This window comes from Pelophylax lessonae (genome assembly GCF_965119305.1).
Source record: "Pelophylax lessonae genome assembly, chromosome: 10".
NCBI lineage: Eukaryota > Metazoa > Chordata > Amphibia > Anura > Ranidae > Pelophylax > Pelophylax lessonae.
Window position 1 is genome coordinate 201,166,181 of NC_138777.1, and position 144,179 is coordinate 201,310,359.

The window sequence follows — 144,179 nt, forward strand, 5'->3', positions numbered from 1 at the left end:
GCAAAAAAAAATTATTTTAACTTGTAAACAAGTGTCAGAAAAAGGCCTGGTCCAGGAGTGGCTAATAACCTTGTTATTTAGAACAAACTTTAAATGCATTATAGTCTAAATATAAATCAATCACACATTAAAATGCCATGAGGAAACATATTTTATTTAAAACAGGTACATCATATTACTTATCTCTGTATGAAGACAGAATAAATCAGCCCGATTCCTAGGGAGCATCTTAAAGGATATCTAAATCCAATTCCAAAAATTTAATATATTGCATTGTGCAAGAATCCACTTTGTTTAGTACAGTTTTCCTTTAGGCCCCGTTCACACTGGGGGCGACGCTACTTGCCGGGGCAACCTCATAGGTCGCGGCGCGCTGCTCGCACCGCGACATCGGAGCGGCCGGCACGTACTTCATAACATTGAAGTCTATGCAGGTCGCTCCGGGTCGCCCCAAAGAAGCTCCGGACCCTTTTTCTAAGTTGGAGCGACTTGTGTCGCTCCTATTAGAACGGGTCCGCAGCTTCTCTATGGAAGGTGACCTACGGCGACCTGGTCGCCCCAGTGTGAACGGGGACTTAAGTGTATCTGAGCCCAAAAAGTAAATAAAAGAGAAAAAAAATAGGACCACTGTGAGAAAAAGGATTCCTGAACAAATGGGTAATAGTGCTGCCTACAGGATGATTGGACATTGGCAAACACACCCAGGATAACTCTTCCCATGATCAGCATACGTTTTACAGTAAAGCAATGCCAAAATCAATGGCAGTCTTTTATAAGCACAGATTGGACATGTGTCCTTCAATGGACTCAAGAGACATGGATTTTACTGCAAGTACAATGCTCCTAATTTCTCTCTTGTTCATTGAAAAGACACAGGGTGCTGGAATGACTGGGACATCCAAAATATGTCCAACAGAGGTAAGGTTGAGTCTGGAGGAGAAAGACATCCATTGCTTAATAACACGAGCAAAACCTAAAGCATTCTGGGTCATAGGAGAGGTCATACCCTGAGCTAGCCTACGATTTTTTTATTTATTCCCCCCCAATTCTCCTATTTGCGGCACTATAATCCAGTTTTTAAAGAATCCTTTGTCCCTCAACAGAATAAAATCTTTAGATAAAGTCACAACTTCCTTAAACTCAGACGTCATCTGTGCTTCTGTCCTCTTTTTACAACATTTGAACACCAAGTCCATTCCTTCAGTCTTATTATTAAAATGAAACCTTGATCTATCCAAATTTTTTTTAATTTCTAGCTAGAGTGGAGAAGAGCGGGAACTTCTGACAAGCGATTATTGAAGGTCTCTGATCCTGCTAGGAAGTGTTCCTCTCCCTTTGTTTCTTTGACACAGGAAAAAAAAAAAAAAAAGAGGTAACGGGGGTCACTAAGACCGGAAACGACCAGAGGCTCTCATCCCCGCCACTGGAAAGATTTACCATTACGGCCTATCCCTGGGACAATGTCAGCAGAACAGAAAGTGAAAAAATCTCCCCAGTAGGGACAAAATCACTGACACCCAGAGGTTCTAATCCTTCCCCCAACCTTTAAAAATAAAATATGAAAAAATATTTTGGATGAAATTGGGCTCTATTTCATTCTAACAATCTGCTTTTAGAGACTGAAAGGGAGAGAGTGTTCAATCCGCTGTCCAAGAACATTTGTCACTTTGTACAACTACATGGGATGTGGGTGCCATAATTAAAGTGGAACTTGACCTTAAAAGAAGTTCAATTTTTACGAATCCTCCCTTCCCCAACATTTTAAAAAAATGTTTTTATTGTGGTTTTTCAAGCGAGAAATTTACTATATATATATATATATATAGGAGGTTTTTTTACTTCTTTGTTAGGTGTGCGTACCTAGCTTTGGCAGGTACCCATTCCCACTCCCTCTGGAATTGCCTGGGTATTCCACTCAACCCCCCCCCCACCACCACTTCTTGGGAGATGTCACAGGTCCCAAGAGGCTGCGGGACCATTCAAAAAGCGCAGCACAAAACGCACATGTGCAGTGGGAAGCCGGCTGTGAAGATGTAAGGAGTCACAGCCCGCTTCCCACAATAAACATGCCAGGATTGGCGAAAGACCAGCCCGGTGAGGATGGCGCTGGATCCATGGACAGGTAAGTGTCCTTTTATTAAAAATAAACTTACATGTTCGCAGGTACATCATGGATCTTACACAGCAGTCCAAAGAAACTTTTTATTGCTAAGGGATCACATCAGGATAAGTGCAACATTTCAAAGTCACACAGGACACCTTAGTCAGGCATGAAGGGGTCCTGTGTGACTCTGAAACTTTGCACTTATGCCTCGTACACACGTGCAGATCGTCGGCCGAACGATCGGCCGTCTTTTGTCCCCGGGCTGTCGTGTCTGTTGAAAAGTGCAAAAGACTGCACAAGAATTTTGTCCGCCGACTACAGAAGTGATGTCATGTGATGGTTAAATTTCCCTGTGTTTTTTCTTTTCTGAGCATGCCCAGTCTTGCAAATCTGCTGTCTGTCGGCCGAATTCTGTATTGACTGGCGAACAATCGGCCGCTCTGGTGTCGACATACAAAAATTTTAATGCTTGCACGACAGATTCTTTTCGGCCGAAAGTGCGCTGTCGGCTGTCGGAAGCATCATACTAACAAGCCGAAAATCGGCCGACAATCTGCACGTGTGTACGGGGCATTATCCTGATGTGATCTCTTTGGAATAAAAAGTTACTTTGGACTGCTGTGCAAGATCCATGGGGTGCCTGCAAACATGTATGTTTATCTGTGATAGATGCAGTGTCCAGCTGGTGATCGCTGCAGCACCCACAACACAGGTGCCTATACCCTGGAAGGTGTGTGATGAGAATATGAACTATCCTTTTATTAAAAAAAAGTCAACAGCGCTACACTATTTGAAAAAGTGTATATGTGGGCGCTTCCGTTGGGTAGAGCCCTGGATCCAATGGATTATGTAGATCTGCATGCACTCGGGCAGCACCTGAGAGGAGAAGCGGCTCTGTAGAAATATGAATAAGAACGAGGCGCCTCTAAGTGCAATATAGACCATTTATTGGAGCAGAGAGAGATTAAAACGACTTACAGGAAGTTAAAATCAAAACAGCATATCTTAGAAGCCGATGCTCGGTAATCCAATGTCCGGGAGAGTGCTTCATGTGTCGGCGTGCACACAGTGTGGTAGGGCTTCCGGTAACCACGCTGGAACGCACGCAGCTGATTGTCAAAAGCGGGTGGGCGGTAACATGTTTTGGAGCATGCACAGCTCCTTCATCAGACCTCCACCCGCTGAGGATCCATTGAAATATAAAGACAAATGGGGCTGGAGATGTTTAATTCTCTCTATGCTCCAATAAATGGTCTATACTACACTATTTGTAGCTTTTTACTTATTTTTCCTGGAGACTGAAGATCCTCTTTAACATACAAAAAAACGTTTAAATCGTAGCTGCTTGGATAAACCATAACTAAATACCAATATACATATCACAAGTATTTTTTACCACTCAAGCAAAAAATATAAATAATTTCACTTGCAAACAATAAGTAAAATAAAATTAAAAGCACTATCATTGCAAAGAACAAAATATAAAATAAAATGGAGTAAAGATAGGCTATGAACTATTTTTACCACTAGACTTCTAGAGTCTGCAATGAATGGTTATTCACCAATCTGCAGACCTGTCATCTACAGTACAATCAACAGAAGCAAAACAATAAAACTTAAGAGCCCATTCACACAGGGGTGACACGACTTGCCGGGGCGACCTGTGTGTACCGCGACCTCGGCGCGACATGCACGGACTTCATATCATTGAAGTCAATGCAAGTCGCCTCCAGGTCGCCCCAAAGTAGTACAGGACCCTTTTTCTAAGTCGGAGCGACTTGTGTCGCTCCTATTAGAACGGGTCCTGTGCTAATCAATGGCAGGCGACCCACCGCGACTTGTCAGGCGACCAAGTCGCCTGACAAGTCGCGCTAGTGTGAATGGGGACTTAATGTGAGCAGGAATCATTTCTTAGTTTTGAGAGTAAACATCAAGACAACCAACCAGCAAGTGCTCTATGACCATATGAGTTCTCTTCTCAGGAAGAGCTGCCTGGAATGTGGTTTTCATTGCAGTCTGTTGTTGGTGCAATTGTTGGACAACTTGCACCTTGCTCAACAGACAACTGCACTAGAAACCAGGAAAGTGCTTCAGCTCTTTACATTCATCAACAAAGTGCATGAAATATACAAATAGCTCCGATCTCTGCAGAATTCTTCTACGAGTTCAGGAAAGGGGCCAATTCCTTGACAGCCTGTGGCCCCCATAAAATGACCAGCATCATACAACTAAGAAGTGGAGCTGTGCTGGATGAGAGACCTGCCCAGTGACACACTTGTTATGCCTTTTGGGCAGAAAGTCATCTTCTATGTTCATCAAATGTACCCTCGCTTTTATATGGAGCCTGACCTTTCCTGACTTCATGGCTAGACTTCACCAACTCCCTTCATTGGCTTCACTGAGCACTGGAACACTCAGTAGACCGTAGGACAGTGATGGTGAACCTTGGCACCCCAGATGTTTTGGAACTACATTTCCCATGATGCTCATGCAGTGTAGTTGAGCATCATGGGAAATGTAGTTCCAAAACATCTGTGGGTGCCAAGGTTCACCATCACTGCCGTAGGATAACAGTTTGCAGAACAAAGCCATTCCATTTGGGAAATAAGTCTTCAATAAAGTGAGACTATATCGGAAAAAGGCACAGACAAGGCTTTTCCGGCCAATAAACACTCAGGCAGGACTTTTATTAGTTAAAATTGGAGTACAGGTTCTCTTTAAAATAGAAGCAGATGTCCTACTTTTTCTGACAGGAGACTAGGAAAACCACGAGCACAAGTCTTCCCTGCCATGTCTCACAGAAGCAGACAGTCCCTAGGGTCTGGTCTGATGACACAAGGTCACCAGCAAGTGGTTTTCGCTGATTACCAGAAGATGACAAGGACACCAAGTCATTGGCAAGTGGTTTCGCTGATGGCAAGAAGCCAACAAAATAAACCCCACTGGGATTAGTAAACAGGCTAATTGAAAGGGCTATTTTTTTTAATCAACGTGTAAAAAAAAAAAAATTGCAATTAAAAGGGATATATAATAAAATAACCTACCAACATGACCTTGCTTGAAAAAAAAAGATTACAAAAAGGGCAAAGATCAAATATAAATACTCATCTACTAAATAAATTAAATCCTATATCGCTTCAGCAAAAGGAAAATACATAAAAACAGCAAGACGAAATAAGTGAAATAAAATCTAGCTTATATGACCTATGAGTTTGTTTTCTTAAAGTTGAGCACCCACTCAGCCCATCTATTCGGAATCTCATGTTTGTTTCGTCTTGGGGTTTGTAAGAGTGTATTACTTTGCTCAAATTACAATCCTGCATGATTTCTCCACACCAAGTCCCACAAAGCTGATATCACGTACAATGCAGGATGATTGGCCAACGCTGGTCCTGCATTGTAAGTGATGAGGTTGAGGGTCTGTGCATAGCCCAGAAACGGGTTGCTGTAAGGCAAAAGGAAAAGGCTAAATATTTCTCCCACGCCTAAAGCCTGATAAACAAGGGCTAAATGTTGGGCGGCATCGGCCAGTTGAATAGAAACCACCCAACATTGGAGCCATGTGTACTGCAGCTGGGCTAGCTTCTGTCATAGGGGCATGGCCGAAAAAGGTCTGCCAACGGGCTCCTGGTTAGTGCTCTTAGTCAATGTTCTAGGGGGGGGGGGGCTGCTGGAACACAACAGCACAGCAGGGGAGATCAGTGTACTAACATCAGACTGTTAGTACAGCAGCTCCGACCTGAGCAGTAATTTTTATTTTTTTCCTTCAGCCAGCTGGGTTGAGTAAGAAAAAAAAAAAAGCTACCAGTGTGTACTAGGCTTAAGGCTGGCCATACACAGGTCATTGGCTAGTTGAATGAAAGAAAGTGACTTGATTCCCCCATCTACACACTTGATGTGTATGGAGGAATTCCCTCCCACTGAGCCTTTGTATTCTGACAGCGGGGAAACTTCCCTGCCATCAGAATACTCTATACAAGACTCTGGTCTGGCCACATCTTGAGTATGCCGTCCAGTTCTGGGCACCGGTCCTCAGAAAGGATGTGCTGGAACTGGAGAGAGTCCAGAGAAGGGCAACAAAGATAATTAGGGGAATGGAGGACATCAGCTATGAGGAACGACTACAAGCACTGAACTTATTCTCTCTGGAGAAGAGACGCTTGAGAGGGGATATGATATCAATGTACAAATACCGAACTGGTGACATTAGCATAGGGAACCAACTACTCAGTGAAAGGGAATTCAATAAGACACGGGGGCCACCCAAAACTAGAAGAAAATGGGCTTAACCTTAAACTGCGTAAAGGGTTCTTTACTGTCAGAGCGTTAAGGATGTGGAATTCTCTTCCACATGCAGTGATATCAACAGGGAACATCGATAGTTTCAAAAAACTATTAGATGGGCACCTTAAAGACCACAACATACAGGGGTAAACAATGTATGGTTAACAGCAAAACACACACACACCATAGATTGAATTAGATGGACTGGTGTCTTTTTTTCAACCTTAATAACTATGTAATACACTCATCAGCACCATTGGCATGGATTGAGAACATTTCCCAACAGGCTGGTTGTACACAAGTAGACGGAAAGGTTGACTTGTGTACAACCAGCCTGCCCATACATGAATAGAAAATGTGTCTGGTCCCTGCTGAACTGGCTGAGTTTTGATCTATCCAAGGCCAATTTTATTATTCCCCTAGACTAAATGAGAATTAGATAATGAATATTCAGGCAGGCATCCAAATTCTGTTTATGGACACTGAGCAGAGTTCAGCTTTAAAATAACTTAAATTGACAGTTTTTACCCTTGCATTTCTGTTTGCACATAGAATTGGTTTGTTAGTTCCTCTCGAGTGGAGTGCACTAAATATGCAAATTATAATGGACTACATTCATGGCTCTGGCACATCTTGTGTGCCTCATAATGCCCTGTGTAGAAGCCACACACTTAGGGAGAGTTGTAGCATTGCATTGTGGGTCACTTATCAGGGTCCCCTGCCATGCACTAGAGAAGATCTGCACATCCTAGCTGTACGTTCAGAGTGCCTGTAATATCTGCTGATTGTATGTCAGGCTGTGGTCTGACCCTTGAAATATCTCATGGGCCTAGCTGATATGAAAGGAATAGTAAGCTAGCGAGAGTTCCAGATAAGAACCTGTATATCAGCGACTGCTGTTGGTGTTGTTATACACTTTCTGCCAATCAAAGCCGAAATGTCAGCTTAGCACTGGGCCTTAACGTAGAATTAAGAGCCGGTTCACACTGAGGCAATCCGACTTCGGGGGGCGACCTGTGAGGTCGCGTGTACCGCGACTTCGTCGCCACTTGCAGGGACTTCACATAATGGAAGTCTATGCAGGTCGCTCCGAGTTCGCCCCAAAGTAGTACAGGACCCTTTTTCTAAGTCGGAGCGACTTGTGTCGCTCCTATTAGAACGGGTCCTGTACTACTCAATGGACCGCGACTTGTCAGGCTGACAAGTCGCGCTAGTGTGAATGGGCTCTTAACCAAAAATCTAAAAAGTGTGGACAGTTAGGATTTTTAAGATAGAGATCCTATTGGTCTCTTGGGTTATAAAACCTTTTTCCTGCCCATCAGCATGTGTGTGCACTGAGCCAGCATTCATTTTTGGCATGGCTCCCTGCCGTGATGAAATGACTCCCATGCACATTTGTAGAAGTGATATTGCAAACCGGCCAACCAAACAGCCGAGGTGTCGGGACCCGGAGAGAAGATGGCAGTGCCCATGCTTGATGGGCAGTGCTGGAGGGGGGATCACTAGCCAGGTAAGTCTGCCATAATGTGGTATTATGTGGTGCAGAATAGCACATTACGGCTAAGGCTCCATTCACACTTGCTCGACTTTGGAGTGCAACTTTGAATGGGTGCGACTTGGATGCAAATTTGGACTTGTACCAATGATAATGGACAACTGTCGCATGTAGAACATTCAAGTGCGACTTTTATGTGACTTTTGAGAGTTTATATTGCAGTCTATGGCACTCAAGTTACATGAGTCGGACCAAAGTATTGCAGGAACCTTTTTTAAGTCACACATATTTGAACGGCTGTCATTTAAAAGCATTGGGTGCAACTTGTTATGCGACTTTAGTGTCCAAAATTGCACAAGTGTAAATGGAGCCTAAAAAGTCCTCTGGCCCAATGTAAGCATTTTGTTGCTTTTTTTGCAGGTTTAATTCCTCTTTAAAAGAGGTTGTAAACCCACTTTAAATGCTTTTGCCTATAGGTAAGCCTATATTAAGGCTTACCTATAGGTGTTATAAATATCTCCTAAACATGCACAGTTTAGGAGATATTTACAGTGCATGCAGCCGATGACGTCATCGGCACATGCGCTCTGAAGGAACTGCCACCCGTGCCGTTCCTTCAGAGCCCTATGCCGTGAACGGCATAGGCGCGGGAGTGATGTAATCACGCCCCCGGCCAATCAGATGGCCGGAGGACGCAAACAAGGAAGCAGGACGGCTTCTCATTTTTTGTATGTGGGTTTACTTCCTCTTTAAGACCCTTGCTGACCCTTCTCCTGCCTGATCCTCCACAGGAGGAAAGCAACAACTTCCATTAGCAGAGTGTTTAGGGCCCATTCACACTTTCGATAGGCTGCCTTAGGCCAGAGTGCATTAATCCAAATGAATAGGTTGTTAATGTACTATGCCAGATAAAATGGAAAAAAAAAGACATCTGGTTCTGTCCAACGCAAAGCAACACACAATAGTGCGATATTGTGATGTGCTGCAATGCATGTGCATTGGGGGTTTGTTGGATTGGTGCATTTGGAGTGCTATTAAAAATTAAAGATATATGATACTAATGCATGCAGCATTTATCTAATGCTTGCATTACCGCAACACACTGCACGGGTGGGGTGGGCCCCGAGTTTCAGGTTATCCGGTGCTTTTGTTAAATTACAGATTTTTGATTGTCTGGTATCATCATAGAGATTCAGAGCATTACAAATGAACATTCATGACTAATTCTATATACAAGTTGGTCCACTGAAAGCAAGTCTGTCTCTAAATGCTTAACCCCCACATGCTGATCCAACTTTTTTTTTTGCAGGCATCAGTCTTGTGAAATGAAAATTGACAGCCTATTATTGCCTCGCAATCGCACAGGCTGCATGCTTAGAAACATTGGTTTGGTGCACCAAATAGCTGCCTACACAAAGAGCAGCAAACATATACTTTGTTAGGATGTCACTATTGCTCTTTGGAATGTTACAGGAAATAATGTCATTGTGTCAAGCAAACAGGATTTTGCCGCGGTTCTCTTCATAGTGCTGAGTCATCTCTTCCAGATTCTTGTCCGCATCGATCACCTGTGAAAAGAGAAGTGGAGCTTACTCAGACTTAAAGTGGATCTTCACCCTCCCCTATGTATGCAAATCCTACCCCTACATTCCTCCTCTCATAGAATCTGATTTTTTTTTTTTTTAACAGGAACCGTCCCTGCATTTCCTATTTTCTCACGAAGGCCTCTTTCACACGGGTCCGCCTCCGTAGGCGGATCCATGTTGCTCAGCGGGGATCGATCCATGCTCCCCGCTGAGTCGGCGGATGACAGCTCCGTCTCTGCTTGCAGAGCGGAAAGGGAGGTGTCTCAGCCCCCGCTGCCCTCTATGGGGGATCGGATGAGAGCGGACCGCCTGTCCGCTCTCATCCGATCCGATTACTGAACGGATGGAAAAATAGGGTTTCCATCAGTCCAGATTTCACGGACAGGATCGGATATGGATGGCTGACACCCGCTGCCCCATAGAGCTGCATGGAGGATCCGATCAGATCCGCCTAAAAAACTGACAGGCGGATCTGATTGGATCACCCGTGTGAAAGAGCCCTTAGGCAGTTTCGTGCATCCTACCCACAACTCCACATTAGGCATCCCAGGAGGTCTCGGGGTACACTAGTGTGAATGTGTCAAGTCATCTGGGGGCCAGATTTTTCTTCCTGGTTCTTGCAGCCATCCTCCTGATGAAGTACCAAGGTGCATTCACGTGATGAGGGGCCTGGATGCAAGAACCTGGAAAATACCACTGGCTTCCAATGACAGAGAAAAAAAAAAAAAAAAGACGCCCTCCATAAAAGTAAGCCCGTGGCGAACTCGCTGCTGGGACCACTTTTATGCTAAAGCGGACCGCCCACCGTTTAAAAATATACTGGGGTTATCTGCTGCCACAACTCCGGTATTTACCATCTAAGTAGCAACGTAAATACGCGGTGGGTGGTCCGGAAGTGGTAAACCATTTTCTACTGCATGGGTTTTGTAACCAGGGCTAACCAAATATCTTTACCACTTCAAGATCCCCTAGCGTACATTTACGTTATGGGTTTGAAGTGGTTTACTGGGGCGATGGCTGCAGCCATAACCCTGGTATTACATTTTCACCCAGGAATTCTCTAGACTTAAAGCAATCCGAGCCACTGGATTGGTTTGGAAGCGGTGGGAGGGGTCTTTCATGTTATCTATTTACTTGGCATAACATCATCTTTTAGATTTTACAAAAAAATTGTTATATACGGTGTGTGTTTGCATTAAAATTAATTAAATAATTATTTTTCCAAAAAATTGCCCTTGAAAAACCGCTGCGCATATACCGCGCGACATAAAAAATTGCAACAACTGCCATTTTATTCTCTAGGGGTCTCTGATGTGTGTGTATATATGTGTATATATATATATATATATATATATATATATACACACACACACAGTATATATACAGTGGGTACGGAAAGTATTCAGACCCCCTTAAATTTTTCACTCTTTGTTATATTGCAGCCATTTGCTAAAATCATTTAAGTTTATTCTTCTTCCTCATGAATGTACACACAGCTCCCCATATTGACGGAAAAACACAGAATTGTTGACATTGCTGCAGATTTATTAAAAAAAGAAAAACTGAAATATCACATGGTCCTAAGTATTCAGACCCTTTGCTGTGACACTCATATATTTAACTCAGGTGCTTTCCATTTCTTCTGATCATCCTTGAGATGGTTCTACACCTTCATTTGAGTCCAGCTGTGTTTGATTATACTGATTGGACTTGATTAGGAAAGCCACACACCTGTCTATATAAGACCTTCCAGATCACAATGCATGTCAGAGCAAATGAGAATCATGAGGTCAAAGGAACTGCCTGAAGAGCTCAGAGACAGAATTGTAGCAAGGCACAGATCTGGCCAAGGTTACAAAAAAGATTTCTGCTGCACTTAAGGTTCCTAAGAGCACAGTGGCCTCCATAATCCTCAAATGGAAGACGTTTGGGACGACCAGAACCCTTCCTAGAGCTGGCCGTCCGGCCAAACTGAGCTATCGGGGGAGAAGAGCCTTGGTGAGAGAGGTAAAGAAGAACCCAAAGATCACTGTGGCAGAGCTCCAGAGATGCAGTCAGGAGATGGGAGAAAGTTGTAGAAAGTCAACCATCACTGCAGCCCTCCACCAGTCGGGGCTTTATGGCAGAGTGGCCCGACGGAAGCCTCTCCTCAGTGTAAGACACATGAAAGCCCGCATGGAGTTTGCTAAAAAAAACACCTGAAGGACTCCAAGATGGTGAAAAATAAGATTCTCTGGTCTGATGAGACCAAAATAGAACTTTTTGGCCTTAATTCTAAGCGGTATGTGTGGAGAAAACCAGGCACTGCTCATCACCTGTCCAATACAGTCCCAACAGTGAAGCATGGTGGTGGCAGCATCATGCTGTGGGGGTGTTTTTCAGCTGCAGGGACAGGATGGCTGGTTGCAATCGAGGGAAAGATGAATGCGGCCAAGTACAGGGATATCCTGGACAAAAACCTTCTCCAGAGTGCTCTGGACCTCAGACTGGGCCGAAGGTTTACCTTCCAACAAGACAATGACCCTAAGCACACAGCTAAAATAACGAAGGAGTGGCTTCACAACAACTCAGTGACTGTTCTTGAATGGCCCAGCCAGAGCCCTGACTTAAACCCAATTGAGCATCTCTGGAGAGACCTAAAAATGGCTGTCCACCAACGTTTACCATCCAACCCGACAGAACTGGAGAGGATCTGCAAGGAGGAATGGCAGAGGATCCCCAAATCCAGGTGTGAAAGACTTGTTGCATCTTTCCCAAAAAGACTCCTGGCTGTATTAGATCAAAAGGGGGCTTCTACTAAATACTGAGCAAAGGGTCTGAATACTTAGAACCATGTGATATTTCAGTTTTTCTTTTTTAATAAATCTGCAAGAATGTCAACAATTCTGTGTTTTTCTGTCAGTATGGGGTGCTATGTGTACATTCATGAGGAAGAAGAATGAACCTAAATGATTTTAGCAAATGGCTGCAATATAACAAAGAGTGAAAAATTTAAGGGGGTCTGAATACTTTCCGTACCCACTGTATATAAAATGTTTTGGGGTTCTAAGTAATTTTCTAGCACAAAAGGCAGAAGTTTTCATTCTTATCTTAATGCATTCTATGCATTAGGATAAAAAAAAATAATAATTCTGTGTGCAGCAGCCCCCCTAATGTTTACCCAAACCCATCTTTATCCAGCGATGTTGAAAGGGTCTCTCAGCTGCCAAGGACTCCCCTCCTCATTGGCGGAGACAGCAGCGTGGTGCGATTGACTGCCGCTGCTGTCAAGGTCAGTCAGCCAATCAGGAGAGAGAGGGGGCGGGGCTAGGTCACAGCTCCGTGTCTGAATGGACACAGGGAGCTGTGACTTGGCTTGGGTGCCCCCATAGTAAGCTGCTTGCTGTGGGGGCACTCAACAGGAGGGAGGAGCCAGTAGCAGCAACGAGGGACCCGAGAAGAGAAGGATCTGGGTTACTCTGTGCAAATCCAACTGCACAGAGCAGCTAAGTAGAACATTCATATATATATTTTTTTAAATAACAGAGACTACAAGGGTATGGGAAACAAATGAGTGTTATGGGACTGGATATGCAAATTATTTTTAAAAACTGAAACAGGATTCTCTGCAATGTTGAAACTGACTTAAATTTGACAAAATCGGCCAGATGTGTCCAATGACGGGTCTTACATTGTTAGTAATTGGACCTCCAATGTGACATTAAAAATTGCAAAGACCACAATTTTATTCTCTAGGGTCTCTGCTAAAATAAAAAAATTATAATATATATATATATATTTAATGTCTGGGGGATCTAAGTAATTTCCTAGCTAAAAATACAGGATTTTAGAATTCAACAAAAAGTGTCAGAAGAAGGCCTGGTCTTCAAGTGGTTATGGTAAGTGAACCAAATGTGAGTGGTATGGGGGGGACTGGATCTCTGAATCATTTCTAAAACGTAAAAAGGATTCTTTGCAATGTTCAACCTGAAAGTAAAGTTGACAAAATTGGCCAGACGTGTCCAATGACGTGTCTAAAACTGTTAGTAACTGGACCTTCATTCCATTATTGATTGCAAAAAAAAATATATATATATATATATATATACACACATACACACAAACATATACCTACTTGTGATATGATATATGTGTGTATTGACATCTTTTGAACTCAAACTAATACATAATAGGACTGGTGAGGATGATGATTGTGATAGTCTGGCAAAGGGTATGGGGACACATAGGGCAATCCATTGGGGTCTAATCTTAAAAAGAAGAACCCCTGCTTTAATATCAGTATGCACCTTGTAGGGAAGATCAGCCCTTTTGAGCTTGGTCCTTCTCTTCGGCTGTATAAAGGGAGAGATATCTCATGAAGCAGTAATTGGAACATTAAAGCACACGTCTACAATACTTACCAGGACCTGAGCTGGCACAGGATAAGAGGTCTGCTTAATGAGCCACTCTTCATAAAGACTGTGAATGGCGTACAGATATTCCTGCAAAATAAAAATGAGATGTTTTGTCCTTGGGGCACAGAGTCGGGAGTTACATTGTTCACATCCATATTTAATAACAAGTGTCATGACATGACAAGGCCTCTCTTCTACCATCCTACCGTCCACCTTCGTGACCAAACAATGCCTGTGCTGACCCTTCGCCAAGTTTCCTGCTGATCCTCATTAGCTCCTTGCTTGCCATTTCCTTATAAACTGGCACGGCAAATGTCAGTCTGGTGCTGTAATTGCACTTCTACAACTACCTGCTCTATTACTCTTCTCTATAGAGTGGCTGACCCTATTCATTCAAAGCAGTGCTCTTGGAGAGAAGTGAACCATTAACCACTGCCGTAATAAGCGATGGCTCTCCGAGAACCTTAAACAGCAGCTGTATTTATTCAACACCTTTACAGTGAAGGCTTTTCTCTGTGCTTTAAATATCAAGCATTGTATAAAAGGTTAAATCTGATGGACTGGAAATGCTATAGACCAGGGATTCCCAAACTATGGCCCTCCAGTTGTTCAGGAACTACAATTCCCATCATGCCTAGCCATGTATGTGAATGTCAGAGTTTTACAATGCCTCATGGGATGTGTAGTTCTGCAACAGCTGCAGGGCCGTAGTTTGGGAATCCCTGCTATAGGTAGAAAAACATAAAAAACATAATGGCAGCCAAAACAGTAGCTATGAATCATGCAAGGAAACCTACTACTATATGACCAAAAAATTATGGACACCTGACCATCATAGCCACATGAGTTGGACACCTGACCATCACACCTATATAGTTGAACATTTGACCATTATACCCTACATCGGGGGTCTCCAAACTTTCTAAACAAAAAGGGCCAGTTTATTGTCCTTCAGATTTCAAATGTGAAACTAAAACACTTATAAAACACAAGAGCCAAAAGGCTCTACAGCGTATATGGTATAGTTCACACTGCATTCCTATGGGCTGCCTCGGATCCATCTTGCTCCTCCAATCATACACCAGTGCATGATGACATCACTCCTGTAAGCTGCATGTGTTTCATCATAGTTGATGTCATCTTAGTTGATGTAAATCTTTACGGTTTTATACTATGGATGTGCTTCTTGCCGTTTTTCTCGAAATGTTCTCTAAACGTTACTCATGTCCAGAGCGATGGTGATCTGGTGGCTGAAGGGTGGCCTCACTAACCCTACAAGTGCTGTTTGACTTTCAATTAGGGTCATAATCATCTGGTAAGCAGCTGATTTTTCTCACTTTCTTTCATGGGTGGCACTGGAATTCAGTAGAGCACTGGGTCTACAGTAGGGAGTGATTGTCAGAAGATACACTTCTCTACTGGATTTCTCCCATTTTTGCACACACTCTTAGGACATTTTTCAGTCTGTCTTTTTGGGGACTTTTCTTTTAATGTCTTTTGGACACTGTTTATAAAAAAATCAGTGAGAGGCAATGTGTTGTTTTGTGTCACCTGTATATTTAAAGCATTGGTTGATTGCGTATTTTTTTTTATTATTATTGATTCAGGTCATTGTGTGTTAAAAATAAAATCAAATATCATAAAAAATGATAGAATGATAGTTTTTTTGTAAACACGCATACAGTTGTTGTGCATACGGAGTTGTGTATTACTTGATATACACTAACTTTTAGAGTGCTGCACTATTAGAGTGCACATATCCACATGTGTTGTTGAGACACCTGACCTTAGTACCTCAATGAGTTGTTGGACACCTGACCTTAGTACCTCATTGAGTTGTTGAGACACCTGACCTTAGTACCTACATGAGTTGTTGGGACACCTGACCTTAGTACCTCAATGAGTTGTTGGACACCTGACCTTAGTACCTCAATGAGTTGTTGGACACCTGACCTTAGTACCTCAATGAGTTGTTGGACACCTGACCTTAGCTTAGTACCTCAATGAGTTGTTGGGACACCTGACCTTAGTACCTACATGAGTTGTTGGACACCTGACCTTAGTACCTACATGAGCTGTTGGACACCTGACCTTAGTACCTACATGAGCTGTTGGACACCTGACCTTAGTACCTACATGAGCTGTTGGACACCTGACCTTAGTACCTACATGAGCTGTTGGACACCTGACCTTAGTACCTACATCAGTTGTTGGACACCTGACCTTAGTACCTACATTAGTTGTTGGACACCTGACCTTAGTACCTACATCAGTTGTTGGACACCTGACCTCAGTACCTACATCAGTTGTTGGACACCTGACCTTAGTACCTACATGAGTTGTTGGACACCTGACCTTAGTACCTACATGAGCTGTTGGACACCTGACCTTAGTACCTACATCAGTTGTTGGACACCTGACCTTAGTACCTACATCAGTTGTTGGACACCTGACCTTAGTACCTACATCAGTTGTTGGACACCTGACCTTAGTACCTACATCAGTTGTTGGGACACCTGACCTCAGTACCTACATCAGTTGTTGGACACCTGACCTTAGTACCTACATCAGTTGTTGGAAACCTGACCTTAGTACCTACATCAGTTGTTGGGACACCTGACCTCAGTACCTACATCAGTTGTTGGACACCTGACCTTAGTACCTACATCAGTTGTTGGACACCTGACCTTAGTACCTACATGAGTTGTTGGACACCTGACCTTAGTACCTACATGAGCTGTTGGACACCTGACCTTAGTACCTACATCAGTTGTTGGACACCTGACCTTAGTCCCTACATCAGTTGTTGGACACCTGACCTCAGTACCTACATCAGTTGTTGGACACCTGACCTTAGTACCTACATGAGCTGTTGGGACACTTGACAATTGCACCTATACAAGTTGTTGGACATCCTCTTCCACAAAACCATTGGCATTATAACAGAGTTGGGCCCTCCTTTGTGGCTCAACTTCTGCAAAGGCTTTCCACAAGATTTTGGGAGTACGTCTGTGGGAACATTTGCAAGGTCTGGTACTGATGTCAGAAGAGAAGTCTGACAAAGGGATCCTGCACTGGCTCCGAAACGTTGCACTACTCTGTGAAGTGATCTTTCTTCAATGAAAAAACATTTGGACACAACTGAACATCCTTGGTGTGCTGGGGAATATTTACATTGGGATGAGAAGACCTGGCTCATAATCTGTGTTCCAAGTTATTCCAAGGGGATAAGGGTGAATGTCGTCTGGGCTCCATGCAGGCCACTTGAGTTCTTCCACACCAAACTCATAAGCCTCGTACACACGCAACGATTATCGGCCGACCGATCGTCCGACTTTTGTCCAAGTTGTGTTTTGTTGGTTGGAATGTGCCTGGACTGCACACAAATTTTCTCGGCTAACAAAAATCTTCAGAAGTGATGTCATGTGTTGGTTTGTTTTCTTTGTGTTTTTTCTTCAGAGCATGCCCAGACTTGCTCATCAGATTTTTCCCTGTCGAAATCTGTACTGACTGCACGAAAATCAGCCGTTGTGTTGACGGCCAACAAAAATTTTATAGCCTGCACACCAGATTTTTTTCGGCCGAAAAGTCGGAGTTGGTTGTCGGAAGTATCATACTAACAAGCCGAAAATCGGCAGATCGGACGTTGGCCAAAAATTCCCTGCCAATTTTCGACGCGTGTGTACGGGGCAATACAACCAGGTCTTTTTTGGAGCCGTCTTTTTCACAGTTATGGTGGAGCAGAACAGGGCCTTCCTCCAACTGTTGGCATATGTCATAGCAATAACAGCACATTTCACCGGAAACACCTGAACCAATCATTTGGAGGGGAGGAGTGTCCCCATAGGTTTGGTCATATAGATAAGCTTGATGTTCAGGTGCCAAACATTTGGCCATATAGTGTACATGCTTCTCTTCCACTTAAATCACCCTCCCATACTAGAAGGAACCTAAATAGGATTTTCTGCCACCCTCCTCCATCACTAGATTGGTTACCATGCACAGATGCACCACATTTTGCATTCTCCAGTTTTAGAAAGTCAACCCCACAGTTGTACAACAGAACACATATAAACAATCTGTACAGGAACATGTATTTGGCCAGCCTTCAGAAAATACTGGGTGCCTGGCTGTCACCCTCATCTGCTGGCTTTAACAATCCCTGAGTCACTGACCTGGAACAAATTTACAAATAAGGAGTTCTGCCTTCATTGACTACATGCACATTGCAGGTCACTGGCTCAGAAAATACTGATCTCAGATTTACGGCATTACGGCCAGGCAACTAGCATTTTCAAACCATATTTAGCTTTGCACAGGTTTTCTTTAGGGTCTCTTCAGACCTATGCTTTGTAGTGCAGTGTATGTGCTACAGCAGAGCACAACATCCATCCTATTAGTTGTGGTGTGCCGCTTTAAAAAAAAAAAAAAAATCATGCTGCAGATCTGCTTTTTAGACCATTTCCATGCCTTGGCAGTCCATGTAAACTGAATGTAAAAAATGGTTGATCCTAACACAACAAGTAAATGCCATATGGTAACCTATATGCGATAACGAACTTTATGGCGTAAAGGGGCTCTTAATGGTTTTTGATAACTCGATAAAACTATGTACATTTGGCTTACCTTTTATCAATGTGTGTAAGCCTAGGTGCACACCCTCACGCTTGCAAAAATGTGGCCCACAGAGAAATCGCATGGTCATTTTGACTAGGGATAGACCGATTATCGGCAAGGCTGATATATTGGGGGCCGATATGCACTTTTCCCGATATATCGGTATCGGCCCCGGAACTGGCCGATATTGCCGATATATATTTGTGACATCATTCTGCCTTCTTAGGCTGCCTCCCTCACCTTTGACAGCCTCGTCTGGAGTCGGGACTAGTCACGGGGAGTGTATCACAGCCATACACCCACCCACAGCAGCTGGGTGCCAGCCAGCCACCCACATCCACAGGCCCTGTACCAGTGAGACAGCCAGCCAGCCACAGGCCCTGTACCAGCCAGCCACAGGCCCTGTACCAGCCAGCCACAGGCCCTGTACCAGCCACCCACCTACCACAGGGTGCCAGCCACCCACCACAAGGTGCCAGCCAGCCACCCACCACAGGGTGCCAGCCAGCCACCCACCACAGGGTGCCAGCCATTAAGCATTAAACAAAAATTAACATGTTCAGTACCAGATTTCTGTCAAAAATTGTCTTTATTTTTCAAAACTTTAAATGTACAAAATATCAGCCCATACCGATACGTTGTGACCAAAATATCGGTATCGGCCCTGAAAAAACCATATCGGTCTATCCCTAATTTTGACCATGCAATTTCTCTACGGATCTTGCATCCCCAAACACGCATTTTTTCATGCGTGGGGGTGCCATTCAGAATGAAGGTGCGAACCTAACCTGAAGGTCTTAAAAACCCTTTGAAGTTCAGTTTGTAATCGGTATGGGGCAGCACAGAAAGCCGGCAATAGACAGATCAAAAATTCTGTCAGCCAGCCGATTTTCAACCCATCTATGGGCAAGCTGGTTGTACCGCAGTTGATCTATCGATTGACTTCAGTACAACAAGCCTGTCTTGTCTTTTTTTCCACTTGATTACTGCCGGCAGCTAAAGCCACCAGCAGAGATCACTGTATTCTGAAAGCAAAGAAACCTCCCTGAAGGAAAGAAAATTGCATAACGTATGGCCTGCCTAAAGCCTAGAACACACGATGAGAATATCGGATGAATGATTGTCCAGTTTTCTTTTTCATGCTAGTCTCATATCGAAAATGAAGAGGTTACTAAAAGGTACATAAATTCTCATACGACAGAATGCAACTTCAGAAGTAATGTAATGTATTATATGCTTTCTTTTAGGATCATGCGCAGCCCTGGGCATTTTGACAGCTCTGTGTGCAGAGACGGAGCTGTCAGATCCCCGCTGTCCTCTATGGGGAGATCTGATGAGAACAGACCGCCTGTCTGTTCTCATCCGATCCGATTCTCCAGATGTATGGAAAAACTGAATTTTTGTAAAATCTTACCTGTAAAATTCCTTTCTCTGAGTCCTCCGACAGTCGCCGCCACCTCTAAGTCATCACTGTTGGGTATTGTCTTCCCATCCGCAGGAATAGCTAGGCATATAGACTTAGTCCAAAGACAAAAGGCATTAGCATATACACACCCATGGGGGCTGTCCCATCTGGTCAATACCCCCCCTGCATCACCACTCCCAACTCAGTTTGGTAGCATAGCAGTAGGTAATAAGAACCCCAAAAGAGGGGCAGGGGCGGCGACTGTCGGAGGACTCAGAGAAAGGAATTTTACAGGTAAGATTTTACAAAAATTCCGTTTTCTCTTACGTCCTCCGACAGTCGCCGCCACCTCCAAGTCATCACTGTTGAGATGTCCCAAAGCAGTATAGACATGAGGGGTGGGAGACGCAACCGTAGAAAAGGCAACGCAGTACCCACATCAGAGAAAGGAATCTTACATGCACTGTAAGAGAACCAACTGGGCAACAGAAAAAACAATGCTCAACAGGAGCAACAGCCCAGGAAAGCAAATGCCAACAGCCAGGGACCCATAAAAAAAAGTCAAGGGTCCATCATGGCACTGCCGCACTGAGAACTTTGCGGCCAAAAGAAGCATCAGCTGATGCCAGAACATCTACTTTGTAGAATTTGGAAAAGGTGTGCACCGACGACCAAGTCGCCGCCTTGCACACCTGGGCCACCGAGGCCCGATGGCAATAGGCCCAGGATGCACTCAAAGACCTGGTAGAGTGCGCCTTAACAGGGAAGGGTGGAACCCGTTCCTTCAAGGCATAAGCCTGCTCAATGGTCTGTCTGATCCATTTGGCAATAATTGCTGCGGACGCAGCCATGCCCTTCCGAGATCCCTCAGGAAGGACAAATAGGGAATCCGTCTTCCGAAAGGATTCCGTAGACGACAGGTAAACCCCGATTGCCCTGACAACATCCAAGGAATGTAAGGCAATCTCCTTTGGATGTTTAGGCTTCGTACAAAGCGAAGGCAGGACAATGTCCTCATTAAGGTGGAACTCCTTGGGAAGGAAGGATGGGGGTGGTCGCAAAACCACCTTATCCTTGTGAATTATCAAGTAAGGGGAGCGGCAAGACAACGCCGCCAGCTCCGACACTCTGCGAGCCGAAGTGATCGCCACTAGAAAAGCAACCTTTTTCGACAACAGAGGCAACGAAATCTCCCTGATGTTTTCAAAGGGAGCACGCTGTAACACGGACAGAACCAAGTTCAAGTCCCATGGAGGTAAAGTCTCCCGTCTGGGAGGAGCCAAATGTCGCACACCCTGAATGAAGGTGCGCACCAAGGAATGAGACGCCACAGGGCTTTGGAAAAGGACAGCCAGTGCGGATACCTGGCCCTTTATCGTGGCCAGCGCCAGGCGCTGGTCCACTCCAGACTGGAGAAAAGCCAACACTCTCGACACCGAGTAAGAACGAGGGGAGAACCCCCTGGACTCACACCAGGCGAAATAGGCTTTCCAGGTACGGTAATAGATCTTATCAGAGGAGGATTTCCTAGCCTTGATTAGGGTAGGGATAACCTCAGGGGAGAGACCCTTGTCTCTCAGGACCTGGGTCTCAACACCCAGGGCTTTAAAGCCAGCGACTGTAAAGCAGGATGGAAGATCGGACCTTGAGATAGGAGATCTTCCCGCAGAGGCAGACGCCACGGAGGCGCCACTGCCAGGTGAACAACGTCGGCGTACCAGGACCGGCGTGGCCAGTCCGGAGGCACCAGAATCACCATGTGCGGTTCCGAGACCAATCTGCGGATGAACCGGGATAGTAACTGAATCGGAGGAAAGGCATACATCAGACGATACTGATGCCAAGGGGCCACCAACGCATCCGAGGCGTCCGCCAACGGATCGCGCGTTCTTGCCACGAACCTTTCCACCTTTTGATTTAGCCGGGATGCGAACAGATCCACGTCCGGGGATCCCCACCTCGCACACAGCATCTGAAAGACCTCCGGGTGTAGGGACCATTCCCCCTGGTCCAGGGTCTGGCGGCTCAGATAGTCGGCCTGCCAATTTTCCACACCCGGAATGTGAACTGCTGAGATCGCCGGGACATGAGTTTCGGCCCAAGACAGAATGTCGGTCACCTCCCGGGCCGCTCGAGCACTCCTGGTGCCCCCCTGGTGGTTGATGTAAGCCACCGCGGTAGCATTGTCCGTCTGTACGCGGACAGGCAGGCCCCGGAGACGGTCCGACCACTGGAAGAGACAGAGTTTGATCGCTCGTAATTCCAGCACATTTATCGGGAGGGAGGACTCCTCCAACCAAGTGCACTGGGCAGACAGGTTGCCCAGGATTCCACCCCAGCCCGACAGGCTGGCGTCCGTGGTAACCACCGTCCACACCAACGGACGGAAGGACTTGCCTTCCGCCACCGACGGGGACTGGATCCACCACAGAAGAGCTAATCTGGTCTGACCACTCAAGGAGAAATCCAGATCCAAGGACTGAGGTAGTCTGTCCCTGGCCAGGATCTCCGTCTGGAGAGCCCGCGTGTGGAACTGGGCAAAGGGAATCGCCTCGAAGGCCGACACCTTCAACCCCAGGCCCCGCATACAGGTCCTGAGTGACGAGGACGGGTTGTCCCTGAGGGACCTGAGCTTGTCCCGCAAAGTCCGGAGCTTGTCCTCCGGCAAGAACACCTTCGCCTGAGCAGAGTCCAGAACCATTCCCAGGTAGGGAAGGCGAAGCGATGGAGACAACGCCGATTTTTGAACGTTGATGGTCCATCCGAACTCCTGGAGCGTCTGTACCGTGATGGACAGATCGCGCACAAGGTCCTGGCTGGCACGTGATCTCAGAATCAGATCGTCCAGGTAACCCAGGACCGCAATGCCCTGGGCCCGCAGCAGGCCCAGAACCGGCGCCAACACTTTGGTAAACACCATTGGTGCCGAAGCGAGACGGAAAGGTAACGCCACAAACTGGTAGTGGTCCTCTGCGATAGCAAACCGAAGGTACCGCTGATGACCCTCGAAAATGGGGATCTGCAGGTACGCATCCTTCAGATCTATCGAAGCCAGGAATTCTCCTGGACTCAAGGAGGCCACAATCGAACGGAGAGACTCCATTCGAAACTTCCGAACACGCACAAAGCGGTTCAGCGCTTTCAGGTCCAGAATAGGACGCACTTTGCCCTCCTTCCTGGGCACAGTGAACAGATTCTAATAGAACCCCCGAAACCTGTCCCGATGAGGCACTGGGACAATCACTCCCTGAGCAAGCAGGTCCTGCACCGCTTGATGCAAGTCCTGCAGACGCCCCGGAAGCAGATGAAGATTGGAGGGAAAGAATCTGTCCGCCGGCCGGGAAAGGAATTCGATCTTGTAACCTGATCAAACGATTTCCTGAACCCACCTGTCCGATATCCGAAGCAGCCAAGGTTGGAGGAAACCGCGCAAACGTCCCCCCACCCCTGAAACGGGTGAGGGCGCCCCTTCAGGCAGAGGAGGACTGACCCGCTGAGCCGGCATTGCCGGTCTTCTGCTTACCCGCCCAGGGCTTCTTCTGGTTGCCCTGGGCCTTGAAGGGCTTGCCCTTGGATTGGTTCCGAAAGGCACGAAAGGACCCCTGATTGGATCTAGGCGCAGAACCCCGCTTGCCCCGAAAAGTCTTGTGCTTCGGGTTCTGGGGTAGCATAGTGCTCTTGCCCCCCATGACGCCTTTCACCAGGGTGTCCAACGCCTCGCCAAAAAGGCGAGAGCCAGCATAGGGAAAATCAGCAACAGTTTTCCTCGAGGACTGGTCGGCCGACCAGCTCTTCAGCCAAATCAGTCGCCGGTTAAGCACCGCGACACTAGAGAGAGGCGAGCCACCAAGGGAGCCTCATTCAAGGCTGCATCACACAAGTACATGACTCCTTGGTGGATCTGATCCACCATTTCCAGCCGGGCAGGCGGCACGTCGTCAGACACGAGATTGCTCCTAAGCATCTTAGTCCAATCAGCCACCGCCTGAGCCACCAGAACGGACGCGAAAAAGGGTTTGAGCAACGAACCCGCCACCGTATAGGAATGGAAAGCAAGAGACTCCAACCAGGCACAGACATGGGGAACACACAGCAACACAGACTGCCACCCCAGACAGAGGCCCCGCACAGAAGTACTTACCTGTACCAGATGGCGTGGGGAGCCTCTATGCACGGAAAACCTCTGTCCTCACCTGACAGGGAGTGCCGTGAGCCAGGGACATGACGCTGCAGCACCGCAGACGAGTCCTGTGAGGTAGCCACCTCACGGCTGCATCCCTGTAGCGAACAGGGATGGGTCGTTCGTAATGCCAGGGCGAACCATAGCTGAACGCTCGATGGCAGGCTGGGGGTCCATCCGACCCTTTTGCTCTGGAGAACCAGGGCGGTCAGTCCGAATCCCAGCACCGCATGATCCATCTTCATCCGAAGAGAAGACTAACACTAGAAGCTGACAAAATAAACAGCTAGTAAAGTAAGAGAAAAAACTAACATTTTCAAAGAAAATCTAATAAAAGATTAGGAAGGCTGAGACTGAAGCCCCAGCACAAGGGAAGCCTGACTATTCCTGATGCTAGGCAGATTAAAACTGAGTTGGGAGTGGTGATGCAGGGGGGGTATTGACCAGATGGGACAGCCCCCATGGGTGTGTATATGCGAATGCCTTTTGTCTTTGGACTAAGTCTATATGCCTAGCTATTCCTGCAGATGGGAAGACAATACCCAACAGTGATTACTTAGAGGTGGCGGCGACTGTCGGAGGACGTAAGAGAAATAGGGTTTCCATCTGTCTGGATTTCACAGACAGGATTGGAATCGGATAGCAGCGGGTAACCGCGGATATGTCACCACTGACACCCGCTGTCCCACATGGATGCATGGAGCATCCGATCAGATCCACCTGAAAAACTGACAGGCGGATCGGATCGCCCGTGTGAAAGGGGCTTTATTAAACAAATTAATCACACAGTTCATCAAATACCACCAAAAGAAAGCTCTATTTGTGGGGAAAAAAGGACGTCCGTTTTATCCAGGTACAGTGTCGCACGACCGCACAATTGTCAGTTAAAGTAACGCAGTGCCGAATTGCAAAAAATGGCTTGGTCATTAAGGGCATAAAACCTTCCGGTCCAGAAATGGTTAACTGAATTGCAGGTTTATAGCTGGGAACGAACGTTTTATATTCGTAGCAGACTCCCCATTTTTCATTTGATTGGTTGTGACTTTCTGCTCCTTCACCTGAATGCAGTAAAAGGTCAGCGTAGACGGATGCTTACAGGAAGACAAGCTAATGGAAACCTTTAACCAATCATAAGGCCTTACCAGCGGTATCACCCGCTCCTCTTCTCTGCACCTCATTTTTAACCTTTCATAACAGGTTTCTGGAGACGTCCGCAGATACACTGTATGGGGAAAACACATGTGCTTTATTAATTATTTATAGCTGTGAGCTGTCACATTGTACGGCAGTGAACAATGTGTGTGTATTTACTGCCAGAGATCCTCCCAATGGACTCTACCCCAGCTACACAGAAAACACAAAATCAATATTCTTTACTGGCAGCTCGGTGCAGGACAGGTCTACCAGTGACTGTCATCCACTATCAAAGTGTCAGCACTCTACTTAACCGCTTTAAGACCAGGCTGATTTTTGACACTTGGTGTTTACAAGCTAAAAATCAGTTTATTTTTGCTAGAAAAATACTTAGAACCCTCAAACATTATATATATATTTTTTTTTTAGCAGAGAACCTAGAGAATAAAATGGAGATCGTTGCAATATTTTTTATCACACCATACTTGCGCAGCGGTCTTCCAAAACGCAATTTTTTTGGAAAAAATTCACATTTTAAATTTAAAAAAAAATAAGAAAACAGTAAAGTTAGCCCAATTTTTTCCATAATGTGAAAGATAATGTTACGCCGAGTAAATAGATACCCAACATGTCATGCTTCAAAATTGCACACGCTCGCAGAATGGCGACAAACATTGGTACTTAAAAATCCCCATAGGCGACATTTTAAATATTTCTACAGGTTACCAGTTTAGAGTTACAGAGGAGGTCTAGGGCTCAAATTATTGCTCATGCTCTAACGATCGCAGCGATACCTCACATGTGGTTTGAATACCGTTTACATATTTGGGCGGTACTTGTGTATGTGTTCGCTTCTGCATGTGAGCTAACGGGGACAGGGCGCTTTATTTTTTTTTTCTCCTATTTTACTATTTTTTATTTTTATTCCTATTACAAGGAATGTAAACATCCCTTGTAATAGAAATAGGCATGACAGGTCCTCTTTATTGTGAGATCTGGGGTCAAAAAAAAAAAAAAAAAAAAAAAAAAAAAAAAAAAAAAAAAATCGGCCCTTTAAACCAGTTGTTAGGCGACAACGTTTGACGTTGCTCCGGTCCTCCAAGACCATAGAGTCGAGCGGGGCCATCTTGCCCTCACTTTTACTGTCTGTGAGGAGTCTGGACCAGATAGTTTACCCTGCTGCCGGCGGGTCCGGTAAGCGGGGAAAACGGCCAGGACATGGTGGAAGGTGGCACCTCTTCCGCTGCACAGTAAGGGTGATCCCGCGGCGCATCTGAAAGCCAACTGCCCGCCGTTTAAAAAAATACCAGGGTTATGGCAGCTATCTGCTGCCATAACCCCAGTATTTAGCATCAAAGGACCGACGTAAATAGGGGGTGGGCAGTTGGTAATTGGTTAAAGCTTTTTTTTTTTTTTTTAACCACCTCCTGCCTGCCCTATTGTAATATGACGGGTGCAAGGTGCTCTCACGTTCTGTGAAAACGTCATACGACGTCATCCCACTCTTGCCACGCCCATCCATGGTGCGCTCTGTCCCTGGGACATGGCGCATCACCGATCTCGGTAAGGAGCTGAGATGATGAGGCTCTTTACCCATGTAATCAGCTGTGTCCAATCACAGCTGATCACATGAGGGCAAGGAAATGCCTGTTATTGGCATTCCTCTCTTAACACTGACGGTGTGTGAGGAGAAGAGAGCCGATCAGCGGCATTTCCTCACAGGGGAGACCAGTACAGATAATCAGTGCAGCCCCAGCAGTGCCCAGCAGTAATGCCAGTCAGTGCTGCCGCCCTTCAGCGCCCATCAGTGGAGGAAAATTTTATAACAAACTAACAAAACCCTTTTTTTCCAAAATAGTCAGTCTTTTTATTGTTTTTTGATTTTTTGCAAAAATTAAAAAAACTCAGTGGTGATTAAATACCACTAAAAGAAATCTGTAAAAAAAAAAAAAATATGATAAAAAATGTAATTTTGGTACAGCATTGCATGATCACGCAATTGTCATTCAAAATGCAACAGCGCTGAAAGCTGAAAATTAGCCTGGGCAGGAAGGAAGTAAAAGTGCCCGGTAGGTAAGTATTAAGGTCAGCACAAGGGACAGTACTAACTATCAATGCCAAGTATCCCTTGTGATGATAGCTGCTTTAGTTGAAATCCAAAAGTCTTTTTTCTTTAACTCACCCATCCTCCATTCATAGATTTTTCACTTATGAAAGCTATAATGCAGGTTCTACGAAAGGAAGGGGGTGGGGGACAGGACAGTCATAGTTGGCACTCCTAATGGGTGCCAGTCACAGGTCCCTCAGCTCTTAGCCCTCGCAGCACTGAAAGATTATTGTGGGAGGAGGGAATCAGGGGACTTCGAATTTCAACTAAAGCAGCAATCATCAGCACAAGGGACACTTTGCATTAATAGTAAACACTGTCCCTTGTGCTCCTTGCTCACCTTTGCATCTGAAAGCAATTTTGCTATGGCGGCATCAACATCCCGGCGCATAAAATCCACCCATCCATCCATGACACTAAAGCTGGCCATACATGTACTATTTTCTGTTAGGTTTACCAAAAACCATCTAATATGAGGTCAAAACTAAACAACACTTTCAATTGTATCCAATAAAGCTGGATACACACGATACAACTTAAAAACCTAAGTGCCGGTTCACACCAACGCGGCACGACTCCGGGGGCGACCTGTGAAGTCGCGTGCACATCGACTTCGGCGCGACTTGCACGGACTTCATATAATGAATGTCAATGCAAGTCGCTCCGATGTCGCCCCGAAGTAGTACAGGAACTATTTTCTAAGTCGGAGTGACTTGAGTCGCTCCTATTAGAACGGTTCCCGTAGCACTGCATGGACCGCGACTTGTCAGGCTGACCAGTCGCCTGACAAGTCGCGGTAATATGAATGGGCACTCCTGGTTCACACTAGTACAACTTGTTAGGCGACTTGGTCAGCCTGACAAGTCGTGCACCGTCGCGGTCCATAGTGTAGTACAGGAACGGTTCTAATAGGAGCGACACAAGTCACTCCAACTTAGAAAAAGGGTCCTTTACTACTTGGGGGCGACCTGGAGCAACTTGCATAGACATTCATTTTATGAAGTCCGTGCAAGTCGTGCCGAAGTCGCGGTTCACGCAACTTCACAGGTCGCCCCCGAAGTCGTGCCGCTTCAGTGTGAACCGCCACTAAAGGGAAAGTGTAAAAATAAAAAATAAAAACAAAGAAACAAACAAAAAAAAAAAAAAGTAAACTGCCCCCATCCCCGGTTGCTTGCACACAGAAGCGAACGCATGCGTACGTTGCAGCCACATATGTAAATGACGTTCAAGAACAAATTCCAGCCCAAGACCTCCCCTTTAACTCTAAACTGGTAACCTGTAAAATTTTTTAAAGCATTGCCTATGGAGATTTTTTAAGTATTGAAGTTTGGCGTCATTCCACGAGTGTGTGCAATTTTAAAGCGTGACATGTTGGGTATCTATTTACTCGGCGTAACATTATCTCACATTATAGAAAAAAATTGGACTAATTTTAGTGTTTTTTTTTTTCTAATTCATAAATCTGTTATTTTTCAAAAAAAAAAAAAAAAAATTTAATTGAAAAATTACTGTGTGACATAAAAAAGTTGCAATGACCGCCATTTTATTCCCTAGGGTCTAAAAATATATAATGTTTGGGAGTTCTGAGTAATTTTCTATCAAACAAATGATGATTTTCACATGTAGGAGCGGAGTGCCAGAAATGGCCCGGTATGGAAGTAGTTAACCACTTCCATACCAGGCACTTTCACCCCCTCCCTGCCCAGACCAATTTTCAGCTTTCAGTGCTCTCACACTTTGAATGACAATTACTCAGTCATGCAACACTGTACCCAAACATCATTTTTAACATTTTTCTCATACAAATAGAGCTTTTTGGTGGTATTTAATCAAAAAAAAAAAAGTGAAAATTTAAAAAAAAAAAAAAAAAAAAGCTTAGCTTAGCTTCTATTGTAAAAAATTGCAAATAAGTAATTTTTGTTCATACATTTGGGCCAAAATTTATACTGATACATATCTTTGGTAAAAAATAACTCAAATTAGAGGATATTACTAAGGCTGGCCATACACTATACAATTTTCTTGTTCAACTTTCCTTTAGATTTACCAAAACCATGTAATATAGGGTCAAACCTACAAACTTTCAATTTGTATGCAATCAGGCAGGCCCTTGTACTACATAGTTTAAGGTAAATCTAAAGGAAATTGAATAAGAAAATTGTATAGTGTATGGCCAGCCTTAGTCTTTGTGAAAGTTAGAGTCTACAAGCTATGGTGCCAATCATTGAAAATTGATCACACCTGATGTACTGATGGCCTATCTCATTTCTTGAGGCCCTGAAATTTCAGGAAAGTACAATGACCCCCCAAATACCCCTTTTTGGAAAGTAGACATTCCAGGGTATTTAGTAAGAGGCATGGTGAGTTTTTTTAAGTTGTAACTTTTTCCCAGAATTCTTGGGAAAAAGAAGAAATTATTTTTTTTTCCCTTTTTACACAAAATTGTCATAACAAGTTATTTCTCACACACATTATATGTATACTTGCAATACACCCCAAAATACATTCTGCTACTCTTCCTGAGTATGGCGATATCACATGTGAGACTTTTCCACAGCCTGGCCACATACAGAGGCCCAACATGCAAGGAGCACCGTCAGGTGTTCGTTCTAGAAGCATAAATGACACATATAATTTCCTGATGACCGATCACATTTTTGAAGGCCCCGGAGCACCAAGACAATGGAATTTTCCACAAAATGACCCAAATTTGTAAAGCAAACACCCCAATGTATAATCTATGTGGCATGATAAATCTTTTGAACAGGTCATTTTTTTCCACAAGTTTTTGGAAAATGTGGAAAGAAAATAAAAACTTTTTTTTTCCCCCACAAAGTTGTCAATTTATAAGATATTTCTAACACATAGCAAAAATTACACCCCAAAATACATTCTGCTACTCCTCCTGAGTATGGTGATACCACATGGGTGAGACTTTTCCACAGCCTGGCCACATACAGAGGACCAACATCAAAGTAGCACCTTCAGGCGTTCTAGGATCATAAATTAAACATATAACTTCATTACTATCTATCACACTTTTGAAGGCCCTGGAGCACCAGGACAATGGAAACGTCCAAAAAATTACCCCATTTTGGAAAGCAAACACCCAAATGTATATTCTATGAGGCATAGGCTGCAGACAGGTACTTGGGTCCCCCGATGGGCTGCAGACCTGTACTCGGGTACTCCGATGGGCTGCAGACCCGTACTCGGGTACTCCGATGGGCTGCAGACCCGTACTCGGGTACTCCGAAGGGCTGCAGACCCGTACTCGGGTACTCCGATGGGCTGCAGACCCGTACTCGGGTACTCCGATGGGCTGCAGACCCGTATTCTGATGGTTAGAGAAAAGTACTCGGGTACTCTGGGCTGGGGACCGGTACTCTGATGGGCTGCAGATAGGTACTCGGGTAGTCTGATGGGCTAGTAATAGGTACTCTTTATTACTGGGCAATCTGTGAGTGTTTTATTGTGCACTGTAAATCGGTAACTGCCTGTTACCTCAATCTCCTCCTCACACAAGATCAGCACTGTGGTAAGCCATGCTAACATGTGCGTTTTAGTGTGCATTGCCACAGCGCACAAGTGTGAATGGGCCCTAAATTTCAAATTGGATCAACCTGAAAGTAAGGGTAACACGAGGATCATCATCCTTAGCTTTGTAAGTTGAGCCCCACTGATTATTTGATCTATTTTCTTTGTTGCACTCTGTGTTGTTCTTCTGGTGATGTATGCATGGCTGAGATTGACAGGTGTTGTGAAATCTGCCAACACTCCAAACGTCTCCATGTCTCCGGGGCCCGCCGCAATCTTTTCTCTCATTCAGCTGATGGATGAACGTGGAACGCACTCCGTGAAATGCTCAAATCCTCTAAAACCTCCATACAGGCAGAATAGATCGCAGGTAATGTTTTCATACTAAGCGGAGCGGGCAGCAAAGGGAATTGGTAGGATGACATGGTTTAATTTAGAAGTCTGCTAAAGCAATACTAAAACCGCAAACCAGAAAACGTCATTTAGCAGCTTGCCAATCATTAGTTGTGGTGGCTGCACTGCATTCGTTTTTCTTTTTTCCTCTGTTTTCACCTGGTGATCTGGCCAGTAACACACCTCCTGTGTTAGAGTGCCCTCACTCTGGATGAAGGAGCACAGGGGACACCTTTGGAGAACAGAATCAAGTCTGAGGGGGGAGGAGTGTGAGTTGTACTAGCAGATTTAGATACACTACCAATACTAAAGCAAAACTCCAGCTAATACTTAAGTGGAGCTCCACCCAAAAGGGGAAGCTCTGTTTGCACCCCCCCCCCCCCTACATTTGGCACCTTTCGGGAGGGGGGGGTATGAGAGAGCGGATGCCTGTCAAAACCAGGAACCCACTCCTACATCGCTGCAATCTTTGTGAGCCGATCTACGCAATTTCTGGCCCCTTTCTGGGAGACACACAGGTCCCAAAAGAAAGCAGGACCATTCAGAAAGCGCAGCACGACTCATGCATGCACAGTAGGAAACAGGCTGCTAAGCCGCAAGGCTTCAGTTCCTGTTTATTAAAAATGAGGTGTGCTGTCTCACAGGTAATTGTATAAAGGAAAGGAGCACTGATAGTGCATTATCGTTTAGCCCCGGTTCACAATTGTGCGATGCGGGAAGGCTGCGAATTCGCAGCCTGTTCCCGCATCGCAAATGCACATCTGGCAGTTCACACTGCCATATGCGATACGCAGGGGGTGTCAATTAAATGTAAACGACACCCCAGTTTGATCGCATATCGCAGTGCGATCTGACAGTTTGCACAGGATCGGATCGCACAAGTGTGAACCACTGTGCGATCCGATCCTGATGCGGCTGGAAAAAAGGGTCCTGTGCGTCTTTTGTGTGGGTGCAGTGCGAATTTCAGCCAAACAAAGTGTATGGCTGAATTCGCAACCGCACATCGGATCGCATGTAATGAAGGAGCAGTGCGCTCCGATATTACATGCGAAAGCCGCACTCGCAAGAGTGTGAACCGGCCCTTAAAACAAAAAAATGATCATAAAAGATTGCACTTACAGGCTATGTTCTTGGATAATAGCACAGAGTATTGTGTTGGCACGACCGCCTACAGAACAGTCCGTGCGTGCTGACATCACCGCTAACTCCGCCCGGCGCGTTTTTCCTCAGAAGGCGTCAACTGGGTTTGGAGATCCAAGCAGTGACCTCAAGCTGTACTGCGGGCGGCCATTCCAACACGATACTCTGTGCTATTATCCAAGAACATAATCTGTAAGTGCAATCTTTTATAACAAAGTCTTTGTTTTAAAGAACGTATTATCAGTTCTCCTTTCCTTTATACATTTACCTGTGAGCCTGGGAGAGTTCCATATAGGTGGCAACACAGATCGGTGGTTTACCCAGCTGTGATCAATAATAGGCGCATTGACCTTGGTGGTCTGGTATGCTGCCATTTTTAACTTGAGCGCGGTGGTGAAGAACTCGACACTTGGATGGTTACTGAATGCCATCATTTCAGCACTACTTCAACACCATTTGGGACTGTAGGATTGGTCCTCACCAATCACCAATATAGTACTTCTGTAGGACTTTTATGCTTTGTTTTCACTTTCAAGTTCTTTATTCTATTGTCACTTTTATGTTTTTTTGTAGAAATTATTTGCATATTTACAGTGCATCCAGAAATTATTTATAGCGCTTCACTTTTTCCACATTTTGTTATGTTACAGCCTTATTCCAAAATGGATTAAATTCATTATTTTCCTCAAAACTCTACAAGCAATACCCCATAATGACAACGTGAAAGAAGTCGGTTTGAAAAGCTTTGCAATTTAAAAAAAATAAATAAAATATCACATGTACACAAGTATTCACAGCCTTGAATAGTAAAAATAAATTAACCACTCGCTGACTGCCAGCAGTACATATACTGCGGCAGGTTGCCTCTGTCCCACGAAACTATACGTAACTGTATGTGTGGGTGCATGTGCCCATTCGCCACAGGGGGGAGACAATCAGCAGGTCTGTTGGCCGCGATTGCCGTCGGGCACCCGCGATCGCTCCCCGTGGAGACGGAACAGCGGTCTGCCGTTGTAAACGCGACAGACCGCTGTTCTGTCAGTTATGAACACAGGGATTCGGTGTTCCTCTTATTTAGGGTTTGACACCCCTGCTCTAGGGACACATTTAAACCTTTGATCGCCCCTGGAGTTAACCCAGGGGTGTCAAACCCAATTTCATCAAGGGCCACATCAGCATTATGGTTGCCCTCAAAGGGCCGGCTGTATCTGGAAGACTAGATGTCCAGAGCACCCCACCACCCCCTTACATCAGATGTAAAGAGCCCCCCATTATCAGATGTGAAAAGTCCCCCACCTTCCCTTACATCACAGTGCACCCTCTTTACCTTGTGCTTCTTCCTGGAAGAAGCTGGGGATGGAGCTGGGAAGCAGTAAGTGCAGGGTCTGGAGGAGGACCAGAGGAAGGGCTGGAGTTTGCTGAGACCAGAGATGAGGTTGTGCTACAGCTGAACAGGGAGGTACAGAATCTGTATAAGGAGTTCTGTCCTCCTCTCTGCTGCCGACTGCTGAGACAAGGTAGGGACAGAGATGAGGAGGTAGCTGCAGGAGAGGTGCGAGGGCCACATGAAATGGCCTGGAGGGCCACATTCGGCCTGCGGGCCTTGTGTTTGACACCCGTGTGTTAACCCCTTCCCTGCCAGTGTCATTAGTACAGTAACAGTGCATACTTTTAGCACTGATTACTGTAGTAATGTCACTGGTCCCCCCAAAAAATTTAAAAATGTCAGTCAGGTGTCCGATCTGTCCGCCGTAATGTCGCAGTCCCGCTAAAAATCGCTGATTGCCGCCATTACTAGTAAAAAAAATAAACAAAAATGACAAATCTTTCCCCTAGTTTGTAGATGCGATAACTTTTGCGCAAACCAATCAAATTACGCTTATTGGGATTTTTTTTAACCAAAAATATGTAGCAGAATACAATTTGGCCTAAGATGAAAAAAAAATTAGATTTTTACATTTTTTGATTGGGAATGTTATATAGCAGAAAGTAATTATATATATATATATATATATATTTATTATTTTTTTTCTTACCAGAATTGTCTTTTTTTTTTTGTTTATAGCGCAAAAAATAAAAATCGCACAAGTGATCAAATACCACCAAAAGAAAGCTCTATTTGTGGGGGAAAAAAAGGACATCAATTTTATTGGGGTACCAATGCTCTATAAAAAAAAAAAAAAAATAAGTTCCTGCTCCAAGGGCTTGACACAATTAAACCCACACCCCCCAATCATATTTGCACCCATAGAAATATATAAAGTGGAGAATTGCAGGGCTTACCTATGAGGTCTACAGAGAGGTCAATGTTCTTTATGATCCAGTTAAACCACTCCGTTAAAACCACATAATCCACTTCAGGCATCTTCCCACTGCAGAATAGACAGAGAGCAGACAAGTTAATGGAGATGTCAGTGTGAGAAGTCTCCGTCACACCGGGGATTACATTTCACCAAAAAGGCCGCATTATCAGAGTGCCGGAGACTGACAGCCAATGTATCACAGCGGCAGCTAAAAACTCTCCGGGGCCCTCAGAAAAGCAGAGGAATGAGATTTGTGATTACAGAACAGGAGGGGAGAGGCTTAGAAAGACACAAATACAAGATATAAAATTGGATTGGCTTTATAGTGTTAGAACCCCTGTGCGGTATTTTATTTCTGTTTGGGTTACCACTGGGGTGATCACCCTCTCTATATATCCTGGTGACCTCTGTCAACAAGACTGCTCAACACAAAATATTAAAAAAGTCAGCAGTTGTAAATCCTGTAGCTGCTGACTTTAACGGAACACTTCTGTCCATGGATCCAGCGCAGTCCTCATCTGAGCCGGTTTTTCTGGTCCCCACCTTATTCCCGCCATTTGTCAATATGAATCTCACATAAGAATAAGCCGTTCTGTCCCGCGCAGATAGTACAGCGAGCGAGGCAGAATCTGACATTAGATTCTACCCGCTCTATCTCTCCCGTCGAAAAGTGCAACCCCAGCTGATCGGAAAAGTCAGCTGCAGTGACGTCACCTACTGCGCATGCGCAGTTCGTGGGATGCATTTTTCGACAGGAGGCATTATTCGACACGGCACCAGCATGTTTACTTTGGGAAGCCGACTGTGACGCTTGCGGCTTCCAACTGTGCATCCGTGAGCCGCACTGAGCTTTATTAATGGCCCTAAAGCCTTCTGGGACATGTTAAGTCCCAGAAGGCTGTGGGGAAACCTGCTTGGATTGCTGCAGCAAAACCAGGTACCCCCTCCAAAAAAAGTGCCGGACAAGCAGAACTTCCCCTTTTGGGTGAAGTTTAGCTTGAATGGTGGGATGGGGGTAACTCTTCCAATGGGGAAAACTTGGACAGCCAATTGAACAGGGGAATTAGGCCAGCAATAGACAGTTTGAATCTCAAGCAATTGATCAAGTATACCTAATAAAGTGCCTGGTGAGTGTGTATTATATATATATATATATATATATATATATATATATATATACACACACACACATATATATATATATATATATATATATATATATTATATACACACACATATACATACACATATATATATATATATATATATATATATATATATACACACACACACACACACAGTATTTATTATTAGGTACACCTGTTCAATTGCTTGGTAAAACAAACTGCTAAGCAGCCAATCACATGGCAGCAACTCAATGCATTTAGGCATCTAGACACGGTGAAGACGACTTGCTAAAGTTCAAACTGAGCATCAGAATGGAATGGGGAAGAAAGGGGATTTAAAGCGGAGTTCCGGCCTCGGGGTGAATTTTAGCTAAAAATAACCCCAGGGACAGTCAGGGCTAGTACATTCCATAATGGATAGCCTCTGAACTGTCCCGGGTCGCACTTACCTTTTAGAAGAAATACTTACCTTGAAAATTTCTTCTCCAGCGCTGCCATCTCAGGTGTGGGCAACTGAAGCCAGCGCGTCCTCTTCGGTGACGTCGGAGTCCCACAATGCACTGCACCGGCCCTGCTCGTCACTTCCAGGGCAGGCGTGTCATCCCTGCACAGCTTCTGGGCATGCCCAGAAGCTGTTTAGCAGGGAATGCCATGCCTGCACTGGAAGTGACGAGGGGGGCCGGTGCAGGGGCATTGACTCCTGGGAGCGATGACGTTCAGCTCCCAGGAATCATCGCAAACCGGAAGAGATGGCGCGGGCCGCGGCCGCATAGGGAGGAAGTGGAAGGAAGGTGAGTATATTTTCTTCTATTACAAGGTAAGTGAACAAAAAAAAATTAAAAATTGCGAGTATCCATTTGTTTTTCAGGTGATCCTCAGCAAGCGGATGGCCCAAAATTGATTTTTTCGATTTTGAGGCCAGAACTCCGCTTTAAGTGACTTTGAACGTGGCATAGTTGTTGGTGCCAGACAAGCTGGTCTGAATATTTCAAAAACTGCTGATCTACTGGGATTTTTACGCACAACCAGCTCTCGGGTTTACAGAGAATGGTCCAAAAAAGAGAAAATATCCAGTGAGCGGGAAGTTGCTCTGTTGAAGTCAGAGGAGAATGGGCAGACTGGTTCCAGATGATAGAAAGGCAACAGTAACTCAAATAACCACTCGTTACAACCAAGGTATGCAGAATACTATCTCTGAACACACAACACATCGAACCTTGAAGCAGATGAGCTTCAGCAGCAGAAGACCACACCGAGTGCCACTCCTGTCAGCTAAGAACAGGAAACTGAGGCTACAATTGGCAAAGGTTCACCAACATTGGACAATAGAAGATTGGAAAAACGTTGCCTGGTCTGAGGAGTCTCAATTTCAGCTGCAACATTCAGATGGTGGGTCAGAATTTGGCATAACAACATGAAAGCATGGATCCATCCTGCCTTGTATCAACGGTTCAGGCTGGGGGTGGTGGTGGTGTAATGGTGTGGGAGATATTTTCTTGGCACAATTTTGGGCCCCTTCGTACCAACTGAGCATCGTTTAAACCCCACGGCCTACCTGAATATTGTTGCTGACCATGTCCATCCCTTTATGACTACAGTGTCCCCATCTTCTGATGGCTCCTTCCAGCAGGATAATGCACCATGTCACAAAGCTCCAATCATCTCACCACTGCTTTCTTCAACATGACAATGAGGTCACTGTACTCCAATGGCCTCCACACTCACCAGATCTCATCCAATAGAGCGCCTTTGGAATTGCTAGTAAGGTGTAACTAATAAAAGTGGTGCGTGTGTCTCAATCAATCTATATTTATTGATCTATTGCCATCCATATCCATGGTATTGATGCTGGTTTAATAACGTTTATGCATGAATATATGGGATCGCATCCAACTGCCTTGGAGATGCCTGGGAGTGGCACCTCTGAGGAAAATCTCAGAACTTTACGCCTCCCCCTTCTCTTTTCTTTGGATAATAATGCAAATCCTTTCTTTGGGAAATATACAAGAACTTAAGATAGTATTAACCTTGTATTATACAATTTTCTACATAGTTATATTTTCTACTTTTTTGTGAAAACCAATTAATAAAAAATATTGAAAGAGAACTGAAAGATATTGCCAGACTGTATTCTATGCAAAAAACCTTCTGTGTGCAGCAGCCTCCCTAATACTTACCTGAACTCATTTAGATCCAGTAATGTTGCAGGAGAGTCTTGGCTGCCCAGGACTCTCCCTCCTCATTGGCTCCCGCTGCTTTCAAAGTCAGTGAGCCAATGAGGGGAGAGAGAGAGGGGTAGTGCCAAACCGCAGATCCAACTCTGAATGGACAAACAAAGCAGTGGCTGAGTTCAGGTGCCCCCATAGCAAGCTGCTTGCTGTGGGGGCACTCGGCAGGAGGGAGGGGCCAGGAGTGCCGGGGAGGGATCTGAGAAGCGAAGGATCCGGGCTGCTCTGTGCAAAACCACTGCACAGTGCAGAAAAACAACAAACACAAGGGCGCACCGGCCTAGTGCATTATCCTTCAAGCAGGTTTATTAAAAGTAATAGAATAAAAAAATACTCACAAACGAGTTCTTGATAAAAAGCACATCAAACAAAGTATAAAAATCCTCAGCATCCAGATCGGGATTGGATCGTCCCCCAAAGCTGTATAGCAGGGATCCTCAAACTACGGCCCTCCAGCTGTTGCAGAACTACACATCCCATGAGGCATTGGAAAACTCTGACATTCACAGACATGACTAGAAATGATGGGAGTTGTAGTTCCTGAACAACTGGAGGGCCATAGTTTGAAGATCCCTGCTGTATAGGCTTACGCGTTTCGAGGCAGCGTCTCTTCTTCAGAGCCTAAAGAGCATGTCTAAGCTCATGCACAGTGCAGGTTAGTATGACATGTTTGTTATTTTTAAATGAAAAAAATAATAATTTGACTTTAGTATCACTTCAAAGTGTTACTAAAACCAGGAGCCTGCATTCACTTTATCTGGTCTCCCACAGTACACAGAACATGGAAATGCAAATATTATAGTAAATATAAACTGCTAAATACCTTTTCTCATCAGCAGTATATAGCAGTCTTGTGACTTCTATCAGTGTCTGGTTAAAGCTTGTAGGAGGAGTTTTCATTCTACTGACTTTCCTATGAGGCTGCATGACTCCAGACCCTCTGTCTGGACAGCGCCGATTGGCCCTGAGCTGATCACATGCTCAAAAAAAAAAAAAAAACCTCTAGCAACACACACCAAACTGTGCAGAGTGCCTTTTAGGGCTCTGTTCTATCAGGAGATGGATTGGGGCCAGTAAAAGAAGGAGGATCAGACAAGACAGGATCAAACAGCCTTTTTACACAATGCAGTGTATTAACCCCTTACGTTCCACAGTGAGTATAACAAGCATGCTTCCTGCAAATACAGACTGATTTTTAATGTTGTGTGTTTAGTAACACTTTAATTGAACAAGCTGAAATTAGAAGCCGATTGGCTACCATGCTCAGCTGCACCAGATTATGCACTCTCCAGCTTTAGTAAATAAACCCCATAGTGTTGGAATGGAGTTAGTTCCTCATTGCTGCAGAAAACTTGGCAGGTGGCTTACTAGTAAATCTTCACATTTCATAAAAGGGAAGTCCTAAAAATTACACTAAATTAAACCGACAGAAAAGTGCCCCCGTTTGATTCACTGATACTTTACACTCACTACGGCCCTCCAACCTCAGTTTACTACAAAGTAACTCTACAACTTGTGTTATTTAGGCCCTGCTCACACCTGAGTGTTTTTCAGCTCTTAAAACGCTCATCTCTGAAGTCTCAAAATGCGTTTTTGTTAGATGTCAATGCCTGCCTCTAAACACCTGCAAAAAACGCCTGAAAACAATACCCTCAGGTGTGAATGGAGTCATCCCCTGTAGTCTACTGGCAGTCTCCCGTAGTCTGCCCGCGGTCTCCCGTCATCTCCTGTAGATAAAGAGAAGAGGGAAGCGCCTCTTGAGTGTGGTAAAAAGCACAATTTATTACAAGACAATGTAGTAACTTACATATAAGTAAGCTGGTAAGTGCATGGCTCTCCGAGGGCGGCTGCTGGAGATTGCATCCAAGTATCCAGGTGTCCAGGCATAGGCTTAATGTCCAGGAACTGGTGGAGACTTAGCTCAATCGTTCCGGAAGTGCCGTGCAGCGGTGGAGACTTGTGCGGCGGCCGGGAGTCAGCGGAGGCGTCTGACGTCACAGGTGGGTGTGGGCAGTCTGGGCTTCACAACTAGTTTCAGAGCATGCGCGAGAGTCCTGTCCTGGACCTGCGCTCTCCTTTTTCAAGTGTCAAGCCCTTGGAGAGCCATGCACTTACCAGCTTACTTCTATGTAAGTTACTACATTGTCTTGTAATAAATTGTGCTTTTTACCACACTCAAGAGGCGCTTCCCTCTTCTCTTTATCTACTGCTCAGAGTCTACTTCACTCTTGCCTTGTGACCCATCCATCCTTGGATCCACCCCGTATCTGCTTATCCTTTATTGGATTCCAGGCCATTTATTTTTTATGTCTTTTATCCTCAGAGACTTGCACAATGGATTTATAATCCCCACCTTGTGCTAATTGTCAGTACAGCCCCTAACAACACGCTGAATATTGTCCTGGCCATTCATTTAAGACATACCACTCCTTACTGTATTGTATATTCCTCTGCATTATCTATGAGCGCCATACCACCAATATATCTCTATCGTCATCTCCCGTAGTCTCCCGTCATCTCCCGTAGTCTGCCCGCGGTCTCCCGTCATCTCCCGTAGTCTGCCCGCGGTCTCACGTCATTTCCTGTAGTCTGCCCGCAGTCTCACATCATCTCCTGTAGTCTGCCCGCAGTCTCACATCATCTCCTGTAGTCTGCCCGCAGTCTCACATCATCTCATGTAGGCTGCCCACGGTCTCCCGTCATCTCCTGTAGTCTGCCCGCGGTCTCCCGTCATCTCCTGTAGTCTGCCCACGGTCTCCCGTCATCTCCTGTAGTCTGCCCGCGGTCTCCCGTCATCTCCTGTAGTCTGCCCGCGGTCTCACATCATCTCCTGTAGTCTGCCCGCGGTCTCCCGTCATCTCCTGTAGCCTGCCCGCGGTCTCCCGTCATCTCCTGTAGCCTGCCCGCAGTCTCCCGTCATCTCCTGTAGCCTGCCCGCGGTCTCCCGTCATCTCCTGTAGCCTGCCCGCGGTCTCCCGACATCTCCTGTAGTCTGCCCGCAGTCTCCCGACATCTCCTGTAGTCTGCCCGCAGTCTCCCCTCATTTCCTGTAGTCTGCCCGCAGTCTCCCCTCATCTCCTGTAGTCTGCCCGCAGTCTCCCGTCATCTCCTGTAGTCTGCCCGCAGTCTCCCGTCATCTCCTGTAGTCTGCCCGCAGTCTCCCCTCATCTCCTGTAGTCTGCCCGCAGTCTCCCCTCATCTCCTGTAGTCTGCCCGCAGTCTCCCGTAGTCTCCTGTAGTCTGTTCATAGAATTGCACAGGAACAAAGTGCGGTGCGATTTTCATCCCATTCAAATAAATCAGGACTCTGATGATCAGTGCCCCAATTATCAGTGTAAACTGCAGCTTACCGACTCTCCTCTCCTCCGATAACCAGCAAATCCTGTTTACACTGATGAGCTGTGATTGGACAGAGCTGATCACATGGTAAAAAACATATTTAGGAACTCTTTAAAGAGGTTGTAAACCCCCAAAAAAACGCTGTAAGCTCATATATGAAATACTTACCTTAGAAGGAAGCCCCCGCAGTGCCGCCCGCTCAGCAGTGACACGGCCAACATGCTCGAATGTCCTGCTTCCTGGTTTGCGTTCTCCGGCCATCCGATTGGTGTCACTCCCCACATCACTCCCGCGTATGCGCTCGGGAGTCACCATTTACGGCACAGGGCTCTGAAGGAACGGCATGGGTAGCCGTTCCTTCAGAGCACATGTGCCGATGACGTCATCGGCTGCATTAAAAGTAAATATCTCCTAAAAGGTGCAAGTTTAGGAGATTTTTACAGTACCTATAGGTAAGCCTTATTACAGGCTTACCTATAGGTATAACTTATAAGAGAGGGTTGACAACCTCTTTAAGAACATATTGACACCCACAGCAGATCGCACCCCCAGTGTGTTTTGAACATGTGGTGTGGAAATAATGCATAAAACAAGCTTTTCCAGCAGCGCGTTGTGGTGTGAACCGGCCCTAAGGCTACGTTCACATGTGGGCGCAGCGGATCACGGGCGGAATCACTGCGATTCTGCCCGCGATCCGGAAATCATTGCAAATCGCGGGACGCCTGTGCGATGCCCGTGATTTGCAACGGCACCCCAAACTCTGTGGGATGTTGCCGCGATTTCCGCCTGCCGAATCGCAGTAACATCGCGCAAACAGAATCGCGGGATGCATGACGCACAAAAGAAGCTCTTGTACAATGATTTCCGGAATGCGGCCAGAATCGCGGTGATTCTGCCCTGTGATCCGCCGCTCCCACATGTGAACGTAGCCTAAATGCATGCAATGGTTTATACATTTACAGATTTTTTAACCCCTCAAATGGCAATTAAAAAAAAAAAAAAACAAAAAGCAAACACACAGATCACTTTTATTTCTGTAGGTGGCCTATCCAGGCATTTCATCCCATGAAATCTCATGCTGCAGAGAACATGCATAAGAAGAAATCTTGTTTCAATGTATCCGTTCTTTTCAGTAATCACTTTTCGGACGCAAATCAACCCAAAATAGATTAAATGGTGGATTTAAGCGAACAGGAGCTCTGATCCCGGGAACCTGTGTGCTGCCAGATGGTGGCCTATCTAGCAGAGACAGAACTGTGTTTACAGAAACTCTGATGAGGACGGCCGGAATTTCCCATCTGAAGGTTACGACGCACATACCGAAACAGTCATGATTAATAACTGGAAAGGCAGAAATAAGAAAGTAACCCTTTATCTCCAATTAAAGAGACATGGCAGTCAAAACAAACTCCTCATTCACAACACTGCCGGCCACCACAATCTGTTTTTTTTTTTCTCAGCAGTCTTTGGTTCTGTTAGGGGCCTCCATGCTGTATGGATTTTCAACCCGTAGGGCTCATTAGACATAAGATACTGAAATCTCTGCAGGACTTTGTTGACCAAAAGATCCTGCTAAAAAAAAAAAACGCATGTAATGGTCTTGAACTCCTTAACGCCGACGTCTCCTGGCCCTTTAAGGGGTTTCTGATGCCGGGAGGCGGGGTTTATGATCATGTGAGCACGGTCACATGATCAGAAAGCTACCCGCGATTGGGAACTTTCAGTTAGGCGCAGTTAACGATGCCGGGGGCACGCTTGTTTACATTTAAGTACGCAACTTTGCGGCCTCTCAGCATTTAAGGACCACCTGCTGAGAGGCAACATATTTGCGTATGATCGGTGCCAAGAGGATAAAATGTTTACACACTTGTAGAATTTTTCTTCCATTCCTCTAGCTCAGTCCATGCATATACTTGTGTAATTTAAATACTGACGCGGATGCAGAAAACGGAATTTTTGTAAAATCTTACCTGTAAAATTCCTTTCTCTGAGTCCTCCGACAGTCGCCGCCTCTTCATATTCGTCACAATGGGGTAATTGACCTTTGCTCCGTAGGAGTAGCTAGGCAACAGAATATGTCAATATTAAAGCTTTTAACATATCCCACCCCCAGGGGGTGGTCCCCTCAGTCAATACCCTCCTACTTCCTGTAACCATACCTCAGTTTCAGTAGAATAGCAGTAGAGTATATAACCAAACCCCAAAAGAGGGGCGGGGGCGGCGACTGTCGGAGGACTCAGAGAAAGGAATTTTACAGGTAAGATTTTACAAAAATTCCGTTTTCTCTTACGTCCTCCGACAGTCGCCGCCTCTTCATATTCGTCACAATGGGGACGTCCCAAAGCAGTACAAACATGAGGGGTGGGAAACGCAGCCGCGCCTAAGGCAACGCAGTCTCCACAGCAGAAACAAAGGAACCGTACCAAAGGAAGGAAACCAGCTGGGTAACATGAAAAAAACTTGCTCAACAGGAGCAACAACCCAGGAAAAAACAAATAACCTAGGGATAAACGACATCCCAAACAGCCAAGGGCCCAAAAAACAAGGGACCCTAAGGCACCGCCGTACTAAGAACCTAGCGGCCAAAGGAAGCATCTGCCGATGCCTGAACATCCACCTTGCAGAACTTCGAGAAGGTGCGAACGGACGACCAAGTCGCCGTCTTACAAACCTGGGCCACAGAAGCCCGATGATGACAGGCCCAAGACGTACTCAGAGATCTGTAGAGTGCGCCTTCACAGGCATGGGGGGGAACCTTCCCCTTCAGAGCATAGGCCTGTTCAATGGTCTGTCTGATCCATTCGGCGATGGTAGAAGCCGACGCCGCCATGCCCTTCCGAGGTCCCTCTGGAAGGACAAATAAAGAATCCGACTTTGCAAAAAGATTCAGTCGATTTCAGGTAAACCCTGATCGCCCGAACAACATCCAAGGCATGCAAAGCCACCTCCTTCGGATGCTTAGGCTTCGCGCAGAGCGAAGGCAAGACAATGTCCTCATTGAGGTGAAATTCCGAGAACCTCTTCGGAAGAAAAGAAGGGTTAGGTCGCAAGACCACCTCATCCAGGTGAATGACCAAATACGGAGATCTGCAGGACAAAGCAGCCAGCTCCGACACCCTGCGAACCAAAGTTTTTGCCACCAAAAACACGACCTTCTTGGACAACAGAGACAACAAGATCTTCCTGATCTGTGCAAAAGGAGCGTGTTGCAACACGGACAGAACAAGGTGCAAGTCCCATGGAGGCAAAGGTTCCCCCCTAGGAGGGACCAGGTGTCGCACCCCTTGAACAAAAGTGCTAACCAAGGGGTTAGACGCCACAGGGCGTAGAAAAAGAACGGCCAGCGTAGAAACCCGGCCCTTGATTGTAGCCAACGCCAAACGCTGGTCCACACCCGTTTGAAGGAAAGGCAACACCCTAGACACCGAGTATGAGCGAGTGGGATACCCCCTGGACTCACACCAGGCAAAATAGACCTTCCAAGTACGGTAGTAGACTTTCCCTGAGGAAGACTTCCTCGCGTTGATCAAAGTGTGAATGACCCCAGGGGATAGACCCCTATCCTTCAGGACCTCGGTTTCAACAGCCAGGCCGTCAAAGCCAGCGACTGTAAAGCAGGATGAAAAATCGGTCCTTGAGACAGGAGATCTTCTCGAAGAGGCAGACGTAACGGAGCGTCGACCGCCAGATTCACAAGGTCTGTGTACCAAGACCGGCGAGGCCAGTCCAGTGCCACTAGAATCACCTTGTGCGGTTCCGAGGTCAACCTGCGAAGGAACCTGGACAGCAGTTGAAACGGTGGAAATGCATACATCAGCCGACACTGAGGAGCAACAACCCAGGAAAAAACAAATAACCTAGGGATAAACGACATCCCAAACAGCCAAGGGCCCAAAAAACAAGGGACCCTAAGGCACCGCCGTACTAAGAACCTAGCGGCCAAAGGAAGCATCTGCCGATGCCTGAACATCCACCTTGCAGAACTTCGAGAAGGTGCGAACGGACGACCAAGTCGCCGTCTTACACACCTGGGCCACAGAAGCCCGATGATGACAGGCCCAAGACGTACTCAGAGATCTGTAGAGTGCGCCTTCACAGGCATGGGGGGGAACCTTCCCCTTCAGAGCATAGGCCTGTTCAATGGTCTGTCTGATCCATTCGGCGATGGTAGAAGCCGACGCCGCCATGCCCTTCCGAGGTCCCTCTGGAAGGACAAATAAAGAATCCGACTTTGCAAAAAGATTCAGTCGATTTCAGGTAAACCCTGATCGCCCGAACAACATCCAAGGCATGCAAAGCCACCTCCTTCGGATGCTTAGGCTTCGCGCAGAGCGAAGGCAAGACAATGTCCTCATTGAGGTGAAATTCCGAGAACCTCTTCGGAAGAAAAGAAGGGTTAGGTCGCAAGACCACCTCATCCAGGTGAATGACCAAATACGGAGATCTGCAGGACAAAGCAGCCAGCTCCGACACCCTGCGAACCAAAGTTTTTGCCACCAAAAACACGACCTTCTTGGACAACAGAGACAACAAGATCTTCCTGATCTGTGCAAAAGGAGCGTGTTGCAACACGGACAGAACAAGGTGCAAGTCCCATGGAGGCAAAGGTTCCCCCCTAGGAGGGACCAGGTGTCGCACCCCTTGAACAAAAGTGCTAACCAAGGGGTTAGACGCCACAGGGCGTAGAAAAAGAACGGCCAGCGTAGAAACCCGGCCCTTGATTGTAGCCAACGCCAAACGCTGGTCCACACCCGTTTGAAGGAAAGGCAACACCCTAGACACCGAGTATGAGCGAGTGGGATACCCCCTGGACTCACACCAGGCAAAATAGACCTTCCAAGTACGGTAGTAGACTTTCCCTGAGGAAGACTTCCTCGCGTTGATCAAAGTGTGAATGACCCCAGGGGATAGACCCCTATCCTTCAGGACCTCGGTTTCAACAGCCAGGCCGTCAAAGCCAGCGACTGTAAAGCAGGATGAAAAATCGGTCCTTGAGACAGGAGATCTTCTCGAAGAGGCAGACGTAACGGAGCGTCGACCGCCAGATTCACAAGGTCTGTGTACCAAGACCGGCGAGGCCAGTCCAGTGCCACTAGAATCACCTTGTGCGGTTCCGAGGTCAACCTGCGAAGGAACCTGGACAGCAGTTGAAACGGTGGAAATGCATACATCAGCCGACACTGATGCCACGGAGTTACCAACTCGTCTGACCGAGGATCGCGCGTCCTTGCCACGAACCTTTCCACCTTGTTGTTCAGACGAGACGCGAACAGGTCTACCTCCGGAAGACCCCACTGCGCGCACAACATCTGGAAGACATCCGGGTGGAGGGACCATTCTCCCTGGTCCAAGGTCTGGCGACTCAGATAATCCGCCTGCCAGTTCTCCACCCCCGGAATGTGAACCGCCGTTATCGCCGGGACGTGCGTCTCGGCCCAAGACAGAATGTCGGCCACCACCCGAGCCGCTCGGGCACTCCTGGTGCCCCCGTGGCGGTCGATGTATGCCACCGCCGTGGCATTGTCCGTCCGCACCCGAACCGGACGGCCCTGCAGCCTGACCGTCCAACGTCGAAGGCAGAGATTTATCGCTCGCAATTCCAGAATGTCGATCGGAAGGGAGGATTCCTCCTCCGACCAAGTTCCCTGGGCAGACACAACGCCCAGAACACCACCCCAGCCCGACAGGCTGGCATCCGTGGTGATCACCGTCCATGAGAAAGGACGAAAAGATTTGCCCCCCGACACCGCTGGGGACTGTAGCCACCACAGAAGATCCCTTCTGGTACGATAACTCAACGAAATCTGGAGATCCAGAGATTGCAGTAGCCCGTCCCACCCGGACAGGATCTCCGCTTGGAGACCCTGCGTGTGAAAGTGGGTGAAGGGAATCGCCTCGAAAGCCGAGACCATCAATCCCAAACACCTCATACACGTCCGGAAGGACGAGCACTGATTGTCCCTGAGGGACCTGACTTCTTCCTGAAGTGTCCTGAGCTTATCGTCCGGTAGGAAGACCTTCGCCTGGACCGAGTCCAGGATCATTCCCAGGTAGGGAAGACGAACCAACAGGCACAGCGTCGATTTTGGAAGGTTTATTGTCCAACCAAACTCCTGTAGAGTTTGCATCGTGACGGACAGGTCCTTCACCAGACCCTGACTGGTCGCAGACCGAATCAGAATGTCGTCCAGATACCCCAGGACAGAGATGCCCTGGGCTCTCAACAAAGCCAGAACCGGTGCAAGCACCTTGGTAAACACCCGCGGAGCCGAAGCGAGACCAAAGGGAAACGCCACGAACTGGCAATGATCCTTCGCAATGGCGAATCGAAAGTACCTCTGGTGACCCTCGAAAATGGTGATGTGAAGGTACGCATCCTTCAAATCGATGGAGGCCATAAATTCCCCCGGAACCAGGGCAGCCACCACCGACCGCAGGGATTCCATGCGGAACTTGCGAACCCGCACAAAGCGGTCCAGAGCTTTTAAGTCCAGAATTGGACGTACCTTGCCCTCTTTCCCGGGCACATTGAACAGATCTGAATAGAACCCCCGAAATCTGTCCCGATGAGGCACCGGAACCACCACTCCCTGAGCCCGCAGATCCTGCACCGCCAGGTGCAGATCCCGCAAACGCTCCGGAGACAGTTGAAGATTTGAGGGAAAAAATCTGCACGCCGGCCGGGAGAGAAACCCGATCTCTGCTTACCTGTCCACGGCTTCCTTAGGGAGCCTTGACCTTTTAAGGGTTTGCCCTTATAGTGTGACCGAAAGGCAAGAAAGGACCCCTGAGAGGGTCTAAAGAAGCATGCTTCATACCATGAGCAACCTTAGCCTTGTGGGATTGGGGCAAGAGCGTGCTCTTACCCCCCGTGATCCCCTTTATCAGCGCATCCAAGGGTTTGCTAAAAAGGCGAGATCCCGTATAGGGTAGATTAGCTAAAGTTTTGCGAGAAGAACATTTCAGCCAAATCAGGCGGCGTGTCAACACCGCCACTCCGTGCACACGTGCAGCCAAAGGGACTATATCTAAGTCTGCATCACACAAATACATGACACTCTGATGGATTTGATCCACCATAGCCAACGTCGCCAGAGGGGCAGAGTCAGCCACCAGGAAGCGCCTGAGCACCTGCGTCCAATCCGCGACAGCCTGAGCTGCCATAAGTGAAGCAAAAATAGCTTTCAGCATGGAACCGGTAACCAAGTAAGTATGGCGTGCAAGAGACTCCAGCCTCCTATCCGCGGCATCCCGGAACACCGGGGTATCCTCCGCCGGAATCGCAGTAGATTTATTCAAAACTGCCACCGCGTGATCCACCGGAGGTGGCACACACCAACGTTCATCAGCAGCGGGTGTGAAAGGATAACGTAGCTTGAACCTACTTGGCACAGCAAAAAGCTTCCGTATATTGCGCCATTGTTCCCTAACAGCACGCTGAAAATCCTCAGTGCAAGGAAAAACCTGCGACGATTTGCGTCTCCGCTGCGTCCCATAAGAGGCCAGGACGGCAGGAGGACATGGTTCATCCTGCAAATGCAGTATTTGTTTGATAGAAGCAACCAATTCATCCATGAGTGCAAGCTCTTCAGACGAGCCAGGGGGGGAATTATCAACCCCTTCAACTTCTGCCTCCCCTTCGGACCCCAGAAGGTCCAGGGACGAGTGGGACCCCGATGAGGGGAGGGACCCCAGCCATAGCAGCCCCATCACCATCGCCCTCTGAATCAGAGGAAATTGAAACTCTGGGCCGTTTTGTGGATTGAGCAGCCACAAGCATCTGCACCTGAGCAGCTAAGTTAGCCACGACAGTAGTCAAATCACCCCCCGCAGGGGGAGCAGCAGCAGTCCCTTGACCCCCCACTCAAGTGGGGGAAAAATTTGCTTTTCAGAGAATCCATGCCCCCAAAAGTGTGTAGGAAAAAAAGGAGTACTGCCCCTTTAAGATCGCAGCGAGCGGAGCCCACCGCACACACCGACCCCCACAGGGAGAATCACAAAAACACAGGCAAGGAATACAAGAATAAGGAAGATAAAACCTGGAGAGACCACTCAAGCTGCTGCACCGATTGCTGTTCTCAGGGAAAGGAAGCGATGTAACACAGACCGCTCCTATAAAGCCTATGGAAGGCTCCACAAACATGGCCGCCGGTGAGGGACTTGCAAAGGCAGAGCATGCAGCGCTGACATGTGGCCCGAGCGATCGCCGCCAAAATGGCGGCGCTTGGCGCCAAAAACGCCACTCCCAGCACACAGAAATGGCCCTCATATGCCTGCAGCTATTGATAAAATGGCGGACCGCAGCAGCGGCCGCCGCATGTTGCACAAAACATGTTCCACAGCATGCCCTACAACATACAGCATGTCACACAGAGAATCACACAGTTTGTAACACAGAACAGTGTACAACAGCCCCCCTCCTTGCAGCCCACAGCAGCATCAAACCAGACAGGGAGCCCAATAGTGTGAACAGACATGCAGGGTTATACAGTCCCAGACTGACACCCACTAAACAGACAGGTCCCCACACAGAGTACACTTACCTTCTGAATGGCGTGGGGAACCCGCACAAGCGATCAAGCCACTGCACATGGGACAGGGAGAGTCGCAGCCAGGGCGCAGTAGAACTGCGGTGCGAAACCGCATGGCGTCCTGTGAGGTAGCCACCTCACCACAGCATCCCTGCAGCGAACAGGGATGGGTCGTTCACATATGCCAGGAAAAATACCCAACTGAACGCTCGATGGCAGGCTGGGAAGCCACTGGCCCACAACCTGCGACCAGGGGGGCCAGCCCGAGACCCAGCCCGCATGATCCTCTTCATCAGAAGAACTAACTAATGCTGACAAAAGTAACAGCTAAGAGAGAGAAAAAAACTCAAATAAAATCAAAAAAGAAGATAAAGGCTGAGACAAAATGCCCCAGCACAGAAACAGCCAGCCAACTCCTGAAAGCTAGACAATGAAACTGAGGTATGGTTACAAGAAGTAGGAGGGTATTGACTGAGGGGACCACCCCCTGGGGGTGGGATATGTTAAAAGCTTTAATATTGAAATATTCTGTTGCCTAGCTACTCCTACGGAGCAAAGGTCAATTACCCCATTGTGACGAATATGAAGAGGCGGCGACTGTCGGAGGACTTAAGAGAAATTTGATTTTACGCAGCATAAGATTACATAGCGCAGTGCCTGGCCCAATAATATACAAGGCTGCATTCAGCTCTGTAAAAAAAAAAAACTACAGTGCACAGATCTGACGAGTCGAGAGGACCTGTCCACAGAACCAAAGAAGCCTTTTGGCATGAATGTAGATCAGGCATCACTTAAGGCGGACCGCAGTCTGGATCCGGACTGAGTCACTGTCCCATCCAGACCCTCGGCAGTCTTACCATGTAGGAGCTGGTTTTTCCCCCCAGCCACCACTAGCACTGTCACCTTCTTAGAACTGACACTGATAGGCAGCACAACGCTTAACAGAGATTGGGAGTTGCCCCAGTTAACTGACTAGTTGCAGGGTGGTAATACCAACCAATCACAAGCTGGGTAACAGGAAAAGTTGTGCAACTCTGGCCCTCCATCTAGAACGGTCCTGCCTCACTAAGTCAGTGCAAGACTTCTTCTCTTCGCCTGCTCTATCACAAATGCTACGGTTCTCCATAAATCTCTGCCTCCCACCACCTCAAAATTTACATTTTCTAAGGTCGATGTTGGACACGTGGCGAAAACGAAGTAACACGATCATGGGACAAAAAAAAAGAGGAATATCTTTTTTTGCAAAAATTGCACCTTTCTGACAGTATGAGCCCAGGGTCTGCCCCCTTGTTGGCAATATGAGCCCAACTTCCCCCCCTATGATGGCAGTAGGAGTAATGCCGCCCTCCTATGCTGGCAGAATGAGTCCAAATTCGCTGCCCTCATGCTGGCAGTATGGGCCCAGCATTGCCCCCCCATGCGTGAAGTTTGAGCCCAGCATTGCCCCCCTCCCCCCCATACTGAAAGTATGAGCTCAGCGTTGCCCCCCCCCCCCATGCTGGAGGTATGAGCCCAGTGTTGCCCCCCCCCCCCCATGCTGGAAGTATGAGCCCAGTGTTAACCCCCCCCCCCCCGTGCTGGCAATATGAGCCCAGCATGCCCCCCCCCCCCCCATGCTGGCAGTATGAGCCCTGCGTCGTGCCCCCCCCCATGCTGGCAGTATGAGCCCAGCATCGCCCCCATCCTGGCAGGTGACATTCAGCAGGGATTCCATCAGTGGAGGTGGGAACAGATGAGAATTTTTTTTGAATTGGACTCTTATATAAGGGCTGTTCCACTTTAAAATGTTCTTAATAAGAGATTTAGGTCTGTAGGAGTGTGGAGAAGGTATTCTATTTCAATCTGGGCTGGGTACGTGCGGTCAGTGCTTACAGGTGGTTTGCACAACATTGCTCAGTATGCTACCGCTATTTGAACCTAGGCATAAACATTACAGACCTGTAACATAGATGTACAGAAAAGGGGAAGTGTTTATAGAAAATGTCTCATTTCAGAAAACGGCAGGAAGTGATCGATACAATAAAAAGATACAAAATATTTTTCAACCTGGAAAATTAGGTTTTAAGTAGAAAAGACACTTTTTTTTTTTTTTTTTTTTTTTTAAGTCCCCTATCATTCATATCTACAGAGCTCCCTCTGCTGGTGACTTCAACAATTACTCTTCATTGCTTTAAAATGGCATTAAACTCAAATTTTCACTTCAATTGTTCTAAAATAAAAGTACAGCAGGGCTCCTTTTTTTTTTTTTTTTTTGCGCTTTGTTTAAAAAAAGGCACTCACCATTGTTTTCAGGCTTTTGTCCTGTGTATGCTGACTATCCTGGACTGACACACCTCACCATAAATAGAGAGACCAGTGCCATTGTTTCTGGTCACATGGTCCGTTCTATGAGTTCTATGAGCGGAATGTGCGTGCACGTAGGTGTAGTCCATCTTCCATGAAGCTGAATGTGCATGCATGTAGAGGTGAAGTCCATCTTCCACAGAGCTGAATGTGCACGCACGTAGGTGTAGTCCATCTTCCATAGAGCTAAATGTGCGTGCACGTAGAGGTGTAGTCCATCTTCCATAGAGCTGAATGTGCGTGCATCTAGAGGTGTAGTCCATCTTCCATAGAGCTGAATGTGCTTGCACGTAGAGGTGTAGTCCATCTTCCATAGAGCTGAATGTGCATGCACGTAGAGGTGTAGTCCATCTTCCATAGAGCTGAATGTGCACGAACGTAGGTGTAGTCCATCTTCCATAGAGCTAAATGTGCGTGCAGGTAGAGGTGTAGTCCATCTTCCATAGAGCTGAATGTGCGTGCACGTAGAGGTGTAGTCCATCTTCCATAGAGCTGAATGTGCACGCACGTAGGTGTAGTCCATCTTCCATAGAGCTAAATGTGCGTGCACGTAGAGGTGTAGTCCATCTTCCATAGAGCTGAATGTGCGTGCACGTAGGTGTAGTCCATCTTCCATAGAGCTGAATGTGCGAGCACGTAGAGGTGTAGTCCATCTTCCATAGAGCTGAATGTGCACGCACGTAGGTGTAGTCCATCTTCCATAGAGCTAAATGTGCGTGCAGGTAGAGGTGTAGTCCATCTTCCATAGAGCTGAATGTGCGTGCACGTAGGAGGTGTAGTCCATCTTCCATAGAGCTGAATGTGCGTGCACGTAGGAGGTGTAATCCATCTTCCATAGAGCTGAATGTGCGTGCACGTAGAGGTGAAGTCCATCTTCCATAGAGCTTAATGTGCGTGCACGTAGGAGGTGAAGTCCATCTTCCATAGAGCTTAATGTGCGTGCACGTAGGAGGTGAAGTCCATCTTCCATAGAGCTGAATGTGCGTGCACGTAGGAGGTGAAGTCCATCTTCCATAGAGCTGAATGTGCGTGCACGTAGGAGGTGAAGTCCATTTTCCATAGAGCTGAATGTGCGTGCACGTAGGAGGTGAAGTCCATTTTCCATAGAGCTGAATGTGCGTGCACGTAGAGGTGTAGTCCATCTTCCATAGAGCTGAATGTGCGTGCACGTAGAGGTGTAATCCATCTTCCATAGAGCTGAATGTGCGTGCACGTAGGAGGTGAAGTCCATCTTCCATAGAGCTTAATGTGCGTGCACGTAGGAGGTGAAGTCCATCTTCCATAGAGCTTAATGTGCGTGCACGTAGGAGGTGAAGTCCATCTTCCATAGAGCTGAATGTGCGTGCACGTAGGAGGTGAAGTCCATCTTCCATAGAGCTGAATGTGCGTGCACGTAGGAGGTGAAGTCCATTTTCCATAGAGCTGAATGTGCGTGCATGTAGGAGGTGAAGTCCATTTTCCATAGAGCTGAATGTGCGTGCACGTAGGAGGTGAAGTCCATCTTCCATAGAGCTGAATGTGCGTGCACGTTGGAGGTGAAGTCCATTTTCCATAGAGCTGAATGTGCGTGCACGTAGGAGGTGAAGTCCATCTTCCATAGAGCTGAATGTGCGTGCACGTAGGAGGTGAAGTCCATCTTCCATAGAGCTGAATGTGCGTGCACGTAGGAGGTGAAGTCCATCTTCCATAGAGCTGAATGTGCGTGCACGTAGGAGGTGAAGTCCATCTTCCATAGAGCTGAGTGTGCATGCACGTAGAGGTGTAGTCCATCTTCCATAGAGCTGAATGTGCATGCACGTAAGAGGCGTAGTCCATCTTCCATGGAGCTGAATGTGCGTGCACGTAGAGGTGTAGTCCATCTTCCATGGAGCTGAATGTGAATGCACATAGGAGGTGAAGTCCATCTTTCATGGAGCTGAATGTGCGTGCACGTAGAGGTGAAGTCCATCTTTCATGGAGCTGAATGTGCGTGCACGTAGAGGTGTTGTCCCATCTTCCATGGAGCTGAATGTGCGTGCACATAGGAGGTGAAGTCCATCTTCCATAGAGCTGAATGTGCGTGCACGTAGGAGGTGAAGTCCATCTTCCATAGAGCTGAATGTGCGTGCACGTAAGAGGTGTAGTCCATCTTCCATGGAAGTGAATGTGCATGCACAGAGGTGAAGTCCATCTTCCATAGAGCTGAATGTGCGTGCACGTAGGAGGTGCAGTCCATCTTCCATAGAGCTGAATGTGCGTGCAGGTAGGAGGTGAAGTCCATCTTCCATAGAGCTGAATGTGCGTGCACGTAGGAGGTGTAGTCCATCTTCCATAGAGCTGAATGTGCGTGCACGTAGGAGGTGAAGTCCATCTTCCATAGAGCTGAATGTGCGTGCACGTAGGAGGTGAAGTCCATCTTCCATAGAGCTGAATGTGCGTGCACGTAGGAGGTGAAGTCCATCTTCCATAGAGCTGAATGTGCGTGCACGTAGAGGTGTAGTCCATCTTCCATAGAGCTGAATGTGCGTGCACGTAGAGGTGAAGTCCATCTTCCATAGAGCTTAATGTGCGTGCACGTAGGAGGTGAAGTCCATCTTCCATAGAGCTGAATGTGCGTGCACGTAGGAGGTGAAGTCCATCTTCCATAGAGCTGAATGTGCGTGCACGTAGGAGGTGAAGTCCATTTTCCATAGAGCTGAATGTGCGTGCACGTAGGAGGTGAAGTCCATTTTCCATAGAGCTGAATGTGCGTGCACGTAGGAGGTGAAGTCCATCTTCCATAGAGCTGAATGTGCGTGCACATAGGAGGTGAAGTCCATTTTCCATAGAGCTGAATGTGCGTGCACGTAGGAGGTGAAGTCCATCTTCCATAGAGCTGAATGTGCGTGCACGTAGGAGGTGAAGTCCATCTTCCATAGAGCTGAATGTGCGTGCACGTAGGAGGTGAAGTCCATCTTCCATAGAGCTGAATGTGCGTGCACGTAGGAGGTGAAGTCCATCTTCCATAGAGCTGAGTGTGCATGCACGTAGAGGTGTAGTCCATCTTCCATAGAGCTGAATGTGCATGCACGTAAGAGGCGTAGTCCATCTTCCATGGAGCTGAATGTGCGTGCACGTAGAGGTGTAGTCCATCTTCCATGGAGCTGAATGTGAATGCACATAGGAGGTGAAGTCCATCTTTCATGGAGCTGAATGTGCGTGCACGTAGAGGTGAAGTCCATCTTTCATGGAGCTGAATGTGCGTGCACGTAGAGGTGTTGTCCCATCTTCCATGGAGCTGAATGTGCGTGCACATAGGAGGTGAAGTCCATCTTCCATAGAGCTGAATGTGCGTGCACGTAGGAGGTGAAGTCCATCTTCCATAGAGCTGAATGTGCGTGCACGTAAGAGGTGTAGTCCATCTTCCATGGAAGTGAATGTGCATGCACAGAGGTGAAGTCCATCTTCCATAGAGCTGAATGTGCGTGCACGTAGGAGGTGCAGTCCATCTTCCATAGAGCTGAATGTGCGTGCAGGTAGGAGGTGAAGTCCATCTTCCATAGAGCTGAATGTGCGTGCACATAGGAGGTGTAGTCCATCTTCCATAGAGCTGAATGTGCGTGCACGTAGGAGGTGAAGTCCATCTTCCATAGAGCTGAATGTGCGTGCACGTAGGAGGTGAAGTCCATCTTCCATAGAGCTGAATGTGCGTGCACGTAGGAGGTGAAGTCCATCTTCCATAGAGCTGAATGTGCGTGCACGTAGAGGTATAGTCCATCTTAGGGGTGAGCAGGAGAGGGTGGCTCATACACAAAGAATGAACATTGCCACCCTTGAACAGAACACTAGCAGAAAAAAAGTTTGCATTTGAGAAATGAAACAAAGACAGGAGTAAATCCTACTCCTATTTAGACACATTTATGTCTATCCACTCACCGGCCACTTTATTAGGTACACCTTGCTAGTACCGGGTTGGACTCCCTTTTGCGTTCATTCTTCATGGCATAGATTCAACAAGGTGTTGGAAACATTCCTCAGAGATTTTTCTCCATATTGACATGATATCATCAGCAGTTGCTGCAGATTTGTTGGCTGCACATCCATGATGCGAATCTTCCGTTCCACCACAACCCAAAGGTGCTCTATTGGATGAGATCTGGTGACTGTGGATGCCATTGGAGTACAGTGACCTCATTGTCATGGTGAAGAAACCAGTAGTGAGATGATTTGAGCTTTGTGACATGGTGCATTATCCTGCTGGAAGGAGCCATCAGAAGATGGGGACACTGTAGTCATAAAGGGATGGACATGGTCAGCAACAATACTCAGGTAGGCTGTGGGGTTTAAACAATGCTCAATAGGTACTAAGGGGCCCAACGTGTGCCAAGAAAATATCCCCCACACCATTACACCACCAGCCTGAAACATTGATACAAGGCAGGATGGATCCATGCTTTTGTGTTGTTTACGCAAAATTCTGACCCTACCATCTGAATGTTGCGGCTGAAATTGAGACTCATCAGACCAGGCAACGTTTTTCCAATCTTCTATTGTCTAATTTTGGTGATCCTGTGCGAATTCTAGCGTCAGTTTCCTGTTCTTAGCTGACAGGAGTGACACTTGGTGTGGTCTTCTGCTTCTGTAGCCCATTTGCTTCGAGATAGTATTCTGCACACCTTGGTTGTAACGAGTGGTTATTTGAGTTACTGTTGTCTTTCTATCATCTTGAACCAGTCTGCCCATTCTCCTCTGACATCAACAAGGCATTTTTCTCTACACAACTGCTGCTCACTGGATATTTTCTCTTTTTCGGACCATTCTCTGTAAACTCAAGAGAAGAGGTTACAAGGGAGCTTGAGAGCAGGAGGTCCTGGGAGGAACGAAGAGAACGAGTTGGTTGTTATTTTGAGACCAGATTAGTGATGTAGCTGGGCGAGAAGTTATGGATGGCTTTGTAGGTTATGGTTAGTAACTTGAATTTAACTCGTTGGTTGAGTGGCAGCCAATGGAGGGATTGGCAAAGAGGGGTAGCAGACACAGAGCGGTTTGCAAGGTGGATGAGTCTGGCAGCAGCGTTCATGATGGACTGAAGGGGGGGGGGGGGGGATATCCTTTTTAACCACTTAAGCCCCGGAGGATTTGGCTGCTCAAAGACCAGGCCATATTTTGCGATTCGGCACTGCGTGACTTTAACGGACAATTGCGCGGTCGTGCGACACTGTACCCAAATGAAATTGACGTCCTTTTTTCCCCACAGAGCTTTCTTTTGGTGGTATTTGATCACCTGTGTGATTTTTATTTTTTGCACTATAAACAAAAAAATAGCGACAATATTGAAACATTTTTATTTTTCACATTTTTTTTATATGAAATTCTCAAAAAAAAAAAAAACGTAAAAATCAAAATTTTTTTTTAACATTTTAGGCCAATTTGTTTTCTGCTACATATTTTTGGTAAAAAAAAAAAAAACGCAATAAGCATATTTTGATTGGTTTGCGCAAAAGTTACTGCGTTTACTAACTACGGGAAAAAATTTATGTCACTTTTATTGTTTTTTTTTTTTAACTAGCAATGGCGGCGATCTGCGATTTTTTTTGCGGGACTGCGACATTGCGGCAGACAGATCGGACCCTTGACTGACATTTTTGACACTTTTGGGGGTACCAGTGACATTACTACAGTAATCAGTGCTAAAAATATGCACTGTTACTGTAATAATGCTATTGGCAGGGAAGGGGTTAACTTTATTGGTGATCAAGGGGTTAAGTGTGTCCCTAGGGGCGCGATTCTAACTCTCAGGGGGCGTGGCTTGTTAGATCATCACAGAGACATGCGATCCTATATAGCAGGATCTCTGTCATGATCTAAGATTCTAAGGGAGAATGACAGACGGCTGTGTTTACATCAGCCGTCTGTCTTTCTCCCTCTCCTGAGGGAGATCGCGAGTGGCCGGCGGACATCGGAGCCGCCGGTCACACGCGTGGGCTAGGCAGGGAACGAACGGGGGCGGGAGCGCGCCCCCTACAGGTTCGTGGGCGAACGACGTACCGATACGTTACTTTCCCTGTAGGGGGCTGACTGCCGCAGTATATAGTCGTGTGCGGCAGTCGTCAAGTGGTTAACCTCTTGCCGACCGCCGCACGACTATTTACTGCGGCAGTCAGCCCCTCACAGGCAAAGTGACGTACTACTATGTCGCTAGCCTGTGAGGCTCTAGGGGGGCGAGCGCACACTCGTTCTTGGACCCCCCCCCCCGCGTGTGAGCGGCGGACTCAATATCCGTCGCTCACTTCCGATCGTCCGGTACAGCGGGAGAAAGGCAGGCGGCTAATGTAAACGAAGATCATACAGTCCTGCTATGTAGGATCGTATTTCTCTGCAGTTACACAAACCGCCACATTCAATCACAGTTAGAATCACGCCCCTAGGGACACACTTAACCCTTTCCTCTCCAATAAACTTAACCCCTTCCCTGCCAGTGCATATGTATAGCACTGATTACTGTAGTAATGTCACTGGTACCCCCAAAAGTGTCAAAAATGTCAGTCAAGGGTCCGATCTGTCCGCCGCAATCCCGCAAAAAAAAACAAAAAAAAAAAAAAACAACAAAAATGACAAGAATCTTTCCCTTAGTAAACACAATAACTTTTGCGCAAACCAATAAAAATAGGCTTTTTGCGATTTTTTTTTACCAAACATATGTAGCAGAAAAATTAGCCAACAATGTTAAAAAATTTTGATTTTTACAATTTTTTGGGGGGAATCTCATATAAAAAAAATGTGAAAATATTGTTATTTTTTGCAAAATTGTCGCTCTTTTTTTGTTTATAGCGCATGATCAAAAGATCGCACAGGTGATCAAATACCACCAAAAGAAACCTGTTTGTGGGAAAAAAAGGAGGCCAAATTCGTTTAGGTACAGCGTCACACGACCGCGCAATTGTCTGTTAAAGTCACGAAGTGCCGAATCGCAAAATAGGCCCTGGTCAGGTAGGGGTAAAATCTTCCGGGGCTTAAGTGGTTAAAAGGTAAGCCAAAGAGAAGGGAGTTGCAGTAATTGAGACAAGAGATGACCAGGGAGTGGATTAGAAGCTTTGTGGTATCATATACACACACACATAGCCAAGGATAAAGGCAATCCTTTACTAAAATCCACTCACTGAGCAATGTGCAAAACAGGTATAGGTGTTACCACCTCTCCTCCCTTCAAGTGCTTCCGCCGGCCATGAATGGTCAGATGATCAAATGTAGACATAGGGTTGTGTCATTTCAGCAAAGGGGAGGTCCACTGCGCAGCCAGCCAATCCAATTCTCCTCCAGGTAGATTTGGTGGAGATCACATGACCAAATGCCTAGCCAGAGATGAACCTGTAAGGATTCCAGGAACATTTGGGATCCCCCTGTACCCTTTGTTTTTACTTTGGAGAAGTCATATTGCTAGGAAGATTACATAGAGCGTCTACAATCGCTTGATTTATTCTCCCTGGAGAAGAGACGCCCGAGAGGGGACATGATAGCAATTTATAAATATATCAATGGTGATCTCAGCATAGAAAAAAAGCTATTCAGTCGAAAGGATTGCATGAGGACTCGAGGGCATACCATGCGATTATAGGAGAAGCGTTTTAACCTCAGGAGGTTCTTTACTGTTAGGGCTACAAGATTGTGGAATTCTCTACCACAAGAGGTGGTTTCTGCGGGAAGTATGGCTACTTTCAAAATACTCTTAGACGTACATCTCAAGGATCAGAACATTCAGGGGTATGAGAGATGATTACGGCCACACACACCTACACAGGTTGAACTGGATGGACTATTGTCTTTATTCAACCTCACCTTCTATGTAACTATGTAACATTCATAGTACAGGTACACTTTGTAAGAAGATAATGTTTAGTAAAGAAAAGATACTCTACCTTTTGTACAGGTTTTCTACAAAGATGTACTTTGCGCTGTGAATGGACCTCTCCATCATTTTAACAGGAGCATCCTGGAGGAGAAAACACAGACATGGCTGACATCTTCCACACTGCTTACGTCTCTAAGTGCCTATGGGATTACATCTAAGGCTATAGCGGCGTCAAGCATGAAATGATGGTTCGAGGAATCGTGCTCCACACAACACGTTAGGCATCATAACGCAGAGTGAATGTATTTAATATGTGATTGGAAGTGTACTGTATTGTAGCATTAAAAACAAACATATATACACACATACAGTATTTCACAAAAGTGAGTACACCCCTCACATTTTTGTAAATATTTTATTATATCTTTTCATGTGACAACACTGAAGAAATTACACTTTGCTACAATGTAAAGTAGTGAGTGTACAGCTTGTATAACAATGTAAATTTGCTGTCCCCTCAAAATAACTCAGCACACAGCCATTAATGTCTAAACCACTGGTAACAAAAGTGAGTACACCCCTAAGTGCAAATGTCCAAATTGGGCCCAAAGTGTCAATATTTTGTGTGGCCACCATTATTTTCCAGCACTGCCTTAACCCGCAGCACTCATGCAGCCCCAGACCATGACACTCTCACCTCCATGCTTGACTGTAGAGAAAACACACTTGTCTTTGTACTCCTCACCTGGTTGCCGCCACACATGCTTGACACCATCTGAACCAAATAAGTTTATCTTGGTCTCTTCAAACCACAGGGCATGGTTCCAGTAATCCATGTCCTTAGTCTGCTTGTCTTCAGCACACTGTTTGTGGGCTTTCTTGAGCATCATCTTTAGAAGAGGCTTCCTTCTGGGATGAGAGTCATGAAGACCAATTTGATGCAGTGTGCGGCGTATGGTCTGAGCACTGACAGGCTGACCCCCCCCCACCCCTTGAACCTCTGCAGCAATGCTGGCAGCACTCATGTGTCTATTTCCCAAAGACAACCTCTGGATATGACGCCGAGCACATGAACTCAACTTCTTTGGTCGACTATGGCAAGGCCTGTTCCAAGTGGAGTAGTAAAGCAAATCTCCTGCGCTCAAGTAGAATATGATGAAGGGAAGAGAGATGCACTTCAGCCTTAGATGGAAAAAAAGGGCCAATGGTCTTGCTGCCCCCTCAGGATCAAGGGTATCCAGAATCAACTGAGAGAAAAAGACAAAAGAAAAGGGGCGCACCGACCTAGTGCATTACCACTAAAACCATTTATTAAAATGTTAAAAAGTATACAATATACTCACAAAGCGGGCGTGATTATACACACATCACCATTGCATATACAATCTCCAAAGTAGCAGCAGCAACTTTTCTGGCTCTGAGGAAGGGGGTACACCCCTGAAATGCGTCAGCCTAGCCATAGCAGCCCCATGCGGCATTCTGCATGCCATTTTGTCACGTATGGGACCTTGGCTACCTTGGAGATTGTATATGCAATGGTGATGTGTGTATAATCACACCCGCTTTGTGAGTATATTGTATACTTTTTAACATTTTAATAAATGGTTTTAGTGGTAATGCACTAGGTCGGTGCGCCCCTTTTCTTTTGTCTGTTCCAAGTGGAACCTGTCCTGTTAAACTGCTGTATGGTCTTGGCCACCGTGCTGCAGCTCAGTTTCAGGGTCTTGGCAATCTTCTTATAGCCTAGGCCATCTTTGTGTAGAGCAACAATTATTCTGTGCCATGAGGTGCCATGTTGAACTTCCAGTGACCAGTATGAGAGAATGAGAGCGATAACACCAAATTTACCACACCTGCTCCCCCATTCACACCTGAGACCTTGTAAAAACTAACGAGTCACATGACACTGGGAGGGAAAATGGCTAATTGGGCCCAATTTGGACATTTCCACTTAGTGGTGTACTCACTTTTGTTGCCAGCGGTTTAGACATTAATGGCTGTGTGTTGAGTTATTGAGGGGACAGCAAATTTACACTGTTATACAAGCTGTACACTACATTGTAGCAAAGTGTCATATCTTCAGTGTTGTCACATGAAAAGATAGAATTAAATATTTACAAAAATGTGAGGGGTCTACTCACTTTTGTGAGATACTGTATATAAACACCTTCATGATGGGGCAAGCTCTAGTGGCGCAATGCAGATAACCACTTAACCTCCAGGCGTTTTTCTGACACTTTTGTTTACATGTAAAAATCTGTATTTTTTGCTAGAAAATTAGCTTGAACCCCCCACGAACATGATCGTTTTTTTTTTAAAGCTGAGGCCCTAAATGAAAAAAAAAAAACTATGGGTTTTGCAGTTTATGTCACATGGTATTTATGCAGCAGGTTTTCAAAAATGGGATTTTTAACACCGTAAAATCCATTTCTCTGATGTTCATTGATGGGCAGAGCTCCTGATCTTTTTAACCATCGGGTTGTACTGCCCCCTACAGGAGTAGGAAACTAGGCAGAAAAAAAAGAAGACTGACTACGCCTATGGGCGAGGGGTATACTCCCCCTATCTACTGTAGGTACTCAGTTTTGTTACAAGCAGTGTCAGAAGAATTACAACTCCACAGAGGGGTGGGTGCTGTGTCCGTCAATGAACATCAGAGAAATGGATTTTACGGCAAGTCAAAAACCCCGTTTTCTCCTTCGTTCATTGACGGACACAGCTCCTGATCTTCTGAACCATTGGGACGTCCCAAAGAAGTCAAATATGAAGGGTGGGAACAGCAAGAAAAAAATTTGCCAAGGATAAACCATAGCCAACCAGGTAACAGGAGCTCAACAAAAAACAACTGGAACCCATCTGAAAAAAATAATACACCCTCAAAGAGGACCATCCACTTTATAATTATTTGTGAAAGAGTGCACCGACGACCAGTGGGCAGCCTTGCAAGCATGCGTCACTAACGCCTGATGACGGAAGGCCCAGGACGCACTGAGCGCTCGAGTAGAGTTTGCCTTGACAGGGAAAGGAGGAACCTGACCCTTGATTGAATAAGCCTGAGTCACCATCTGTCTGATCCATCTGGAAATGGTCGCAGAGGAAGCGGACAGTCTTTCCGAGGCCCATCCGTGAGCACAAATAGTGAGTCGGAATTCCTAAAAAAAAAAAGACTCCAAAGCTGCCAGGTACACCTGAACTGCCCGAACCACAACCAGGGCATGGAATGCAATTTCCTTAAGAGGTTTTGGCTTGGGACACAGGGAAGGCAACACAATGTCTTCATTGAAATGAAAATCAGAGACAACCTTTGGAAGGGACGGATAGAGGGGGGGGGGGGGAGCATCACCTTATCTCTGAACCACCAAGTAAGGTGAACGACAAGATAACGCCACCAATTTCGACACTCTGCATGCAGAGGTGATTGCCACCTTCTGGGACAGCATAAGCAGGGGAATGTCCCGAAGATTTTCAAAGGGAGGCTTCTAGAGGACTGAGAGCACTAAGTTGAGGTCCCATGGTGGTAATGGAGACCGCATTGGAGGAGCCAAGTGTCGAGCCCCCAGGGAATGCATGGCCAAAAGGTCACTGAAAAAAAGACTGCCAAGGCTGAAATCTGGCCCTTGATGGTAACTCAAAGCCAATTTCTGCTCAACCCCCCCGTTGAAGAAAGGTCAAGGCCCAAGCCACTAAGAAAGAGCGAGGGTGAACCCAAAGAGACTCACACCACGAAATGTACGTTTTCCACGTACGATGGCAGAGCTTTCTAGAGGTAGACTTCCTGGCTTTCAACAAGTTGGAATCACGAACGCAGATAAACCCCTATTCTTCATCACCTGGCTTTCAAAAGCCAAGCAGTCAAAGCCAGCGACTGTAAAGCAGGATGGAAGATCAGCCCTTGGGAAAGCAGATCCTCCCTGAGAGGTAGAATCTAAGGGACGTTGGCGACCAGCCGCTCCAGGTCGGCGTACCAAGACCAGCGAGGCCAGTCCAGAACCACTAGGATGACCAGAATCCCTTCTGCCTCGATTCTGTGCAAGAGTCTCGGCAAAAGCTTGAGAGGAGGGAAGGCGTAAATCAGAAGATACTGGCCCCACTGGGCCACCAACACAGATGTGGCGTCCACCAGAGGATTCCGTGACCGTGCCACAAACCTCTGCACCTTTCTGTCGAGCCGAGACGCCAACAGATCTACCTCGGGAGTGCCCCACCAGAGAGACAACTGATGAAACACCTCCATATGAAGGGACCACTCGCCTTGATCCAATTTCTGCCGACTGAGATAATCCGCCAGCCAGTTTTCCACCCCTGGAATGTGTATGGCGGAGAGGGCTGGAACTAAATGTTCTGCCCACTGTAGAATGTCGGCTACCTCCAGAGCTGCCAAGACACTTCTTGTGCCCCCTAGTGATTGACATACGCCATGGCCGTGGCGTTGTCCGATTGAATTTGCACTGCACACCACTGAAGATGATGCTTCCAATGATCTAAGTACAGTCTGATTGCACAGAGCTCCAGGACACCATTACATTGATCGGTAGTCTGGACTATTCCAGTATCCAGACCCCCTGAGCAGAGTTTCAGCCTAGGACACCTTCCCACCCAGACAGGCTGCCATCTGGGGTGACCACTGTCCAATACAAGAGGAGAAAGGATTTGCCCTGTTGAAGCGCCTGGGAATGAAGCTACTAGATCAGGAACCTCTTGTTCTCCGTCTCAGCCGGATCTGATTGTCCAAAGACTGCAGACACTTGTCCCATTTGGCCAGAATCTCCCTTTGCATGGAATTGTGCAAACGGCACCGCCTCAAAGGTAGAGACCATCAGGCCCAACACCCGCATGCAAGTCGGGAGGGATGGCCATCTGCTGGACAGCAGGAAAGGAATTGCAGCCTGCAGTTTCTGGAGTTTGTCCAAATGAAGGAGCACTCTGGTTAAGGCCGAGTCCAGAGTCAGACCCAGATAGTCCAGCTTTGTGGACAGAAATAGAGCAGACTTCTGAAAATTCAGAATCCAGCAGAACTCCCTCAGAGTTCATACAGTGATCTCCAGGTTTTCCACCAGAGCAGTAGGAGACTGCGCTCGCAGAAGGTGTTTTTTCAAGTAGCCCAGTACTGCGATCCCCCTGCTGACGTAACAATGCTAGCACCGGGGGCCAACCCTTTTGTGAAGACCCGAGGAGCAGGGGCGAGACCACAAACTGATAATGCTCCTCCCCCATGGCAAAGCAGGGAAGCGCTGGTGACCGACACATATTGGAATGTGTAGGTAAGCATCCTTGACGTAGATAGAGGCAAGGAAATCCCCCTGATGCAGGGATGCCACCACCGTGCGAATAGACTCCATTCTGAACTTCTGTACCCGCACAAAGCAGTTCAGTGCCTTGAGGTCCAGGATTGGACGCACCTTGCCCTCCTTCCTGGAAACAGGTTTGAATAAAAACCCTGAAAATTTTACGAAGTCGGAAGCCGGATCAATCACCCCTTGAAGTACCAGGTCTTGCACCTCCCCAAAGAGCCTATATACGGTCAGGGGACAGGCGCACGTTGGAAGGAAAGAACCTTACCGGAGGGCAAGAATGAAACTCGATCTTGTAGCCAGACCAAATGACTTTGTGGACCCACTTGTCTTGTACCAAGGAAGTCCCTGGATTCAGGGACCAGCAAAGACATCCACCCACCCCAGATACGGGTGAGGGCACACCTTCATGCTGAAGGAGCCTTTTCCGTGGGTCTGGAGAAGCCTGCTCTCAACTTGCCAGACCAAGATAGTTTGGATCCGCCCAAAGAGGCCTTGAAAGGCTTTGATCCCTTGTCATTCGACCCTGAGGGAAGAAAAAACTTCTTGTGAGCCGAGAAGAACGGGCCATGTCTACGACAAGGTTTCTTGCCCTTACTAGCCTGCGGGAAAAAAGTACTCCTTCCCCCTTTGAGACCCTTAATGATGTCATCCAGAGTAGCTACAAACAGATGATCTCCTTGAAAAGGAAAATTAGTTAAGGCCTTGTTAGAAGTCTGGTCCACAGACCAACATTTGAGCCAAAAAACACGCCTAAAGACCACTGGCAAAACCGAGAGCCTAGCAAGTTGGGGAGCAGCCCCTGGACCAACTGGTCCGCTAGCTCAGCAAAGGCAGGGGGAAGCTGCTCCCCCTCCAGGTCACGACGTAAAAACTTAGCCCACTCGGTCAGAGTTTATGACACCAGGGCAATGCTGAACACTGGCCTAAGTTTCGAACCAGCCACAGTGTACATATTGCAGGTCACAGCCTCCGCCATTTCTTTCAGCCGGATCCTTAACCGCTTGCCGACTGCTCACAGTATATTTACTGCGGCAGTCAGCCCCTCACAGGCAGAGCGACGTAGGTCTACGTCGCTAGCCTGTGAGGCTCTGGGGAGCGGGCGCGCTCCCGCGCGGTCACGGACCCCCCCGCGCGTGTGACCGGCGGACCCGATGTCCGCCGGTCACTCGGCGATCGGCGGGGGAGAGGGAGAAAGTCAGGCGGCTTGTGTAAACAAGCTGCCTGTCATTCTCTTCTGTGTAAAAACACTGATCACACGGTTCTACAATGTAGAACCGTTGATCAGTGTCCCTACAGCTCAACAGACAGCCAATCACAGTAAGAATCACGCCCCTAGGGACACACACAGCCCCTCCCTCTCAAATAAAGTTAACCCCTTCACTAACAGTGTATTTTTACAGTAACAGTGCATATGTATAGCACTGATTACTGTAGAAATGTCACTGGTAACCCCAAAAGTGTCAAAAATGTCAGTCGCAGATCGCCGCCATTACGCGTTGAAAAAAAAAAAAAACAACAAAAATGACAAAAATCTTTCCCTTTGTTAGTAAACGCGATAACTTTTGCGCAAACCAATAAAAATACGCTTTTTGCAATTTTTTTTTATTAAACATAGGTAGCATAAAACAAATTGGCCGAAAATGTTAAAAAATTTTGATTTTTACATTTTTTTGGGGGAATTTCATATAAAAAAATGTGAAAAATATTGTTATTTTTGCAAAATTGACGCTCTTTTTTTGTTTATAGCGTGTGATCAAAAAAAAAAAAAAAAAAAAAAAAAAAAAAAAAAAAAAAAAAAAATCGCACAGGTGATCAAATACCACCAAAAGAAAGCTCTGTTTGTGGGAAAAAAAGGACGTCAAATTCGTTTAGGTACAGCGTCGCACGACCGCGCAATTGTCCGTTAAAGTCACGCAGTGCCGAATCTCAAAATACCCCCTGGTCGTTTAGCAGCCAAATCCTCCGGGGCTTAAGTGGTTAAAGGCCCGAGACTCTTCAACCGGAATCATGGTTGCCTTGTTCAATCTGGAAACCAGATGGTCCACCACCGGTGGAACAGTCTACTTTTTAAGAAGGGACTTCTCATAGGGGTACCGCATAGCCAATCGCTTAGGGACCACAAGGGGACGTTTTGGCCATCCTTTAGTGATAATCATGTCAAAATACGAAGGGGAAAGAAAAAACCTTTGCCACTCTGGACGGCTTGTGAGTGCCAAAGGGAACAGGTGCCTCCATTGCAGCTCCAGCTGCGTCCTCCATCTTTTCAGTCTCACACATAGACAATCAGTGCGTCCCACCAGTGCCTTTTCATGTGCAGCTATGGGTGTAGAGGAATCATCCTCACTATCTGAGAATTCAGGGCGCGTGGTCGCAGACACAGCAGGGCGAGCCACGTCTGCGGCGGCTGAATCATATTCGTCTAGATGAGGCAGGGGGCGCTTTTTGTTAGCCCGCTGCCCAAAAACCACCTCCACCCAGTACACAAAGGACTCCAGGACCACCGTCAGTGCATCAAATGATGGTCTGGACCCAGAGGGCCCCGCAGCCTCTGAGAGGGGGTCAGGTGGGGAAACGTGCTCCAAAAACTCCATGAGTCATTCGGGGGACCCCAAGAAAAAAAAGTGCAAAACACTGCTAAGGGACACCCCCACCGCTCTGGCAGCACCACCCGGTTGCCAGTAACAGAGCACCAATCGATCCTGCAGCAGAGAGGGAAAGGACCCCCCACCAGACTCACAACCCCACAGAACAAGCACCGGTGTTCTAAAATTTTCTCGGACCCGTGAAAAAAATTGGACCCCGTCACTTCCGGTGATAGGAGTTTCAAGTGCGCATGCGCATAAGACATTATCTTGGTTTGGTAAACTTATAACACATAGCGGGCAGCTGAATGAGAGGAGGCGGGGCTGAGGTGGGACGGAAGACACCGCCGCATCATCTGCAGAGCTGAATAGAGGAGGCGGGACGGAGGTGCGGCCGTGTAATATATGCAGGACTTTAGCGACTCCTTGTTTTATTATCTTTAGCAATTATCGTATTATTTATCCTTAGGATTTCATTACATTTACTATTTATATATTACAAAATAAGAAATACTAAATGTAATGAAATCCTAAGGATAAATAATACGATAATTGCTAAAGATAATAAAACAAGGAGTCGCTAAAGTCCTGCATATATTACACGGCCGCACCTCCGTCCCGCCTCCTCCACCAGCTCTGCATATGTGTCCTCCATCCTCCGTCGCACCTCAGCCCCGCCTCCTCTCAATCAGCTGTCCGCTCTCTGTTATAATTTTGCCAAACCTCGAAAAATGTCTTCTGCGCATGCGCACGGACGACTCCCATCCGCTGTTTTGTGATGCTCTATCACCGGAAGTGACGAGGTCCGATTTTTTCACGGGTCCGACAAAATTTTACAACACCGGCAGCAGAAGGATAATCTGCACTCCACGTGCGGCATCCAGGGAAAGAAAAGACCCAGGAGTCAGCACCAGGGGATGAAGAGGAGCTCCCACAGCCGAAATTGTCACCCAGAAAGGCTCCACTGTCATGGCTGCCGCTATTTCCAATGCCGGACTACCGCAAAATGGCCACCGGACTACACAAAAATGGCCGCTGTGCATTACAGCACACAGACTACAAGAAAATGGCGGCACCAGGAGGCTCCCAGGGACCCAGGAGGGATCCCTAGGCCTCAGAAACCGGCACAGGAAAGAAGGAGGAAAGAAGAGGGGAGGGCCTGGCAGGAGCCCCCCACCCACAACTGATCGCCCAGTCACCGGCGGCACACCCCCCACCCCCATCTCTAGACCACACCACAACCCCAGCATTGGTGGGGGGGGGGCGCTAGATGGCCAACAGGGACCACCAGACACAGATGAGGGGGGAGCCTAACGGGAAGGAGGGGAACCCGGGGGTCCAACCATCCCATGGAAGGGCCCATGTTCACCCAAAGACCCTCCAGGGGGGGGGGGGACGAAGGACAATTAAAAAGGAATAAAAGATCCTGGATATCTTCCCTGTGTTCCACTGAATGTAATATACAATACATTCTGGCCAAGCTAGCCAGGGACACAGATGGGCAGACCCGGAAGCGACAAACATGTTGCTTTCTAGGTCACCAATCCTGCTCTAGGCATTAGTATAACCCAAAGTTTAAAAATTTTATGTGCCCTTCAATGGAAAAGAAGGAAATCGGGATCATGTTAAGTGGCCATTTAGATATGCTTAGCAGCGTTTTTCATAAAAAAATAAATCAATAATAATAATAATAATAAATAATAACATGAACTTACTGTTGGCCTTGTGTGGACATCCAGCATAGTGAGCTGCACATAGGTCTGCAATGTAAGCCCCCATCTTGAAGGGTCCTGGTACATTAAGGCCTTCAGTGGAGGTAGAAAAGGAATACAAATGCATTTAAGCAGTCAAAACAACATTCTCACTCACAATTTAATACAGATAATCTGGGCCAGGTGGATGTTGGACTATTCTTCAATCCTACCATTAGTGATCGGCTGCTGAGGCCAGAGAAGAAGAGAAGTTAGCATGCTCCACTATACCCAGAAGGTATTCCCAAGGGCTTGAACGGAGCAGCTGAGGGTATGAGTTTTAAGAGAACCTGTTGCTGTGCCCTGAATGGGTAAGACCAACTCCTTACAGCTTACCAACTACTAGGTAGGGCAAGACCCTACCCCAACACTCAACTTAAAGTGTTACTAAACCCAGGACCCTGCATTCACTAGATCCGATCTACCCCAAGTCCACAGAAATGCAATTATTTTAGTAAATATAAAACTGCTAAGTACCTTTTCTCATCAGCAGTATATAACAGTCTTGTGACTTCTATCAGTGTCTGGTTAAAACTTGTAGGAGGAGTTTCTATTCTGCTCTGACTGTCCTATGAGGCTGCAGGACCCCTGACCCTCTGTCTGGAAAATGCTCTGTGCTGCTCACACGCACCATCAAAAAATAAATAAAAAAAACTCTGCACATGCTTAGTTTGGTGTTTATTACTAGAGTGCCCCCAAGGCTCTATCCAGTGGTCCTCAACCCTGGCCTACAGGGCCCACTAACAGGCCAGATTTTAGGTATTACCTTGGGGAGATGCAGACTAGAATACTGCAATCACTGAGCAGCAAATGATATCACCTGGGATGTATTTCAGTTATCTTTAAAATCTGGCCTGTTTGTGGGCCCTGTAGGCCAGGGTTGAGGACCACTGCTCTATACAATCAGGAGATGGATTGGGGACTGTGGAAGAAGGGGAGGATCAGAAAAGACCGGATCAAACAGACTTTTTACAATATGTGCAGGATTAACCCTTTAGGTTCCACAGTGAGTAGAACAAGCATGCTTTACTGTATATACAGACTGATTTTACAATTGTGGGTTTAGTAACACTTAAAACACAAAAAGGAAAACCCTTAGACTATGTAGTTAGCAAATTTTGCTCTTTTAGGCTGGGTTCACACTGGTGCGAATTGGGTGCGGGTTTCCCCACATCCAATTCGCATGTCAGGAGAGTGTGATTGGCTCTCAATGGAGCGGGTTCACACATCTCCGGGACAGCTGCAGGGCGGTTTGCAGGAAATTCGTGTGCGTCTTCTGGTCCATTTCAGGTCCAAATTCAGACAAAAATGTGGACCGAATTCGGACCTGAAACAGTGAACAGGAAACACCGGACCCCCTACTGCGAGCCGCTCTGCAATCCAGTGTGAACCCAGCCTTAATGGATCATCTGAAAGCAAAATCCAATGGTGTGCAGTCATTTAAAGCCGACCTTCACCAACCATCCAAACTCCCCGCACTCCCACTTCCCTCTGCTAATATTTTGTAAATCTTTTTTTTTTTCTCTATGGTCTGCTGTTAGTCCAGCGTCATCCCCCGTCACCATTCTCACCTAGGCAAGAATGACATGTCTTGATCCTGCAGCAGGATTACCTAGGAGACTGCAGCAGCAGGATCACACAGCAGCCAATGGGGCTGGAGCCAGGGAACGCCATTTTATTTTTCTATTTTTTGAGTCACAAATATTGAGGAGATCTAGCCAATTAGGAGGGTCTGTCTTTATCATCACCACCTGAGCAGTCTCCATGTGAGAAGAAACAGTCCTAGTACGGGCCCTTTCACACGGCTTGCCGATCCGGTCTGCCTGTCAGTTGTTCAGGCGGACCTCATCGGATGCTCCATGCACTCCTATGGAGCTGCGGATGTCAGCGGTGACACGTCCACTGACACCCGCTGTTATCCTATCCGAAACCCTATTTTCCATCCGTCTGGATGATCAAATGAAAACTGACAAACGGTCCGTTTTCATCCGATCTCCCATAGAGGAGAGCGGGGATCTGACATGTTCGTCTCAGCACAGTGAGCAGAGATGGACCAGTCATCCGTCTGCTTAGCGGGGGATCGGTGGATAGATCCCCCTCTGAGCAAAACGGAGTCCACCAGGCACAAAGCCCGTGTGAGAGGACCCCATCCCTTCCAGTGAGCCTTAGACAGTATCTCACCAAAAACATCCTCTGCAGGAGATGCCTACTAAAATAAGGCTTCAAGTTCTTGGCAAAAAAGAAATTGTTCAATCGCATAGCTAAGAAAACTCTATATCTGGACACGCTCTGAACACAAACAATATACAAAATGCTGCCAGGCTGCTATAATATGCAGAAGAAGCAACATTTGCATTTTTTGACAGCTTTAGAAAAGGAATAGCAGACACAGTCTTACATAGAAAGTAACAATTAATTACAGAACAGCCTGTGAAGCATTTATTTATATCAGTTTTCCTTAAGGCTCCGTTCACATGTAGGCGTTTTTGGGGAGTTTTTCTGCTCTAGGATCAGCTCAAAAAACGCCCAACAAGACAAATCCTATTAATTTCAATGGCCCCTGTTCACATCTGAGCGTTTTGACGTTTAAAACCCCCAAAAAAGTACATGAGCTTCTTTTTGGGCAGATTACAGGCGTTTTTATTTTTTTCCATTGGTTACTAGTCAACCTAAAAACGCCTGCACAAAAACGCCTGTAAAAACGCCTAAAAAACGCCTGTAAATAGCAACGCCAAGATGTGAACGTAGCCTTAAGTAACATTTTAAATGTTACTTACCAGTGGATTATGACCATGAACATTCCTCCATTTAGCCACAGGCTCCGTTAACACCTAAAAAAAAAAAAAGCCATTAGTTAAAACATTTGACAATGGACCATTTTCTTCCCTATTTACAGCAACTGGTGATTTTGTCTGTAGAACAAATGAGATCCGGTCTGCTGCACAACCAGGTGATCTATGTGTAATCCTAGGGAGGGCGGCACGCAATCGTAAGACAATGCTTTTTTTTTCTCCAAAAAGTAAAAAAATTATATATATATATATATATATATATATATATATATATATATATATATATATATATATAATATAGGCAAAGTAGGCCCACGTAAGCCAGTGTAAGTGTTATAGGGGGAAGATGGTCAACTTCACATTAATGCCCATGGTTTTTGAAATAGATGTCCAGCAAGCTCATCTCTTATGCCTTGTTTCCATTAAGTGGTATGGTACGGTTCGGTGCGGTACACCTTGATCGGGCTTGCGTTTCCACCGCCAACCAGAGTTGTATAAAGTACTCAAAACCCATACTTGAGTAAAAGTACAAGTGCTCGATCAAAAAGTGACTTGAGTAGAAGTACTAAAGTATTCAACATTTTTTGTACTTTTTTTAAAAAATTTTGCTACTCAAGTACTGAAAGTGAAAGTACAAGTACTGTGTTATGTAGTTATTAGGCTCCGTTCACATGTAGGCGTTTTGGGGCGTTTTTGGGGCGTTTTTCTGCTCTAGGATCAGCTCTCAAAACGCCCAACAAGACAAATCCTATTCATTTCAATGGCCCCTGTTCACATCTGAGCGTTTTGATGCTGTATACAAAACGCCCAACGCTCAAAAAAGTACATGAGCTTCTTTTTGGGCAGATTACAGGCGTTTTCCATTTGTCTCTATTCAATCTAAAAACGCCTGCACAAAAATCGCGGTAAAAATCGCGGTAAAAACACGCGAAAACGCTACGCTCAGGTGTGAATGTAGCCTTAAAGAAAGAAGTCAAAAGTTTGAACATCATATTGTTTTTTATTATTTCAAATGCAGCTTTTATTTATACATACAGTAGCTTTTATTTTCGTATGCGCTGATAATACACATGTTTTGAGCTTCATGAAACCTGCCATCTACTGTTCTGGCAGTGGTCATTTTTATAATTGTAAGGGTCCTTTCACACGGCCGCTCTGTGTGAAAGGTCCGATGCGGGACTTTTTTTTTTTTTTTTTTCCACGGAGCGGATGACATTTCTGTCATCCACTCCGTGTGCCTGCATATCATCCCATCCGTTTGCGGATGATATGCGGACATAATGTAAGTATATGGCACTGCGGATGTCAGCGGATGACACCGCTGACATCCGATTTTCCTTCCTTTCCGTTTTTTACACGGAAGAAAAAATGGGGTTCTGTTCCATTCGTAAAAACGGAACAGAACTGAAAGGAGGAAAATCGGGTGTCAGAGGATGGTATTCCGCTGACACCCGCAGTGCCATTCACTTACATTATGTCCGCAAATCATCCGCAAACGGATGGGATGATTTGCGGACACACGGAGCGGCCGTGTGAAAGGACCCTAACGAGTAACTATGCAGCACAAAAAGAAAATATTGGAGTAGAAGTATTGAAATCATCGAAAAAATGTAGTGAAGTAAAAGTGGAAGTAGGAGAAAAAAATTCTACTCTAGGAAAGTACAGATACCGCATTTCGGTACTTATGTACAGTAGTGAAGTAGTTCTACTTAGTTACTATACATCTCTGCCGCCAACAGTACCTCAACAGTATTGCTCCACCCTGTTGGTACGGTACTAATGTGCTTGGTACCACAACAAAAGGGTACCAAAAAAATGGTACGGTACGGATTTAGTGTACCATTTACAACTTTTGACAATGGAAACAGCAAAAATTGCGTACTGTACCGAACCGTACCACTCAGTGGAAACGAGGCATTAGATTGTAAGCTCTAACGAGCAGGGCCCACTGATTCCTACTGTATTAAAGTGTATTGTATTTGTACGGTCTACCCTCAAATTGTAAAGCGCTGCGTAAACTGTTGGCGCTACATGAATCCTATATAATAACAATAAACCTATGTTATGGTCAGTTGTCTAAAAACATTTGGCCATAGAGAAAATTTGGTTCCAAACTATTGAGAATACTTGGGTCTCTCCATCAGGTTACATAGTAAAACACTTTACTCAGAGATCATGCAATATCAGTAACCTATACCAATAAGGCCCTGCGCAACTCACAACACTGTTTTAGTGCACATGGCAGCAAAGGGCAGCCAATTAACTTGAAACGCACCATTCGTAGCTCCTGCACTTCTTTGCAATGAGCCTCATGCATGTTGTCAGGTGACAAAATGCGTAACTGCGACCCACATTTGTGGTGCCATTAGGAATTAAAGTGTTACTAAACCCACAACAGTAAAATCAGTCTGTATATGCAGTAAAGCATGCTTGTTATACTCACTGTGGAACCTAAGGGGTTAATCCTCCACATTGTGTAAAAAGGCTGTTTGATCCTGTCTCTCTGATTATCTCCTCCTTCCACTTTCTCCCAATCATTTCCTGATACAGATGGAGTCAGGCTGCACATGCTCGGTTTGGTGTGTATTGCTAGAGAGCTTTTTTTTCTTGGGAGAGTGCATGTGATCAGCACAGGGCCAATCAGCACTGTCCTGGCAGAGTGTCAGGGGTCTTGCAGCCTCATAGGACAGGGATCCTCAAACTACGGCCCTCCAGCTGTTGCAGAACTACACATCCCATGAGGCATTGTAAAACTCCGACATTCACAGACATAACTAGGCATGATGGGATTTGTAGTTCCTGAACAGCTGGAGGGCTGCAGTTTGAAGACCCCTGCTCATAGGACAATCATGGGAGAATGAAAACTCCTCCTACAAGCTTTAACCAGACACTAATAGAAGTTACAAGACTGCTATATACTGCTGATAAGAAAGGGCATTTAGCGGTTTATATTTCCTAAAATAATTTCATTTCCATGTTCTGTGTACTGTAATAGATCAGATATAGTGAATGCAGGCTCCTGGGTTTAGTAACACTTTAATGGCACTGCAAGCATGATGCGCGTTTTGGTACTTTTTTTGTGCATTTCTAGGAACACAAAAGGTGGGAATGAGACGTAAAACCTTTGTCCAATTTGTCAACAGTGATCCAACTTCCGATATGGATAAATACACTTTGCAATGTCCCATGTTTGCGTTGCCCTGCAGATTGAGACTCTATAGCAGGGGGTCTTCAAACTATGGCCCTTTAGTTGTTCAGGAACTACAATTCCCATCATCCCAAGTCATGTCTGTGAATGTCAGAGTTTTACAATGCCTCATGGGATGTGTAGTTCTGCAACAGCTGGAGGGCCGTAGTTTGAGGATCCCTGCTATATAGGGTCTGTTTAAAAAAAAAGGGCATTATGCTCTGCTGGCTTTAAGAGGCCGAAGCCAGCGGAGTGCAATAAATGTGTATTGTAGAAAAAGTAAAGAAAAAAAAAAAAGCCAGGAGTGCCCAGTTATGTGACGTGTTAAAGCCACATGATTGGTTCTCCTCCAATCACAAAGCTTTCCCTGCTGCGTCAAGCAGAGAGAACCCTGTGAGGCACCGCAGGCTCAACACTACGGCCCGTATATAATAAATAGACTGGAAAATGTGGGGTGCAGTGTGGACTATAATAAAAATGGCTACGTGCTCTCTTAAAATGTGCCCCCCCCAATTATTCATAGGACTAGGTCTAGGAGAAAAGCCACCAACATTGCATAGATACCTCAAGGTTTTCAGTGTTGGAGAAGTATTGGAGACAGCTGGTTTTTCCACTTGCTATGTTCCCCTCTACACAGATCTGCAAGACAAAACCAGACATACAACCTTATTATCTGTGACAATGATTCCCAACTCGTTGAATCATAAATGAAACCATGAGGAGCCAACAATTCCTGAATGCCAGGGAGACTTCCTGCAAATAAAAAGCTATATCAAATTTTCTGGATGACTGGCATATTCTAGGGAACATTTCTAATGGAAAATAAAACAGTAACTGATTCTTATAACACCGTATACTTGCATGGCATTCAATGCAAAATCGTGTCCCATTGACTTCAATGACCTGCCAAAAAGCAAAATGCTATGTGTGGTGGAAAACGAACACTGCACATCACCCTGAACCCATGATCTCTACTGTGAAACATGGTGGTGGCAGCATAATGTTGTGGGGATGCTTTTCTTCAGCAGGGACAGGGAAGCTGGTCAGAGTTGATGGGCAGATGGATGGAGCCAAATATAGGACAATCTTAAAAGTAAACCTGCTAGAGTCTGCAAAAGACTTGAGTGGAGCGTAGGTTCACCTTCCAGCGGACAACGACCCGAAACATACAGCCAGAGCTACAATGGAATGGTTTAGATCAAAGCATATTCATGTGTTAGAATGGCCCAGTCAAAGTCCAGACCTAAATCCAATGGAGAATCTGTGGCAAGACTTGAAAATTGCTGTACAGACACTCTCCATTCAATCTGACAGAGCTTGAGCTATTTTTCAAAGAAGAATGGGCAAAAATTTCCCTCTCTCTAGATGTGCAAAGCTGGTAGAGACATCCCAAAAAGACTTGCAGCTGTAATTGCAGTGAAAGGTGGTTCTACAAAGTATTGACTTGGGGGTTAATACAAATACACACCACATTTTTGAAATATTTGTAGAAAATTTTGAACACAATTATGGGCCATTTTGTGTTGGTCTAATTACATAAAAAAAACATTTATGTTTTTGGTTGTAACATCACAAAATGTGGAAAATTTCAAGGGGTATGAATACTTTTTCAAGGCACTACATAATGTATATTATTGCCAAGACTAGGCACAAATGCCTGGCTATAAGTAACAAGTCATGATATGTACAACCCCCTTCGGCCGCCGTGTTAGGTTAAGGGGGTGTGGTAACGTAGATCAACTTTACTTTTTTTTTTTTTTTTTAAACAGACTTTAGAAGTAGGCACACTTACCGTGCTTTTTGCTTTGTTCCTTAAAAGATTACCTATGGGGGGAAAAAAAATGGACACAATCAAAAACAATAGGCAGCGAAAGAAAAAAAAAAAAAAACATTAAATATAAAATTCTGGACTATTTACAGTGGTAAAGGTCAACTTTCTTAAAATAGTAAGCCTGACATCACCAAAGGACCACACAAAAAACAAATATTCAGTATCTGAAACAGAAGATACAAAAGGATATTTGAGGAAAGTGGATAGATAGCGCTGGACCCGTGGAATTATACTCCTGGTATTGCTACCTTAATCTTCAGGTATTGAGGTTGGTGCAAATTAGGGATAGACCGATTATCGGCAAGGCCGATATGCACCTTCCCCGATATATTGGTATCGGCCCCCGGAACTGGCCGATATTTTTGTGACGTCATTCTGCCTTCTTAGACCGCCTTCTTAGACCGCCTCCCTCGCCTTGGACAGCCTCGTCTGGAGTTGGGACTAGACTTGCGGGAGTGTATCCCAGCCATACACCCACCCACAGCAGCCCGGTGCCAGCCAGCCCCCCACCCACATCCACCGGCCCTGTACCAGCCAGCCATCCACAGGCCCTGTGCCAGCCAGCCACCCACCCACCACAGAGTGCCAGCCAGTCACCCACCCACCACAGAGTGCCAGCCAGTCACCCACCCACCACAGAGTGCCAGCCAGCCACCCACCCACCACAGAGTGCCAGCCAGCCACCCACCCACCGCAGAGTGCCAGCCAGCCATCCACCACAGGGTGCCAGCCAGCCATCCACCACAGGGTGCCAGCCAGCTACCCACCACAGGGAGCCAGTCAGCCAGCCACTCACCACAGAGAGCCAGTCAGCCAGCCACCCACCACAGAGTGCCAGCCAGCCACCCACCACAGGCTGCCAGCCAGCCACCCACCACAGGCTGCCAGCCAGCCACCCACCACAGGCTGCCAGCCAGCCACCACAGGGTGCCAGCCAGCCAGCCACCACAGGGTGCCAGCCAGCCAGCCACCACAGGGTGCCAGCCAGCCAGCCACCACAGGGTGCCAGCCAGCCAGCCACCACAGGGTGCCAGCCATCAACCACAGGGAGCCAGCCAGCCATCCACCACAGGGAGCCAGCCAGCCATCCACCACAGGGTGCCAGCCAGCCACCCACCACAGAGTGCCAGCCAGCCACCCACCACAGAGTGCCAGCCAGCCACCCACCACAGAGTGCCAGCCAGCCATCCACCACAGGGTGCCAGCCAGCCATCCACCACAGGGTGCCAGCCAGCCACCCACCACAGGGTGCCAGCCAGCCACCCACCACAGGGTGCCAGCCAGCCACCCACCACAGGGTGCCAGCCAGCCACCCACCACAGGGTGCCAGCCAGCCACCCACCACAGGGTGCCAGCCAGCCATCCACCACAGGGTGCCAGCCAGCCATCCACCACAGGGTGCCAGCCAGCCACCCACCACAGGGTGCCAGCCAGCCACCCACCACAGGGTGCCAGCCAGCCATCCACCACAGGGTGCCAGCCAGCCAGCTACCCACCACAGGGAGCCAGTCAGCCAGCCACCCACCACAGGGTGCAAGCCAGCCAGCCATTAAGCATTAAACAAAAATTAACATGTTCAGTACCAGATTTGTGTCAAAAATGGTCTTTATTTTTCAAAACTTTTAATGTACAAAATATCGGCCCATATCGGCCTATACCGATACGTTGTGACCAAAATATTGGTATCAGTATCAGCCCTGAAAAAAAAACATATCGGTCTATCCCTAGTGCAAATGATCTGGTTCTTCCGCAGGGGGGAGGGGACCGGGACAGCATTATACCTCTAATTTTAATGGAATAAAGTTGTATCTGGACCTCAGTGGTATGGTGCTTCGATTTCAATTCTCATTACTCAACAGGATATGGCCGAAGCCAAGGGACAGGACACGAGAGATGGTCAAAAAACATGGGCATGAGACTGTCAGAGACTACAGCCATGCTACAAGAGATGGTCAAACACTAAACATGCTATAGGACAGTGGTCTCCAAACTGCAGCCCAAGGGCAGGATGCGCCCCTTTCCTTGCCTTTGTCCAGTCCTTTAGGCACTATTCCTCCTGCTGATACTAACAATGAGGCACTGTTGCTTTCACTGACACCAACAGTTGGGGACTATTCCTCCCACTTATACCAATGCTGGGGCACTCTTCCTCCCCACCAATACCAATGATGGGGCATCATTCCTCCCACTGATACCAATGCTGGGGCACTCTTCCTCCCCACCAATACCAATGATGGGGCATCATTCCTTCCACTGATACCAATGCTGGGGCACTCTTCCTCCCCACCAATACCAATGATGGGGCATCATTCCTTCCACTGATACCAATGCTGGGGCACTCTTCCTCCCCACCAATACCAATGATGGGGCATCATTCCTCCCACTGATACCAATGCTGGGACACTCTTCCTCCCCACCAATACCAATGATAGGGCATCATTCTTCCCACTGATACCAATGCTGGGGCACTCTTCCTCCCCACCAATACCAATGATGGGGCATCATTCCTCCCACTGATACCAATGCTGGGGCACTCTTCCTCCCTACCAATACCAATGATAGGGCATCATTCTTCCCACTGATACCAATGCTGGGGCACTCTTGTTCCCCACCAATACCAATGATAGGGCATCATTCTTCCCACTGATACCAATGCTGGGGCACTCTTCCTCCCCACCAATACCAATGATAGGGCATCATTCTTCCCACTGATACCAATGCTGGGGCACTCTTCCTCCCCACCAATACCAATGATAGGGCATCATTCTTCCCACTGATACCAATGCTGGGGCACTCTTCCTCCCCACCAATACCAATGATAGGGCATCATTCCTCCCCACCAATACCAATGATGGGGCATCATTCCTCCCACTGATACCAATGCTGGGGCACTCTTCCTCCCCACCAATACCAATAATGGGGCATAATTCCTCCCACTGATACCAATGCTGGGGCACTCTTCCTCCCCACCAATACCAATAATGGGGCATAATTCCTCCCACTGATACCAATGCTGGGGCTCTCTTCATCCCCACCAATACCAATGATGGGGCATCATTCCTCCCACTCACACCAACAATGGGGCACTGTTCCTGTCACTAGTATCAATAATGGGACATTTTTCCTCCTCTACTGACCATCTTTTAAATCCCATTAACCACCAAGCCTGACACTTGATGCTGGGGCATTTTCTCTTCCTATTGGCCACAGTCTGGCCCTCCTCAAGTCTGAAAGGCAGGAAACTGGCCCTTTTTTTCAGACGTTTGGAGACCCCTGCTTTAGGAGTTATAGGAGACTAGGGACATGCTTAGGGAGACATAGATTGCAGAAACAGTAGAGGCTGCAGGAGCCCTGAGGGGCACATAAAAAGTGCCAAAGGACCAGATGTGATCCCTGGAGCGCAGGTTGGCCACCATAGATTCAGGAACCTCCAGGCTGCAAAAATTAGAAGAAAACTGTACATATTGGGAGTGCAATCTACAGATTCGTTAGAACACCTCTGGGATGAATTAGAGCGGAGACTGCGAGCCAGGCCTTCTCGTCTACATCAGTGCCTGACCTCACAAATGCGCTTCTGCAATAAAGGTAAAACATGCCCGAAGACACTCCTAAACCTTGTGGACTGCCTTCCCAGAAGAGTTGAAGCTGTTATAGCTGCAAAGAGTGGGCCAACTCAATATTGAACCCTACGGTCTAAGACTGGGATGCCATTAAAGTTCATGTGCGTGTAAAGGCAGGCGTCCCAATACTTTTGACAATATGGTGTACACACGTTTATTTGGTTTGCATTGGTATGACGCAAAAAAGTAGAGAAACAAAAAGCCAAATCTGACACATTCCAAGCAAACCTCCAAAAATGTACTAGATGAAATTATTGGCACCCTAAATTTAACCACTTGCCGATCAGTCGCCATATTTCTACAGCGACAGGTCAGCTCTGTCCCGCGAAACGATGTACAGTATCTCACAAAAGCGAGTACACCCCTCACGTTTTTGTAAATATTTTATTATCTTTTCATGTGACAACACTGAAGAAATGATACTTTGCTACAATGTAAAGTAGTGAGTGTACAGCTTGTATAAGGGCTCTTTCACACGGGCGGTCCGATCAGATCCACCTGTAGGTTTTTTAGGCGGATCTGATCGGATCCTCCATGCAGCTCTATGGGGCAGCGGGTGTCAGCGGAGACACCTCCGCTGACACCCGCTGCCATCCGCATCCGATCCTGTGCTGAAATCTGGACGGATAGAAACCCTATTTTTCCATCCGTTCAGTAATCGGAGCGGATCTGATGAGAGAGGACAAGCGGTCGGCTCTCATCCGATCCCCCATAGAGGGCAGCGGGTGCTGAGACACCTCCCTCTCCGCTCTGCAAGCGGAGACGGAGCTGTCATCCGCCGGCTCAGCGGGGATTGCGGATCGATCCCCGCTGAGCAACACGGATCCGCCTGCGGAGGCGGCGCGTGTGAAAGAGCCCTAACAGTGTACATTCGCTGTTCCCTCAAAATAACAACACACAGCCTTTAATGTATAAACCTCTGGCAACAAAAGTGAGTACACCCGTAAAAGAAAATGTCCAAATTGGGCCCAAAGTGTCAATATTTTGTGTGGCCACCATTATTTTCCAGCACTGCCTTAACCCTCTTGGGCATGGAGTTCACCAGAGCTTCACAGGTTGCCACTGTAGTCCTCTTCCACTCCTCCATGATGACATCCCAGAGCTGGTGGATGTTAGAGACCTTGCGCTCCTCCACCTTCCGTTTGAGGATGTCCCACAGATGCTCAATAGGGTTTAGGTCTGGAGACATGCTTTGCCAATCCATCACCTTTACCCTCAGCTTCTTTAGCAAGGCAGTGGTCATCTTGGAGGTGTGTTTGGAGTCGTTATGTTGGAATACTGCCCTGCGGCTCAGTCTCTAAAGGGAGGGGATCATACTCTGCTTCAGTATGTCACAGTACATGTTGGCATTCATGGATCCCTCAATGAACTGTAGCTCCCCAGTGCCAGCAGCACTCATTCACCCCCAGATTATGACACTCCCACAGCCATACTTGACTGTAGGCAAGACACACAGGGTGTGCTTCTGGATACGGAACTGGCTAAAAGGGCGTGTCCAAAGGGTGGTAATAAACAGCGCATACTCAGACTGGTCTGAGGTGGTAAGCGGGGTGCCCCAGGGCTCAGTCCTGGGACCAACCTTGTTCAATTTATTCATAAACAGCATTGAGGTCGGGATCAGTAGTTAGATATCAGTTTTTGCAGATGACACAAAATTGGGTAGGGCAATAACTGCACAGCATGAAGCAGATATCCTACAGAATGACCTGGACAAAATAACGGAGTGGGCAATGACTTGGCAAATGAGGTTTAACGTAGAGAAGTGTAAGGTTTTGCACTTGGGGACTAGAAACATAAAAGCACAATACACATTAGGAGGGGAACCCTTGGGGGAATCAAAAATGGAGAAGGATCTGGGAGTCTTGGTTGATGATAGACTAAGCAACAGCATGCAATGTCAAGCGGCAGCTGCCAAAGCCAGCAGAATATTAGCATGCATAAAGAAAGGGATGTATTCCAGAGATAAGACTATAATCCTTCCACTTTATAAAACTCTGGTCCGACCGCATCTGGAGTATTCCGTCCATTTCTGGTCGCCAGTCCTCAGGAGGGATGTGCTGGAGCTGGAGAGAGTCCAGAGAAGGGCAACTAAACTGATTAGGGGATTGGAGGACCTTAATTATGAAGAGCGTCTGCAATAGATCGATTTATTCTCCCTGGAGAAGAGACGCCTGAGGGGGGACATGATAGCAATTTTTAAATATCTCAATGGGGATCTAGGCTTAGAAGAAAAGCTGTTCAGTCGCAGGGATTGCATGAGGACTCGGGGGCATACAATGCGATTAGAGGAGAAGCGTTTTAACCTCAGGCAACGTGGGGGGTTCTTTACTGTTAGGGCTACAAGATTGTGGAATTCTCTACCACAAGAGGTGGTTTCTGCAGGTAATATGGTGGCTTTCAAAAGACTATTGGACTTACATCTCAAGGATCAGAACATTCAGGGGTATGAGAGAGGATTACAGCCACACACACACCTACACAGGTTGAACTGGATGGACTATTGTCTTTATTCAACCTCGCCTACTATGTAACTATGTAACTTGTCTTTGTACTCCTCACCTGGTTGCCGCCACACACGCTTGACACCATCTGAACCCAATAAGTTTATCTTGGTCTCATCAGACCACAGGATATGGTTGCAGTAATCCATGTCCTTAGTCTGCTTTTCTTGGGCAAACTGTTTGCAGGCTTTCTTGTGCATCATCTTTAGAAGAGGTTTCCTACTGGCACGACAGCCATGCAGACCAATTTGATGCAGTGTGCGGCGTATGGTCTGAGCACTGACAGGCTGACCCCCCACCCCTTCAACCTCTGCGCAGCAATGTTGGCAGCACTCATACATCTATTTCCCAAAGACAACCTCTGGATACGACGCTGAGCACATGCACTCGACTTCTTTGGTCGATCATGGCGAGGCCTGTTCTGAGTGGAACCTGTCCTGTTAAACCGCTGTATGGTCTTGGCCACCGTGCTGCAGCTCAGTTATATGGTCTTGGCAATCTTCTTATAGCCTAGGCCAGTGATGACAAACCTTGGCACCCCAGATGTTTTGGGACTACATTTCCCATGATGCTCCTGTAGTCTGCAGTGTAGTTAAGCATCATGGGAAATGTAGTTGCAAAACATCTGGGGTGCCAAGGTTTGCCATCACTGGCCTAGGCCATCTTTATGTTGAGCAACAATTCTTTTTTTCAGATCCTGAAAAATTTTTACAATGTAAATCCACCGGTAGAAGCAAAACAAAGAATGAAATGTAAATTCATACAAAATGTAACTTTATCTTATTCCCAACATTCTGTGCCGTCAATAACAATCTCAATATTCTGTGCTAGGTCGGTCTCAATGCGTTTCACAAAATCTATAGTTCGCTTCATCAGGAGAAACAGATATGAATAATACAATAATCGAGATCTTCTCATGTAACTAATAAACTCTCTACTACGTCCAGTCAACTGTTCCAATGGTCAATATAATTAACGTGGTGATGGAGAGAATCCCTTTTTTTGGAGTGCAAATCTTCCCCTCCAAGAGTTGGGGGGTGGAAGGAGAGTCAAACCACGGACAGACAAATGGGAAAAGCCAGATAGAAGGAAATCCTAGGACTGGGAATCCCTGGAGTATAGAGAGGTCTAACGGGATACAAATTGTATGAATTTACATTTCATTTTTTATTCTGCTTCTACCAATGAATTGATATTATAACGATTTTTCATGATCTGATTTTATATGTATATTTTTTCTATGTAATAAATTTATATACTTTTAATGTTTGCGGCGTCTCTTAAAAGTCCCGTAGGCCATTTTCCTCTTTATAGTAAAATGTACGGCTTCCCCGCCGGCTGGAGATGCCTCAATGGCTCTGGATTGTTGAGCAGGAGACGCCATTTACGGGGCGCAGTCACAGAGCTAGGAGCGTGCAACTGGGCGCGCTCACAGCACACAACAGTGACATAAGTTGTAGCTATGTGTGGAAGGTAGAGCTGCATGATTAATCGTATGAAAATCGCGATCTCGATTCACCCCCCCTGACGATCTAAACCTGACATATGCTCGATTCATTGCATAGGAAGCAGAGAGAACAGCTGTGGAAAAAAAAAAGCCTCCCCGCAAATGCCTATCAGCATTAAGTCTCCCAGTAACTATAAACAAAATGATTACATTGTATCTTTTCCTTCCCTCTGCCAGGGAGAAAGTAAGTTTAACCTCTTAAAGACTAGACCTTTTTCTGACACTTGTTGCTTGCAAGTTAAAATCTTGCTTGCTAGAAAAGTACTTAGAACCCCCAAACATTTTATATATTTTTTTAGCACAGACCCTACAGAATAAAATGGCGATTGTTGTTATATTTTATGTCACACTGTATTTGCGTAGCAGTCTTTCAAACGCAATTAATAGACTTTAATGAATAAAAAAAAAAAAAAAACGTAACAGTAAAGTTATCCCAATTTTTTTTTTGTTACACAGAGAATTGTGATCTTTATTCCAAGCTAAAAAATCGTGATTCTCATTTTGGCCAGAATCGTGTCACACATATGACACACAGCTGATCTGGAGTTAAGGCAGCTGGGGCGCCACGCCATGTACTGGGAAAGGACAGATGCTGGCTACAGCGGACAGTAAGACACAATGCTTGCTCAGAGGAGCTTACACTCTAATGCCCCCCAGTCATACAATATTATTATACAGTTATATAGCTGTGACATATACTGCAGTGCTGTACAAAGAACACTGAGCCAGTCAGATCAGTCTCTGCACCAGAAGAGCTTACACTCTGTACAAGCACTGGGCATTTATAGTTCATTACCACTGACTATTCATGATGGTTCCAGTCATTAATGAGGATTATTACTGGAAATGACTATTAGTGATGACATGAAGGGGGAAGGAGGACAGATCACTACAGAGTACAGATAATGAAGAGGGGGTAAGGGGGTGTATATACAATCAGTGGGGGGATGGGGGGAGGGTGTATATACAATTAGTGGGAGAATGGGGGGGTGTATATACAATCAGTGGGGGTATGGGGGGGTGTATATACAATCAGTGGGGGGGATGGGGGGTGTATATACAATCAGTAGGGGGATGGGGGGGTGTATATACAATCAGTGGGGGGATGGGGTGTATATACAATCAGTAGGGGGATGGGGGGTGTATATACAATCAGTGGGGGATGGGGGGGTGTATATACAATCAGTGGGGGGTGGGGGTGTATATACAATCAGTGGGGGGTGGGGGTGTATATACAATCAGTAGGGGGTGGGGGTGTATATACAATCAGTGGGGGGATGGGGGGTGTATATACAATCAGTGGGGGGGGTGTATATACAATCAGTAGGGGGATGGGGGTGTATATACAATCAGTGGGGGGGGTGTATATACAATCAGTAGGGGGATGGGGGTGTATATACAATCAGTGGGGGGGGTGGGGGTGTATATACAATCAGTAGGGGGATGGGGGATGTATATACAATCAGTGGGGGGGGGGTGTATATAAAATCAGTGGGGGGATGGGGGGTGTATATACAATCAGTGGGGGATGGGGGGGTGTATATACAATCAGTGGGGGGATGGGGGGTGTATATACAATCAGTGGGGGATAGGGGGGTGTATATACAATCAGTGGGGGGGGGTGTATATACAATCAGTGGGGGGATGGGGGGTGTATATACAATCAGTGGGGGGTGGGGGTGTATATACAATCAGTGGGGGGTGGGGGTGTATATACAATCAGTAGGGGGTGGGGGTGTATATACAATCAGTGGGGGGATGGGGGGTGTATATACAATCAGTGGGGGATGGGGGGGTGTATATACAATCAGTGGGGGGGTGGGGGTGTATATACAATCAGTAGGGGGATGGGGGATGTATATACAATCAGTGGGGGGGGTGTATATACAATCAGTAGGGGGATGGGGGTGTATATACAATCAGTGGGGGGGGTGGGGGTGTATATACAATCAGTAGGGGGATGGGGGATGTATATACAATCAGTGGGGGGGGGGGTGTATATACAATCAGTGGGGGGATGGGGGGTGTATATACAATCAGTGGGGGATGGGGGGGTGTATATACAATCAGTGGGGGGATGGGGGGTGTATATACAATCAGTGGGGGATAGGGGGGTGTATATACAATCAGTGGGGGGGGGGTGTATATACAATCAGTGGGGGGATGGGGGGTGTATATACAATCAGTAGGGGGATGGGGGGTGTATATACAATCAGTGGGGGGATGGGGGTGTATATACAATCAGTGGGGGGATGGGGGGTGTATATACAATCAGTGGGGGGTGGGGGTGTATATACAATCAGTGGGGGGATGGGGGGTGTATATACAATCAGTGGGGGGATGGGGGGTGTATATACAATCAGTGGGGGGATGGGGGGTGTATATACAATCAGTGGGGGGATGGGGGGTGTATATACAATCAGTGGGGGGTGGGGGTGTATATACAATCAGTGGGGGGATGGGGGTGTATATACAATCAGTGGGGGGGATGGGGGGTGTATATACAATCAGTGGGGGGATGGGGTGTATATACAATCAGTGGGGGGATGGGGTGTATATACAATCAATGGGGGTATGGGGGGGTGTATATGCAATCAGTGGGAGAATGGGGGGGGTTTATATACAATCAGTGGGGGGGGGATGGGGGGTGTATATACAATCAGTGGGGGGATGGGGGTGTATATACAATCAGTGGGGGGATGTTTTAGATACAATCAGTGGGGGGATGGGGGTGTATATACAATCAGTGGGGGGATGGGGGGTGTATATACAATCAGTGGGGGGTGTATATACAATCAGTGGGGGGGGGGGATGGGGGTGTATATACAATCAGTGGGGGGATGGGGGTGTATATACAATCAGTGGGGGGAGGTTTTAGATACAATCAGTGGGGGAATGAGGGGGTGTATATACAATCAGTGGGGGGGATGGGGGGTGTATATACAATCAGTGGGGGATGGGGGGTGTATATACAATCAGTGGGGGGGGGGGGTGTATATACAATCAGTAGGGGGATGGGGGGTGTATATACAATCAGTGGGGGGGATGGGGGGTGTATATACAATCAGTGGGAGAATGGGGGGGGTGTATATACAATCAGTGGGGGGGATGGGGGGTGTATATACAATCAGTGGGGGTATGGGGGGGTGTATATACAATCAGTAGGGGGATGGGGGGTGTATATACAATCAGTGGGGGGATGGGGTGTATATACAATCAGTGGGGGATGGGGGGGTGTATATACAATCAGTGGGGGGATGGGGGTGTATATACAATCAGTAGGGGGATGGGGGGATGTATATACAATCAGTGGGGGGGGTGTATATACAATCAGTGGGGGGATGGGGGGTGTATATACAATCAGTGGGGGGATGGGGGGTGTATATACAATCAGTGGGGGGATGGGGGGTGTATATACAATCAGTGGGGGGATGGGGGGTGTATATACAATCAGTGGGGGGATGGGGGTGTATATACAATCAGTGGGGGGATGGGGGGTGTATATACAATCAGTGGGGGGATGGGGGTGTATATACAATCAGTGGGGGGATGGGGGTGTATATACAATCAGTGGGGGGATGGGGGGTGTATATACAATCAGTGGGGGGATGGGGGGTGTATATACAATCAGTGGGGGGTGTATATACAATCAGTGGGGGGGGGGTGGGGGGTGTATATACAATCAGTGGGGGATGGGGGTGTATATACAATCAGTGGGGGGATGGGGGTGTATATACAATCAGTGGGGGGAGGTTTTAGATACAATCAGTGGGGGAATGAGGGGGTGTATATACAATCAGTGGGGGGGATGGGGGGTGTATATACAATCAGTGGGGGATGGGGGGTGTATATACAATCAGTAGGGGGATGGGGGGGTGTATATACAATCAGTGGGGGGATGGGGTGTATATACAATCAGTGGGGGATGGGGGGGTGTATATACAATCAGTGGGGGGATGGGGGTGTATATACAATCAGTGGGGGGGTGGGGGTGTATATACAATCAGTGGGGGGATGGGGGGTGTATATACAATCAGTGGGGGATGGGGGGGTGTATATACAATCAGTGGGGGGGTGGGGTGTATATAAAATCAGTAGGGGGATGGGGGATGTATATACAATCAGTGGGGGGGGGTGTATATACAATCAGTAGGGGGATGGGGTGTATATACAATCAGTGGGGGGATGGGGTGTATATACAATCAATGGGGGGATGGGGGGGTGTATATGCAATCAGTGGGAGAATGGGGGGGGTTTATATACAATCAGTGGGGGGGGGATGGGGGGTGTATATACAATCAGTGGGGGGATGGGGGTGTATATACAATCAGTAGGGGGTGGGGGTGTATATACAATCAGTGGGGGGATGGGGGGTGTATATACAATCAGTGGGGGATGGGGGGGTGTATATACAATCAGTGGGGGGTGGGGGTGTATATACAATCAGTAGGGGGATGGGGGATGTATATACAATCAGTGGGGGGGGTGTATATACAATCAGTAGGGGGATGGGGGTGTATATACAATCAGTAGGGGGATGGGGGATGTATATACAATCAGTGGGGGGGGGGGTGTATATACAATCAGTGGGGGGATGGGGGGTGTATATACAATCAGTGGGGGATGGGGGGGTGTATATACAATCAGTGGGGGGATGGGGGGTGTATATACAATCAGTGGGGGATGGGGGGGGTGTATATACAATCAGTGGGGGATGGGGGGGTGTATATACAATCAGTGGGGGGATGGGGGGTGTATATACAATCAGTAGGGGGATGGGGGGTGTATATACAATCAGTGGGGGGATGGGGGTGTATATACAATCAGTGGGGGGTGTATATACAATCAGTGGGGGGATGGGGGTGTATATACAATCAGTGGGGGGATGGGGGGTGTATATACAATCAGTGGGGGGATGGGGGGTGTATATACAATCAGTGGGGGGATGGGGGTGTATATACAATCAGTGGGGGGATGGGGGGTGTATATACAATCAGTGGGGGGATGGGGGTGTATATACAATCAGTGGGGGGATGGGGGGTGTATATACAATCAGTGGGGGGATGGGGGGTGTATATACAATCAGTGGGGGGATGGGGGTGTATATACAATCAGTGGGGGGATGGGGGTGTATATACAATCAGTGGGGGGATGGGGTGTATATACAATCAATGGGGGTATGGGGGGGTGTATATGCAATCAGTGGGAGAATGGGGGGGGTTTATATACAATCAGTGGGGGGGGGATGGGGGGTGTATATACAATCAGTGGGGGGATGGGGGTGTATATACAATCAGTGGGGGGATGTTTTAGATACAATCAGTGGGGGGATGGGGGTGTATATACAATCAGTGGGGGGATGGGGGGTGTATATACAATCAGTGAGAGAATGGGGGGTGTATATACAATCAGTGGGGGGTGTATATACAATCAGTGGGGGGGTGGGGGGTGTATATACAATCAGTGGGGGATGGGGGTGTATATAGAATCAGTGGGGGGAGGTTTTAGATACAATCAGTGGGGGAATGAGGGGGTGTATATATAATCAGTGGGGGGGATGGGGGGTGTATATACAATCAGTGGGGGATGGGGGGTGTATATACAATCAGTGGGGGGGGTGTATATACAATCAGTAGGGGGATGGGGGGTGTATATACAATCAGTGGGAGAATGGGGGGGTGTATATACAATCAGTGGGGGGGATGGGGGGTGTATATACAATCAGTGGGGGTATGGGGGGTGTATATACAATCAGTGGGGGGATGGGGTGTATATACAATCAGTGGGGGGATGGGGGTGTATATACAATCAGTGGGGGGATGGGGTGTATATACAATCAGTGGGGGGATGGGGGTGTATATACAATCAGTGGGGGGTGGGGGTGTATATACAATCAGTGGGGGGGGTGTATATACAATCAGTAGGGGGATGGGGGTGTATATACAATCAGTGGGGGGGTGGGGGGTGTATATACAATCAGTGGGGGGGGGTGTATATACAATCAGTAGGGGGATGGGGGTGTATATACAATCAGTGGGGGGATGGGGGATGTATATACAATCAGTGGGGGGATGGGGGATGTATATACAATCAGTGGGGGGATGGGGGGTGTATATACAATCAGTGGGGGGATGGGGGGTGTATATACAATCAGTGGGGGGATGGGGGTGTATATACAATCAGTGGGGGGATGGGGGTGTATATACAATCAGTGGGGGGTGTATATACAATCAGTGGGGGGATGGGGGGTGTATATACAATCAGTGGGGGGTGTATATACAATCAGTGGGGGGGGGTGGGGGGTGTATATACAATCAGTGGGGGGATGGGGGTGTATATACAATCAGTGGGGGGAGGTTTTAGATACAATCAGTGGGGGAATGAGGGGGTGTATATACAATCAGTGGGGGGGATGGGGGGTGTATATACAATCAGTGGGGGATGGGGGGTGTATATACAATCAGTGGGGGGGGGTGTATATACAATCAGTAGGGGGATGGGGGGTGTATATACAATCAGTGGGAGAATGGGGGGGTGTATATACAATCAGTGGGGGGGATGGGGGGTGTATATACAATCAGTAGGGGGATGGGGTGTATATACAATCAGTGGGGGATGGGGGGGTGTATATACAATCAGTGGGGGGATGGGGGTGTATATACAATCAGTGGGGGTGTATATACAATCAGTGGGGGGATGGGGGGTGTATATACAATCAGTGGGGGATGGGGGGGTGTATATACAATCAGTGGGGGGATGGGGGTGTATATACAATCAGTGGGGGGTGGGGGTGTATATACAAGCAGTGGGGGGATGGGGGGTGTATATACAATCAGTGGGGGATGGGGGGGTGTATATACAATCAGTGGGGGATGGGGGGGTGTATATACAATCAGTGGGGGATGGGGGGGTGTATATACAATCAGTGGGGGGATGGGGGGTGTATATACAATCAGTGGGGGGATGGGGTGTATATACAATCAGTGGGGGATGGGGGGGTGTATATACAATCAGTGGGGGGATGGGGGTGTGTATATACAATCAGTGGGGGGATGGGGGTGTATATACAATCAGTGGGGGGTGGGGGTGTATATACAATCAGTGGGGGGATGGGGGGTGTATATACAATCAGTGGGGGATGGGGGGGTGTATATACAATCAGTGGGGGGGTGGGGGGTGTATATACAATCAGTAGGGGGATGGGGGATGTATATACAATCAGTGGGGGGGGTGTATATACAATCAGTAGGGGGATGGGGTGTATATACAATCAGTGGGGGGATGGGGGTGTATATACAATCAGTGGGGGGATGGGGGTGTATATACAATCAGTGGGGGGATGGGGGGTGTATATACAATCAGTGGGGGGATGGGGTGTATATACAATCAGTGGGGGGATGGGGTGTATATACAATCAGTGGGGGGATGGGGTGTATATACAATCAGTGGGGGGATGGGGTGTATATACAATCAGTGGGGGTATGGGGGGGTGTATATGCAATCAGTGGGAGAATGGGGGGGGTTTATATACAATCAGTGGGGGGATGGGGGTGTATATACAATCAGTGGGGGGATGGGGGGTGTATATACAATCAGTGGGAGAATGGGGGGTGTATATACAATCAGTGGGGGGTGTATATACAATCAGTGGGGGGGGGTGGGGGGTGTATATACAATCAGTGGGGGATGGGGGTGTATATACAATCAGTGGGGGGAGGTTTTAGATACAATCAGTGGGGGAATGAGGGGGTGTATATACAATCAGTGGGGGGGATGGGGGGTGTATATACAATCAGTAGGGGGATGGGGGGTGTATATACAATCAGTGGGAGAATGGGGGGGTGTATATACAATCAGTGGGGGGGATGGGGGGTGTATATACAATCAGTGGGGGTATGGGGGGGTGTATATACAATCAGTAGGGGGATGGGGGGTATATATACAATCAGTGGGGGGATGGGGTGTATATACAATCAGTGGGGGATGGGGGGTGTATATACAATCAGTGGGGGATGGGGGGTGTATATACAATCAGTGGGGGGATGGGGTGTATATACAATCAGTGGGGGGTGGGGGTGTATATACAATCAGTGGGGGGATGGGGGGTGTATATACAATCAGTGGGGGATGGGGGGTGTATATACAATCAGTGGGAGGATGGGGGATGTATATACAATCAGTGGGGGGATGGGGGTGTATATACAATCAGTGGGGGGGGGGTGTATATACAATCAGTGGGGGGGGGGTGTATATACAATCAGTGGGAGGATGGGGGATGTATATACAATCAGTGGGGGGATGGGGGGTGTATATACAATCAGTGGGGGGGGGGTGTATATACAATCAGTGGGGGTGTATATACAATCAGTGGGAGGATGGGGGATGTATATACAATCAGTGGGGGGATGGGGGGTGTATATACAATCAGTGGGGGAATGGGGGGTGTATATACAATCAGTGGGGGGGATGGGGGTGTATATACAATCAGTGGGGGGATGGGGGGTGTATATACAATCAGTGGGGGGATGGGGGGTGTATATACAATCAGTGGGGGGATGGGGGTGTATATACAATCAGTGGGGGGATGGGGGGTGTATATACAATCAGTGGGGGATGGGGGGGTGTATATACAATCAGTGGGGGGATGGGGGGTGTATATACAATCAGTGGGGGGATGGGGGGGTGTATATACAATCAGTGGGGGATGGGGGGTGTATATACAATCAGTGGGGGGATGGGGGTGTATATACAATCAGTGGGGGGATGGGGGTGTATATACAATCAGTGGGGGGATGGGGGGTGTATATACAATCAGTGGGGGATGGGGGGGTGTATATACAATCAGTGGGGGGATGGGGGGTGTATATACAATCAGTGGGGGGATGGGGGGGTGTATATACAATCAGTGGGGGATGGGGGGTGTATATACAATCAGTGGGGGGATGGGGGTGTATATACAATCAGTGGGGGGAGGGGTCTCTATGATCCGGGTGTGTATCTCAGTCTAGGGTGTTCCGGTACCTCGGTGGTCGGCGCTCAGTCCCCGGCTCATAGTGGATGATGACAGTGATGATCCCCGGAGTACAGCCCGGATCCCGGCACACACCGGTCTACCAATCATCTCCCTGGGATCTGTCTGCACATGTCCGCTCACACTTCCGGCTCCCCCTCCCACTCCGACTAGCGCCTCCTATAGGGAGGAGAATGATAGCTCCGCCCCCTATCTATGTGTATATACTCCGGGAGGCAGGGCTCTGTGTGCACAGGGAGGTGATAGCAGGCGGTGTGGGAGGTGCTCGGTGTGTAGACTCCTCCCTCTCTTTTTTCGGATATTTTGAATGAAATCTCTTCATCTTATCGCTCAGTAAAAGATTTCTGTCACTTTCCATCTCCCCTCCCCCCCCCTAGAGGAGGGCGGGGCTGGCAGTGCCGATCCTCTGACATGGAGTCCTCAGTCCTGGGGTGACAGAGAGGTGAGGAGGAGACCCCACAACTGTGCATTGGGGTGACACTAACTACACCCCGCAATTACCACTGAATAGAGACAAAAGTGACCCTGCCAACACAACGCCCTCCAGTGACCCCACCAACGCAACGCCCTCCAGTGACCCCGCCAACGCAACGCCCTCCAGTGACCCCGCCAACACAGCGCCCTCCAGTGACCCCGCCAACACAACGCCCTCCAGTGACCCCACCAACACAACGCCCTCCAGTGACCCCGCCAACACAACGCCCTCCAGTGACCCCGCCAACACAACCCCCCCCCCAGTGACCCCGCCAACACAACCCCCACCAGTGACCCCGCCAACACAACACACCTTCAGTGAGTGACCCCGCCAACAAAACTCACCTCCAATGACCCCGCCAACACAACTCATCTCCAGTGACCCCGCCAACACAATTCATCTCCAGTGACCCCGCCAACGCAACTCACCTCCAGTGACCCCGCCAACACAATTCATCTCCAGTGACCTCGCCAACGCAACTCATCTCCAGTGACCCCGCCAACACAACTCACCTCCAGTGACCCCGCCAACACAACTCATCTCCAGTGACCCCGCCAACACAACTCACCTCCAGTGACCCCGCCAACACAACTCATCTCCAGTGACCTCGCCAACACAACTCATCTCCAGTGACCCCGCCAACACAACTCACCTCCAGTGACCCCGCCAACACAACTCATCTCCAGTGACCTCGCCAACACAACTCACCTTCAGTGACCCCGCCAACACAAGGCACCTCCAGTGACAACTCACTTCCAGTGACCACCCCCCCCTTTCTCTGTTCACCGTCCTCTAAAAAGTGATCCACCATCCATTGCTCCTTTGGTGAGGGAATGAGATATTACAGACCTGGTCCTGGAGACAGGAAATTCTTATCTATTTCAGGCAGGCAGTGCTAATTATTTTTCTGCCACAAGATGGCGCCAGTATAAAGGTAATGAGCAGCTCATCCCCCGATCCAACCTAATTCATACTTTGTAATCCACAGTACAATACACACTGCACCCTACAATAAAGTGAGCAGATTTTTAAAATAAAATCCGGGGACATATTGTTTTTTTGTTTTTATTGGAAAATGGTAAACTATTTTATAAGCATATGTATTACAAAATTGTGTGGAATGAAGTATATTTTAACTAGTTATTGTGACAAAGAAGTATCATCCCTAAATAGTACTTGGAAGGAGAGAGAGAAAACTTTGGAATTGTGACTTTAAATATACTTCTCTTGTCACATCACCACTGGGTTTTTTGTAAAACAAAAAGAAAAAAATGAAAAAAGACCAAAATTAAGTGTATAGTTTCTGTCAGAAAATTTTGAAAATAAGTATTTTTTCTCCTTCACTGATGTACGCTGATGAGGTGGCACTGATGGTCACTGATGAGACGGCACTGAAGGGCACTGATGAGGAGGCACTAATATACAGCACGGATAGCCACTAAAATGCAGCACTGATAGGTGACACTTATGGGCAATGATAGGTGGCACGGATTGGCAGCACTAATGGACAGAACTGATGAGCTGGCACTGATGGGCACTGAAAGGCAGCACAGACTTTCATCTCTGATGGGCACAGACTGGCATCACTGTTGGGCACAGGTTGGCATCACTGATGGGCACAGACTGGCATCACTGATGGGCACTGACTGTCATTATTGTTGGGGCTGCACTGATAATCAGGGCACTGATTACCTGTACAGATCTCCCCTGTGAGGAGATACCCCTGATTGGCTCTTCTTTCCTTATACTCTGTTAGTGTGTGGCAAGGAGAGCCGATAACTGGCATTTCCTTGTTTACATGTGATCAGCTGTGATTGGACACAGCTGATCACATGGGTGAAGAGGCGCATTATTAGCTCTTTACCGAGATCGGATTCGTACTGTGTCCCTGCCCACGATCGCGGCGCTGTGCATCCCCGTCAGTACAGCCATATCAGTGCCCTTTAGTGCCACCTCATCAGTGCCCATCAATACAGCCTCATCAGTGCCTCCTCATCAGTGCCACCTCATCAGATCCCATCAGTGCAGCCTCATTAGTGCCACCTCATCAGTGCCCATCAGTACAGCCTCATTAGTGCCCATCAGTGCCACCTCATCAGTGGCCATTAGTGCCACCTCATCAGAGCCCATCAATACAGCCTCATCAGTGCCTCTTCATCAGTGCCCATCAAAGCCACCTCATCAGATCCCATCAATACAGCCTCATCAGTGCAGCCTCATCAGTGCCCATCAGTGCAGCCTCATCAGTGCCTCCTCATCAATGCCCATCAGTAGCCATCAGTACAGCCTCATCAGTGCCTCCTCATCAGTGCCACCTCATCAGTGCCCATCAGTGCAGCTTCATCAGGGCACATCAGTGAAGGAGAAATATACCTATTACTTAATATTAATAATATTTATTTGCAAATTTTTATAACAGAAACTTTTCTTTTCTTTAATTTTTAGCAAAAAGTAAAAATCCCAGTGATGATTAAATACCACCAAAACAAAGCTCTATTTGTCTCAAATAAATGATAAACAATTCATATGGGTACAGTGTAGCATGACCATGCAATTGTCATTCAAAGTATGACAGCCCTGAAAGCTGAAAATTGGAAGGCAAGTGGTTAAAGAAAATTTACCATTCCTTTTTTTAATCTTCGATAAAATTCAATGCAATAGGGCAACCCGCAGGCTTCTGTACACAGTTGGTGTAAGAAACGCTCCTCAGAAATTTCATTTCTGCTTGTGTGATTGGCTCACTGATTTTCCCAGAAGTCTGCACTAAGATACAAGTCAGATTTTAGGCATCCCCTGCAACAAACATATCATTTTTGGTGAGATGCTCCTAAATGGGTAATCACTTTTTTTGGCTACAACTGATTGACTTGGGTTGATTGAAACTGTAACTGTCTATTGCTCATTGCTTGGCCAAACCAATTTTCAGCTTTCAGCACTGTCACATTTTGAATGACGATTGCTCGGTCATGCAACACTGTACCCATATGAATTGTTTATCATTTATTTGAGACAAATAGAGCTTTGTTTTGGTGGTATTTAATCATCACTGGGATTTTTTTTTTTTGCTAAACAAAAACATAAAAAGAACGAACATTTTGCAAATAAGTAATTTTTCTTCTTCACTAATGTGCACTGATGAGGCAGCACTGATGGGCACTGATAAAGTGTACTGATGGGCACTGATCAGCAGCACTGATGTGACTGCACTGATGAGGCTGGACTGATGGGAACTGATGAGGCTGCACTGATGAGGAGGCACTGATGAGGCGGCACTGATGAGGAGGCACTGATGGGCTCTGATGAGGCGGCACTGATGAGGAGGCACTGATGGGCTCTGATGAGGCTGCACTGATGAGGAGGAACTGATGGGAACTGATGAGGCTGCACTGATGAGGAGGCACTGATGGGCTCTGATGAGGCGTCACTGATGAGGCGGAACTGATGGGCTATGATGAGGAGGCACTGATGGGCTCTGATGAGGCGGCACTGATGGGCTCTGATGAGGCTGGACTGATGGGAACTGATGAGGCTGCACTGATGGGCTCTGATGAGGCTGCACTAATGAGGCGGCACTGATGAGGAGTCACTGATGGGCTCTGATGAGGCGGCACTGATGGGCTCTGATGAGGCTGCACTGATGAGGAGGCACTGATGGGCTCTGATGAGGCGGAACTGATGGGCTCTGATGAGGAGGCACTGATGGGCTCTGATGAGTCGGCACTGATGGGCTCTGATGAGGCGGCACTGATGGGCTCTGATGAGGCTGCACTGATGAGGTGGCACTGATGGGCACTAATGAGGCTGCACTGATGGCTACTAATAAGCTTCATTGATAGGCACTGATGAGGAGGTACTGATGAGTACTGATAAGCTGCACTAATGGGCACTGATGAGGCAGCACTGATAAGCTGCATTGATGGGCACTGACGGGGTTATTGATAGGATTATAGGTGTACACAATGTACTGTCAGTGGTGTCGTCTATCAGCAATTCTTTCCTCACACAGTGGACTGCGGATAACTGGCAAGTCTGTTTACTGATTGGACACAGCTGATCACATGGTAAAGGGCTGCTGTGATTGGCTCTTTACCGCGATCTGTGATCAGCTGCATGTAATGTCATCATCTGATCAATTGAAATGTGATTCAATTCTGGAACAAAGTATCTCAGTGCTGCCGATCAATGCCAAGTATTTGACCATTTTCTGCCCTGGCTAATCGACTTTGATTGAATCTTATCTAAATTGAGTCTGAATCGATTGGACGGGAAGTTACGCCTATTCCATTATTTACAGATATGATGGTTTTTGTGGCTTTATTTACATCTCTGTGTAGCCGGAACTCATGTTCCTGCATGTGTTTTTTGTGCGTTTTTCACACTTTAGCACGGATTGCGCATAGGGCAGCATATTCTCTATGTGTGACAAACGCCCCAAAGAAGCTCCTATGCTTTTTTGGAGTGGACTGCGGTGTGTTTTTACAGCGCTTTTTAATGCTTTTTCGGACTGACAAAATGTGCACAAATGAGCGCCCCCTACCCGTGCTCGGGGTCCAATGAACATTTTTTGGCAACACAAGCTCAATTCACGTTTGCAGGTTTTTGTGCGGTTTGCTGCACGATCGGAAATGCAGTGAACGGGGCCTAATTGAATTGTACATCAATTGAAGTGTGTGTGGTCTCTGGGAGGGTTGTCCTATGCAATCACCAACTTCTGTAAATGGATATGACAAGTGATCCAAATGCAAGCTCCTGGGCTCAGTCATCCTCATCCTTCCTTTTCTACTTGGAGAGTCTCTGACCTGGAACAAACATTTGTGTGCTGGGGACAGGGGTGGGCAGGAAGGATGGGGGGTGTGTGGCCGTGGCCCTGTGCACTGTGGTAACCTGTGAGGTGGGGGGGGGGGCACTACGAGGAGATGGGGGGGGGGAGGGGATATGTGTTGGGGCAGCAGGACTTAAGAATTGTTCTATGAGGGGTTGTGCTAGAAATGGTGATTTAGGGTGATTTTTTATTTGGAGGGGGGATGGGGGGAAAGATAATCTGTGCTGGGGGGGGGGGGATTTGGGGGGTTTGTGCTAGAAGAGGTGATACAGTAGAGGGTTTTTTTTTTTTTTTGGGGGGGGGGGATTTGTGTTAGTATGGGTTATTGGGGGGGGGGGTTATTTCTGCAAGGAGGGAAAATTTGGGGGGGGGGGCTATGTGCTGGAAGGAGGGATAAGGATGTGTATTCGGAGAGGAAATTTGAGGGATGTGAAGGGTAGAGGATTTGTGTTAGGACTAAGAGGGTATTTTTTTTTTATGGGGGAGGGGGTTGGGTTGTATAAGTAGGGATAATTGGGAAGGGGGGTCATTTGTGCTAGGAGGGGAAATTTAGGAGTGGGGAGGATTTGTGCTAGAAGTGGGGATGGCAGTGGGAATTTGTGCTGAGAGGGGGGGTCAGGATGTGTACTTGGAATAGGACATTGGTGGTAGGAGGGGTGATTATTTGGGGGGAAGAGAAGGATTTGTGCTAGAAAGGAGTATGGGGGGGGGGGGTTGAGGGAATTGTAAGGGTAGAGGATTTGTGGTAGGAGGGGTGATTTTTTTGGGGGGATCGGGTTGTGTTAGTAGAGATGTTAAGTGAGGGGGTATTTGTGGTAGGAGGGGATTTTTTTCTGGTGGGGGGGGGGGGTTTGTGCTAGGAGATGGGGTATTTGTGGTAGGAGGGGGTTTTTGGGGGGAGGGGAGGACTTGTGCTAGGAGGGGGGATGGGGGGTATTTGTGGTTGGATGGGATTTTTTGGGGGAGGAGAAGATTTGTGCTAGGAGGGGGACGAGGGGGGGGATTTGAAGGGTAGAGGATTTGTGGTAGAAGGGGTGATTCTTTTTTGGGGGATGGGGGGGTTTGTTTTAGTAGGGATGATTGGGGAGGGGGGATTTGTGCTAGGAGGGTTTTTTCCTGGGGGGGGGAGGGGAGGATTTGTGCTAGGAGCGGGAGGTGTTTGTGCTAGGAGGGGATTTTTTGGGGGGGAGGGGAGGATTTGTGCTAGGAGGGGGTGAGGGGGATTCGAAGGGTAGTGGATTTGTGGTAGGAGGGGTGATTTTGGCGGGGGGGGGATTTGTGTTAGAAGTGATGAGGGGTTTTTGTGATAGGAGGGGACATTTTTCGGGAAGGGATGATTTGTGCTAGGAGAGTAGGGGAGAGGGGATTAAGGGGGGCGGGGGGGGTATTGAAGGGTAGAAAATTTGTGGTAGAAGGGGTAATCTTTTGGGCGGGGTGGGTTGTGTTAGTAGAGATGTTTGGTGAGGGGAAATTTGTGGAAGGAGGGGGTTTTTTTGGGGGGAGGGGAGGATTTGTGCTAGGAGGGGGATTTTGAAGGGTAGAGGATTTGTGGTAGGGGTGATTTTTTTGGGGGGTGGTGGGTTTTGTGTTAGTAGATATGATTGGGGAGGGGGTATATGTGTTAGGAGGGTATTTTCTTTGGGGGGGATTTGTGCTAGGAGGGGGAATGAGGGGGGAAGGTATTTGTGATAGGAGGGGATTTTTTAGGGGGAGAGGGGAGAATTTGTGCTAGGAGGGGGGTGGGGGTATTTGTGGTAGGAGGGGATTTTTTGGGGGGAGAGGAGGATTTGTGCTAGGAGGGGGGGTATTTGAAGTGTAGAGGATTTGTGGTAAAATGGGGTGATTTTTTTTTTGGGGGGGGGGGGGGCAATTGTGTTAGAAGTGATGGGGGGTATTTGTGATAGGAGGGCATTTTTTTGGCAGGGGATGTTTTGTGCTAGGAGAGGGTATTAGAAGGTAGAAGGGGTGATTTTTTTGAGGGGGGGATTTGTGTTAGTAGAGATGCTTGGTGAGGGGGTATTTGTGTTAGGAGGGGATTTTTTTAGGGGGGAGGATTTGTGCTAGGAGGGGGGGTGGGGGTATTTGTGGTAGGAGGGGATTTTTTTTCGGGAAGGGGAGAATTTGAGCTGGGGGGGCATTTGAAGGGTAGAGGATTTGTGGTAGAAGGTGATTTTTTTAGGGAGTTCACAACTTGTGCTAAGAGGGGGGATTAAGGGGGGGATTTGAAGGGTAGATGATTTGTGGTAGGGGTGTTTTTTTTTGGGGGGGGGGTGATTTTGTGTTAATAGAGATGATTGGGCAGGAGGTATATGTGTTAGAAGGGAATTCTTTTTTGGGGGGAGGAGGGGAGAATTTGTGCATGGAAGGAGCATGAGGGGGGAAAGTATTTGTGTTAGGAGGGGATTTTTTTGGGGGGAGAGGGGAGAATTTGTACTAGGAGGGGGGTTGGGGTATTTGTGGTAGGAGGGGATTTTTTCGGGAAGGGAAGAATTTGTGCTGGGGGGGGGGGGGTATTTGAAGGGTAGAGGATTTGTGGTATAAGGGGATTTTTTTAGGGAGTTCACAACTTGTGCTAAGAGGGGGGATTAAGGGGGGGGGGATTTGAAGGGTAGAGGATTTGTGGTAGGAGGGGGGAAAGGGGTGTATTTGTAGTAGAAGAGGATTTTTTGGAGGGAGGGGTGGATTTATGCTAGGAGGGGTGTGAGGGGGGATTTGAAGGGTAAAGGATTTGTGGTAGTAGGGGTGATTTTTTTTTGGGGGGGGGGGTGGGGGGGTTTGTGGTAGAAGTTATGGGGGTGGGGTATTTGTGCTAGGAGGGGGTTGGGGGATTTGAAGGGTAGAGGATTTGTGGTAGGTGGGGTGATTTTTTTGGGGGGGTCGGGGGATTTGTGTTATAAGGGATTTATTTATAATTAAGGGTATTTGTGCTAGGAAAGGGATGGGGGGGATTTGAAGGGGGGTGGGGGGATTTGTGTTAGAAGTGATGCAGGGTGGTGGTATTTGTGCTTGGAGGGGGGATTAAGGGGGGGATTTGAAAGGTAGAGGATTTGTGGTAGGAGGGGTGATTTTTTTTTTGGGGTGGGGGCATATGTGTTAAAAGGGATGGGGGGGATTTGTGCTAGGAGGGGGGTGAGGAAGGAGGGGGGGGGTGAAGGGTAGAGGATTTGTGGAAGGAGGGGTGATTTTTTGGGGGGGATTTGTGTTAGAAGTGATGGGGGGTGGGGGGGATTTGTGCTAGGATTGGTGATTTTTTCGTGGTGGTGGTGGGGGGGGGGGGGTCATTATGCAGATGACAGTCCTGTAAGTGGCACTTCCAATGACAGGCGGGTGCTCTTTATGGGTGAAGTGGATCTCCTCGAATATTCGGGGTCCTCCATCACTTCCTCTTATTACAGTATCTCACAAAAGTAAGTACACCCCTCACATTTCTGTAAATATTTTATTCTATCTTTTCATGTGACAACACTGAAGAAATGACACTTTGCTACAATGTAGAGTAGTGAGTGTACAGCTTGTATAACAGTGTAACTTTACTGTCCCCTCAAAATAACTCAACACACAGCCATTAATGTCTAAACCGCTGGCAACAAAAGTGAGTACACCCCTAAGTGACAATGTCCAAATTGGGCCCAAAGTGTCAATATTTTGTTGTTATTAATGTCTAAGATATAATAATTGGTATAGAGAGATGTCAGGGGTGTACTTACTTTTGTGAGATCCTGTATAAGGACGGATAGAATGATCAGACTGTCATTAACCCCTTCACCGCTGACATCCCCCCAGGGGAGGAGGGGAGGGGGGTAACCCTTGGTGTGCCGGGCGGTGGGGAAGGGACGGACATGACCCCGGGGAGGGGGATGGGGGGTGCAGGAAGTGGGTTGCGGCGGCGGAGGGGTTAATGCCTCCACATTCACTTTTCGTGCTCATCGAACGTTTCCGCGTTGTCACCATTTCCGCTCCGGAGACCGACCGAGGAGAGAGCATGGGGGACCCCGAGAGCGAGGCCAGCCCCCCCCGATCCGCCCTCCGATCCCTCATCCCCGGGAGGGAGTTCATCGCCTCCCGCAAGGGGCAACTACTGCTGGCCGAGTGGGTGAGTACCGACCTACCGACCCCTCCGATCTCCTCCGATCTCATCACCTCCTGTCACCCGATCCCTCTCCTCACTCTCATCAACTTTTACTAATACATCCATCAAATGATCGGATCCGAAATATGATCACCTTCTGGAGAGGATCCCTCCTACTGTCTCATCCTGGCTCAGTAGATCTGGTCCTCACTCTGCATAGATCCTACTACTGGATCCCTCATAAAATGGTCTAGCTTTGCTCAATATCTGACAGTAGATCCCTCACATGATCTGGTCCTCACTCTGCATAGACCTTTCTACTGGATCCCTCATGAAATGGTCTAGCTTTGCTCAACATCTGTCAGTAGATCCCTCAACATGATCTGGTCCTCACTCTGCATAGATCTCTCTACTGGATCCCTTTGCTCAACATCTGTTAGTGGATCCCTCATATGATCTGATCCAAAATCTGCTGCTTAACGTCTGCAAGTCGGTCCCTCCTACTGTCTCATCCTAGCTCAGTGGATCTCTCACATGATTTGGTCCTCACTCTGCAAAGATTTGCTACTTGATCTCACATATGTTCCTTTCTAGCTTTGCTCAACATCTGTCAGTGGATCCCTCATATGATCTGATCCAATATCTGCTTAACTTCTGGAAGTGGATCCCTCCTACAGTCTCATTCTAGCTCAGTGAATCCCTCACATGATCTGGTCCTCGCTCTGCAGAGATCTTGCTACTGGATCCCTCATATAAAATGGTCCAGCTTTGCTCAACATCTGTCAGTGGATCCCTCATATGATCTAATCCAAAATCTGCTCAACTTCTGGAAGTCGGTCCCTCCTACTGTCTCATCCTAGCTCAGTGAATCCCTCACATGATCTGGTCCTCACTCTGCATAGATCCTACTACTGGATCCCTCATGAAATGGTCTAGCTTTGCTCAACATCTGTCAGTGGATCCCTCATATGATCTAATCCAAAATCTGCTCAACTTCTGGAAGTCGGTCCCTCCTACTGTCTCATCCTAGCTCAGTGGATCTCTCACATGATCTGGTCCTCACTCTGCAAAGATTTGCTACTTGATCTCTCATATGTTCCTTTCTAGCTTTGCTCAACATCTGTCAGTGGATTCCTCATATGATCTGATCCAAAATCTGCTCAACTTCTGGAATTGGGTCCCTCCTACAGTCTCATCCTAGCTCAGTAAATCCCTCACTCTGCAGGGATTTTGCTACTGGATCTCTCATATGTTCCTTTCTATCTTTGCTCAACATCTGTCAGTGGATCCATCACGAGATCTTCTCTGAGCTCTTCACAATATCTCAGTGGATCCCTCATCTGATCTGATTCTAGCGCTGCCCAGCTTCTGTCAGTGGATCCCTCATGACCTGATATTAACTCCCCTTAGCCTTTGCCAGTAGGTCCATCATATGACCCAGTTCCAAATCTGCTCACCTCCCTGGGTGTGGATCCCCCCTAAAATCTGATCCTGTCTCAGTAGATCCCTCACGTGATCTGGTCCTCTGCATATCATCTCTTCTAGCTATGCTCAACTTCTGTCAGCCAATCCCTTATATGATATACTCATTTTAAGAAGATCCCTCTTGGGATCTGCTCTTAGCTCTTCTCAACAGTGGATGATTATATATTCACTCTACTTAGCCATTGGCACTGGATCCCTCATCTGATCTTATTCTAGCTCTGCTCAGCTTCTGTCAGTGGATCCCTCATGACCTGATATTCACATTCTGCCAGTAAATCCTTAATTTGATCTATTCTCACTCTGCTTAGCTGTTGGCACTGGATCCCTCATATAACATTGGTCTACCTTTTGCTTAGCCTTTGCCAGTAGATCCATCATATGACCAGTGCTAAATCTGCTCAGCTTCTGCAAGTGGATCCTTTGTACAACGTTTTTCTAATTCTGCTCTGCCTGTTAGTGGATCCCTCATGTGATCTAATATTATTGAGCTCAGCTCTGCTCACTGTCTGTCAGTGGATTCCTGTTATGGTCTGCTTGCAGCTTCTGTCAGTGGATCTCTCATATGATCTGAACCTAAATCTGCTCAACTTCTGCCAGTGGATCCTTTGTACAATGTGTTTCTAATCCTGCTCAAATTCTGTTGGTGGATCCCTCATGTGATCTGATATTATTTATCCCGGCTCTGCTTAGTTTATGTCAGTGGCGCTCTTATATGATCTACTTGCATGCCTAAGTGGATCCCTGGTATGGCCTGCATGCAGCTTCTGCTCAGCACTCAGTGAATCCCTGGTATGGTCTTCTTGCAGCTTTCTCAGTGGATCTCTTATATGATCTGATCCTAAATCTGCTCAGCTTCTGTCAGTGCATCCTTTGTGCAATGTATTTCTAATCCTGCTCATAGTCTGTCAGTGGATCCCTCATTTGATCTAATATTATTGATCCCAGCTCTGCTCACTATCTCTCAGTAGATTCCTGTTATGATCTGCTGGCAGTTTCTGCTGAACACTCAGTGGATCTCTGGTATGGTCTGGTTGAAGCTTCTATCAGTGGATCTCTCATATGATCTGATCCTAAATCTGCTCAACTTCTGCCAGTGGATCCTTTGTACAACGTGTTTCTAATCCTTTTCAATGTCTGTCAGTGGATCCCTCATTTGATCTAATATTGAGCTTCTGTTAGTGGATCTCTCATATGATCTGATCCTAAATCTGCTCAATTTCTGCCAGTGGATCCTTTATACAATGTGTTTCTAATCCTGCTCATAGTCTGTCAGCGGATCCCTCATTTGATCTAATATTGAGCTTCTGTTAGTGGATCTCTCATATGATCTGATCCTAAATCTGCTCAATTTCTGCCAATGGATCCTTTGTACAATGTGTTTCTAATCCTGCTCAATGTCTGTCAGCGGATCCCTCATTTGATCTAATATTGAGCTTCTGTTAGTGGATCTCTCATATGATCTGATCCTAAATCTGCTCAATTTCTGCCAATGGATCCTTTGTACAATGTGTTTCTAATCCTGCTCATAGTCTGTCAGCGGATCCCTCATTTGATCTAATATTGAGCTTCTGTTAGTGGATCTCTCATATGATCTGATCCTAAATCTGCTCAATTTCTGCCAATGGATCCTTTGTACAATGTGTTTCTAATCCTGCTCAATGTCTGTCAGCGGATCCCTCATTTGATCTAATATTGAGCTTCTGTTAGTGGATCTCTCATATGATCTGATCCTAAATCTGCTCAATTTCTGCCAATGGATCCTTTGTACAATGTGTTTCTAATCCTGCTCATAGTCTGTCAGTTGATCCCTCATTTGATCTAATATTGAGCTTCTGTTAGTGGATCTCTCATATGATCTGATCCTAAATCTGCTCAATTTCTGCCAATGGATCCTTTGTACAATGTGTTTCTAATCCTGCTCAATGTCTGTCAGTGGATCCCTCATTTGATTTCATATTATTGAGCTTCTGTCAGTGGATCTCTCATATGATGTGATCTCATTACTGTCCAATCACAGACATTCCTGGTGAGAGGATCCCTCCCGGTGCAGGAAATCTCTGTAGAGTCCAATCATTGCAGCATCAGCAGATGGAACAATAGGCACAAAAATAGTTGACATGATGGAAAATTCCAACTCTACAGATCGATGTTTTTGGGGACATTTGTCTGAGAGATCCTTCAACCTTTCCACAGTCCTAGGGCTGACCATACATGATACAATCTGATTGTACAATCTCCTTTAAATCTACTATCAGATATGTAGTGCAGGGGTCCGCCTTGATACTAATTGTATGGACTGTGCAGGTCTGCCCTCATATTACATGCTTTGGTAAATCTAAAGATTGTACAATCAGGTTGTATAGTGTATGGCCAGCTTAATAGTGACCATACACAGAACAATACAAATACCATCTTTTAGATTTACTGTCCGATTCAAAATATGATTGGAAGATCAAAAATGATCTCTCCATGTGTCATACACTCAAACTGAATTATCTACTTAATTACCACCAGATTCACCATCCAGATCGACCCAAATCGTTTCAATCAAATAATAATTATTATTATATAGGATTTATATGGTGCAGACAGTTTACACAGCGCTTTACAACTTGAGGGTAGACAGGAGAAATATAATACACTTTAAGGCCCCGTTCACATAGGGGCGACGCTACTTCGCACCGCGACCTCCGAGGTCGAGGTGTGAGCAGCGCGCCGCAACCTCGGAGCGGCCGCCACGGACTTCATAACATTGAAGTCTATGACGGTCGCTCCGGGTCGCCCCAAAGAAGCTCCGGACCCTTTTTCTAAGTCGGAGCGACTTGTGTCGCTCCTATTAGAACGGGTCCACAGCTTCCCTATGGGAGGCGACCTACGGCGACCTGTCAGGCGACCAGGTCGCCTCACAGGTCGCCTTAGTGTGAACGGGGACTAAAGCAGGCATGTCCAACCTGCGCGGCGGCATTTTATTACTTATATACCTTAACTATAGTATATATTTTATATGCGGCCCGAGAAAATTTCTCTACACTCAATGTGGCCCAGAGAAGCCAAAAGGTTGGACACCCATGCTTTAAAGGGTCACTCCACTTTCGCGGGGGAAAAAAATCAGCAAATAAAGAAAAAATAGTATAGCGTATAAAATTGCGACACAAATCATATTGTAATTGAATGTTATTAAAAATTACCTTTCAATTTTAATTAAAATGTAATAAAATTTTAAATTGAATTACATTTTTCAATCTGCAGCTCTGTAATTTTCTAAAAATGCAATGCAATATGGCCGCCTGGAGCTGTTCTGTACACAGAATGTATACTGACCACACCCCCCCCAGAAATGTAATTTCCTGCTTGTGTGATTGGCTCACCAATTTTCCCAGAAGTCTGCACTAAGATACAAGATTTCTGGCATCCCCTGCAACAAAAATTTCCTTTCTGGTGAGATAATCCCAATAGGAACACGACTAAAGGGATGCAGGCCCAGCAGCTTTCCTCATTAGTGCCCTGCAGCTGCCACAGCTGATTGATATTTATGAAAGCGCTCCCATTGGACCCACTCAGCACAGAGGAACAAACATTGATTTCTCAGAATAATAAAAGGAAGGAATCTGCAACAAAGTTTGTTAAAATCCTTGCAATGTACAGAGATCACCCAGAGGGGAATGCTTTTTTCTCAACAAAAGTGGAGTTACGCTTTAATACAAATTGATTTGTTTTGCTCAAAATCGATCGATGACAAAGTATGTGACTTTTCAGAAATCATTGATCTCATCATTTTACCTGCTTCTGTGAAGAATCATTCAATCAGATTGTTCCATATATGGCCACCATTAGACAAACAAATATTCTCTTCCATATTGTCTTTCTTTTAGTCTCCTATCTGAGGTCTGTTTATAAAGAAGTCATCATTGGCTTTCTTCATATTCCTGGCAGTGCCGGCTTCCTGTAATCCCCTCCTGTGATTTCTAAGACACTAAAATCATTGTGTGGTCAATGGCGTGATTGTGAGCGAGAGGGAAATCTAACCAGCAAAAAAAAAGGAAAAAGCCAAAAATTGCCAGTGTAGTTTAACCGCTTTACCACCGCCCGCCGCTGTTATACTCCTCCTGCTCCTGGGCAAACTGCAGTAGCTATACGTCGGTCACGCGCAGGCAGCTAGGGGGCGAGCATGTGCCGCCGCCGGCGCGCTCCCGCTCCCACTCATCAGCGGGAAAGCAGATGCACGGGTCAGGCATCTCCGATTGCCGCCTGACACCCACGATCGCTCCCCGTTAAGAGAGAAGAACGGTAAACACAGCTGACTGTTCTTCACTCTGGAATGATCACAGAGCTCCTGTGATCCTTCTATATAGGCTCACAGGTCTCTGTGATCATTTCACAAGCCACGCCCCCATACAGTTAGAAACACTCCCCTAGGTACACATTTAACCCCTTGATCACCCACTGTGTTAACCCCATCCCTGCCAGTGTCATTAGTACAGTAACACTGCATATTTTTAGCACTGATTACTGTAGTAATGTCACTGGTCCCCCCAAAAGTGTCAAAAATGTCAGTTATTGCCGGCTCACACTTGTGCGATGCGGAAACGCTGCGAATATGCAGCGTGTTCCCGCATCGCATCCGCACATCTGCCAGTTCACACTGCCATATGCGCTACGCAGGGGGTGTCAATTAAAAGTTAACGACACCCCCAGTTGCGAGCGCAGTGTGATCTGCCAGTTCGCACAGAATCGGATAGCACAAGTGTGAACCACGGTGCGATCCGATTCTGAGGCGGCTAAAAAAATGCCTCATGTGCGTCTTTGCTGCGGATACAGTGCGAATTCAGCCATACAAAGTGTATGGCTGAAATTCGCACCGCACATCAGATCGCATGTAATTTAGGAGCAGTGCGCTCCGATATTACATGCAATCTCCGCAGCCGCACAAGTGTGAACCGGCACTTAGGGGTCCGATCTGTCCGCCGCAATGTCGCACTCCCGCAAAAAATCGCAGATCGCCGCCATTACTAGTAAAAAAAAAAACAACTTTTGCATCAAAATACGCTTATTGCGATTTTTTTTTTTTTTTTTTACCAAAACTATGGAGCAGAAAACAAATTGGCCTAAAATGTTAAAAAATTTTGATTTTTAATTTTTTTGGGAATGTTATATTGCACAATGTGAAAAATATTGTTTTTTATTTTTTCAGAATTGTCGCTCTTTTTTTGGTTTCTAACGCAAAAAATAAAAATCTCACAGGTGATCAAATACCACTAAAAGAAATCTCTATTTGTGGGAAAAAAAGGACATCAATTTTATTTGGGTACAGCGTCGCACGACCGCGCAATTGTCAGTAACGCAGTGCCGAATCGCAAAATATGGCCTGGTTATTAAGGGGGCAAATCCTTCCGGTCCAGAAGTGGTTAAAGGGAAAACCCAGGCTGTTTTTTTTTTTTTTTTCTTTGTTATTTTTAATCCCCCCCACTTCCTACACCCTCCAAAAAAAAAAAAGCAGCACAGGCTGCAACAATCACCTTCACTCTGGTGCTGACCTCCGCAGTACATCTACTTCGCCACAAGATGTCCTCAGTCTTCTGAGTTGAATGACACCCGTAATGTGGTTGTTAATCTCTAAACATAAAATCTGAAGAAAGCACGCCCCTCTATGGTGAGTACTTGTCTCACTCCAGAGCACTGACACCCCGGTCACACCGATCGTGACATTGCAATCGTGCTACTTCGCTTTGGGAGACATCTGTGCGACTTCATGCACAGAAGTCTATGCAAGTCGCAATTAAACTTGCAAAAAGTAGAACAGGAACTACTTTGTAAATCGTTGTGACTCCAACAGAGTTTGACTGTTTCCAATGTGGGGAATAGGATGCGACTTGTCATGCGATTTGAAACTGTCAGTATACAAGTCGCACTGGTGTGACCGGGGGAGAAGGCTCCATGCACACCTGGGCATTCCAGAATCGTGGGATGCATTTGCAATGGCATTATTTCTTAACGTCACCTCAAACGCGGTGCGATTTTGCTGCTGTTGTCACGTAATCAATCACGCTGCAATCGCAGCAAAATCACAACCTGTGAAGCTTGTTGCTCAGAAAGGAACAGGAGCTTCTTTTGGGCGTCAGCTTTGCAGTTTGTCACGATTGCAGTGCGATTTATCACCCAACAATCGTGGCAACATCGCACTGCGATTGGGGTGCCGTTAAGAAGTTATGGCATTGCAAACGGGTCCCAAGTTTTGCTGCGATTCCTGACACCAAGAGAACAAAGGTGACAGGGGAGGGACCTCCAGCTGATTTACAACCTCAGCTCTGTTCCTGTGTGCTGTGTAAAGGGGGGTGTATCCCTTTCTTCCAATCAGCTCTCAGCACTCTCCTTACTGAGTCCTGCAGTGTGTAATTTCAGCTCTCCGCCCCCTGTTTTCTGAACTCTCAGACAAGCTTTATAAATGTGGGATTTTGAAGGGTTGTAGAGAAGAGTGCAGATAAACAGGTGCTTATGTAGGAGGATTTGTTTCATCTCTGTGTATCACCTGAGGCCAGTCACTTCACTGGGTATATGGAAGGGTTTCCTTCTCTGACCATCGCCTGCAGCATGCATGCAGTTATTTTACAGCTTGCTCAGTCTCTAACCATCTCCTGCAGCATGCTCAGTCTCTAACCATCTCCTGCAGCATGCTCAGTCTCTAACCATCTCCTGCAGCACGCTCTTCTCAGTCTCTAACCATCTCCTGCAGCATGCTCAGTCTCTAACCATCTCCTGCAGCATGCTCAGTCTCTAACCATCTCCTGCAGCACGCTCTTCTCAGTCTCTAACCATCTCCTGCAGCATGCTCAGTCTCTAACCATCTCCTGCAGCACGCTCTTCTCAGTCTCTAACCATCTCCTGCAGCATGCTCAGTCTCTAACCATCTCCTGCAGCATGCTCAGTCTCTAACCATCTCCTGCAGCACGCTCTTCTCAGTCTCTAACCATCTCCTGCAGCTTGCTCAGTCTCTAACCATCTCCTGCAGCATGCTCATAGTCTCTAACCATCTCCTGCAGCTTGCTCAGTCTCTAACCATCTCCTGCAGCATGCTCAGTCTCTAACCATCTCCTGCAGCATGCTCATAGTCTCTAACCATCTCCTGCAGCATGCTCAGTCTCTAACCATCTCCTGCAGCACGCCTATAGTCTCTGACCATCTTCTTCAGCATGCTTATAGTCTCCAACTATCTTCTGCAGCATTTTTATAGTCTCCAACCATCTCCTGCAGCATGCTTATAGTCTCTTGACATCTCCTGCAGCATGCCCAAAGTCTGACCATCTCCTGCAGCATGCTCATAGTCTCCAACCATCTCCTGCAGCATGCTCAGTCTCTAACCAATCTCCTGCAGCATGCTCATAGTCTCTAACCAATCTCCTGCAGCATGCTCAGTCTCCAACCATCTCCTGCAGCATGCTCAGTCTCCAACCATCTCCTGCAGCATGCTCAGTCTCCAACCATCTCCTGCAGCATGCCCATACTCTCCAACCATCTCCTGCAGCATGCCCATACTCTCCAACCATCTCCTGCAGCATGCTCTGCTCAGTCTCCGGAAATCTCCTGCAGCATTCCCATACTGTCCAACCATCTCCTGCAGCATGCCCATAGTCTCTAAACTTCTGCTCCAGCATGTCCATAGTCACTGATTATCTCCTGCAACGTCTGCTATCATTGTCAGGTTTTTCACAGTATTGCATTGACTAGACTTTATGTCTCCCCCCTCCCCTCCTCCCCGGTGATTTCAGGGGCTGCAATTGAGACTCATATAGCAAGAAGTTGACCATCATTGCACTCCATCCCCTGCAATCTTATCTTCTACACTGCATGCCTGCTTCATCCTAATTTATTATCCATCTTATCTGTGGCTGCAGAAATCGCACAGCCTCATTATTATCACTTAATGCAATCCAGATGTGTGGGAGGAGGAGGGCGGGGGAGGTGAAGTCCTCTTCCAGATGGGAAATGTGTTTTCACTTTCACCATGGCTGGTTGACATCAGGACAGCAGGGAGTTGGGGGATGAGATGGCCACACCCAGGGCGCTGTGTATTACTGCATGTGAGTCCTGGATAGGGAGCTCTATGGGAGGGCAGCAGCCATGACTTTTATGTCACTTTCAGATTCATATAGTAAAAAAAAAAATAGTTTCCTGTAGATTGTCACAAACATTTGCATGACAAGTGCGATGCAAGGCTGGTGACATGAGAAGCCGGATTATAGAACTGTAAGAGGTCATCTTACAATGACCAAACTGCTTCAACTGTTGTACATTACTCTGACAGTTGCTGAGTAAGTAGCAGTGGAAAATCTGTTTTTTAGACCTTTTGTGTTCGTTTTTAGCAACATTGCCTTGTGTTTTGCAAAATAGTATATGGTATCAGCGTACCAAAATGAATTACTCTGACCATCTCCTGAAACATGCCTGTAGTCTCTAATCATCTCCTGCAGCATGCTCATAGTCTCTAATCATCTCCTGCAGCATGCTCATAGTCTCTAATCATCTCCTGCAGCATGCTCATAGTCTCTGACCATCTCCTGCAGCATGCTCATAGTCTCTAATCATCTCCTGCAGCATGCTCATAGTCTCTGACCATCTCCTGAAACATGCCTGTAGTCTCTAATCATCTCCTGCAGCATGCTCATAGTCTCTAACCATCTCCTGCAGCATGCTCATAGTCTCTGACCATCTCCTGCAGCATGCTCATAGTCTCTAATCATCTCCTGCAGCATGCTCATAGTCTCTAATCATCTCTTGCAGCATGCTCATAGTCTCTGACCATCTCCTGCAGCATGCTCATAGTCTCTAACCATCTCCTGCAGCATGCTCATAGTCTCTAATCATCTCCTGCAGCATGCTCATAGTCTCTAACCATCTCCTGCAGCATGCTCATATTCTCTAATCATCTCTTGCAGCATGTTCATAGTCTCTGACATTCTCCTGGAGCATGCTCATAGTCTCCAACCTTCTCTTGCAGCATGCTCATAGTCTCTGATCATCTCCTGCAGCATGTTCATAGTCTCTGACATTCTCCTGGAGCATGCTCATAGTCTCCAACCTTCTCTTGCAGCATGCTCATAGTCTCTGACCTTCTCCTGAAGCATGCTCATAGTCTCTGACCATCTCCTGCAGCATGCTCATAGTCTCTGGCCATCTCCTGCAGCATGCTCATAGTCTCTGGCAATCTCCTGCAGCATGCTCATAGTCTCTGGCAATCTCCTGCAGCATGCTCATAGTCTCTGACCATTTCCTGTAGCATGCTCATAGTCTCTGACCATCTCCTGAAACATGCCTGTAGTCTCTAATCATCTCCTGCAGCATGCATGTAGTCTATGACCATCTTCTGCAGCATGCTCATAGTCTCTGATCATCTCCTGCTGCATGCGTGTAGTCTATCACCATCTTCTGCAGCATGCTCATAGTCTCTGATCATCTCCTGCAGCATGCTCATAATCTCTGATCATCTCTTGCAACATGCTCATAGTCTCCGACCTTCTCCTGCAGCATGCTCATAGTCTCTGACCTTCTCCTGCAGCAGGCTCATAGTCTCTGATCATCTCCTGCAACATGTACAGCTTGTATAACAGTGTAAATTTGCTGTCCCCTCAAAATAACTCAACATACAGCCATTAATGTCTAAACCGCTGGCAACAAAAGGACATCGATTTTATTTGGGTACAGCGTCGCATGACCAAGCAAGTGTCCGTTAAAGTAACGCAGTGCAGAATCGCAAAATATGGCCTGGTCATTAAGGGGGAAAATCTTCCGGTCCAAAAGTGGTTAAACATTTTATTTTATTTTATTTTTGGCAATTCTCTCATAGGGAGTGGGAAGGAGGCAGAGGAGAGAAACAGTAAATAAATGGTGAAGGTCCACTTTAACCACTCTACGACCGCTCACAGTAATACTACTGCGGCAGAGTGGTTCGTTATCGTCCAGCCACGTAGTATTAACGTGACTGGACACTCCCCCTTCTGGGCGGCGCTTGCGCGCCGCCGGAGGCTCGCTCCCGCTGTTTTCATTCACAGCGGGATTTGGGCCAGGGGAGGATCGCCGGGGATCGAGTCTGGAGATCCGCCCGCTGTGTGTAAACACAGCGGGCGGATCTCCATAGTGACAGGGAGTGACAGATCGGACTGTTCAGCATAGCTGGACATCCGATCTGTCCATGACTCACACAGTCACCTCCCCCCCTACACGTCAGTAAGCACCAGGCATACATTAACCCCTCCCTCTCCAATAAAATTAACCCCTTCCCTGCCAGTGTCATTTTTACAGTAACAGTGCATATTTATAGCACTGATTACTGCAGTAATGTCACTGGTACCCCCAAAAGTGTCAAAAATGTCAGTCAAGGGTCCGGTCTGTCCGCCGCAATGTCGCAGTCCCGCAAAAAAAATCGCAGATCGCCGCCATTACGCGTTAAAAAAAAAACACCAAAAATGACAGAAATCTTTCCCTTTGTTAGTAAACGCAATAACTTTTGCGCAAACCAATCAAAATACGCTTATTGCGATTTTTTTTACCAAACATATGTAGCATAAAACAAATTGGCCAAAAATTTTTAAAAAAATTGGTTTTTACATCTTTTTTGGGGGGAATTTCATATAAAAAAATGTTAAAAATATTGTTATTTTTTCAAAATAAACGCTCTTTTTTTGTTTATAGCGCAAAAAGTAAAAATCGCACAGGTGATCAAATACCACCAAAAGAAAGCTCTGTTTGTGGGAAAAAAAGGACGTAAATTTCGTTTGGGTACGGCGTCACACGCCCGCGCAATTGTCAGTTGAAGTCGCACAGCGCCGAATCGCAAAAAGTGGCCTGGACGGAAGACAGCAAAATCCTCCGGTGGTAAAGTGGTTAAATGTCCACTCGTCATTTCAATCCATTCTGTAATTAGTACAATCACCAGCAATGGGTCCCGGGGGCACAAAGCCTAGGATGATGTCTCCATGCTCATCTTCCTTGGGGGCAGCCTTATGATGGCAATTCAGTGTGATGATGTCATTTGCGGATAGTGGAGAAATTGTTTTGTTGTGCGGGGTGTGACCAGCTTCTTCCATTGGAACGCTGCCATGAGTAGATTCTGTGGCTCTTGTGTAATAAGGTTACCGCACTGAGCACATCGTGTGTTGGAGTGTTGGATCATATCTGAATGGACAGAGCTGTCTTCTGAATACAATGTCCTAGTCTGACGGGAGGTCATCCCTTATCTTTTGTAATGGTTACTATACAGCCATGACCAAAAGTTTTGAGAATGACACAAATAATAATTTTCACAAAGTCTGCTGCTTCAATGTTTAGATCTTTTTTTCAGATGTTACTATGGTATATTGAAGTATAATTACAAGCTGTGATGGTGTACACCGTCACTGGAATTTAAGGACAGATGGGTGATGGTTTGGATTGCTTCATATTTGTCAGCAAGGTCTCCATGTAGAAATATTGAGATTTGTTCCCATTTGCCATGAGGTCTCTGACCAGGAAGTACAACTCCTAATATGGTCACTTCAGGAAGTTCAATGAGGAGATGGACTGTCTAACAATTTTGCTTTTGTCTGAGGTGGCTTTCCATTCACCTATTGTCGGGTGTGCTGATGAACTCACCTGTTGTCTGCTAAGGGATGTATTGACACTCAGAGTAATGTGTATTGGGGGCTCGTTGTGGAACCATTGTTCTGTGTCTGGCTATTGTGTACATTGATTGCCCCCTGGGGGCTTCTGTCTCCTTACACATAACAGTCCTTCTACTCAAGCTATCTGACCAATCCCTGCTGACTCGTTTTCAAGTCCTCATTTGCATGGCTAAGGAGGACCTGAAGGAGAACGGCATGTACTATGCAATTGACCAATGGGAAAGCGGTTGTTGGGGGCAGGATGTTCCAAATTCTGTATAAAAGTGTGCTGTGTGCTTCCAATAAATTGTCTTCCTGTTTGAACTTACATACAGCCTGCTTGGTGTTTGTTCTAATGGATTCCGAACGGCACATAGCTGTAGTTCGGATCCCGGAGCCTTGGTTGACCGAACCATCAGACATTGCGATCTGCAAGCTGACTCACTAGAAACAGAGGAGTGTCGGGAGAGCGGAAGCGAGCGAGCAAGGGTCTCGTTAAAACACAAGCATTTCATAAGTTTCAAATGAGGAAGACGTAACGCCGAAACGCGTCAGCATTTGTCATGTTGTCACCGCTATCCATGTTGGAATCAAGTATTTTACTTGGAAGAAGACTTTTCGTGTGCCGGCTTTATTCACATAACATTTGGTTTGGACGTTCAGCCTGAGCACCGACACTTACCTCTTTATCTTCCCACAGTGCGGTGGAGCTAGGGTGAGTTACTGTTTATGCCATTCATAAGTGTCAAAGGCTTATATTGACAATTACATTAGGTTTATATAAGGAGTCAATATTTGCAGTGTTGACCCTTCTTTTTCGAGACCTCTGCAGTCCCCCTGGCATGCAATCAAATTCTGGGCCACATCCAGACTGATGGCCCAGCCCATTGTTCCGTAATCAATGCTTGGAGTTTGTCAAAATTTGGGGGGGGGGGGGTTTGTTCACCTGCCTCTTGAGGGTTGACCACAAGTTCTCAATGAGATTAAGATCTGGGGAGTTTCCTGGCAGGGACCCAAAATTTGTTCCCCAAGCTACTCACCTTTTCCTTATGGCAAGGTGCTCCACCATGCTGGAAAAGGCATTGTTCCTCACCAAACTGTTCTTGGATGGTTGGGAGAAGTTGCTCTCGGAGGATGTTTTTGTACCATTCTTTATTCATGGTTGTGTTCTTAGGCAAAAATATGAGCCCCACTCCCTTGGCTGAGAAGCAACCTCACACATGAATGGTCTCAGGATGCTTTGCAGTTGGCATGACACAGGTCTGATGGTAGCGCTCACCTTTTAGTCTCTGGACAAGGTTTTTTTTCTGGATGTCCCAAACAATCGAAAAGCAGATTCATCAGAGAAAATGACTTTACCCCAGTCCTCAGCAGTCCAGTCCCCGTACCTTTGGCAGAACATCAGTCTGTCCCTGATGTTTTTCCTGGAGAGAAGTGGCTTCTTTGCTGCCCTTCTTGACACCAGGCCATCCTCCAAAAGTCTTCTCACTGTGCGTGCAGATGGACTGCTGCCATTCCTGAGCCATCTCTGCACTGGTGCCCCAATCCCGCAGCTGAATCAACTGCAGAAGGTCCTGGCGCTTGCTGGACTATGTTGGGCACCCTGAAGCCTTCTTCACATATGCAGTGGAAATGTTTTGTTATGGGATTACCGTAAGTTCATTTTTATGGCAAAGAGGGACTTTGCAATTAATTGCATTTCATCTGATCACTCTTCATAACATTCTGGAGTATATGCAAATTGCCATCATAAAAACGGAGGCAGCAGACTTTGTGAAAATTAATATTTGTGTCATTCTCAAAACTTCTCACCACGGCTATACAATATACTCTGGATTAGCCATAGTAAGCCTTTGCATGTGAAATCATTTAGATTGTAAGCTCTTATAAACAGGATCCTCCTAACCCTCTTGTCTTGAATTGTATAATAACTGTACTGTCTCCCTTTATTTGGCATATTAGTGCATAAACTAACGGCGCTATATAAATCCTCTATAATAGTAATAATATTAAAAACGAAGAGTAATGGGCCATACACTATAAGATTTTCTGAAGACTTTTTCCTTTAGACTTGCCAAAACCATATAATATGAGGTCAAACCTAAACACTTTCAATTTGTATTCAATCAGGCAGGCCCTTGCACTACATAGAAAAGGTAAATCTGAAGAAAATCTGACAACAAAAGTTGGATAGTGTCGTATCCAGCTTTAGACTGCCGTATAATACTGGCCCAGCATGCATGTTTATTCTCAATGCAGACACTTCCAAATGTTATCTTGGGGGAATGGTGCCAATCACCAGGAAAATTCTTTCCCGGGTGATGAGTTCTTCCGCTGAGAGCGTCTGCACAGCTATATATAGACCTACAACTGTTTCCAGTTAAAGCGGTAGTATCCCGCTTTTTGACACTTTTACCTACAGGTAAGCCTATAATAAGGCTTACCTGTAGGTACAAATAATATCTCCTAAACCGGCATGGTTTAGGAGATATTTACAGTGCATGCAGCCGCTCGCGCGAGCGGCGCATGCGCTCTGAAGGTCCGGGGGGACCTTCAATTAACTTGCCGGGAGCTTGCCGGAAAAATCACTCCCGCGCGCATGCGCGGGAGTGACGTCATCGCGGCTCCGGCCAATCATCGCGCCGGAGCCGTCTCTTCCGGCCAATCACCGCGCCGGAGCCGCCGAACCCGGAAGAGACGGCGAGGGATCATGGCAGCGCCCGCAGCGATGTCCGGGGGTCCGTGTCGGGGCTTCGTTCTAAGGTAAGTTACACATAATGGGCTAGTATGCGATGCATACTAGCCCATTATGCCTTTGTCTTGCAGGTTTTTTTTTTTTTGTTTCTAGGGTTTACAACCGCTTTAAGGTAGATGTGAACCCTAATCGAATGACATTCAGTTGGCTAAAGCACAGAGTATTATAAACAATTGTTTTTTTTTTATTTTTCCCCAATAAACTTGTTTTTACTATATTGAATCTTTTCTTGAATCTCAGTGCTGCTTGTGTAATTTGTGCTAAAACAGCCATGTCCAGTCCTTAGGGATGAGCTTGGGCGTCCTCCAAACTCATCTCTATCTGAACTTCCACTAACTGCACTTTTTATGTGCAGGCCGGGTCATTACCCTCAGCGCGCGGAAACAAAGCGGCAGAACACTGGTGACATCAGTGCCCTTATATTGGACACATGCCCATATTGAGTCGATTTTATTGGCTAAAGGTGTGGCCATGTAAGATAGAAGATTCTGCTAGAGAATGCACCTTACCATTCAGGTAAAGGGGCGGTTTGGGTTTTGGGGATGGTGTTTTGTATAATGTTTCTTATTACACCATATATATGGGTACAACACAAAACATGGTATGATATGTGGACATAATCTTTAAATTCTTACTTGCAGTTTCCCTAAATTATTATGTAGCTTCTGGGGAAGGAACAAAGGGCAATACTATAGAGCAGCCAGGGGCGTAACTACTGGGGTTGCAGGGGAGGCGATCGCAACCAGGCCCCATGCTCCAGGGGGTCTGTGCGGTTTCCCTGTACACCTGGATAGGAGGGGCGGTGGGGGCAGCATGTAGAGAAATCACTGTCCTCCTTTTTCCAGGAGGAAAATGGAGGAGATTGGTTCCTCTGTATGCTGCTCCCACCGCTCCTCCTATCCAGTTCACTTGTGTTCTGCTGTCTCTGGGCCCCTGTGTGCTCCCCTGGTTCCCCCCACTATGCTCCCCCCTTTCTCCTGCCGACTGCTGCAGGGGATGTGTCACAATAAAGAACCAGGAAGGGGTCGGTAAATATGTAATTTACCAGCTCCTTCCTTTTCTGAATGGACAGAGTCATTGTCAGTGACATTGTAAAAAAATAAAATAAAATGATAAAAAATAATACAATTAAAATACCAAAAAATAAAAACTAATGACAACAATGGGTGAACTTCCAGGATCGCAAAGGTCACACTTGCAACCGGGCCCTGGCATTTCACCACCGTGGGGAGGCCCCAAGATGTCAGGAAGGGAGCCCACTGCAGAACTTGTGAAAGGGTCCCGCTGCGGAACCGTAATAAAGGGCCCCGCAATGAGAGTAAAGGGCCCCAGGATCAGTGGGAAGAGCCCCAGGCTTAAAGGGAAGGGCCCCGGCCAGGAGTCCGGGGGGCCCCTCATGGTTTCTTGCACCGGGGCCCTGAAGGTTCTAGTTACGCTTCTGAGAGCAGCCCTTCTTAACTAAGGTTCCTCCAGAGGTTACCGGGGGTTTCTTGAGATGTGAAGGATCAATCTCTCACCTGATGGTGCCCACATAGTTTTGGTGGTAACATTACTCAGCAGACCACTAGAATAGAACTAGCAGGGCTTCTCGTCTTGTTTCCCAGGTAAGTAACCACTGATGCCAATGATTGTGTTCATTTTCTGTAAGGGAAAGATTCTTCCAACTTACCACCAATGGAAGGAACATTCTTTCTAAGAATGGGGTCTCTATACTGACCACCATCATAACTGGAGTTTTTCTCATGGGCCACAAGTGTAATGGCCATTTTTCTCATTAACCTCCATTGTAATATGCATTTTTCTCATGGACCATCATTGTAATGGGTATTTTTCTCATGGACCACCATTGAAATGGCAATTTTTCTCATAGATCTCCATTGTTATGGACATTTTTCTCATGAATCTCCATTATAATAGGCATTTTTCCCATGGGCCACCATTGTAATGGGCATTTTTCTCACGGACCATCGTTGAAATGGCCATTTTTCTCATGGACCACCATTGCAATGGCCAATTTTCTCAAGTTTCAACTTTGTAATGGGTATTTTTTGAATGGATTTCCTATTGATATGGGTTTTTTTTTCCATGGGTCACCATTATAATTGTTTTCTCACAGGCCATCTTTGTAATGGGCGTTTTTCTCATTGACCACCATTGTAGTGGACATTTTTCTCATAGATCGCTATTATAATGAGCATTTTTCTCATAGATCTCCATTGTAATGGACATTTTTCTCATGGATCTCCATTATAATAGGCATTTTTTCCATGGGCCACCATTGTAATGGGCATTTTTCTCATGGACCATCATTGAAATGGCCATTTTTCTCATGGACCACCATTGCAATGGCCAATTTTCTCAAGTTTCAACTTTGTAATGGGTATTTTTTGAATGGATTTCCTATTGATATGGGGTTTTTGTTTCCATGGGTCACCCTAATAATGGGCATTTTTTCCTTACAGGCCATCGTTGTAATGGGCGTTTTTATCATGGATCACCATTGTAGTGGACAATTTTCTCATAGATCGCTATTGTAACGAGCATTTTTCTCATAGATCTCCATTGTAATGGACATTTTTCTGATGGATCTCCATTATAATAGGCATTTTTCTCATGGGCCACCATTATATTAGGAATTTTTCTCATGAACTATCATTGTAATAGCCATTTTTCCCATGGACCACCATTGTAGTGGACATTTTCCTTTCTGACCAGCAGTGTAATAGAGCACTCTTTCCACTAACGACCAGCAAGCAGGACCTTCTCTTATTGTCCACCAATGTGGTGTGGCTAATGTACAATGAGCTGTAACTATAATCTTTTATTTTAGGAGGGGTTTCCTGAGACCTAAATATAATTTTAAGGGTTCCACCATGGTAAAAAGGTTGAAAGAGGCTGCTAAAGTGTGTCACTTGAGTTGGTGGGGCTGCTAACATTACATCCAAGATGGCGGAACTCTACAGTTCAGTGCTTTTAGATGTCCAAACAAGAAAGGCTTCTACAAATAAATAACGTGCACATATTAACTTATGGGAAGATTCATGTTGAACAGAATGATCTGATGACAGGGTCCCTTTAATCTAATATATATCATAATTTGCAATTTTTGTGTTGGCAGGTGGTGTCTTTTCTCACGTTCATCTGTTACATCGCATCGACCGCCGTCAGTCTGATGACCGTACCGCTCATAGAGTTCCTTTGGGCTCTCTTTACATTTTTTGCATATTCTACTAAACTGAATGAGCAGCTGAAGGGGATCTTGTGGCCTTTGCTGGTAAGTGATGATGTCATCATGCCGTTTGTAAGAATCCCCCTCCAATACCCAGCCAAGTGACCCTGCAGAGAATTGTGTTTCCCCTTTCTTAACAAAGTCTTCTCCTTTTCCTGTAAGCTGTTCCTCCAACCCTGATCCAGCCAAATGAAAGTTTTCGGTAAAGTGTGGTGTTTCGGGGTTCTGTGTGGTTGCTGACAAGTTGAATCACATGCTGGGGTTTTGTGGTTTCTAAAACGGAAGTTTAATCTTGTTATATTTTGCCAGCCTTGGTTACTTCTTTCCCCCTCATCAACATGCTAATGAAATGTATAAATAAAAACCTTTCTGTTTTTGTTGCATACCTTGTTTTAAAGTCAGTGATGTCATCACTGGGTCTCTGTGCTTCTCTATGGAATGTTGGCAGGAGGGGCCCACAGAGTGCTGTACATAGATTCCTGAAAGCATCACAACATCCGGCTTCAGGCCTCTCATGAGCCAACAAGCACTGAGCCAAGCAGTAGTCTGGGTCTTGGGAGGAGTTTTGGAGATATCAGAATGGCTTGATGTGCAGATGTCAGTCTGGAGGAGTGAGTGGGTCTTCCTAGGCAGGATGTGTTTGCATGCAGACCACTCTAGGTCAGCGGTCGCCAGCCAGTGGTCCAAGAGAACATTTTGGTGGTTTTGCCACAAATCAACATTGTGGCAGATGTATACCGACCAAAGTTGTTCTCAATGCACGCGGACAATCAGAGCAGAGAGCCGGAGCATTGTGTGTATAAGGCAGCAGTGTGATCGGGGAGGGGGGGAGGGGAGCAGAGATCCAGAGCATTGTGTGTATAAGACAAAAGTGTGATGCAGAGTGTGGTGGGGGGGGGGGGGGAAGAGCCAGCGCCACTGTGTGTAAAGGACAGCAGTGTGATACAGGGGGAGGGAGGCAGAGAGCTGGAGCTGGAGCTTTGTGTGTATCAGGCAGCAGTGTGATCCAGGGGAAGGGGGGCAGAGAGCCTGAGCTTTGTGTGTATATCAGGCAGCAGTGTGATCCAGGGGGAGGGGGGCAGAGAGCCTGAGCTTTGTGTGTATATCAGGCAGCAGTGTGATCGGGGGCGGGGGGGCAGAGAGCCTGAGCTTTGTGTGTATATCAGGCAGCAGTGTGATCGGGGGGGGGGGCAGGGAGTCTGAGCTGTGTGGGTAAAAGGCAGCAGTGTGATCCAGGGGGAGGGGGGCAGAGAGCCTGAGCTTTGTGTGTATCAGGCAGAAGTGTGATCCACGGGGAGGGGGGCAGGGAGCCTGAGCTTTGTGTGAATAAGGCAGCAGTGTGATCCACAGGGAGGGAGGCAGGAAGCCTGAGCTTTGTGTGTATCAGGCAGCATTGTGATCCAGGGGAGGGGGGGGGGGCAGAGAGCCTGATCTTTGGGTGTATATCAGGCAGCAGTGTGATCGGGGGGGGGGCAGGGAGTCTGAGCTGTGTGTGTATAAGGCAGCAGTGTGATCCAGGGGGAGGGGGGCAGAGAGCCAGAGCTTTGTGTGTATATCAGGCAGCAGTGTGATCCAGGGGAGGGGGGGGGGCAGAGAGCCTGATCTTTGTGTATATATCAGGCAGCGGTGTGATCGGGGGGGGGGCAGGGAGTCTGAGCTTTGTGTGTATCAGGCAGCAGTGTGATCCAGGGGGAGGGAGGCAGGGAACCTGAGCTTCATGTGTATATCAGGCAGCAGTGTGATTGGGGGGGAGCAGGGAGTTTGAGCTGTGTGTGTATAAGGCAGCAGTGTGATCCACGGGGAGGGGGGCAGGGAGCCTGAGCTTTGTGCTTATCAGGCAGCAGTGTGATCCAGGGTGAGGGGGGCAGGGAGCCTGAGTTTTGTGCGTATCAGGCAGCAGTGTGACCCAGGGGGAGGGGGGCAGGGAGCCTGAGCTTTGTGTGTATCAGGCAGCAGTGTGATCCAGGGGGAGGGGGGGCAGGGAGCCTGAGCTTTGTGTGTATCAGGCAGCAGTGTGATCCAGGGGGAGGGGGGCAGGGAGCCTGAGCTTTGTGTGTATCAGGCAGCAGTGTGATCCAGGGGGAGGGGGGCAGGGAGCCTGAGCTTTTTGTGTATCAGGCAGCAGTGTGATCCAGGGGGAGGGGGGCAGGGAGCCTGAGCTTTGTGTGGATAAGGCAGCAGTGTGATCCAGGGGTCCAGGGGGAGGGGGGCAGGGAGCCTGAGCTTTGTGTGTATCAGGCAGCATTGTGATCCAGGGGAGGGGGGGGGGGGGCAGAGAGCCTGATCTTTGGGTGTATATCAGGCAGCAGTGTGATCGGGGGGGGGGGCAGGGAGTCTGAGCTGTGTGTGTATAAGGCAGCAGTGTGATCCAGGGGGAGGGGGGCAGAGAGCCAGAGCTTTGTGTGTATACCAGGCAGCAGTGTGATCCAGGGGAGGGGGGGGGCAGAGAGCCTGATCTTTGTGTATAGATCAGGCAGCAGTGTGATCGGGGGGGGGGGGGGGCAGGGAGTCTGAGCTTTGTGTGTATCAGGCAGCAGTGTGATCCAGGGGGAGGGAGGCAGGGAACCTGAGCTTCATGTGTATATCAGGCAGCAGTGTGATTGGGGGGGAGCAGGGAGTTTGAGCTGTGTGTGTATAAGGCAGCAGTGTGATCCACGGGGAGGGGGGCAGGGAGCCTGAGCTTTGTGCTTATCAGGCAGCAGTGTGATCCAGGGTGAGGGGGGCAGGGAGCCTGAGTTTTGTGCGTATCAGGCAGCAGTGTGACCCAGGGGGAGGGGGGCAGGGAGCCTGAGCTTTGTGTGTATCAGGCAGCAGTGTGATCCAGGGGGAGGGGGGGCAGGGAGCCTGAGCTTTGTGTGTATCAGGCAGCAGTGTGATCCAGGGGGAGGGGGGCAGGGAGCCTGAGCTTTGTGTGTATCAGGCAGCAGTGTGATCCAGGGGGAGGGGGGCAGGGAGCCTGAGCTTTTTGTGTATCAGGCAGCAGTGTGATCCAGGGGGAGGGGGGCAGGGAGCCTGAGCTTTGTGTGGATAAGGCAGCAGTGTGATCCAGGGGTCCAGGGGGAGGGGGGCAGGGAGCCTGAGCTTTGTGTGTATCAGGCAGCATTGTGATCCAGGGGAGGGGGGGGGGGCAGAGAGCCTGATCTTTGGGTGTATATCAGGCAGCAGTGTGATCGGGGGGGGGGGGGGCAGGGAGTCTGAGCTGTGTGTGTATAAGGCAGCAGTGTGATCCAGGGGGAGGGGGGCAGAGAGCCAGAGCTTTGTGTGTATACCAGGCAGCAGTGTGATCCAGGGGAGGGGGGGGGGCAGAGAGCCTGATCTTTGTGTATAGATCAGGCAGCAGTGTGATCGGGGGGGGGGGGGGGCAGGGAGTCTGAGCTTTGTGTGTATCAGGCAGCAGTGTGATCCAGGGGGAGGGAGGCAGGGAACCTGAGCTTGATGTGTATATCAGGCAGCAGTGTGATCGGGGGGGGGGGGGGGGCAGGGAGTCTGAGCTGTGTGTGTATAAGGCAGCAGGGTGATCCACGGGGAGGTGGGCAGGGAGCCTGAGCTTTGTGCGTATCAGGCAGCAGTGTGATCCAGGGTGAGGGGGGCAGGGAGCCTGAGTTTTGTGCGTATCAGGCAGCAGTGTGATCCAAGGGGAGGGGGGCAGGGAGCCTGAGCTTTGTGTGGATAAGGCAGCAGTGTGATCCAGGGGGAGGGGGGCAGGGAGCCTGAGCTTTGTGTGTATAAGGCAGCAGTGTAATCGGGGGCGGGGGGGCAGAGAGCCTGAGCTTTGTGCGTATCAGGCAGCAGTGTGATCCAGGGGGAGGGGGCAGGGAGCCTGAGTTTTGTGCGTATCAGGCAGCAGTGTGACCCAGGGGGAGGGGGGCAGGGAGCCTGAGCTTTGTGTGTATCAGGCAGCAGTGTGACCCAGGGGGAGGGGGGCAGGGAGCCTGAGCTTTGTGTGTATATCAGGCAGCAGTGTGATCCACGGTGAGGGGCAGGGAGCCTGAGCTTTGTGTGTATAAGGCAGCAGTGTGATCCACGGGGAGGGGGGCAGGGAGCCTGAGCTTTGTGTGTATACCAGGCAGCAGTGTGATCCAGTGGGAGGGGGGGCAGAGAGCCTGAGCTTTATGTGTATATCAGGCAGCAGTGTGATGGGGGGGGGCAGGGAGTCTGAGCTGTGTGTGTATAAGGCAGCAGTGTGATCCAGGGGGAGGGGGGCAGAGAGCCTGAGCTTTGTGTGTATATCAGGCAGCAGTGTGATCCACGGTGAGGGGCAGGGAGCCTGAGCTTTGTGTGTATAAGGCAGCAGTGTGATCCACGGGGAGGGGGGCAGGGAGCCTGAGCTTTGTGTGTATACCAGGCAGCAGTGTGATCCAGTGGGAGGGGGGGCAGAGAGCCTGAGCTTTATGTGTATATCAGGCAGCAGTGTGATGGGGGGGGGCAGGGAGTCAGAGCTTTGTGTATATAAGGCAGCAGTGTGATCCAGTGGGAGGGGGCAGGGAGCCTGAGCTTTGTGTGTATCAGGCAGCAGTGTGATCCAGGGGGAGGGGGGGCAGGGAGTCTGAGCTGTGTGTGTATAAGGCAGCCGTGTGATCCAGGGGGAGGGGGGCAGAGAGCCTGAGCTTTGTGTGTATCAGGCAGCAGTGTGATCCACGGGGAGGGGGGCAGGGAGTCAGAGCTTTGTGTATATAAGGCAGCAGTGTGATCCAGTGGGAGGGGGCAGGGAGCCTGAGCTTTGTGTGTATCAGGCAGCAGTGTGATCCAGGGGGAGGGGGGCAGAGAGCCTGAGCTTTGTGTGTATCAGGCAGCAGTGTGATCCGGGGGGGGGGGCAGAGAGCCTGAGCTTTGTGTATATCAGGCAGCAGTGTGATGGGGGGGGGGGGCAGAGAACCTGAGCTTTGTGTGTATCAGGCAGCAGTGTGATCCAGGGGGAGGGGGGGCAGGGAGTCTGAGCTGTGTGTGTATAAGGCAGCCGTGTGATCCAGGGGGAGGGGGGGCAGAGAGCCTGAGCTTTGTGTGTATCAGGCAGCAGTGCGATCCAGGGGGGGGGGCAGAGAGCCTGAGCTTTGTGTATATCAGGCAGCAGTGTGATGGGGGGGGGGGGCAGGGAGTCAGAGCTTTGTGTATATAAGGCAGCAGTGTGATCCAGGGGGAGGGGACAGAGAGCCTGAGCTTTGTGTGTATCAGGCAGCAGTGTGATCCAGGGGGAGGGGGCAGAGAGCCAGAGCATTGTGTATATAGGGCAAGTCAAATTCATGTTAGTGGTCCGTGGGATTCAAAATTGTGAGTTTAGTGATCTGTGAGGTCTGAAAGGTTGGCGACCACTGCCCTAACATCCACAGAACTGAAATCCAAAGGACTGAAAGCCAATGAACAAGGGGGATAGGCCAATGACAGTTGGAGCTAGATGATGCTGGTCATTCTTCAGCCAGGAAATGAGGCAGGCTCTGTCTTGCAGCAGCTTCTGATGTACACTGTAAGAAGCTCACAGTGTGCAGTAAAATCAAAGTAAACAATTTCAGGGCAAGGAGAGGAGTCTGCACAACTGTGCAAGGCTGAAGGGAAGGCCAGAGTTCAGCTTTAAAGTGAACCTGTCACCTGTCACCACCCATTGGGCCTCTGTGTCGTCACATGTCACAGCTTTGCAGCCCCCAGCTGCTGCAGGTTTTTTTACACTTAACCATTTGGCAGTGGAGGGTCATCTTTACCTGCGTGGGGATGCACAGGTCTTCCATGCATCCCTATGCAGGCAGTCCCATTGCATGACCTTGTACCCACATGGATGTCACATTGGGAGAAGCCACTGCGTCCGTGCCAGAGAAAATATGGAAACCAGTGGATCAGCATGACAGCCAGACAGCTTGAAACCATGTCACATGGTCATTTGTTAAATTATTTTTATTTGTATTGAAGCCAGTGGATCAACGTGACGGCCAACTAGCAGCCATGTCACATGGTCATTTGTGCAACAATATTTTTTTGTACCGACCACAAAAAAAGCCTGTGCCGCCATGTTTACAAGCCAGGATGGCTCACGTAGGTAACCTGACATGATATAAACCTAAAGGCTGCCATTAACATCTTCTGATTCTGAAAATGCTAGGTGCCTGGCTGTTACGCTAGCCCTTTGATTTCAAAACTTTGAGGCACTGTCCAGAAACAAGAATAGAAATGAGGAAAGTCAGAGGCCTGTATATACGGTTTGCAGGTCTCTGTCTAAATATTGAAGCCAGTGGATCAGCATGATAGCCAGACAGATAGCATCATCAGAAAGGGAATACAGCAATGGCATCCTCCACAGTTCTTTAGTTGCAGTTTTTTTTTAGTGTCCAGACAGATGACAGAGTGTGTTCATGTAGAAGAATAATGAGGTCCTGGAAAATGAAATAATAGTGCTGGAGTGGTCATGTGACTTGGCACACTTCATCCCTACAGAACATCCCGCCATTTGTGTTTGGATTAAAGTGCATTAACCTCGTGCCTGCCCCGGGACGAATGATCTGTGTTTACACATTCACTGATTCATTGTTAAGATGTTTCTTGCAGGACTTCATTCGCTGTGTGTCCGCCGCCATCATCTACTTCATAGTGTCCCTCGTAGCCGTGTCCAAATACTCCTGTGCGGCATCCAAAGCTGCTGCGGTAAGTGATCACCTTTACCTGTCACTCAAGGATCATCTGACATCATTATGTGTACTCTAAAGTGTAAAGTCTACTACAGAATAGATGGATGCCTCGTCCACATGAACGTACTACAGCATACGCTGTGTTTGCCTACATGGGGATGCACAGGTACATCCCTGTGCAGGCAGTCCCATTCATGTCAATTGGAACGCAGCGGCTGCACAGACACAGCAGCTGTTCTCAATTTGACAACTGCACCGGTACACAACCCTGAATGCAGACAGTGTGCATTGGGGGGGAGTGCACCCATGACCACACAGCTGTCAGATTGGGAGCAGTGGCTGTGTCCGTGCAGCCGCTGCATCCCAGTTGACATGACTGGGACTGCCTACATGGGGATGCACTGAAGACCTGTGCATCTACATGTGGACAAAAGCGGCCATTGCAGGGGTGTTACTACAGGGGACGCAAATACACCTGGATAGGAAGGGTGGGATATAGAGGAACCGTTCCCCTCCATTTTCCTCCTGCAGCCGCTGAAAGTCAGATTCTCCTTCGCACAGGCATTCAGCAGTTGCAGAAGGAAAATGGAGAGATTGGTTCCTCTATATGCCTCCCCCACCGCTCCTCTTAACCAGTTTCCTCCCCGGGCCCCTGTGTGCTTCCCCCCCCCCTCCCACAGCTCTGCCAGCTTCCCCCCTCCCTTCCCTCGCCGGCTGCTGCGGGGTATGTGTCAGCCTGGAGAGCGGGGAAGGGGCCAGTAAATATGTAATTTCTCTTAACTTCATTGACGGACACAGCTCCTGATCTTCTTAACCATTGGGTTATGAAGTAGGACACTAGGCAGAAAAAAAGTTTGGCTACGCCTATGGACAGTTCCAGGGGGTATACTCCCTCTCCCTGCTATAGGTACTCCGTTTTTTTCTGCCTAGTCAGGAGTAAGGACCTAGTTCCTTGCTGGGTTTTCTGGTCCTGGAAATTTTTTCTTTTTATATAGATTTTTTTTTTGTCTGTTTTTTTTTTTATGTGAGATCTACAATCAACTGCCGAGCTGGGCGACGGGCTGGATAATCTAAATCCAGTGGTCACCCCAGTCAGACCTCAGCTAGGTCTGCCGCGACATAGCCCCTCCCGACGGTGGCTGGCCTGCGTATTAAACGCCTCGCAAGCTCGCATACGACCGGGTTTCGGCCGAGTCGTAGCCCTCCCATTTCGATGGCGAGGGTTTCTGTCTGGAGCGGTGCCCACCTGGTTCCTGGTATGGTGAGTAGCTGTCCCCCCTCTCCCCCTGGAGGGTTTGGGGTAAACATGGGATGGTTGGACCTCTGGGTTCCCCTCCTTCCCATCAGGCACCCCCCTCAATCTGTCCCCCCATCCTACCCCCCCCCCTCCACTTATGCTGGTGCTGTGTGGGTGGTCTGGTCCACCTCCTGGGGTGGGGACAGGGCGCTGATTCCCTCTCTGGGGCTGCGGGCCCCAAGGGTCCCATCCATCCATCGATGCACTGACGGCAGTTCTGGAGTCCTTTGTGTCCAGGGTTGAGGTGGCTTCCCCTGCCTCATCTATCTCATCAGATCTTGAATCTGATTCGGCCCCAGGGGACATGGTTCACCCCCGTTGGGTCTGAGACCACACGTCCTGAATCCTCAGACTTCTGCAACTGCGCACGAAAAGGCGATGGTGGACGCACTGATTGTATCTGTGCTTGAGACTTAAAGTTGGAGGACGCAGCTGCGATGGAGCCGCAGGTTCCCTTTGGCACTCACAAGCCATCCAGAGCAGAAAAGGTGTTCCCTTTCTCCTCCTATTTTGACAGAATTGTCACTAAAGAGTGGGGACGACCAAAGCGTCCCCATGGGGTACCTAAGCGAGTTGCTAGGCGATACCCCAATGAGGAGTCCCTTCTTTAGAAGTGGACTGTTCCACCGGTGGTGGATCCTCTGGTTTACAGGTTAGACAAGGCAACCATGATTCCAGTTGAAGAGTCCCCGGCTTTTAAGGACCCGGCTGACAGGAAGGCGGTGGCTGTGGCCCGCAATATGTACACCCTGGCTGGTTCGGCACTGAGGCCGATATTCACCATTGCTCTGATGTCGCAGACTCTGACCAAATGGGTTAAGCTTTTGCGCCATGACCTGGTGGGGGAGTAGCTCACCCCTGCCTTTGCTGAGCTGGCGGACCAGCTGGTCCAGAAGCTGCAGTTTATCTCTGATGCCCCTTTGGATACGGCTCTGCTTTCTGTTTCGGCAGTGGTCCTTCGGCGTGCCATTTGGCTCAAATGGTGGTCTGGGGACCAGGCTTCTAAAAAGGCCTGACTGATCTTCCCTTTCAAGGAGATTACCTGTTTGGTGTTACCCTGGATGACATCATTGAGCCTCGGTTCACATTTATGCGATGCGGGAAGGCTGCGAATCCGCAGCCTGTTCCCGCATCGCACACGCACCCCCGGCAGTTCACACTGCCATATGCGATACGCTGGGGGTGTCAATGTAATGTTAACGACACCCCCAGTTTGATCGCATATCGCAGTGCGATCGTGCAGTTCGCACAGGATCAGATCGCACAATTGTGAACCGCTGTGCGATCCGATCCTGATGCGGCTGCCAAAAAGGGTCCCTGTGCGTGTTTGCTGCGGCTGCGGTGCGAATTTAGCCATACAAACTGTATGGCTAAACTCGCACCGCACAGCCGATCGCATGTAATGTCGGAGCAGTGCGCTCCGACATTACATGCGAACCCCGCACATGCACAACCAAGTGTGAACCGGGGCTAAAGGTCTCACGGGGGGGAAGAATACTTTTCTTCCGTAGGCTACTAAGGGCAAGGACCCTCATCGTAGACGTGGGCCCTCCTCAGCTCATAAGAAGTTTTTTGCTTACCGTCACATCGCCAGCGCTTCCTCCACCTTGCCGTGGGAGAGGAGCATTATCAGTTTGTGGCATTACCCTTTGGTTTCGCCTCCGCTTTTCGGGTCTTCACAAAAGTGTTGGCCCCAGTGCTAGCATTGTCACGCCAATGGGGAATTGCGGTACTGGGCTTCTTGGACGACTTCCTTCTACGAGCAGAGTCTCTTACTGCTCTGGTGGAAAACCTGAAAATCACCATACGAACTTTGAGGGAGTTTGGCTGGATTATGAATTTTCAGAAGTCTGCTCTGGTTCCGTCCACAAAGCTGGACTATCTGGGTCTGACTCTGGACTCAGCCTTAGCCAGAGTGCTCCTTCCTTTGGGCAAAACTCCAGAAACTGCATGCTGCAATTCGTCTCCTGCTGACCAGCAGATGGTAATCCCTCTGGACTTGCATGCGGGTGCTGGGCCTGATTGTGTCTACCTTAGAGGCGGTTCCATTTGCACAGTACCATACGAGATCCCTGCAAGGAAGACTCTGGCCAAATGGCACAAGATACCACAGTCTCTGGACAATCAGATCCGGCTGAGCCGGGTAACAAAAGAGTCACTGATATGGTGGCTTTGTTCTCCGTCGCTTCAGCTGGGCAAATTCTTTCTCACCTTGTATTGGACAGTGGTCACCAAGGATGCCAGCCTGTTCGGCTGGGGAGTTGTCCTCGGCAAAAATTCTGCTCAGGGGATCTGGACACTGGAGGGGTCCAGACTACTGATCAATGTCTTGGAACTCCAAGAGATCAGACTGTGCTTGTAACATTGGATGGATCGTCTTCAGGGATGTCCAGTGCGCATTCAATTGGACAATGCCATGGCCGTGACTTGTCAATTACCAGAGGGGCACAAGAAGTGTCCTGACGGCTCTGGAGGTAGCCGACATTCTAAGGTGGGCAGAACAGTTCATTCCAGCCCTCTCCACTGTATACATTCCAGAGGTGGAAAACTGACAGGCATATTACCTCAGTCGGCAGGCGTTGGACCAAGGGGAGTGGTCCCTTCATCCGGAGGTGTTTCATCAGTTGTGTCTCTGGTGGGGTATCCCAGAGGTTTGTGGCTCGGTCACGGGATCCTCTGGCAGACGCCACAGATGCGCTGGTGGCCCCTTCGGGTCAGTATTGTCTGAGTTACGCCTTCCCTTCTCTCAAGCTTCTGCCAAGACTTCTACACAGGATCGAGGCAGAAGGGATTCCAGTCATTTTAGTGACCCCGGACTGGCCTGGCTGGGTTGGTATGCCGATCTGGTGTGGCTGGTCGTCGACGTTCCTCGGAAGCTTCCTCTCAGGGAGGATCTGCTGTCCCAAGGACCAATCTTCTATGCTCTTTACAATCGCTGGCTTTAACGGCTTGGCTGTTGAACGCCATGGGCTGATGAATAGAGGTTTTGTCGGTGATTCCAACGCAGTTAAAAGCTAGGAAATCTACTTCTAGGAAGATCTACTATCATACGTGGAAGATCTACTATCATACGTGGAAGAAGTACATTGCGGGGTGTGAGTCTGTTGGGGTTCATCCTCGCTCTTTTTCGGTGGCTCGGATCTTGACCTTTCTTCGACAGGGGGTTGAGCAGAGAACTGGCCTTGAATACTATCAAGGATCAGGTGTCGGCCTTAGCAGTCTTCTTTCAATGGCCCTTGGCCACATACTCCCTGTTAAGTACTTTTCTTCAGGGAGTTAGGCACTTGACCCCTCCAGTGTGGTCTTTGTTGCCACCTTGGGACCTCAATTTGGTGCTCTTAGTCTTCCAGAGGCCTTCTTTTGAGAATCTTTGGGAGATTCCCCTGCTTACGCTGTTCCAGAAGGTGGTCTTTTTGGTGGCTATCACCTCTGCGCGCAGGGTGTCGGAATTGGCGGCATTATCCTGTCGTTCACCTTACTTGGTGGTTCACAGAGATAATGTGGTTCTTCTCCTCTGTCTGTCGTTCCTTCCTCAAGTTGTCTCTGATTTTCATTTGAATTAAGACATTGTGTTACCTTCCCTGTTTCCCAGGCCAAAACATCCAAAGGAAATTGCTTTGCATGCCTTGGATGTGGTCCGGGCAATTAGGGTATACCTGGCAGCTACGGAGTCTTTTAGGAAGTCAGACTCACTATTTGAGCTCACGGATGGGCCTCGGAAAGGGTTGCCCGCTTCCTCTGCGACCATTTTCAGATGGATCAGACAGACAGTGGTTCAGGTCTATTCCATCAGGGGTCAGCTTCCTCCTTTCCCTGTCAAGGCGGATTCAACTCGGGTGCTCATTACCTTCTGGGCCTTCCGTCATCAGGCGTCAGTGTCACAGGTTTGCAAGGTGGCCACCTGGTTGTCTGTGCACACTTTCACAAAGTTCTATAAAGTGGATGTGTTGGCATCTGCGGATGCTTCCTTTGGCCCCAAGGTTTTGCAGGCTGCTGTTTAGAGGATCTGGTCCTCTTTGAGGGTGTGGTGTTTTTTTCAGGTGAGCTCCAATTGTTTTGGTTGAGCTCCTGTTTACCTGGTTGGCTATAGTTAGCCTTGGGAGTTTCTTTTTCGCTGTTCCCACCCCTTATGTTTAACACTGCTTTGGGATGTCCCAATGGTTAAGAAGATCAGGAGCTGTCTCCGTCAGTGAACGAAAGAGAAAACAGAATTTTTTTGACTTGCCATAAAATCCATTTCTCTGATGTTCAGTGACGGACGCAGCACCCACCCCTCTGTGGAGCTGTAACTCTTCTGACACTGCTTTTAACTAAACTGAGTACCTATAGCAGAGAGAGGGAGTATACCCCCTGGGACTGCCCATAGGCGTAGTCAAGTTATTTTTCTGCCTAGTGTCCTACTCCTGTAGGGGGCAGTATAACCCAATGGTTAAGAATTCTTAGTAGCTGTGTCCGTTGATGAACGAAAGAGAAATACTGGTTTTAACAAATGTCAGAAATAGGCCAGGTCCTTAAGTGGTTAAACTGGAACATAGACAAGGAAAAAAAGATTAAGAAGCTTCATAGTCAGCAAGAGATTAAATCAGAAGCTGAAAATGCTTAACAATTTAGGATTTAGGGTGTGTCCGGTGTGATGTCTACATACATCCTGCTTGTGAAGGCTTTGTGGAAAGGCAGATACAATAACTGCTAAGGATAAAAATGTTGCCATTAGGGCCGGTACACACTGGTGCGATGCCAGACATCGTATGTGATTTGCACCGCATTGCTGTGCAGATCACATGCAATGTCTGTGTGATGTGAATTCAGTCGTATAAACTGTATGGCTGAAATTGCATCTCATTCGCACCAAAGGACCCTTTTTTTGGTTTGCATTGGAATTGGATCAATCCGATTCCTGCACCATTTCACAGTTCGCACTGTAATCTATGAACCGATCTGGGGGTGTCATTACTTTACATTGAAACCCCCAGCGGTTCGCAGATCTCCAAGGGAACTACTATGTGATTCATATGGAAGAAATGAACTGGATGGCAGCACTCCCAAAAATTAGTCCTTTATCGAAAAAAAAAATATGCAGAAATACATGAAGGATGATCATACCACAGCAGAGATGACACTGGAAGCTAACGCGTTTCACACCCAAGCTGGTGCTTAGTCATAGCTATGACTAAGCACCAGCTTGGGTGTGAAATGCGTTAGCTGCCAGTGTCATCATCTCCACTGTGGTATGATCATCCTTCATGTATTTCTGCATATTTGTTTCTTCAATAAAGGACCAATTTTTTGGAGTGCCGCCATCCAGTCCATTTCTTCCATATGCTTCTGTTGCAACCAGGGCATGCATCTGAATTTCCTCTCTGAGGCTGAACTTTGAACGGAGGCTTTTTGTCCTGGAGCAACACAGTCTTACTATGTGATTCAGGTGCGATGCAGGAACCAGCACTGATTTGCAGGGTTTTCTGCATCGCACCAGTGTGAACCGGGACTTAGGGTCTCCATGAGATCAAAAAAGCCAGCTAACTGGTGTCCATCTCCAATCAAACTTTGGGTGGAGTTTACTGTTATGTACCAAGTATTCTCACTGCATCCCCAATGATTGCCCTTTCTGATCGGCAGGTTCTAGGTTTTATAGCAACAATTGTTTTCGCAATAGACTTCTACATAATCTTCAATGACCTCATCAAGTTTCTGAAGAAAGGCGAGTCTGAGGAAGATGAACCACAGCAGCAGCAGAAGTCAGATGGTGAGTTACATAGTTAATTTTGTGGAAAAAATACACAACTCCATCCAGTTCAACAGAGAAAAAAAACACACACAAATAGAAAACCTTTATATACACAATCCTATACCCACAGTTGATCCAGAGGAAGGCAAAAAAAAAAAAAAAAAAACAGTAAATAATGATCCAGTTTGCCCAGCAGGGGAAAAAAAACCTTCCTGATCCCCCGAGAGGCAATCGGATGTTTCTTGGATCAACTTTACCTATAAATGTTAGTATCCAGTTATATTATTTACACTTAGGAAAGAATCCAGGCTTTCTTAAAACAGCCTTCTGAGCTGGACAGAACCAGCTCTGGAGGGAGTCTATTCCACATTTTCACAGCTCTTACTGTGAAGAAACCTTTCCATATTTGGAGATTAAATCTCTTTTCCTCTAGACGTAAAGAGTGCCCCCTTGTCCTCTGTGATGACCTTAAAGTGAACAACTCAACACCAAGTTCACTACATGGACAACTAATGTGTTTATACATGTTTATCATATTCCCCTCTTAACCACTTAAGAAAGACAGCTACAGCTCAGGCTTAAAATGCCGAGAGGGCGTCCATGGACGTTCTTCCATTCTCGCGCTGCCCGCGCCTTCTGCAGAGCGCTGGCGATATACTCTGTGATCGCCAAGTCCTTGGGACCTGGACAGTGGCCCTTTACCACGTGATCAGCTGTTAGCCAATGACAGTTGGTTACTGAAATAAACAGAAGCCAGTTATCGGTTTTTAAAAAAGAAAAAGACAAAAAGAAAGCTGTTAACTGGCTTCTGTTTCAGGGACATCGGTCCCTTCAGTGCCCACCAGTGCTGCTAATCAGTGCCCACCAGTGCCATATATCAGTGCTCATCAGTACTGCTGATCAGTGCCCACAAGTGCAACCTATCAATGCTGCCTATCAGTGCCACTTATCAGTGTCACATCTCAGTACCCTTAATTGCCACCTATCAGTGCCCATCAGTGCTACCCATTAATACAGCCTGATTAGTGCCGCCTCAATAGTGCCCATTAGTACAGCCTATTAGTGCATCCTAATAAGCGCACATTAATAAACAAATCTTTAACATCTATAAACGGAAAAAAAAACAATATTTTTTATCTGCTTTAAAACATATCAAATAAAAAAAAATGTAAAAAAAAACGTTTTTCTTCATTAATTTAGGACAATATGTATTCTGCTACATATTTTTGGTAAAACAATCCCAATAAGAATATATTGATTGGTTTGTGCAAAAGTTATCGCCTCAAACTAGGGGATATTTTTATTTATTATTTTTTTTGCTATTAATGGCCGCGATCAGTGACTTAGGCTCCGTTCACATCTAGGCGTTTTGGGGCGTTTTTGGGGAGTTTTTCTGCTCTAGGATCAGCTCTCAAAACGCCCAACAAGACAAATCCTATTCATTTCTATGGCCCCTGTTCACATCTGAGCGTTTTGACGCTGTAAGCAAAACGCCCAACGCTCAAAAAAGTACATGAGCTTCTTTTTGGGCAGATTACAGGCGTTTTCCATTGGTTTCTATTCAATCTAAAAACGCCTGCACAAAAAACGCCTGTAAAAACGCCTGTAAATCGCGGTAAAAATCGCGGTAAAATCGCTCAGGTGTGAATGTAGCCTTATAGTGGGACAGTGATAATGCAGCGGACAAATCGGACACCTAACTTACACTTTTTGGGAAGCAGTGACACTAATACAGTGATCAGTGCTAAAAAATATGCACTCTCACTATACGAATGACACTGGCAGGGAAGAGGTTAACATCAGGGGTTAAATGTGTGCCTAGCCTGTGTTTTCTCACTGTTGGGGAGATGCTTTGACTAGGGGAAGGCATTGATCCATGTTCTTGCTTTGCAGGAACTCCGGATCAATACCTTCCCTTCTGACAGAACAGCAATCTGTCTTGTTTACATTGGCAGATTGCCGTTTTGCCTGTGTAACAAACAATCGGCGGGTGCTGGCGGACATCGAGTCCATGGTACCCGCTGTGTGTTACACCGGGAGCTGGTCACCGGCAGCGCGTGCCCGAGACCCGGAAGTGTCAGATTGTGTACTAGGTATTAGAGCTGCACGAATAATCGTTAAAAAAAAAAAACACAATCGAAATTCACCCCCCTCACAAATGTTTTACAATGTATCATTTCCTTCTTTTAGATCAAAGGAATGAACTTCTGTCTGTAAGTGAGGGCAGTTTAACCTCTTAAAGCGGAGTTCCACTGCTTTTTGTGTTTATTAAAAGTCAGCAGCTACAAAAAGTCTATCTGCTGACTTTTATTAAACACACACTCACCTGTCCAGCGATGCGGCCTCGGATCTCTCTCTCTTCTCCCCGCGCCCCAGCCTCACTACTGTGGGCACCCTGATGTGACAGCATGCGGCTTCCCAGTCGCACTGCACGTCATGAGTGGACAGGCAATCTTCTGAAACCTGTGACGTGTCCCAGAAGATTGCAGGGAGGGAGGGGGAGAGGAGAACTTCCGCTCAAGCCGCCTAGGTGGCCCGAGCGGAAGTGGGAGCAAGTACCTGTCAAAACTAGGTACCCGCTCGTCTCCCCCCCCCCCCCCCCAAAAAAAAAAAATGACACATGGTAATTGTGGCATGTCAGGGGGTCAGGAGTAGGGGAGGACTGGCCCAGGGTGCAAGGGGGGGGGGGGCAAATGCCCCCCCAGGCCACTCTGGTGTCCTTTAAAAAGAATGCACTGCTTCTGCCAAAGACATGCCTAAAGGAAGGCATGAAGACAAGGACAGAGCGCAGCCTCCCCCCCCTCCCAGGATTGATGGTGTGAACTGTGTCAGAGCAGAGGCCGTTCCGTGCCCCACTGTAGACTCTCCTTCCCCAGGCAACCCCCGACCGAGCTGTCCCAGCTCCCCCCAACTGCTTCCTGCTGGCCAGGTCGGGAACCTAGATTCGACCTTTGAGTAGAGAGTACCTAGAGCCAAGCTTCAGCCTGAAATGGGGGTCAGGAGGGGACAGGGAAGAGGGAGAGTGGGAGCAGGGCTGAGTTGCTTTTACCATGGGCTTCTGGTTTGTATTTGCCCCCTGCGCCGAAAGTTGCCAGTCAGCCCCTGGTCCGGAGGCCTTAAAGCGGAAGTTCCACTTTTGAGTGGAACTCCGCTTTAAAGACTAAGCCTTATTCTAACATTTGTTGATTACAAGTAAAAATCAGTATTTTTTGCTAGAAAATGACTAATCCCCAAACATTATATATATTTTTTAGCAGAGACCCTAGAGAATAAAATGGCGATCGTTGCAATCTTTTATGTCACACTGTATTTGCGCAGAAGTCTTTCAAACCTAGCTTTAATGAATTAAAAAAAAAACTAAACAGTAAAATTAGCCCAATTTTTTGTATAATGTGAAGGATGATGTTACACCGAGAATCGTGATCTTTATTCTAAGCCAAAAAATTGGGATTCTCATTTTATCCAGAATCGTGCAGCTCAACTAGGTAAGTGATCTGGCGCAGAGCAGCCGCCCTGCTGCAGTATATGTATGGTGTGCAATCTGCAGGTGGTTAAATTGATGACGGTCCAAACTAATCTCAATGCCTGAAACCAGTTTTGCAACTTCGGCATGTAATAGTAAAACTGTACATGTCATCACAGCTACTTAGAGTATCCGGGTGACTATGCCAGACTTTTTTTGTTTCCATTCGTCTCTTCTAGCTTTGAGAATAAAATATGACGGGAAGGATTTACTAAAACTGGAATGGACAGAATCTGGAGCAACTGTGCATAGTGACCAATAAGCTTCAGTCTTCAGCTTATGGACATGTGTACGTTGGCACCCGCTGGCATCCGATCCAATCCAGTCCACTAAAAACAGATGAAGAGGGATATGTTCGCCATCTGTCCAGCAGATCGGATTGGATGACAGTTGGATGGAAAGGGACAGGCAGTCCGTTTCCATCCGACAGTCCCCTAGAGAACAGCGGGCTGTGTCTGCGTCTGCTCTGCATAGCGAAGCAGATACAGACCTGTCATCAACCTGCTCAGCAGGGCTCAGCTGAGAGATTTCCCGCTGAGCAGGGGGATCTGCTTGACAGATTCCACTCTGTCTGAAAGGATCCTAAAGGTCCAGTCCAGGATAAATTTTATTTTCAGAAATGTGCAGATTTTCCTACCTGAAGACCCCATTTCAGTAAACTTTTAGAGTGTAAGCTCCCATGAACAGGGCTCTCCTAACCCTCTTTATAGAGTTGTAATGTACAGTAACAGTACTGTCTCCCTTTATTTTGTAAAGGACACTGTTGGCGCTATAGAACTCCTGTATAATAAAAATATGTGAGGGGAAACCTCTGCAATGGATCTCTGGAAAGCAACCTCCTAACCAATTGTTTAAACCCCATAATTGTCGCACCAAACGCACCATAACCACATGCATTTCCGGCGGTTTCAGGGCACTTGGTGGCGCTTTCCCATTCTTTTGATTAGGTCACATTTGGCGGGCTTGCTGCCTTCTGAAGGCAACAGAAGATGTAGCTTGTGCCACGGGTGCAAAGCATTGCAACTGTGGCACGTGAACACCCCCTCGTCCACTGCCTTTGCAGCCTAACCCCTTCACACAGACAGTACGCAAATATGCAGCCCCATTGGAATTGTTTTTTTTTCTGTAGGGCCGCATACTGAATTTGCGTACCTCCCTTTGTTCTGGGAGCGTGCTGAACAGTGCCCTCCCAGCACAGAGACCGGGGTCCCACTGAGAGCCCCAGGCCCCGTTCTAACGATCGGTATCTGGAATGGCCATTTCTGGGTCACCTGATCGCTTTGATAGCCTCTAATTGGCTATCACAGTGATCAGTAACTGTGAAGCCGGCCCCTGTGAATGGACAAGAGAGATACATTGTATCACTCTCTGTCCTTGCAGAGATAGAAAAAAAAAAAGTTTGTGAAGAAAAAATAATAATAATAAAAAAACAAAAAAACAATAAAATCAATAATTAAAAAAATACCTAGATCAAGGTTTGATCTAGGTCAGTGCCAGGGTTAGTGTTTGGGTCAAGGTCAGGGTCTGTATTTTTTAGACAGGACTTTTTAATTAGTATCAGTGTCTATTAGTGTCAGTATGTTTTAGGTAGGATTTCATAAAAGCAAAACGTGCACTATTGTTTCTGTGCTGTACTACTGGTACAAACAACATACACGAATGCGGTATCGCTGCGATCGTCAGGAGCAGGAGAATATATTTTGGGTTGAGTATACATGTTCGCCAGCACACCATGGATCTTGCATAGCAGTCCAAAAAATTTTTTATTGCAAAAGGATCACATCAGGATAAGTGCAACGTTTCAGAGCCATGCAGGACCCCTTCGTCAGGCATGTGATCATCACATGCTTGACGAAGGGGTCCTGCGTGGCTCCAAAATGTTGCACTTATCCTGATGACATCCTTTTGCAATAAAAAGTTTTTTGGACTGCTGTGCAAGATCCATGGTGTGCTGGCGAACATGTATACTTATCTGTGATGTATCCAGTGTCCAGCTGGTGATCACTGAAGCACCCATAACAGATGTGCTTATATCCAAGAACGTGTGCGATGGGAAAATGAACTATTCTATATTTTGTGTTGTTCTTTGGGGTAGCTTATGGTAGTAGCAAGAAATATACAGTTTTTACCATTTTGGGACAGTTTTTCTTTAATAAACAAAAAAAAGGAGATATGCATTACCATTTACCACCAAATGAAAGCCCAATATGTCCTGAATAAACAAGGAATAATCCACCGGGATGCACAAAGTAGCTGTGATGATATGTACAGTTTTACTAACACATGTCAAAATGACAAAATTTGGCTTATGCATTTAGACCCTTAGGTGTGAAGGGGTGGGGGGGGGGGGGGTGGCCCAAAACACGTCTCAACTGTGCATTTTTAATGCCCCCAACTGCATGTCTAATTAAGCTTTTAGTGCCGGTTCACATTTGTGCGATCACAGAGATTGCATGTAATTCAGAGCGCACTGCTCCTAAAATTACATGCGATCTCTGTGCGATATACAGTTTTTATGGTTGAGTGACGGTTCACACTTGTGCAATGCGGGAACGCTGCGAATATGCAGCGTGTTCCCGCATCGCATCCGCACATCTGGCAGTTCACACTGCCATATGCGATACACAGGGGGTGTCAATTAAAAGTTAACGACACCCCCAGTTGCGATCGCATATCGCAGTGCGATCTGCAAGTTCGCACAGAATCGGATCGCACAAGTGTGAACCACTGTGCGATCCAATTCTGATGCGGCTCAAAAAAAGCCTCATGTGCAAGTTTGCTGCGGATGCGCTGCGAATTCAGCCATACAAAGTGTATGGCTGAACTCGCATCCGCACATGAGATCGCATGTAATGAAGGAGCAGTGTGCTCCAAATTACATGCGATCTCGCAAACCGCACAAGTGTGAACCGGCACTTAATTCGAACCGCAATCGCACCCAACACGCACAGGACCCTTTTTTTTATCCGCAGCATAATCCGATCGCATGGTGGTTCACACTAGTGCGATCTGATTCTGTGCGAACTTGCAGATCGCACTGCGATATGCAATCGCAACTGGGGGTGTCGTTAACTTTTAATTGACACCCCTGCGTATCGCATATGGCAGTGTGAACTGCCAGGGGTGCAGATGCGATGCGGGAACACGCTGCATATTCGCAGCGTTCCCGCATCGCACAAATGTGAACCGGGACTGTATGGAAAACTGATAAAAAGAATGCTACGGCATTTGGCATGTCATTTTTTTCTATGCAGTGTTGGAAGGCCGAGCTGTGATTATGCATTAAGTGAAATAGGATCTTGTTTTTCCCGATTTTCTGGGTGTTGGTGTTTATCTGGTAGGAGATCTGTCAGTGTTCTCCTGTAATAAGAGTCAGCTGCACATCCTGTGTCTGCTCTCTGAGGGTGACCCGATCCATTCAGGAAATGATGTTGCAAGGATGAAACTATATGGCACACATAATAGAAGAAAACAGGAAATATACAGAGAATAGGCTGGGCTCCGATCTTATGTCTCATTTCACATAATTATGTTCCATTATATAAGGACTGCCCAACCCCAGCAGGCATCAGCATGTTAAAGTCACACTGTTGCTAAAGTAAATCTACAAACGAAACTTCTCCCTGCATAGAAAACTTAGAATACTCACCTCTCCCGCTGTCTGCACCGCAAATCTGCAGTACTGAAAAGTACCGGCGTTCTGCCGAAAACGCCAACTTGCCTAGATCTCCGCCGACGTTATTTCCGGTTAGTGTACAACAGGAATAATTGGAGATTTCAACCACTTGGGATTTCACCGGCAGCCTTTGCACTCCGGTAGATGCTATAATTAGTGCAGATTGTTAGTCCGCCTGCTAGTAACCAGAAACATGGCCGCCTCCAAGGCGGCGACAACTAGCAGGCGGACTAACAATCTGCACTAATTATAGCATCTACCGGAGTGCAAAGGCTGCCGGTGTTGTGTGAAAACCCCAAGTGGTCGAAATCATCAGAAATAACGTCATTGGAGATCTTGGCAAGTTGGAGTTTTCAGCAGAATTCTTTGCAAAGTGAAGCTTTGCCGTATTTACTAAGCTCTGGAGCGACAAAATCTATTTGCCTTTAGTAAATCCACCCCAGGGAGTGCAGCACGGCACAGGGATATTGGTGAGCTCAGGTATGTTTGGACATGTGTCTGAACCTGCCTGAGCTATCCTGCTAGAATACTTACAGCCAATCATAGACAGTGGAGGCACCCAACCCCCCCCCCCCCCCCCCCGCAGCTGCAGGTACACACACCTCTTGCATATGTATGGGGTGGGAAATACCTCCGCTGCCTATGGTTGGCTGACGGCTTCCTGGTGGGATAGCTCTTGCGAGTTCTGACTCTTGTCCAAACATAACAGAGCTCTTCCCTACCCAGGAG

The 144,179-nt window shown here is 47.3% G+C and overlaps 2 protein-coding genes across 3 annotated transcripts in view; one reads left to right on the forward strand and one right to left on the reverse strand.

Moving 5' to 3' along the window:
- Positions 1-4,050: 4,050 nt before the first annotated feature.
- TK2 (thymidine kinase 2) lies at positions 4,051-94,323 on the reverse strand. Of its 2 annotated transcripts, XR_014225808.1 has the most exons (11): positions 94,141-94,323; positions 77,453-77,484; positions 76,225-76,299; positions 72,459-72,512; positions 69,646-69,735; positions 60,122-60,195; positions 34,660-34,748; positions 25,208-25,287; positions 13,870-13,950; positions 9,312-9,451; positions 4,051-4,497 (listed from the first exon to the last, which is right to left on the reverse strand). XR_014225808.1 is itself a non-coding variant. In XM_082270384.1 (10 exons), the coding sequence occupies exons 1-10, from the start codon at positions 94,238-94,240 to the stop codon at positions 9,374-9,376; spliced, it is 753 nt and encodes a 250-aa protein (XP_082126510.1). In that variant the 5' UTR covers positions 94,241-94,323; the 3' UTR covers positions 9,277-9,373. The 2 variants fall into 2 exon arrangements, 1 of the variants encoding a protein (XP_082126510.1); XM_082270384.1 differs by lacking the exon at positions 4,051-4,497 and having other exon boundaries at positions 9,277-9,451.
- Positions 94,324-103,314: 8,991 nt separating this feature from the next.
- Positions 103,315-144,179, forward strand: part of LOC309565426 (CKLF-like MARVEL transmembrane domain-containing protein 3) — a 44,646-nt gene continuing 3,781 nt past the window's right edge. Inside the window, exons 1-4 of the mRNA XM_082270385.1 lie at positions 103,315-103,540; positions 122,505-122,660; positions 129,147-129,242; positions 136,143-136,269. Of these exons, the coding sequence (XP_082126511.1) occupies positions 103,346-103,540; positions 122,505-122,660; positions 129,147-129,242; positions 136,143-136,269 (574 nt within the window). The 5' untranslated portion in view covers positions 103,315-103,345. The remainder of the gene's footprint in view (positions 103,541-122,504; positions 122,661-129,146; positions 129,243-136,142; positions 136,270-144,179) is intronic.

Coding starts and splice junctions, on each gene's coding strand:
- TK2 (XM_082270384.1), bottom strand. CDS start 94,240: ATGATTGGTAGACCGGTGTGTGCCGGGATCCGGGCTGTACTCCGGGGA. Junction 69,736..72,458: donor TTCATGGTCATAATCCACTG/GTAAGTAACATT, acceptor CCTCCACTGAAG/GCCTTAATGTACCAGGACCC. Junction 60,196..69,645: donor ATGTCCACACAAGGCCAACA/GTAAGTTCATGT, acceptor TTTCTCCTCCAG/GATGCTCCTGTTAAAATGAT.